Below are 117,328 nucleotides of genomic sequence, written 5' to 3' on the forward strand. Positions count from 1 at the left end.
GGAGCAAGGTCACACTCCTCTCGTCCCATTCTCAGGGAGACCAAGCCCAACTCAGCCCCATGGCCAGGACTGAAGCCAGAGTGGAGCAGTTTTAAATAATCTGCGTCATTCCAGAGTACTTGCAGCTGCCTCACCACAATTCTCTTTGCCACCATTCCAAGAAGAGGGTATGAGTCTTTAGAGGCTCATAAGAATAGTTACTTCTGTTAATCAAGCTAAGAAACAGAAACTATGCAATGCCAAACATGTCATGTTTCTCTCTTTACTAGGATGGGTCGTATGTTCTGAAACAACTACTTCACACCCTTTGACACCCCCCCTTCCTTTGTGGGCCCTGCCGCTAACTTAATTTCTAAATGAGAGGTGCTAGGATTTCGATCTGTCTTGAAGTCATGCTTGCTGTAGGTGGAGGTCACTCTCTCATGGGCACGTTCTCTCTGAGGGCTGAATCTCGGTTCCCATTTTGTACTCTGGGATGGACATCCTTGCAAATCTTCTTAACTATGAAGAATGGCGTTTTGCTTGGGAAAATCCACAGAAGCAGCAAGTGGGAAAGGATCAGGAATCTGCTTTTGTGGGTTTTGCTGAGGGGGGGGGGGAGTGGCAATGTTACTGTAAAATATGCTTGTGCTATTCTTAGCTGGTGTATTTTACCCCTGGGGACAAAATATGGATAAAATAAAAGAAGAGGTAGTGTCTTTTCAGGTTCTACTATACACATTGAGGAAAATCATCTTGATGTTCAAAGAGTGGCTACATTCAACTTACGGTGTGTATGATTACAGGGACCGTTCCTTTTGGTCAGGGTTTTACAGCTTCCTGGAGACACCACCTAATGATGTTTTTGGAACTCTGGCAACACTTCTTGTCCTCTTCCCAAACAAAACTGATAGGAACAAAAACAACAAAGAGTCTGATTGCACCTTAAAGGCTGCATGCAACACAGCACATATTGGAAAAAACATTTACCCTCTCCCGCAAAAGAATCCTGAGAACTAATTTACCCCTCCCAGAGCTACAATTCTCAGCACCCATGACAAATTACAGTTCCTAGGATTATTGGGGCATGTGTTCTTTAAATGTGCTTTAAATGTAAGGTGTGCATGTAGCCCTCGCACATGAATTATTATGCCATAAAATGTATTACAGGAAAATTTGGTCTGCAGAAGTAGTCCCTAGTCCACAAATTCTTACGCCGCAATGAATTTGTTAGTCTTTAAGTGCCACGGGACTCTTATTTTCCTTTCTATATCGATAACAAAGCAGCAGTTGCTAATGGCTTCAAAGATTTGCCCTGCACAGCTTCCTTCCTCTCATTTCCCTTCTTCTCAGCTCCTTCTCATTTTCGAGTGGCTTGCACAGCCTCGACCTTTCAGTGTGCAACTGCTGAGCTCTGGCTGGGGGTTGCTGGGTGAAGCAACTGGCTCTGTGATCCATGTGACTGCAGTTTCCGTTGCTTAGTTCCTTCCGCAAGTTCTAAAATAATCTGATATTAAGTGAGAGGGCAAACAGCTACTTTTAATATTATTTGTAGAGATACAGCAAGAAAAGAGGGCACGGGCTGGAGCAGAATGAACGTCCCAGACCTGAGCGTATTGCTCCTACCCCCGGTGAGTAAGAACCTCAAGATTTGCCTCCATTCTTTGCCTGAAAAAGGGGTGCGGGGGTGGGTGGGTGATGGTAACCAAAAGGAACCATTCAACAGCTGCTGTTTCATTCTGAACACCTACACTGCAAAAAAGCCAGTCGGCGTTTTGCGGCGTGGTTGAGCTCACCAAGAACGTGTATCAGTTCCATGTGGTGTGGTTCTGGGAGTACACGATGGAGGGTTCTGTAATACAGAGGTGTTTCATAAACTAGATATATGAAGGAGAGATAAGGCAGTGAGGTGGTTGCTGAGAACTCTCCAGTCTCACTCCAAGGCATCTGCCACTCAACGTCTTTGAAGAGTTACAGGGCATCAAGAGCGCAAGGACCAAACTGAGAAGGCAGGACAGATGGTAAGTGAAGTCCTTAAATGCCTTTGTGATGGCAAAGAAAAAGTGTCATTAAGCAGGGGAGGAACTTGGGGTCAATAACTTCGCTAGTCATTGGCAAGGTGAGAAAGTATGCTGGGGATCCCTGCTTTGACAGCCAATCCACTTTGTAAAATTAAAAAAGCTTCATGCCTAACTAATATATAGTCTCAGAAATAAATCTCCTTACTAGGTCAAAAAATCAGTCTTGCTTTTCCTCTTAGAGGACTATGAGTACTTTCAAGAATGGGACAAATATGATGGAGGAAATGGTATGATGAGAACAAAGGGTTAATCCCCCTTCCCTCAGCAGCACTGCTCTGCTCCACCAAGCAGCCCCTCCACCCACAGCTACCTTTCAGTAAAATTATACATGTCAAATCCAATCATGGATCTCTAATGTCAAATGGGGTTTGGCCTTATGCTTCCACTTGGAGGCAAGGTCATTTCCAGAGAGCTAAGCGTTCACAGAATGTGCCCCACTTTTGCCTTTAGTAAACACACTTGACCAGAAGTGACAGCTGGCTAGACAAAATATATGTGCACATCATCAGACCCAAGGGACGCGGGTGGCACTGTGGGTTAAAGCACAGAGCCTAGGACTTGCCGATCAGAAGGTCGCTGGTTTGGATTCCTGCGATGGGGTGAGCTCCCGTTGCTTGGTCCCTGCTCCTGCCAACCTAGCAATTCGAAAGCATGTCAAAGTGCAAGTAGATAAATAGGTACCGCTCCGGTGGTTCACCAGAAGCGGCTTAGTCATGCTGGCCACATGACCCGGAAACTGTACGGCGTCTCCCTCGGCCAGTAAAGTGAGATGAGTGCCACAACTCCAGAGTCGGCCACGACTGGACCTAATGGTCAGGGGTCCCTTTACCTTTACCTTACATCAGACCCAGCTTCAGATTTGGGGGGAAGCTGGGCAGGCTGCCCTTAGTAGCACCCAGTGCTGACCGGACCTGTTGCCAAGAACCTGCTGCTATGTCACCCTGCCTCCTCTGGGCATGGTGCTGCTGCTGCCACAATCAGCCCCCCCCCCCGATATTTGCAAGCTTTGCTGGTGGCGGTAGCAGCACATGGGCCCCAACAAATGCCTTAGAACAGTCGGTGTTGATGCTGGTCTGCATAACATTGGGAAGGGAAGACTCCTTCAAATCACCTTTAACTTGGGTTACGCACACATTAGCGGCTTAAAATGTAGTGAGGTCATTTCCCCCTGCTGTGCTTCTAGTGCTTTTTTACATTGTGGTACACACCAGATGCACATTACCTGATTTGTTTCCCCATGCCAAACTTGTATTTGGCAAAGCGTCCACCTACCTGCGCATGTGCAATTGCTGTCTCAAATGTGCACACCTTAGCTTAGGCTTATGTTTTCAAATTGGATGGAAGCTGGTTTGGGGGAAAACAACAGTGTTTCTCAAGAAGCTACAGGAGACATATGGCTTGTGGCTAGTGTTATGTTTACTCGGGTTCAAACGGCAACAGTGGGAGTGTACTGGAGCAGAAGTAAATAGCAATGGGTATACAGCCTTCTTTAAAATTAATGTTCCAGCCCCAAGCTGTTTATGGTTAATCTTTCTGGGTCTGTGGGCACCATGCACATACCACAACTCCACACACACTGCAACCAACACTCATTCACTCACTCCCTACCAGCGATTAGGTTTCTAAAAAGTCTTCTACTGGCTACAATACAAGATTCCTTTCAAACCCAAGGAGGAGAGGCAGGGTAGGGGCTCCTAGGCACCAGGGAAGGTCTCTGCATGTGCTTATGTGATGTGGGTGCCACACTGGCAACTCATGGTTTATAAGGAAGGGCCTTTGCAGTCATTCCTGATCAAAGCAAGCACCTGCCCACTTGTGCACAAAAACTGATTAAGAATAGCCAATGTGATCTGAAAAGTGTGCTTGCACACCAGAGGGTCAGGTGTGGGGAAGGCAGGTGCATTGCACAAATAAATTAACAGATTTTGGTGTATGAAAAGTTTGAGAACAAACATGCATATGGCATAAGTTGCATGGACGAAGCCTTGGGATGTCTGCTTTCTAGTAAGCATCTGGTTCTTTCTGTAATACAGAATACAATAAACTGTCAATGTTGTTGTTTAGTCATTTAGTCGTGTCCGACTCTTCGTGACCCCTTGGACCAGAGCACGCCAGGCACTCCTGTCTTCCACTGCCTCCCGCAGTTTGGTCAAAATCATGTTTGTAGCTTCGAGAGCACTGTCTAACCATCTCGTCCTCTGTCGTCCCCTTCTCCTTGTGCCCTCCATCTTTCCCAACATCAGGGTCTTTTCCAGGGAGTCTTCTCTTCTCATGAGGTGGCCAAAGTATTGGAGCCTCAGCTTCAGGATCTGTCCTTCCAGTGAGCACTCAGGGCTGATTTCCTTCAGAATGGAGAGGTTTGATCCTCTTGCAGTCCATGGGACTCTCAAGAGTCTCCTCCAGCACCATAATTCAAAAGCATCAATTCTTCGGCAATCAGCCTTCTGTCAATACTGCCCTTTAAAACATATATTTGCCCTGCTTTGTGTCTCTTTGCAGGAGTCCTGCTGTTGAAATGGCACAAATAGCCCTGAGTATCTTCGTGTGGATAGCTTTCCTAGATACAGGATGGGGAAGCAAACCTGCAGCCTATCACAGCCTTTGCAGACTGGTGAGTCTGTCTTCTATCAACTTTCTTTTCTTTGTTTATTTTGAACCATATGTCAGCAACTCCAGGGGTCCACAAATGACAATGGGTTGTATTCACCAAGCTTCTCCCATTAGTACAAGGGCTTCCACCTGTGCAAAAAGGACTTCTTCTCCCTCTTTTCTCCCTGTATGCTCCCTACCCATCCCATAAATCTGTTCTGGGGGTTGCCCCAACCCTCCAAGAAGATTTTGGAGGCATGGGGGACATGCAGTGAGAGGAAGTCCCGTTGTGCATCTAGAAGTCCTTGTGCCAACTGGACAACTTCATTGGATACAACCCAATATTATCCTATTTTTATTGTAATTATTGTTATAGATTTTATATATGTATATAGTTTTAATTCTATCAATATTTAATTGTATTTAATGATAGATTTTTCTATGTTTTTAACAACAACAGCAACAATATAATTAATAATAATGAATAAAACTTTTATTATTTGTACCCCACCCATCTGAGTAGGTTGCCCCAGCCACTCTGGTGGCTCTAGGTGTAAATATGTGTCACAGATCACGTCTGCATTGCCCTGGCAACCTCTGTTCCCCCACTAAGTCACAACAATATTAAGGATCACAACAAATTGCAATTGCTGGGTTGAATCTACACCTGATTTCTTCTGCTACATTAGCAGACAGTGCCGGGGGTGCAAGGGGTGCGGTGCACCTGGGTTCCAAATTCAGGGGGGGCACCAAATGTATATGGGGGTGCACCAAATGTATACCTACTATACAGCAGACACTCTCTACCAGTGGCAGTGAAAAGCAATGGAGCGAAAGTCCCTGCCCCCCTGCTCCGTCGCTCTGTTACTACCTAGCATTATGAAACAAGCAGTTATTTCCACTGCGTCGTTGTTACAGGTGAGCGATTTTCCTCCCCTGAAAAAGATCAACAACTTTGGCTTCCCCCCTCCCCAAAAAAGCTCAACAACTTTGAGTTGTCCCCCACCAAATCTGAGGGCAGCTAAACTAAATTTGGGGGCGCTGGGTGGATCTTTGCACCCTGGCAGCACATATGCTAAAGATGGCCCTAGTAGCAGAGCAAGTGTTACAAATTTCCCATAATCTGATAATAGCTTGATCACTTTTTCCACACCATTCAGACTTGCATGGTTATTCAGAATGAAAGAGAAAAATCTAATTCTTGCAGGGCCATAGAGTTTACAATAAAGGAAGTAGCAGAAATGTTCTCTTTGGTAGTTTGTCCATAGGCTCAAAAAAGCAGATACCTTAGATTGTTTTGTGCTGTTCATGACGGGTGGTATTGTTTGAAAGCAAAGCCTTGTCTTTATAAGTGGCTCTGCATTTGTTCAGATCATCCTTAGGAATGTTTCTAAAAGATCACAAATCAGGATTGTTGTGTATTCAGAAATTCTGCATGGGCAAAGAAAAAAAGGTAGAAATGGTTCTGACTACAGAACTTGAGACTCTCCGCTTTCATTTCTAAAAGAGAAGATTTCTAGCCCTTGGAGAAAGAAATGTAGGGCTGAAAGGTGGGTAATGGCTGGTAGAAATTCAGAAGCTAGAAGCGTGGCTTGAATGAGATTTTCTATGGTTAGGAGACAGGTTTCAGTGTTGCCACAAACATCAGAGCTCCTTCCTTTTTAGATTAAATGTGCAAATTTGTATCATGAATATTAGTTCCCAGAACTTGTTTTTCTTAGTGTGAATTTGGGTGGGTTACCATAATGAAGATTCTGTTTTATTTAGAGGGCAGAGCACATACAGCTCTGAAAATATTGTTATGGAAAACATTTACTGTCAAAGTGTTTTATCCATTAAACTATCTTTGCCCAATATTGTCCACACCAACTGGCAGGAACTCTCCAAGATATCGGGCAAAGATCTCTCCCAGCTCCCTGAGATACTTCACAGGATATGCCAGGACTGAACCTGTGATCTTTTACATGCCAAATATGTGCTCAGTCCCTAGCATTTTAACTTGGAATCTACAGGGCTTGAGTTAAGCCCTTTGTTTACTGTGCTCATTTGAAGTGCAGTATGGCTTTAGTAGCTGTTGGCCCACCTTTTTTTTTGTCCCATACATCTCTTTCTTTTTCTGCTGCAGGAAGAGAGAACTGCAGACTGCAAAGGCAGGAGGCTGAGCTCTGTCTCACAAGACTTGCCTCCTGGAACAATGGAGCTCTTCCTGGATGCAAATGTTATACAGACCCTAAAGAATGCATCTTTAGTAAGGTATCAAGGCCTGCAGAGCCTCAGTCTGTGTGAGAATGGGTTGGAGCTCATTGAGCCTGGGGCTTTCCTTGGTACCAGGAGCCTCAGTAGTCTATCTCTGGCCAACAATGCCCTCTCTGTGAACTATTCTGCAACAGCAGCTGCTCTGGGGACTTTGCCTGCCCTGAGGAAGCTGGACCTATCTGAAAATCTGCTCAATGAAGCTATGATGGCCACCCTGATCCAGGATTTGTCCTCTCTAGAATCTTTGTCCTTGGCCTGGAACTCCATCATGAGGCTGGATGACTCTCACTTAAAAAATCTGCCCAGACTGCAGCACCTAGATTTGCAGCACAACTACATATTTGAGATTGAGACTGGTGCCTTTGATGGTTTGCGATGGCTACAGCAGCTTAATCTGGCCTACAACTACCTTCCTTGCATGGTGGAGTTTGACCTGACCCAACTCCGGGTGCTAAATGTCAGCAACAATCAAATCGAGTGGTTCTTGGCTGCAGAGAATGATGCTGCCTTTGAACTAGAAACACTAGATCTTTCCTACAACCAGCTCCTCTTCTTCCCGCTGTTGCCCAAGCAAAATAAACTGAGAACTCTGCTGCTGATGCACAACCAATTGAACTTCTACAACAATATTTTCAATGACTCAGAGGGCACAGTGCAGCTGTTATTCCTGGATGGCAACATCACCAACATCACCACCCTTGACCTCTGGGCAGAAAACCATCATAGCAGCCTCTCTTCCCTGCAGTTCCTAGACATGAGTTGGAACCAGCTCTGGTACCTTCCAGAAAGGTTTTTTGAAGGCATGTCTTCCCTTGCTCATCTGACCCTCAACCACAACTGCTTAGAGACATTACAGATACAGGAGAGTGACCTGCTAAGCACTCTCATTGACTTGGATCTCAGCTACAATCAACTTCAGGATCTGCAGATGAACTTGGACCATAGAAGCAGCTTAGCCAACCTCAGAACATTGAGTCTGAGCACCAACAGACTGTGTGGCTTGCCTGCTAAAATCTTTACTCACACAACAAAGATCACTACACTTGACCTCAGTAAAAACCCTATAAAGCTTTGTGCCTCACATGCTGCTGGAAGTCCCAGTTGCATAGATATCAGTAATGCTGGCTCCATAAGGAATCTTTTCCTGTCTGGCTGTGACCTAGAAATACTGGACACCCACATCTTTCAGGGGACTTCTATAGCACACTTAGACCTTTCTGACAATCCCAGGTCACTACTTGATGGCTTAGGACCTCTGAAAGATGTTGCACAATCACTGCAGGTGCTCTATCTTAGGAACACTGGACTTTCTGCTGCAAGGACAAATATGGACTTCTCTGCTTTTCAGAAGCTGGTAAACCTAGATCTATCTGAAAATTCTCTGGCTACCTTCCCTGAATCTTTAGCAGGCCTGGAACTGCAAATTCTGGATCTAAGGAGAAATCGTCTCCATGCCCTACCTCAGCACGCCATGCAGAAGCTTGGAAAGAGCTTACATGAGATCTACCTCAGCCAGAATCCCTATGACTGCTGCCAGCTGGGTTGGTGGGATGCCCTGCATGACCGTGACACTGTACGCATTCTAGACTGGAATCAAGTCACTTGCAACTTTTCCTCTAAGTTCATCCGTGTAGCCAATTTGCCTGAATCAGTCATCCAGAATTGCAAGTGGCTAACGGCAGATATGACTCTGCTGCATCTGGTCCTTGTTCTTCCTGCCTGTTTGGCCCTGCTAGTTGCCTTTGTTATCATCTTTCTGACTTTCAGGCAACGAATTCTTCAAATGGTGAAGAGCAGGTACAGAAGGTCCAGCCCTTATTGACTCTGGGATGGTGTGAAGAAAACAGCTACTCGGACCCTCCAGAATGGGCATAGGTAGGACTGGGAAATCCTATTGGGTGATAATGCATCCATGAATGGGGCTCCAGGAAGCCACAGTGTGCGGCAATGCTTTATATGGAGTTGCCCAATGTGTGTAATAAAATGTCCTCGTATGTAGTTGGCAGGGATGGCTTAGCACACGGTTCTGTGCAGAGACAAATGCAAGATAGTTTAATGTTCACAATAGGAAGAAAAAGGCTTTTATAAACATGAAAGACAAGTGAAAGGCGCTGATGCTGGGAACCAACCATGATGTTTGAATAAATGCAGCTCCCAAACAGGTGTAACTTCTTGGCCAAGCACTAACTAATTTTTTTTTCCTTTCAGGAGGAACACTTCCCCTACCCCCACCCCCATTTGTGGGCTTTAACCACATGCCAGTTGAAATACTCATATGACAGACCTAATGTTGGAGGGAACACTGAGGGGCATTCCAAGGCCATCTCAGCAGTGCTGGCTACAGCGCAGCTTCTCAACATGTGGAGGAGGTGCAATTCATAAAACGAGATGGTGCAGTATAAGGAAGCCATAACTTCGCTGCAGATGTGAATGGCATGTAGAAGACTATATGAAATGATTACCAACCTGGCACTTCTTAGTCCAACTGACCCCCAAGTGTTGTGTTGGAGTAGAGATGCAGGTGTCAATGCAAGCATCTTGCTGCCTACATGCTCCAAGACAGCTGTTTGATCATTAGCTGAAATTGCTATGGTTGCACACACAAGGAAGGGCAAGGGGAGAACAGATCAAAATCTGGACCCCTTCGTCCCCTTACCATGCTGTGCTCCAGTGCAGTGGTCCATCCCCTTTGACTGATCTCTCAAGCCAGAAGTGAGCTACAAAGTGCAGTGGGGTAAGAGCTTATTTCGTTTTGTGTAGAGTAGACACATCCATTTGATATGTGAGTGGGGCAAGCACATTTCAGCATAGACACGGTGACCCTGTATGTCTGGCTTGGCCCTCAGTGCATTATGTCAGGGTGGTTATGATAGCATTGTCAATGGCAAAAATGCATCAGTTCACAAAGAGTTTGGCAACATCTGAAGATCTTTCAGAATTTCTTTTTTTAAAAAGGTTTCTAGTTCATTCCCCACTTGCTGTGTAAAATGTGTGGCCTGCTAAAGTTGTTAGGAGACCTTTGACAAACTGTACTAATGTGTGTTCTCGAAGCTACCAGCATGAGTTTGACCAAATTGTGGGAAGCAATGGAAGACAGGAGTGCCTGGTGTGCTCTGGTCCATGGGGTCACGAAGAGTCGGACACGACTAAACGACTAAACAACTAATGTGTGGTCTGAGATTCCCAGGATTCTTTAAGGGAAGCCATGACTGTTTAAATGGTGTAAGTGCGATTTAAATTCAAGGTGTAGACGTGATCCTAATGACAGCAGTAAAAACAATGTAATGGAAGTGGGTGCCACAGGGCAAGAGCAGGGCTGCTGTACCAGAGGAAACTGGCATTCTCTTAGTAAGCAGCTTGTTTTTGGTATGTATGTGGATCAGCGCTAGCTGTTTGAGGCGTCCCTGTGGTAGAGGTTTACAGGCAGGAAAACCACATGCTGCGAAAACCTCAGGCTATGTTCTGAATCTGATGCCTGCACACCCTGCAGATGTGTGGGTGCATCTTGGTCGTTCTGAAATGTAGGGTCAGGTTTCAGTTACCAATAAGTAATGCACAGTTCAAATGAAAGAAGAGGACAGTTTCGGATGCTTGTGTTTCACTTGGCCTCATGTCAATCACGAGGTAGTGCAACCTAAATATTATGTGCAGAGCTGTCCTCTTCACATACCTCATGAAGAAGAATATTGTTTCCTGTGAAAAGTCTTGCATAATTAGCACACTCTTCAAGGCAGCACTACTAGGCTACTGTGACTGAGACTTATTTGTTTTACGTGCAGGATAAATAGAGAATAAATTCTAAGGCAGGAGTGGCTAAATATTTTTGGCCTGAGAGACACATTCAGCCTTGACCAATAGTGGTCATATGCCAGTGATGGATGTAGTCACCCCACACGATTGCATGAATACTCTTGCACATACACATGCGCAACCATATAGGACACAGACACACAAAGTCTGACAAGCAGTCCCCCACCAAACATCTGGAGAGAGAGATTTAATTGTCTTTGTCCAGCACAGCACCATGCCAACTTTATTCTCTTCTCATTTTTCTGCCACTACAAAAATGGATGGGGTCTTGGGAGTGCCAGGAAAAGAATTCTTTGTGGGAGCCAAGTCAGACTCCTGGATATAGAAACATTATGGTTGTAATGTTTAACTGTTGGATTGGTTAGGTTAATTAAAACTTTTAATAAAGGTGCCTTGAAAAGGAGATAGACTGTAATTGCTGGCATCTGTTCCTCCAAATGTTTTCATTGTTGCTGTCTCCAAACTGAATATGGTGGTACAAGATGCCCTGTTATTTTTGATGTGCTGGGAGATGCCAGAAATGACTGTGCCTCTTTTCCTGTATTAGGCAGATGTCTTAGCTTCCTCTGTAGTATGATCAGTGAAGATTAGCTGGTTCTGCTTTTGTTAGAGGGAAAAAAATTACTCAGTTCAGGATGTGGTTAGCAGAATCGGCATCGGGTGTTGCCCAACAGAAAATTGGTAGGTGGTTAGGGAGAAAAAGGAATTAACTTCGCGTTTTATCTGATCAAAGTACACCGATGGAGAAACCACATCAGTTACAAGGAAAGCTAAAAGAAGTTCTGTGAAGGCAGGAGCTGAATCATCTGAAGGCCTGGGCTCATGTCCCAAGCTTGTGGCTCAGACTGAAACCCTGATCTGGGGTGAGGGGGCTAGTGAGTGGGATGGCCCAGGTTTTTGACAAGGAGCTGGTCTAGATTGGCTAGCCTTTGAGTCCTTTTGAACTTTTTGAGCCTAGAGGTCAGCACACTGAAAGCTTTCATGTGTGAATGAGGCACCACCAGTCAACCACCCCGGGTACAATTTTCCGCTAACCTCAAACACAGCACTTTTCAGCAAAGTTGCTCCACATGTTTGACTTCAAGGCTATGTACACACTATATCTTTAAAGTACACTCAAAACACGTTCGTTCTTTCTCAAAGAATTCTGTGCACTGTAGTTTCCCCTCACAGAGTTACTTAACAGCCTTAACATGCCTTTATATTACTACCTCCAGTTTCCTAGATCGCGGGGGCAGGACTGGATCCAACTGGCAGGTCCCAACCTTGTCTCTCCCACCTGCCAATCACTTGATGCTGCAGCGGTGTCAGGCGAGCTGTTCTTGCATGGCACTGTGCACAGAAGCCTTGATGATCAGCTGATAACCCATACATTTAAAGCACATGACTTTCCCCAAAAGAATTCTTGGAACTGTAGTTTACTTCTCACAGAGCTACAGTTCCCAGCACCCATAATGAACTATAGTTCCCCACATAGTTTGGGAGGGGGAGTTGTGCACTTTAAATGCTTGGTACGTATGCAACTCAGATATGGAGTCTAGGTTTTCAACATGTGCCTACAGTGTGGGCCACATCAGTGCATTGCCCTGCTTTGTGCAACAACAATATTCAGCCAGCTGAGCTTACCCTCATGTATTTGGCTAGCCTCCAGCTGCCTTTACCTCAATGCTTCTTTACATGCTCTTTCAGTGGCTTTTCCCTTCTGCCGCACGAGGTTGCTGCACTTTCTTTCTGCCACAAGTTTGCTTGCTGGTGTTTTATGTGGTCCATTTCTAGAATCTTTGTGAGAGGAGGAGAGGCATGAAACAGAGACTGGAGTGCCTCAAGGAAAAGCAGTACTCAATCAATCAATCAATCAATCAATGTATGTTTAAAATACCATTAAAGAATGTGGCTCAACTGGCAAATCCCCCTCCATTTCATCTGTTTCACAGACAGATTGATTTATCCCAAATGATTTGTGGCTGCTTTTGATCAGCCTAGTTTTCCCTGCCCCAAACGCTTTCATTGATGAGGATTCCACAAAATCCTTAGATAGTTCTGTAATGTGATATAGAGATGCCTATCAGCACCCAATTCCTAAAATAATTATTTTCCCACACTTATGCCCGTGTCCCACCCTCTAGCCACTAGTGCAATGCACACCAAATGATGGGAATGCATATGGAAATATAGCCAATAATGTGGGCTGTAGGAGTGAGTAGGTTGAATGCCAGCCCAAGCTTCCCTTCTGTGTTCTCAGTCAGCTCTGATCTCCCTCCTTTCCCTTTCCTTCATCCCAGCCTTTGCCTGCTGGCTTAGGACCAAACTAGATGCCCTGTTAATTGTGTGAATGCATTAATTGGCAGCAATGGAAGCCTCCCTTGAAATGCAAAGATAGTTTTGTCAGGATAACTGCAGATAGAGTTAAACTCCACCCCACCACCCCCAGTTTGCTTCTCCCAGTCATTCTCTCTTGACGTTTGTTACCTGCATCCTATTCCTAGGCCTCTTGGATGGTCTTATAAGCATCCCTTATTTGGACCACTTGCTTCCTTAATCCCTCCTTCCATTCCACTCTGCATCCTCTTATCTCCAGTTTCTGCTTCATTGCTGCCCTCGTGCGAGTTTCTTGCTCCTCTAAACTGATGGAGAATTTGTTTGTAATTTCATGAAAAATTGTCAAATTCCTACTTTTCAACAAATATGCAAAGCAAAACACAACTATCTTATGAAATTCACACTTCTCCAAATTTTGTGATGCAGTTCTCCAACCAAATATGGAAAAAATGCATATATTGTGTGGTGTAGTGGTTAAGAGTGATAGACTCGTAATCTGGGGAACCGGGTTCGCGTCTCCGATCCTCCACATGCAGCTGCTGGGTGACCTTGGGCTAGTCACACTTCTTTGAAGTCTCTCAGCCCCACTCACCTCACAGAGTGTTTGTTGTGGGGGAGGAAGGGAAAGGAGAATGTTAGCCGCTTTGAGACTCCTTCGGGTAGTGATAAAGCGGGATATCAAATCCAAACTCTTCTTCTTCTTCTTATTATTATTAGGGGGAAATGTACCTAAAAATCTATTTTTGAGTCAAAATAATATATATAATTGCATTATATAAGGGGTAATTGCTTCCAAACATGTGTGTATTAGGAGAAACGTGCACTAAAATGCCGGTAAGTGTTCATGAGATTTTTTTAAAGGAAGAAATCGCAAACTGCTGTGGAAATGTAGAGAACTGAATTTAAGTTTGGAAAAATGAGAAACCTAAGACTACTGAAACTGGCAGATTCATAGGTCCCTACTCTAAACAACAGGATTTGTGCTGCAAATATTTTTGGGCAAAGGAGTCTATGGCTTGCAGCTTACTGAGAAACTGGTACTCTTTATGCATGCAATTTTTGGCAGCATCCACATATGACCATCATCATATGGTCAGCTGGCACATCTTTTAATTTCCCCTTACTGCAGAAAAGTCAATTTTTTAATATAAAAAGTAACCTATTATACATCTACAATCACTGTAGGTATAGAAGCTTGTTAACACATTTTGTGTTTGTGGTGATCATTTTCTGAGCAGGCTATATCCTCGCACCCTACTTCCAATTATTCCTCATCTGAGTGCAGCCTAGCAATTCTGTGGCTGGCCGACCAAGTGGGAACATATCTGACCATTGCTGCATGCTGATTGGATGGTGTTCCAAAATTTAAACATCTGGGTTTGGAAAAACGATCTCAATGCAGTACATGCAAGGGATGACCTTGAAGACTGTAACTGCAATACATACATTGGGATAATAATAATAATAATAATAATAATCTTTCACAATACTGTATCTCTTTGTCTTTCTTCTGATTGGGTTATTAGACATTTTAAATATAACTTAAACTTTGGCATCATAAAATAGGAAGGCAGCTGACATTCCCAGATGTACTCTTTTTATAATTAAAAAGGAGGTCCAGCATCTAGTGTTCATTTCTTTTATCATGTTGTTGTTAGAATGTAATTGACTTCACAAAGAAACTTTCTATCACAAGTATATGTCTTACTGAAAAAGGCCTCCTGTCAAGTAAATTAAAAAAAAAAATCCAATTAATCAGTTTTAATACTTTCCCAAACACTAGAGACTGTAGAGTGTCCAAGGAGCAATACAACTTATTCCTAAGCTGCTCTGTGCCTGGAGAGATACTTTTAAATGTTCTGAGGTTCCTGCAAAGTGAAGAAATTTGCCAAAAGTGAGTAGTTAAGTAATAAAACATTGCCCTCTGGAGACCAAATTTTATATATGTTTGAAATTTATAGTTTGCATACATGTGTCTTGGGGTACATTTTTGAATTTGAATGTGTGTGTGTTTGTGTGTGTGTATAAATATATATTTTGTGGTGTCTTCATGTATTCTCTGAGCCCAACTCACATACACACACCCTTTCCCAAACTGGGTTAAAATTCTACAGAATGGGACCCACAACAGGGTCAATAAACAAGAGAACTGCATTGGTGAAGCATCAGAAGTGCCTTTTCAGTTTCACATTGTTTTAGCTGGACTCCCAGCTATGGAGGTGAAACTGAGAAGGGAAAACTAGTGCACATTTATTACACTATTCAGTAGCTCACCTGCAGGGCCCTTAGAAAAAAAAATATACAGTGGCTAACATATTCTTTAGGCAGACTCAATAACCTTTTCTAAAAAGTAGTCTATTGTTGCCATGATTTCATACACCTGTCATTCTTGTTATCAGACATCATTTAATTTTGTCAACATTACCGACTCTTTCAGTTTTTCAAAATTACTTTATTGGACAGTTGTTTCTTCAGGACTGACTACATAAAAATGGAAACAGAATGCATATAATTTTAATATCACAATAAAGCATCCATTATTAGCACCACATAAAAGACTAACTGAAACAGAACAATCCTAAGTTAGTGTCTGTTTGATTCTGTGGCAAAGGAATAATCACTTCCTTCGCTCCAATCAAGGTAGAAAGGGGGAGAGCAGTTTTTCCCCTGCCTCCTCCCCTATTACTTTTATATGCTAGCAGTGCTTTCTGCTAGTGTAGTAAGGACTCCCTCTTTGCTAGCACAATGTTGCTTAATGTTTCTAATGGCCTCTCAGCTGGCTTTAGGACTGCTCGTTAATTCTTTATCACACCCCAAAAGCCCCATGTTAACAATAACTTAAGAGCATTAGTTTCAACACAGCCCTGCATACTTAAAAATAAATGGTTTCACTGTGATTCCCCAAAAGCAATTCTTTAAAAACAAAAACAACGGTATCACTTCAGTGTGAAACAGTAATATTAAACTATCAAATATTGTAGCTCATATTCTGATGCATTAAAAAAAAAAAGAGAGGTAACTGGAAGTTTGGAAGTTCAACGGACAAACTGGCACCTCTGGTAATTAAACAACATTGCAAAACAATAAATAAGACATCAATTACTTGCAGAGTTAATTTTTTTGCAAAGTTAATGCTGCAGTGTGAAGTACTGAAGTAGATCCATTGTTTTATTTACAATGGCAAAGAACTAGCATACAGTCTATATAAAACTCTTTTGAGTCTGGTTGTATCTTTTTCATCAAGCACCCCAGAACACTTTTTCATTAACATGTTTACATTTTTTTAAAAAAATGTAAGTCTTGATCTAATTTCACAGTATAAAATATAGCAGCTGACTGATTACTCAAGTTTGGTTGCTAAAATATGAAGGGGCATGAGATATATATTCCCAATATGAGAAGACTCATCAATCCACGGCTTGATTATGGATCAAAACTCATCATCTGATTCATCATCCCACTCACAGGCTTCAAGCTCATCTTGTGGGAACTTCACCTCTACGTTGTAGACAAAATCAGGGTCATCTTTCTTTTTCCTGTTCTTTTCAAACAATGCATCCATAATTTCTTTCCTTTTGGCTAGCTCCTTGTCATCTAGTTTGTTCAGGTCCTCTTCTGGGTCAATTGTTTCTTCCTGCTGAATTTGCTCCAGACCCTGAGTCATATTTTGTCCCCCCAACTGGCATCTCAGCAAATTGTGTAATTTTTGTAGCTGTTCCATTGAGACACCTTCTAAATAAGTCTTGTGCCGAGGATTATTCTTTAGCTGTTCTGCTGCCCTGCTGCAATCTGCACCAATGAAAAGACAAAAAGTCCAGGTAACAAAAATTCATAATTTTGTTTATTTGTAAATATGCATTTTAAAATGTTTTTCCTAAAGCTAATCCGGAAATATATGTTTCTGAGGACTATTTCTCACCTCTTTCACGCCTATTTGTGAGGAGCAGAGGGAGATGCGGACTATATATATATATCACACCTGCTGCCTTCTGTAGAGTGAAAAGCCAAATTCCACTATAAAACACACAAAAGCTTAAGAACTAAATGGCTGAAGCAGTACCTTTCTCAAACGCAAACCTGAATGTGGTCACGTGCATTCAATGATAACTAAACAATGTGTAGTTTACAGATTGTTGCTAGTATTCCCACCTGTGCTTAAGGAATTATTCCTTTCCCCCTGCATATTGGATTGTCCACCATCTCCAATGCTGAGCTGCTAGATCAGGCTTCATCAACCTGGTGCCCTCCAGAAGTTTTGGACTACAATTCCCATCAGCCTTAGCTAACAGCCACTCATTGGAGCTGATGGGAAGTGTAGTTCAAAACATCTGGAGGGCACCAGTTTGGTGAAGGTTGTGCTAGACAAACTCCTGTGGTGGCAGCAGTATCTGAACTTGCCTATTTGGGGAAGGAACCAGCGATAGGTTAGAAAAATAAGCATGCTGTACCTGAGAACTTGGAGAAATTCCGGATAGGCATGATGCGCTTGCGTATATTATTCCTGAGCTGATCTTCATAGATTAAAACAATAGAGGGAGGGTTTAATTTGATGCCACACTTCTTTGCCACGTAAGACATCCTGCTGTAGGCTCAGTCAGAAGACACCACATTCATTCATGCCCAGTGAGCCAACTTTTTATTTTGATAAGCTATTGAGACACGTTAGCGGTGTTTAAAAAGGACCAAGAAGTTTAAAACCGCTTATGAAACAGGATCCCACTTCAGATATTAAAAACTGCCAGTGGCTTCACAACGGCATGCTTGAGTGGCACTGTGCACTGAATAGCGAAACTCGTATTTCGCTACCTAGGAGAGCATCCCTCTCAGACCCCATTCAGCGCCTCAGCTTTTAAAAACAGTTTGTTTCCAAAGGCGAGCAGGGCGACTAAGGCAGGCGAAGGAGAAACCGAGTCCCGGCCTCTGCCCAGCCTGCGTACGCACCGCGGCTCCTCCCTTCTTCCGAGGCCCCAAGGACCTCCCTGCTTCCTACTTTCCTCTGCATCGGCTGCAGCCGCAGCGCGGCGCACGCGCGCCAGCATCCAACTCGTCACCATGACAACGGCTCGGCGCCGCCGCCGCTCTATCAGGCCCCCTTCGGCATTGCCGTCCTTGAACGTGCCTGCGAAGGGACGTCTTCGCAGAGGTTCCGCGGAGCTTCTGTTTGCTTTTCCTCGCTTCCTTTCTTTCTTCCTATGGTCCTGAGAAAGGCGAAGGTGGAGGCCCTGGCTAGGTGGAGGTCAGTCCAACTATGCTCTCCAAGTCAGGCGCCCATGAGGACGCTCTGGGAGAGGGGGAAGGACCTTGGTTGTGGGCGGAAGAGGAAGTCCATGAAGTAAGGGGGCACCGTTGGGCTGCCGGGGATTTAGACCCCGCGGCCCTCTCGAGGTGCGGGGAGAGCTGGCCCTCCCGCCCTCGTATCTTCAGCCCGGGAGGCAGCATATTCCGAGGGGATACTCTTGACTGGGTGCTTGCGGGAAGCGGGCGGGGGAGCTCAGTGGCCCTGCGGACCGCCAGCCTTCGGGTCGTGGGAATGGTCGCCTAGCAGCGTCGCCTAGTGACATTTAGACCAAGCGAAAGGGCTGCTTCCTGGGGCACCGCTAGATCTTCTCCTCTCCGGGGGAGCCTGGGGTGGTTTCTGCTTCAGAAAGTTGCACTCGCCGTGACTAGTTTTCGGATTGCTTCCCCTCTCTCCCTTGGTGTCCCCAAATGCTTCAGATAGGTATTCCTCGGAAGGTTGAATGTTGCTGCCTCGTGACAGAAGCGTCTTTAATAGGAGAACATAGTTGGCAAAAACAGAAGCACTCTTGTATGGATGATATAAATATATAGCGGGCATGAGATTGGAAACACATTACTTTTATTATTTATTTAACAGAATTTATATACTGATTAATCATCCAAAACCCCTAATTGGTTACAATCAAGTGGTATATAAATTTTGTGAAATAAATGATAAATGATAAAAATATTCATAAAAGTATTGATAAAATTGAACGCTAAGAGCAAACATAAGTAAAACCAGCAGTTGTTAACAATGTACATAATTAAATAAAGTATGGGTAAGCTTGCCTAAAAAAAAAAAAATCTAGCAGGTGCCAAAAACAATACAGTGAAGGTGCCTGCCTAATATCAGTGGGGAGGGAGTTCCATAGAATAAGTGCTGCCACACTGGAGTATTGGTTTCTTGCAAGTGGCACTTATAAAAGTGCCAGTTCATACATAATAATACATACAAAGTAACGTACATATGATTTGTTCGGCCACATTAAGGCTTTATAAATCCATATACATGGTAGAACACTGTCAGCATGGACAGTATCTCTGTCAAGGCATCTTCAAAGAACATTCACAACGGTGGATGGAAACGGCTGTAGGGTGGAGTAGTTATGTCCCTGGTTTTCTTCCAAAGAGGGAAAGAAAGGGGAATACACAGATCTCCCCACAGGCTGTACACTTGTGATCTCTGATTCTGTGACAAGATGGCTTAGGTGCCACAGTGCCATCAACTTCATATGCCTGTGGCATGAATAGAGTGTTGACATGAATAGAGTGTTGATTCTCCTTGGTTATCTTCCCACAGTGCCGATTTCCACTTCCAAGCAGGAGTCATTTCCCCACCCACCTGCCACATTATCTTTTCTTGTCTGAGGATATGGATGGGAGTGCATTGCTCACCATGAACACTTACTACACAATAAATTTTTAACTAGAACAATGCAGTGTAAGCTAGATAAGTTAAATACAGACATCTGACTTTCCAGGCTTGGTTGCACAGGTTGTGTTTTTTTAAATAATTATGATCAGAGTATTCACATGACTGAGTTAAGTGATTCTAAGTTACACTTTTGTTAATTTTATACAGACACTGGGCTTCAGAGACATATGAGCAGGGATAACATTGATTTAAACATGCCCTTCAGATGGCTAACTGTAGGGCCCATCTGGACATGGCAGTGTATATCTTATATTCCTTCAGTGTTGTAAAGCTCTACATTATCTCAGGCTTTCAGGGTAATTGGGGCACAAATATTCATAGTTTGAGCCAAAGCATGCTGTGATACAATCCTGAGAAGGTCTGGAAAAATGCACATACCCTAAAAGCAATAATGTTTCACTTTGCTTATTATTTTCTTTCTTGGGAATTTCCATTTAAAGACTTATCTTAGAGCAGGGGTAGTCAACCTTTTTATACATACCACCTACTAATGCATCTTTCTTGATGGTAAAATTTCCTTACCGCCCACCAGTGCTTGATGGAAGGAGGATTCAGCTTGTGCCGTAGAACCCCCTACTGCCCACCTAGAATCCAGAAATGCCCACTGGTGGGCAGTAGGGACCAAGTTGACAACCCCTGTCTTAGAGTGAATTAATTGTTACTGTTACTTCCACACAGTTTTGTCACAAATCAAGTTCTACGCCATGGACAAAAGCTCCTATTCTTTAATGTGATTTGTTTTTCCTTGCAGTTTTATTCTGAGATGTTTCAGCAGGAAAAGAATGTGCTTCTTCAGACGAGTATCCACTCATTTTGGATCATTTTTTGTGTGTGCATACCAAAATGCTTGTGTAAGTTGAAATCCATTTTATTTTCCCGAAGCTAGTTGGTGAACAAACATTGTACATTATTCTTTTTCTTAGATTCCATATGTGTTTCAGAGTGCTTAACTGTCCTTTATTGATACTGTGTTTGCATTTTTAATATATGTATGCAAATCCACTTCATTGCCTTATTGACTATATTCTAACACATTCAATAAGCTTATGTTATGTCTTTTTCCTTTATGTAAAATCATTTTACATTGTTGAGCAGTCCACTGAGTCCACAGGAGTAACTCAGGACCATTGTGAGTGGTTAGATGGCAATATTTAAACTGCCTAATTAGAAACAAGTGTTTTGATATCTACGCCTAGCACATCCCTTCTTCTGCTGCATTTGAATGGCTTCCTCCACCCTGAGGAGAAATCAGCAGCCATTGATTTATGCATTGCTTCTCTACCCAGGGAAACACAATGATGATTTCTGATTGTTGCTAGCTTCTTTCCCTCTCTCTGACATAGAAGGAACACTGTCAGAAACAGTGGTGTGTTCTGGTTGTTGGAAGGCTCAGTTTTTTGTGGTGGGAGGCTCACTGCAAACATAGATCTTTTGTTTTTCTTTAGCAGTAAGCTGTGCCTTCTAGAATTGGTGGTAGGGAGGTGGAAGGGCTAGTGTGGTTGCCACTGGGTTATTTAGGCTATTGGTCAGCAACTAATTGCAAAACTGGATTAAAAGTCTGTTGTCTGCCATGGCTTCAAAAGAGAATAATCTTTTATTGATCAAAATTACTTCAGTTCCTCTGTCCTGTAAAAGGCGTTCCTAAAGAACAAAAGAACAAACTCTGACTGTGTTGAAGTGGTGTTTTAGATTGCTTTAAAATATATCAGTTTCTCATGTATTTTCTGTTTTTATAGATGCACAGAACATGTGTCCTGAGGTCAGGCAACAGCTTTTGAAAGATGGCTTTCACAGGTGGGTTTATGACCGACAGATATTGGTTAGTGGTTCTGTTATTAGTGTCTTAATAAGACCTGAATTCTTTTGCATCTGCTTTACCATGGCAGTATGTACGTAGTCAAGTGAACTGATATGTTAAACTAAATGTACTAGTGGCATGTTTATGGATGCTATGGGATGCTGGTACTGTATTGAACAATTGTTAATAAAAGTTGCAGTCTATCTTAAGTCACATGGATTCATAGACAACTCAGACCAATACCTAGTTGTATTGAATCTTAGTCCAATTAAAGCAACGTAGAGCCAATTAGATTGAGACTTCTCAGCTTCAACTGTCCATTAATACAAAGATGAAAAAGTTATATATTGTGAGTTTCTTCTGAGTTTCAGTGGGGGTTATTACCATTTATTTATTGCCACATACCAGAAAATGGTCTCAGAGCAGAAATATGGAAAAAGACACACAGCTACAATTAAAACACTAGCTAGTTAGTTAGTTGCTTTAACTTGCCCAGGGCAACACAAAGCAACTTACAACCAACAATTAAAACACATAAAATTGAATGTTAGTGATAAATCTCTCAGAAACATTCTCAGTTTCCCCAGACCCAAGTATGTGGGGCCCTGTAGCCATAGGAAAAAAACCTGCAGATTAAAAAATATAGTAACACAGTCTTTTAAAAGTACTTTATATACAAGTGAGATTGGTATGTTTTGATGGCATTCTGTTGTAAAAGCTTCTTGTTTTAAATGTTAGAAATCTGCTGATTCGGGTAAATATCAGTACAGCTGACGAAAGCCTCAGAAGCTGCATGGTGGCAACTAAGGTACACTTACCAAAAGGACTATATGTGGATCCCTATGAATTGACATCTTTACAAAAGCACAATCTCACTGAGGTAAGGTTTTCAGGATGACTTTTGTGGGCAGGGAAAGCTAATAGGGCCCGAAATAGCTAGATGTGCATAAAGTTAGGCTTCTAATGGCATACAAGCACCGGTCCCTTCTTGGAAACAAACAGTTATGAGCCTAACTGCTCTATCTGTGGCAGAGCAATACTATACATACCTCCTCTTAAGTTAGCCCCACTGAACTCAGTGGGACTTGCTCCCAGATAAGTGTGTATAGGATTGTCAGGGATGATGGGAGTTGTAGTGCAACAACTTCTAGAGGGCACCAGGTTGGCTACTTATGGCATAAAGGCTTGATAATCAAAGACAGACCAAATCATACTGGCCTTACATAGCTTTTTGGATCCTTGTAACTGTTATTGTAAGTGCAAGCTGTAATGTTACATTCCTGTGTTCATGTTTTAAAGGTACAAGTAGGCACTCGATTAAGAAACCATTGGAGATGAGATTTTATCACATAAGGGGCTAGACAAAAGTCTTTTTTGGGTATTTGCCAAAAACAATATAGTGTCTCCCCTGTTTCTTTCTGAAGTTGTCTTTATTACTCACATTGTTTTTAACTTCCATTTTACTTTACTGACACCCCTGACAATTTTCGCTTGCATTGTTAAATTGTTGGTAAGAACATTATTTCACAATACTTCACTTACACACAATCGACTCACGTGCAACTGCATATATGTGCAGTGCCAGGAAACAAACAAACAGACAGACAGACAGACAGGCAGAGAAACAAATTCTAACCTGAAATGGTGGGAGAGAGCTGGGAAGTCCTTGTGGCTCGCAAGGAGACCTTCCCCAGAGCCCAAAGAGGATGACAGTGAGCCAGAAGTCCAGAAAAAAGCCTCCAAAGGCTCAAAAATAGCATACGGGAGCTCCCCCTTCTGCTACTCTACCCCATTGAACAGCTGTTGGGCAGGAAGCTATAGATGCTGCATTGGGCTCCCCAGTTACGAATATTTCAGACTGTAATTCCCACATAAGTGAGGAGTCACCTGTACTTCATTACTAACAAGAGAAGTACTGTACATGAATAAGTCACTGCTACCAGCCTTGGGGCTTCTCTGCAAGATGGCTGTGGTTCTACTGCCTATAATGGAATTATATTCTGAAATAATGCCCTGCATTTAATTATGTTGTTATACTTTTTCTACAGGCATTGATGATGGCAGATAACATAGATTTGGAAGCTCCCGAGTACTTAGCTGCTGACGTTTCTGTCCTCGTTTATATGAGACCTGACCCTGAATGCTTTTCCTGTTTTAGAGCATTATTACCTCTGCACTGCCGGTATCATCGGCCGGCAGAGAATGATGGGAAAATCTCTACTGTACTGAAGAGTCCAGATGTATTGATGCATTGCCAAAAATGTAAGCAAGACTGACTTTTCTTCTTTGGGGAATGAGAATGGGAACAATTGGAAGAAGAATAAAAGCAAGGCAATATAGAATCATTAAAATTTTGGAGATAAAATGTTATATTTTTGTAGAAGCATTAAGGACATGTGTGAAGATAGATACAGAATTGAGAGACATACTTCATAAAAAATATGAGTGATCTCTTTCCTGAATATTAAGTTTATGTTCTGTTTCTCCCCTCTCTTTTAGCCTTCCTTTCACTGGAATGTTTGAAAGAAACTGAAATAGAAGCTCCATGTTCTCAGAAGAATGTACACACATGCCATTGGGATAGCATGAAGTTCAAAGAAGTGTGTTCATACTTCTTACATCTCTTAGTTTTTCTAGAAATAGATCTGTCTGTAACAATTTTGATTCATCTGTTTTAATTTTTTGTCACTGCTTGGTCCTGGTAAATAGGCTCCACTGGGATTTTAATAGCCTAAATGTTCATAGGATTGTAGCTCCTGTTTCCAGATGAGAAGGCTGTTTGGCTGGAAATGCTAATCTTCAATTTTTTCACCACATTGCGTATGGGAAAATGATTGAAGGCTACAATCCTTTCCCTGCACATGGGATGAAACTCCACTGGACTTCCTGGAACTTGATCCTGAATAGTCATGTGTAGGATTGCGCTGTAAAGTTGGTTGGTGCAAGGCAACTTTTAAGATGCTGAAACAGACTGCTAGGCTAAGAAGCTGCTTGCTTGCAAGTCGCCTGACCAGAAAGCAGCCAGTATAGGCTGTAGGTAGATAAGGGTGGGACTGATAAGAAGATGGGAACTTCCACACTGTTCCTGGTGGCTAATAAACCTCAGAGGGAATCATGGGAAGGGGAAAGAGGCAGAGATTTTCTTTTGTGGAAATAAGTGGTAGGTTGGATTGTCTATTCTTCCCTATGATGTGAGCAGTTCTTCTCTGGTCTGACAAGGAAGACCAAGAAGGTTATGTTCCCTGCTTCTGAAGGAAGCAGGGAGCAGCTGCCCCAGGCTCTGAATGGTATGGGACAGGTGGATTGCAATACATTTTTAATTAAATAATATAGGAAGAGAAATGATTACAGTTAAATTGTGAATACAGTGGTGCCTCGCAAGACGAAAATAATCCGTTCCGCGAGTCTCTTCGTCTAGCGGTTTTTTCGTCTTGCGAAGCAACCCCATTAGCGGATTAGCGCTATTAGCGGTTTAGCGGCTATTAAAGGCTTAAGGGATTAGCGGATTAGCTGCTAAAAGGCTATTAGCAGCTTAGTGCCTTAGAAAAAGGGGGTGGGGAGCGAAAAAAAATCGCAGGAACTCGCAAGACATTTTCGTCTTGCGAAGCAAGCCCATAGGAAATTCGTTCTGCGAGGCACCTCCAAAACGGAAAACCCTTTCGTCTAGCGGGTTTTCCGTCTTCTGAGGCATTCGCCTTGCGGGGCACCACTGTATACGTTTTGAATGAAGGTGGCCCTATTTGACTTCCAATGTGCAAATCTTCTTTTGTAGGTAACCGAAGAACTGAAACTGCAGATACCAGTTGGGCTCAAACACCATCTTACGTTGGTATGCACAGTGACTCTTGCTACCACAATATTGTGTTCCAGTCTTATCCTTTCAGCTTTATTCAAGCATGGATGCTTCTCCTTTGTTCAGAGCTCACAGTAAAACCGAACAAGGTTATTGAATCATCATGGAAAAACTGTCTAAATACACCAGACAAACCAGAGACAGGAACAGAAGAAAAGGCTTAGAATTGGCCCAGCATCACAGACTGGGAGCAGGCCAAGTGCCTCTTACTTGACTGTGTGGTATCACATGCTTGGCTGCATTGCTTTTGATCTGTTCTCATCTCCCCCCCCCCCCCCGCCAACTTTGTACATGTTTCCTGAATAGGCTGATCTAGTACCAGATAAATATGTGCCTTCAAAATTGCCATGTAATCAAATTTTGAAATAGTGAAACCTGCCTAACTTAACAATTCTGATATCACCAATAAAGGGGGGTGGTGGATAATTTTTTGAACCCTAAAAAACCCAAACACAGGTTCTTTTTTCATGTGTAGTCAATCATAGATATCAGACAAATAGAAACAATTATAAGTGGCAATAATACTTTGGAAGGAAGTTTATAAACTGTTCATTTTTAAACCATGAACTGGATAAATATGTCTCAGAAGATAACAGAACAGGTGGAATTATTCCAAGTTCTGAGAAAACACTGGATGTAAATCATTAGCGTTGAAAATACAAGGAAATACAGGGAGGAAATTGCTTCATTAATGGAAAAACTGAGCAGCTCCAAAGATTCTTAACTTTTCTATTGTCAACAAACTTCACGCATCAAGTGGCTACTAGTATGCAAAATAGGTTCAAATGGAAAGATGTGCCACTTTCCATATTTGTGGACAGCATAAAATGTTTACCAATTCATAAATTAAATAAAAGAAAACACCGGTACCTCTTTTTTAAATGTACAACTGCAGCTTATGGCTGAATTTACGCCATTTGGTTGTTTCTTACCTGTACTGGTCTTGTCTCTGAATTATCAAGAATTTTCTTTGGATCTCCACTAAAACTATATCAAAGACTTGTTTTGTGGCATCTTTCGCTAGCTGATGAGATGCTTTTAACACTGGTCTTTTGTTCTCCCCGTACAAAGTGCTGAATGATGATTGCTGAGGCAATACTTCAGCTTCTCAGGTTCTCTGTGAAGATTGCTCTGCATCTGTTTGGGGGAAGGGAGCCACTGCAGAAAACAATTGCAGATGGGTTATTTTTGTTTCTCCACTTTCCATATATGAGCAGCTGTAGCACATAATGGGAGGACAGCTGTGAGCTTCAGTTGTTTATCTTATCCTTGTTTCCTTTTAGTTTAATGTCAATTTGACAGTTTTATACTGCATACTATGGATCCAAAGCTGGTCTTCTTGATCATGTCATCAAGAAGTTTCATGTTTAAATGTTTCCCCTTCTGGTAAGATTACATGCATTTGATACATAAGACTTTTGAACTGCAAGTCTGGATTTGTTCATTAGGTATAATGGAATAGAAATAGTTCCATGAAAAAAATTATATTGATAAAATCAAAATGGAAGCATGCCTAACAAAATTGTATAGAAAAAGCATGAGGATAGTTCTCCATGAAGTCATAGATTTATTCAAAAGATCCTTTTCAAAAGTGCTGCACAATTATATTTCCCAGTACAGGTCCTTCAGTACCTTGCTAGTTGAATCTGTGAATTTGCAGCCGGAAAAGCATATGAATGTGCATCAACATTACATCACAAGCACATTTTCCAACACAGAATAGCTTGTGTCCTGAAAAAATGGCAGAATTTGTGTGTTGAGTTTGTCCAGAGAATACATGTAAAGTGTACAAGCAAGTTGCTTGGCTTATTCAATGTGTACATTATTTTAACAGGATGAAACTTACTGGAAATTAGTTTATTTTCTACGCTTACTGGAATGTGCCTGGACATCTAGGAATGATATCTAAGGGTTTGCAGATAGCTTTGTCTTTTGGAGTGATTCTAGTTTTGTTTAACGGAAAAACAACTGTTGTATGGAACTGGAGGTGAAGTAAGAGGCCCAAGCCTCAGGATATGTAAATAGCATGAAAGGTCAATAGAAGGATTCCAGCTGTCAGCATCAATTTCTATAGGAGCTGGAAGGCAGACATAAAGCTGCTTGCACTCTTTGCTCTGGCTCCCATTCAGTTATTGTACATCTCTCTCCTCCACCCACTCAAACATAATTGCAGTACTCAAGTGATAACATTAAAAGGGCTGTTTGGAAGAGGGTGATTTAAATTATGTATATATCGGTAACTATATTGGGTGGATGGTTAGCTTGCAGCCAGTTTGAAGTATCATCAGTGTACGGTCAGTCCAGCTGTGGCTCAGATTTTACAGATACCATCTATCACAAGGAGACACTTCTTTTTCAAGAAAGGGCTATGAAATTTCTCTCAAGCACCAGGGTTCTTTTAATTTATAAAAACAAGCATATTTTTATAACCCTTTATTTTTCATATTAAAAATGGAATGGATGTTTCTTTTTAAATATTTCCACAAAAGGAGGAACTGAGGGGAAAAAATATAATATGCTGCTGCAGAGTCCCACTGGCAGCACTAGCTGGTGCCTTAAGCTGGAAATGCTGAATGGGCAATCAAGCTCTCTGCTTGTTTTTTCTTTCTAGCTGATCATACAAGATAGAGCTTGTCCCATGGGAAATTTCTTGTACCCTCAAATATTTTTTTCTATGGCAGCCTGGCCTTGGTGTTTATATAAGCAAAGAGACGCTGCAGTGTCAGTATTATGAGTTCTGTTTTTTTAGTGTTACATGTTGTATAGTCACTAGGGAGGGGTGCATGTGCCCACTGCTTTTTCTGATTCCTAGAGGATGATTCATTGTTAACTTTCTTTGGGTTTGGCTTGCAGAAATCAGTACATCTAGTGATAGCGGCCAGAGAAACATGCCAAATGTGGACTGAGCCAGGCTTTTAGGCCTTTATTTTTCCCATCATGACTTTCTCAGTATTGATATAAGAACTGCTAAGTGTTAAGTAAACATGAACATATGCACTTTAGCATATACCATCCTAAGAGTTTTGAATGAAACTGTAAACCCACTTCAATCTGGTTTTTCATCCAGAGCTGAAACTGACTTGGTTGTTTTGTGGGGGCAGATTTTAGCTGGTTGCATCCTGTTATGGAACTCCCTCCCAAAGGAGATTGATTTGGCACTGCCTTGACTGTATTCCAGGTACTAGGGGAATTCTTTCCTGTTGACCTGTGTTGGGTTTAATTTGTTTTCCAGTCTGGTTTGAGTCAATCACTTGGTAATTGCTTTGGCATTGTGGGTGCTGCGATTGTTTTTGAAGTGTATCACTGATTTTATCTGGAATTTAATGGTATGTTGGCATTGTTTTAGGCTTTTGTGTTTAATGGTTAATACTTTTCCATTCAGCAGATGCAAATGACTTTACAGACAGTAAAATGATACATATATGCAGTGGCGTAGCGTGGGTTGTCAGCACCTGGGGCAAGGCAAGTAATTTGCTCCCCCTAACCCGGGGCAAGGCAAGTAATTTGTGCCCCCCCCCGCTGCACTGTCCCTCCCCCAGATAGTCCCTCGCTCTCTCTCCGCTCCGCACCGCACGCCTGGCACCCTCCCCTCCACAGTGGGCGGCGACCCGGCGGCTTGGATCGGATTCGCACAGCCAGCACTGCAGTGAGAGAGAGTGAGCCAGGTAGCGGCAGAGAGCTGCGAGTGCGAGCGCACCCCCCCCCCCAGATGTTGCGCCCGGTGCGGCCGGCCCCCCCTGCACACCCCCCACTACGCCACTGCATATATGTATTTTAAATAAAAATGGTGATACTGAATGTTCATTTTTGAAGATAAGTCTTTCATTCTATACTGTGTGTATGGGTAAGGAGGGCATGGGAAATGCTTGAATGTTTGGTGATTTCTGGCTCTGATCAGAAGCAAGAGGGCTAGGAGGATGGAAGAAGGCAGGAACTAGGTTTGTGGATATCTGCAGATCCTGTATCATTTTTGCAGAGGCAACAGCTCAAGAAGACCTTTTTTGTGTGTGCAAGCCTTGGGTGCCTAGTAAGAATGAAAGTACTGTACTGGTATAACTAAATTCTGATGGTTTTTATGTTTTTAAGTACATTACTGCTTTTTAGATAATGGTTTTAACTTTGTTCTTAATGTTATGTCTATTATCCATCCTGGGCTCTGTGAGGAAGGGCCAGATGCAAAAACAGTTAATAATAATACTGACAATTCAGTGAGAACAAGGAGGGATGGTGTCATCTGTGTAAACACAAGAGGGAGTCTACTGAGTGTTTATATGTGTTGAGTTTAATAAAGATGTCCCAGCATCAAAAGCTGGCCTGGAGTTGTGCCAAGGGAGAGAGCCTGAAAGAAAAACAGAGCTGCTCAGCAAGCGCTGTTCCTTACAAGTCTGATGTTGAGGTGCTTCCCCTGCCTGCTTCCCTAGTAACATTTTTAGGGAAGTTTACAAAACAAGCTCAAGTTGCAACTTAGGTAATAAACACGAATGCTAGTTAATTTAATCAGCTTCTTCTTCTTCTTCTTCTTCTTCTTCTTCTTTGGCGATCACTCGTAGCTGAGTAAGATTGTCTTCCATAAACACGGTTTTAACAATGAGTCCGTAAGTGTCTTTGGAGGCCAATTCTGAATCCACACACGTCCTTCCACAGTGGGGACATTGGTTTCCGGGCAGGAGCTGATCACAGTGTGGATTTGCCAAGTGTGCCTTCCTCCTAGCACATTTCTCCCTCCAGTCTTGAGTTCAAGTGTCTTCAAAGCCCATGACACCTTTGGTAAAGGCTGTTCTCCAACTCATCCCATATACTGTACTTCCCTTTCCCCAAGAACCGAACAACCAAACGGAAACACTACACTGACCAGTTCGTACTAAAAATTACACCGAATATACTGCAATTCTTACTGAACAATATCCAGCAATGTCCTAAATTTAAAATGGGCAAGAGCAAGTATAAATAAATAAAAATTAAAAATGGTATTTTTTTAAAAAAATAGTTTTTTTAAAGAAAACACATTTTAAAAGCAACAGACACCCCCTCTGAGGGAAGAGACACCCGCTACTCTGTTCTCCCCAAAGCGCAAGCTGTCTCCAGGACACCCAAGTCACCAGCAAGCGCACCTCCCCTCCCCGCTTTCTCTTCCTCTGCGCAAAGACTTGCTTCTAGACAGGCGGCCCGGGGGCGAAGCGGAGCGCCGCTGCGTCCCGGTGCATGCTGGGAGTTGTGGTCTCAGCGCCGTTCTTTCCACGCCCGCTCGGCGGCCCCTGCCCACCTTTCGCGCCGCCGCCTGCGCCAGGAGCCGCCTGGCCAGCTCCGCCCCTTCCTCTCCCGGGCTGTGGCCACGCGCGGCGGTTCCGCTTGCTTCTCCTCTGGCCGCCCGGTGGGCCCTCCCCGCCATTGTCGGAGGCCGCGCCCTGCCCTGCAGATCTCGAGCCAGCGAGCCAACGGGGCGGCGGCGGCGAGCTCGGCTGGTGCCTGAGGCGTGCGAAGCGGCCTGGAGGCTGCGGGAGCTCTTGGCCGGAGGTGGGCAGGAGCGGAGACCCAGGCGCGGGGGGAGAGGCGAGTGTGTGTTGTGTGTGACGGAGCGAGCGAGGGTGGTTGGCTGTTCTCCTGAGGAAGAGCGAGCGAGCGAGCTCCGCAGGCCCAGAGGCTGCGCTTCCCGGAGGCTCCCACCACAGCTCTGAGGAGGAAGTGCCCGAGGGGCGGTGGAGAAGCGGCCGCGGGGAGGAAGAAAGGCAAAGGGGTTTGTTTTTTTCGCGGCGAGCAGGTGGGCGAGGAGGCCGCGGAGGAGCTCCCCATTACCTGGCGGACAAAGGGCGCTCGCCCCAGAGGTCGCCTCTGCACCGGCAACATCTTCGGTAACGTTGAAAAGGCGCAAACCGGTTCGGGGCGACGCCTTCCTAGAGCTTTCGCGGTTTCAAACGGGCTCGGGAGGAGGATGTTTCTTAATCAGTAAGGGAACTCGGACACTTCTCTCTCCACCCACCCAGAAGCAGGCAGGCAAATTCCTCATGGCCTTTGGTGCTTCCTTCACAGGGGATCTTGAGTTCTTGGCCAGTCCGCTTGGGTGCCGCTGCTTGTTGAGAGCAGCTCTTCCGTCTCCCACCGCACCCACCCCAAGCACAGGTGAGGCACAGGGCTGCTGCTGTTGCCTCCAACTACACACCTGCCCGCTCCTTCCAGCAGGTGTTGGGGTAAAGGTCGAGCCAGAGGGGGCGGGGGCGGTTCCTGCTTCTGCTGTCCCAACCCCTCTCTCCTCAAACCCAGTACAGAGAACTGGAACCAGTTTTACTGCCCAGGAAGAGCCTATGGAGAATCAGAGAGCTCAGTAGTACCTCTTGTCTCCCTGCTCATCTTCTCTCTTAACTGTCTGGTTGAGAAAGCCTGGGCTGCTGCCCTTGTCTGTTCGCTTTCCTGTCTGCTCTCTCCCCCTCTTGTCGCTCTCAGCAACACAGGCGTGCAAGTGGGCAATTCGCTGTTTGCACATTTGTCCAACCTCTGGCTTGGCTTCTCTTTCTCTGGGTTGTGTAGTAGTAAGGATTGGCCCAGCAAGCCCAATCATTCCTACTACCCCATCCATAGTGAGTGTGATGTAGGACAAGCTAGCAGAACATGTGGTTGCAGCTTCACGGGGCCCAATCCTCCTTGTCACTCTGCTGAAAGAAATATGGCTAACAGGGAAGTAGAGGCTTCTAGAGAAGAACATCACCTCCCCAAACTTCCATGCTGTGCTAGGAGGGAAAAGAAGACTGCTGGATCTGCCATCTCTTGCTTAGTTCCTCATGTTCTGTGGGTATTCTAGCATGGTAGGGATTATTAAGTGATGGGTTGTATTCTTTGTCATTTTGCTGTTCAGAGGAAGAGTGCAGGTAAATGAGCAAGAAGGTGAGGTGGCTGTGCTTTGTATGAACAGCTGACTCTGCCAGTTTCTGTCCCTGCACTGTCCCTCTTGGAGTCACAAAGTGAAGTGTGAAGAAGAAAGAGGATGCCTTAGCAGGTTGATATGTCAGGTGACCCCTCCATATTTCTCAGTATCATTCTCTCCACACCACACTGCCCATAGAGAGTGTGTTTGCATTCTGTTACCTCTGCCCGCTTTATTGCCCTCTTGGTGCATGATGAGTATTGGACTGAATGCGGAGACAACACAAAGCAATGTTGCTGAGGTTCTTCCCTATTCAAATATCTGCAATATCCCTATTTCTTAAAATAAGATCACTGCTCATAATTTTGCATTGCATATGCTGAAATTTGTTGTGTTGCTTACAAAGCCTATCACTAGAGAATGGGAGTGTCATATCAGCTCCTGCTCTCATATTATCAAATGCAAAGGGTATTTTTCTCTGGATTTTGAACACCCTAGCAGTGTGTGTTGGGCAGAACTGACTCAGCCGTTACTGAGGTGGCTGCAACAGAAGCACCCTAGCTGGCATCCCCATGAGTATCCTGCTGCTGATGCAGAAGCAGCACTGGTATATGCAGATTTTGGTGAGAACTTGCCCAAAATTAGTGCCAGTGCCGGCACTACTTCTCTGCCAGCTGTAGAGGTGGCAGGGTGGGTGGAGAAGTGGCGGCAGCAGCAGGTATAGCTTGAACAGGGCAAGGCAGCACTTCCTTTGTTACATATCTTTAGATGCCAGGCAAAAAAAAAAAAAATCCCTTTCTCCCAGTCCTTTGGCTAAGTGTTTCTCAAATTTGTGTCTCCAGCTGTTGTTGGACTACAATTCCTGTAATTCCTAGCTAGGAGGACCAGTGGTCAGGGATGATGGGAGTTGTAGTCCAACTACAGCTGGAGACACAAGTTTGAGAAACACTGGTAATTAAATGATCTATGGCCTTTTAAACTGTGGGGGTATTGTTTTTGTTTGTCACTTTGGTATGTATTTTTGTGTTTTTATATTGCAAACCGCTTTGTGATCCTCAGATGAAGAGTGGCATACAAATTTGGGCAGCAAAGTCAGACAAGAAATTAGTTCCTAAAAGGGTATTTGGCCCCCAAAAGTTTCTGAATATATGTGAACCATTTGCTATGCATATAAAAGTTTGAAAAAATATATCCAGCACCATAAATGTTACTAACAACTTCCTGATTGCCCCGACAAATCAGAGCATATTTTTTTCCAAGCCTCATTTTACTACAGTAGAACCTTGTGTTATGTACCGTCCTCCTTACGAATGCTTCGGGTAACGAGTGCCGCTAACCCAGAAGTAGATGCTCCTTGTTGCGAACTTTGCCCTGGGATACGAGCGGAAGTTGCATGCCAGCGGTGCGGCAGCTGTGGGAGGCCCCGTTAGCGAAAGCGTGTCTCATGTTAAGAACGGACCTCCGGAATGGATTAAGTTCATAACCGGAGGTACCTCTGTACTAGTAAACTTTCTCCATTCAGAAGACAAAGGAGCAGCCTAACTTACGTTCTCCATGTGCTGGTAACCTCTATGTTGGATTACTGCAATGCATTATACATGCTGCTGCCTTTGAAAGGTATTTGAAAACTGCAGCTGATACTGAATTTAGTGGCCAAATTGTTGACTAGCACATATATGTCTAAACATAATGGCACCAATTCTGGCATGACTCACTGACTGCCAGATAATTTCCAGGCTCAATTCAAAGTGCTAGTTTTGACTTGTAAAGCCATATGTGCTCACGACCCCACTACCTCAAGGACTGTATTTTCCCACATGAACAGGCCCAGAACCTGTCTGAAGCTCTTCTCCATGTGCTTCTTCCACGTGAGCTCTGGATCAGGGGTCAGCAACCTGCGGCCCATGGGGGTCATTTAAATGGCCCACGAGCTGCCCCTGAACCGAGCTGCTTGCACCGTGAATTCCTGTGCGCTGCAGCGCGGAGCGGGGACTCGCTTCTGCGGTGCTGGAAATCACGTCTGTGCAGACGTGATCCGGCCCATGGAGCGATCTCCGCTGGAGTGAAGCAGCCCAGGTGAGGTAAACCTTGCTGACCCCTGCTCTAGATGGTTTCAACAGAAGAGCGACCCATTTCAGTGGTGGCTCCCTGCTTCTGAAATGCTTTCCCCAAAGAGAAACACCTGGTGACATCTTTATCTGTTTTTAGGGGCTAAACAAAGTTTTCCTTTTTAAAAATCTGGGCATTTGTTCCTTAATTTGAAGTGTCTCAGATATTTGTGGCCTCTTTTAGCGGGGTAGGATCTGTAAGACTTTTCTTTTATTTGTATAGATGTGTTTTTCGGCTTTTATTGGTTGTGTTTGTTATTATCAGTTTATAATTTGGTTTATACCGTTTCTGTAAGTTGTTTTGGGTCACTTTTGTTAGGAACGTAACTAATAATAAGAATAATAATTTTCCTATCAACACTTACCTACCATTGGAGTTTTGGCCATTTTACTTAATACATTTTATTGTAATGTTTCCTAAGCACAAAAGGGGTTTGCATAAGGTTTGTTGCATTTGAAATATATATATATTTATAACTCAGATTCAGTTAAATTCAACAGCCTACTAGTACAGCCTGCATACTTTGGCCATATCCATCCTGGCTGCTGAAAGCCATGGAAATAGATGAGCATTGTGATCCCTCCAGAATTCCCTCGAGAGAGACAGTTCATGACCTCCCTCAGGAAATTATTCAAGAGTTTTGAGGTAACTGTAGAGGAAACCTTGTTTCTAGCTGCTGCTGATCTTGCTTTCTGCAATATGCAGGTGTGTAGGGCTCCATACAGGGTTAGAGAGTTTCTAAAGTCTAAACATATATCACCAGTTCTTGCATGACTCACTGACTGCCAGATAATTTCCAGGCTCAATTCAAAGTGCTAGTTTTGACCTGTAAAGCCATATGTGCTCATGACCCCACTACCTCCAGGACTGTATTTTCCCACATGAACTGGCCCAGAACCTGTGGTTATTGTCTGAAGCTCTTCTCCATGTGCTTATTCCACGTGAGCTCTAGATCAGGGGTCGGCAACCCGCGACCCATAGATCAAAATTGTGTTTGAAAAAAAATAAAAAAACCTTTCCAGTAGCACCTTAGAGACCAACCAAGTTTGTCATTGGTATGAGCTTTCATGTGCATGCACACTTCTTCAGATACCATGCACATGAAGGCTCACACCAGTAACAAACTTAGTTGGTCTTTAAGGTGCTACTGGAAGGAATTTTTTTATTTTGTTTCAACTATGGCAGACCAACACGGCTACCTATCTGTAACCAAAATTGTGTTGTGATTCAAAGATGAGCACTGGGATTGGCCCAGAAATTCACAGGCAGCTGTGCTGTTGCTAAAACAGTTAATTGTACATGTTCATCCCTCCTTACACATTAGGAGGTGAACTGTGGCATTCTGAGCCAGCTATACCCTTTGAGTCTTCGACTCAGTTGGCTTCTCGCCAATCTTTGAATCTACAAAAGCATAGATCAATAGGACTTGACCTCACAGCTTTGGAAAAGAATGGAGCCAGTTCAACAAGTGTGGCTGAAGAAAGTCACTCCTGGCCATTGCCAGTACATTCTTATTGGGACAAAAGCACCCCCAGGCTCTTAAGCTGTTGCAATGGGGTGAATGCCACTACCTCTAAAATAGGTATAACAACTCCCTTGTGCATTGCAATTACTCTGTAGCATCATTTTTACCTTGTCTAGATTCAGTTTCAGTTTGATTGTTTCATTTACTCACAACTGCTAGACACTAACTAGCTCAGGACTTAAGAAGCCTCTTTCTAGACACATGACTACGGGTAGTTAAATATGTCTTTGGCATACTGATGGCATCTAACTCAAAAGCTCTGGATGGTTTCTTTCTGCAGCTTCATAGAGATGTTCAGCATTATCTGGGGCTAATACTGAGCCTTGTGGAACACTGTAGGTCAGTTCTCATCTTTCTGATATGGTCCAACCTTTCTGAGATGTCCAGCAGGAGTAGTAGAGAGAGATTATCCCTGATTACTCATGCTTTCTCAGTCCCATTACAGAGGAGTCGGTGGCATGCTGTAAGGTGCATCATCACTGGTGGTGGGAGAGCACTGATTAGTCTGTCTTATTGTCATGCTCTAGAATACACCTCAGTGCCTATGTATTGTGATGAGAGACCTATAGCCATAGTTAAGTGTTCTTTCAGCAAAACTTGTCCACCATCACTTATTTTCTCTGAGGACTTCAGAATTTCCTATTACACAGCTTGAAAATCTTTACTCTATGGATAATATATATTTTTAAAGAAGATCATTAGATACACCATCATCCAGTTTGTTTCCCATTATCCGTGTTTTAGTCCTCTTCCTTGGCCTTTTTCTTGCTTGCAGGCTGTATTGGATATTTATTACATTATCTGTTTTGTATTAATGTGTTTACTCTATTTTATGTCACCTTTATTTTATTTGCTTGTTTGCTTTTTAATGGTGATATGATCTTAAAAGAGGTACTAGTATTTACTTGCTATTTTATGTAAGAAAATAATACCCCTGATAAAATAAGTACATATCCGACTGCTCTTCCTTTTAAGGAACTCAGAACAAGGCATTCACAGTGTTGGCTGTGTTTCATGCACTTGTCAGGCCTAGATCTAAATTCTGGAGATGGAATTGGTTTATGAATAGAGCAAAATACTGTCGCCTGAGACCCATTTTTGTGTTGAAAGCTTTAATGATTAGGTGTCTGATGTATATAGGAACAGAAAGTGAATCACATTTTTCTTTTTGCAGGCAAAATGTGCTGTGCTGCTCTTAAGTTTTGAGTGAAGTGAGGGGATAGTAAAATAAGGGACTCTTTCATATCCCTGCTGTAAAATGCTCTTGTGAATATTATTAGACCATGCCGTAGTCATAGGGAAAGAGGCTACTTCCTTTAGTAAGCAGGATGGAGAACTCCAAGAAATCATCACATTGCTTCACTTAACATAATGTTTCATATGGGTTAAACTGGGTAAGCTCTCCTGCACAGAAAGCAAGATATCCAATGTGTGCTAGTGCAAGCAAGGTCTCCTTCCCTCTGCCCATGCCCCGCCATCTATTCCAGAGAGCCCTCAACTCTCTAGGGCAGATCTGGTGGCATGAAGAGGTAGAGGGAAGGAAGGAAAAACAAAATCCACTTTGTGCAATCACAAGTCTGTTGTGCAAACAGACTGCAACAGTTAGATAATTGCCCAAAATGTATGAATAGAACAGGTAGATGGCATACTCTCCTCTATAACCTTTACAGGATTACCTACTGTTGCTTGCTTGCAATCATTTCCATACTGAATTTGTTTTCATATCTTCTGTGGTCTATGGCACCATACCTGCTTATTTTATAATTGCTGTGTTGATGCTGTGAAAAAGATTGGTTGGTTATCGTGCATTGATTCTTTATGACACTGGTTTCTAATCTTTGAGACTGGATTGTCTGCTGAAGACCGACCTCTTCTCTCCCACCCCCTGAATTATTGTGATAATGGTTTATTTTGTTGTACTGGTTAAGTACCGTATTTTTCGCCCCATAGGACGCACTTTTCCCCCTCCAAAAATGAAGGGGAAATGTGTGTGCGTCCTATGGGGTGAATGCAGGCTTTCGCTGAAGCCTGGAGAGTGAGAGGGGTCGGTGCGCACCGATGCCTCTAGCTCTCCAGGCTTCAGGAAGCTATCCGCAAGCCTTGCAAGCCCGACGGGAGTTCCCGTGGGCTCACAAGGCTTGCGGGCAGCAGCCTGCAGCCCGAAGCATGGGGCGCCCTCCGGAGGGCTCCCCGTGCTTCGGGCAGGTGTGCGCAAGGCTTGGGGCTGCAGCCGTGGCTGAGGGGGAAATATTTTTTTTTTATTGATCCCCCCCAAAAACGAGGTGCGTCCTATGGGCCGGTGCGGCCTATAGGACGAAAAATACGGTATCTTGTTGAACAAGATATGCACCAGTGTCTAATTGCCTTAATTTCTTGCTAGTAAATTAGGGATGGAAGTAACTCGAATTCTTTGGAAGTTTAATTGCATGTCTGTAATTCGTGATTGGGAGACATGATGAAGTAAATTGGTAAAACAATTTTAAAATAATTAATCTGAACTGCCGCTATATCTCAGTGAGATTAGGTGACTTGGTGTGGCATTGCCATGTAATGTTGATGTTACTATATTTATTATTTAATCAGAAACAATGCTGGATTGTTTCCAGGCAACGTACAATCAAGTTTAAAACAAAGCTGTTATTTTTAACCATTTTCTATCAACATTTAAGAACAAATCATAACATAATTATCAAGAATCTGGAGTAACATTAACATATAGCCTTGACACAGCTGGATCATAGTCCATGAAATACCTGGGAGATTCTTATTTTAAGTGATTGTTTCCTAGTAATGGGTATTTGACTTATCAAAAGGTATTTGGTTAACTGACTGGTCAAATAATAAAGTATTTGTTTATGACATTTATACATTTATATCCTACCTTTCCTCCAAGGAACTCAAGATGGCATACATGATTCTCTCCCTCTTCATTTTATCCTCACAACAGTGTCGTGAGGTAGATTAGCCTGAGAGACAGAGACATGCTAAAAGTCAGCCAGAGAGCTTCAGAGCTGAGTTTGGATTTGAACCCTAATCTCCCAGGCCCTAGTCGAACATTCTAACCATTGCACCACACTGACTCTCATTCTTAGTTTTATTACATTTTAAATGGGTCCTTTCATCGCCCAATTCTAGGTGCTCAGTGTAGTAACATTTCCCTCTTCTTGCCCTTCACCCATTTGATCTTTGAAATCAGTTCTGAGGTAGGTTGGAATGAGTGTATGTGACCTGCTTCATTTCACCTAGTAAGCCTCATAGCTAAGGAAGGAATTCAACCTGGGTACCTTTGGTCCTAGTAAGACTATCTACTGCCTAGGCAGGGACCTCTACAACTGATGCATGCTTGTGTTCTATTATAGAGATGCCTATAGTTATAGCAGGTATCTAGAGGGAGATGCTCTGCCGCATTACTGGGTTTTCCCCACTGCTGCAGGGCTGGGGCTAAAGCTGTCTTCACTCCTTCCCTTGTTAACAAATGACAGCATACTTACTATTTTTTAAGAATAACAAGCTGCCCTCTACTTTGTGACAGTCTTGGAATATTTGACAGTACTTGACCACAACAGATAGCAGGTGATCAGTTGACAATATTTGACCAATCAGTTGACTGACATGGCAACCTATTATGTGAAATTAAATAGGGCACAATAGTTTAATCATCAGTAGCTGATTTAGTCACAAGTGCTACTTCAAGAATGACTGCTACTGTATGCTTCAGAGGAAGCCACAGGCAAGAAGAAACCTGAAACCAGGAAAATTATTTCACAACCGCCTGCAATAGACACCCTCCTGAAATAGCTACTATTAAGCAGGAAGCATAGACAATTTCTTCCCTTACATCCACTTTTTAACATTTAACTCTTTTGCTTCTGTATCAACATCTCTGTGCTTTATTTTTATACTGTAAAAATCTATGTTAATGCCATTCTGCTATGGAAGTAGTAGGGTGTGTGTGTGTTTTAAAGAAGCATCAGCCTGGTACCATCCAGCCACTGCTAAAGTGCACCTCTCACAGCATTCCCCCGCTTTTCTCTCTTTTACACAATTCTGTTGCTTCATCACAGCCACTCCTACCATTAGACAGCGTGAAGCAGCCTTCTTCGGTGACAGTTGCTGGGGTGGGTGGTTAGTAGCAGTGCAGTGCAGGAGAACAGAGCTGTGAGTGTCACCTGGCATGCTCTGCACCCACTAAGCTAGCCTGCTGCTCTCATTGTGGTGGAGAATGCTGACCTGTCACCAGTGCTGAAGTAAGATTCAGCTACCAGTCCAGTACAGTGGACCCTCTGGATATGGATTTAATTCGTTCCGGGGGTCCGTGTGTACCCCAAAAAATCCGTAACCAGAGGCGCTGCTTCTGCGCATGTGCGCGGTGTGATAGAGCACTTCTGCGCATGCATGAGCGGCGAAACCTGGAAAAATATTTCCGGGTTTGCCGCTTTTGCAACCCAAAGATTACGTATCCAGAGAGGTATGTAACCTGAGGGTCCACTGTATATGGGATGTGGGGGAGGGGTAGGTTCCATATTGTCCTTCACCTCAGGCAGCAAAATTTATCAGACTGGCCCTAGGTTTCACTCTGGTAACATCATTCTGAAGCACTTCTGAATGTTGGCATGATGTTTGTGTCATTTTACCTGCTGATTAGTAGCATATACAGTCGTACCTCGGGTTAAGTACATAATTCGTTCCGGAGGTCCGTTCTTAACCTGAAACTGTTCTTAACCTGAAGCACCACTTTAGTTAATGGGGCTCGCCGCGTCGCCGGAACACGATTTTTGTTCTCATCCTGAAGCAAAGTTCTTAACCTGAAGCACTGTTTCTGGTTAGTGGAGTCTGTAACCTGAAGTGTATGTAACCTGAAGCGTATGCAACCTGAGGTACCACTGTATTGCAGGATGCAGTAGCAGTAGCAGAAATGGCATTCAGAGCTACTTTGATAATATATTTGTATACTGCTCCATCTCAGGGGCCTTGGACAAGTACTGTAGAAGTAATTTTCCCCTTGCTACTGATGACTGAGAGCTTTGTCTAAGTATTTCCATAAAAATATCATGGCCTTTTGGTAGTTGTAGCGTGGGGGAGAAGTTACCTTTCTTTTTCATTGCCATCTTGGGTTGCTTCTTACTGTGTAATAATAATGTTTCCCTTTCTAGTTGTATATCAAAACATCAGTCTTATGTTACTGTATACAGGTTAAGTACTAATTATCTAGTGTCTGGAGCCATTGTAACTAGCTCATATTTATCTTAAGCCTTCTAAATATAGTGCCTTTCAGACATGAGCAACAAAATATCTGCAGTTAAATCTCTAGAGTTAAGCAGTAATTTTATAAAGATGAAAGACTTAGAAGGGCATAAAATAAGCATAGATCATAAGTTAAATAATCTCCAGATGATTCATTTACTACTTGGAAACATTGGTAGAATTCTGTTAAGGCACTTGATTGTGATATGATTTTGGAGGTGTGCTTAAAATTCCTTTTTATCTATTACTTAAAATACTGAAGAGGTTTAAGTTACAATTGCTTGAATAATAGTGGATGGTGTATTTTGCAAGATGACTGGTTTCTGTTGGCTTTGCATACTTGCATCAACTTCATGTGTTTAATAACAGCAACAACAAAGGGTTGTATTCAAACAACAAAGGACTGACTCAATGGACTTTGGTCCACAGAACAGAGCTTTTTCCTCTTCTCTAGGGTTGGGGACGCTCCAGAACAGATTTTGGGGGCATACAGGGGAAAGGGAGGATGTGCCAGTGGATACAACCCAAAATATGCCAAATAAAGAGTTGCTATGATAAATCTTGTCACAGAAGCTTGGACATTACGTTGAGTCAATAGTAAAGATAATTGTGTTAAAATTGACTCCTGCCGGAATCATAGGAACTATTCTGCAAGCTGGAAATAGTGCTCTGTGTGTAATATGCTAACACCTTTTATATTCCATCTTGAGGCACCTAAGTTGGGATGTTTTGGGATACGAAATGGAAGTGCTGTTCTATCTACTGTAATTTGTTCTGGCTTCTGTTGAACAGTTGTGGTGGTCCTAAAGAGAACATATAGGGGATGCTTCCCCCCCTCAGCTGGTCTTGCTTTATCCACTATGTAAAGCAAAAGAAACATACAGGCAACTCCCCATTTGCTCAGGGGTTGTGTTCCGGCTCATAGTGTATGTCAGCAGAGTGCTCATTAACCTGTCCCATTCCACCCCCTTACAGGGCTGAAAATGGCATGTATGTCAGTGGTTGCACATGCCTTGAACACATGCAAAATGGGAGTTGCCTGTTCTCTACATTCAAAGGGGGTTTCATGGAGGGATCTTCTCGGGTGAGGATGGGACTGTGTGCCTTGAAAATTGACAGCAACACTTTCTTGTGATTATTTGACTTGCTTGTAATTTTCCTGAAGTATATACTAATGAAAATATGCTACTTCATATATTACACACAAGTAAACCATGACTTGCTATTGATTGAAGCTCCCTATTGTGTGTATTGTCTTATTACTGCTTCTTGATGTATCTGCTACATGATATGTGTGTATTTGCAGTCACATTTTTGTCACATTCACATTTTACATTTTTTGATCTTTTACATGTGCGTGTAACATTATCGTTGACAGAATACCTTCAATGCATCTAGAAGAAACCAGACTTAAGTTTCCTGAAGTAACATGTCTCAAAATTGCCTAGAGATAGTTAAGATTTTTTGCTGCAAAACCTCTTAGCACCTTATGAACTAACAAGCTTATTATATCACAAACCTTTATGATATATTGTTTGCAGGGGTATGTATATACAGTGGTACCTTGGGTTACAGATGCTTTGGGTTACAAACTCCACTAACCAGAAAGTGGTTGCTCCAGGTTAAGAACTTTGCCCCAGGATAAGAACGGAAATCACGCGGCAGTGGCGCAATGGCAGCAGGAGGCCCCATTAGCGAAAACGCACCTCAGGTTAAGAACCGACCTCTGGAACAAATTAAGTTCTTAACCTGTGGTACCACTGTATGTGTACATATGGGTCATGGAGAAAAAAATGTAAATAGCAAGTGATAGTACCTGCCAATAATTCTTATTACTATCAATACATGAGAAACAAGTCATTATCTACAGAAAAGAGTAAGAGGACACAAATCTGACAGATCATTAGTTTATGATTATATCATGGCAGTTATCAGTGGGAGAACATTTTGCTCCCAGGATGCTCTATTGCTGACCTAAACATTGCTGTTCTTCAACAGGGAGTATGAGTCGCAATGCCTGATTGCGAATGTGTGTTTATTACATGAGTCTGTGGTAAACCCCCCCCCCCCCCCATTTCTAGACTGTTGAAATCTATGATTTGGTATTTGTTTACCTTTTGGTGGAAAATATATATTTGCTGGAAGTCCTCTGTTGGAGTGTTACAGTCTCTGACAAACCTATGTATGCCTATTCAATAGTACGCGTCATTGATATCCATGAATTTGTGGGGTGCTTCAGGGTTCTGTCTTCTCCCCCATGCTTTTCAACATCTACATGCAGCCACTAGGAGAGGTCATCGGGGGGTTTGGGCTGTGTGTTCATCAGTATGCGGGTGATACTCAGCTCTACGTCTCTTTCAAATCAGAACCAGTGAAGGCAATAAAGATCCTGTGTGAGTGCCTGGAGGCGGATGGAGAATGGATGGCGACTAACAGGTTGAGGTTGAATCCTGACAAGACAGAAGCACTCTTTTTGGGGGACAGGAGGCGGGCAGATGTGGAGGACTCCCTGGTCCTGAATGGGGTAACTGTCCCCCTGAAGGACCAGGTGCACAGCCTGGGAGTCATTTTGGACTCACAGCTGTCCATGGAGGCACAGGTCAATTCTGTGTCCAGGTCAGCTGTTTATCAGCTCCATCTGGTATGCTGGCTGAGACCCTACCTGCCCGCAGACTGTCTCACCAGAGTGGTGCATGCTCTAGTTATCTCTCACTTGGACTACTGCAATGCGCTCCATGTGGGGCTACCTTTAAAGGTGACCCAGAAACTACAACTAATCCAGAATGCGGCAGCTAGACTGGTGACTGGGAGCGGCCGCCGTGACCACATAACACCGGTCTTGAAAGACCTACATTGGCTCCCAGTACGTTTCCGAGCATAATTCAAAGTGTTGGTGCTGACCTTTAAAGCCCTAAACGGCCTTGGTCCTGTATACTTGAAGGAGCGTCTCCACCCCCATTATTCTGCCCGGACTCTGAGGTCCAGTGCCGAGGGCCTTCTGGCGGTTCCCTCGCTGCGAGAAGCCAAGTTACAGGGAACCAGTCAGAGGGCCTTCTTGGTAGTGGCACTCACCCTGTGGAACGCCCTCCCACCACATGTCAAAGAGAAAAACTACCAGACTTTTAGAAGACATCTGAAGGCAGCCCTGTTTAGGGAAACTTTTAATGTTTAATAGACTATTGTATTTTAATATTCTGTTGGAAGCCGCCCAGAGTGACTGGGGAAACCCAGTCAGATGGACGGGGTATAAATAAATTATTATTATTATTATTATTATTATTATTATTATATAATTGTGAGATGTTGTTGGTGTCTGTATGCCTAATCAGTGCTGCCATGCTTTGTGCAAAAATTCAGCTCTATTTTGCTTTTGAAATGGCTTGCAGTAATTCACTTCCTGTTTTTAACATGACTATAAAGTACAAAAGAGGATTTCCTCTTACACCATGAACAAGCTTAGTAAAGGACATCTTGAGTAGTGCATTCATAAAGCAAGGGTTCCAATTTGTCAAAAGTCAAGACAAATGCTCTAAGGCTCCCGTTTTAATAAAAGGAGACTGGTGGACCACATACCTTCATACCTCAAACCTAGCAGCTGAAAGGGAAACACTTTGTTAGTTTGGCTTGTTTCATGCAGGGCTTTTTAAAGGCTTTTTTAAAGAAACCAGAGTGTAGACAACCAGGAAGCAGAAGTTGCTATTTCTCCCAGTGCACCATTAGACAGTGAAAGCGGAGGATGGATAGAGATTACTTAACTGTCCTTGCTGAAAAGTAAGGAGTTAGCTCTCCATACAGCTTCAAGTGAAAGAGGTAAATAATGTACTCTTAATGTAGCAGCTGCACAAACTTCCTTAGGGGAGATCTGCTTGCACTTTAAAAGTCCATTAATTTAAGAAACATAATTCTTTTTAATACTGGACCACATTAAGTGTTCTTGTTCCCATATTTAAGTAGCCAAAACCCATGCATGAGAGAGGGAATCAGTAGATTCAGCGTCACCCCAAGGTTTTCACGTTCTCAAAAGCTGTAGGGGGAGTATAAAAGGTGGTGGGTGGTGGGACTCAAAACAGTCACATAAGAACTTAATGCCATGAAATCTTGTGAGACTGAGGGGGGCTGAAATGGTAACTGGATAGAAGGGGAAATTGAATGGAGTAGTGGCAAGGAAAGGAGAAGACACACAGATATGAAAAAAGTGGAAAGTGCCATCTCATTGTAGATCACTCACTTTCTGGTTGAGACTGAGAGGCTATTATAAAATATTCCCAGAGACATAGCCCATAGAGTTCAGTGGAGAAACTGAAAGACACGTGTAGCTGGAATTGGTCACATGTGTGCTCACCTCTATAGAAACTTCTAAAATGGAGGAGAAGGGGGTAAGCTGGCCTATGAGAACTGGGCAGACTCTCATAGGCCATTATACCGGCCAGTTCTCATAGGCCATATACTTCAGCATTTAATGCTTTTGGTTCAGGTTTTCTTGTCATTTTCCTTGCTCTGTGCATAATTATTGAAGAGGGAAGAACCCATTTGAGTTAGGATTACTTTGCTGTTTTGACTGCAAAGGTGCACTTCTCCATTGTCTCTCGAGACTGACAGATGCCAACAACTTTATTAAGATTTTTGGTACTTCATGAAATCTGGTTTTCTCCAGACAGAATTTAGTTGGAACCCTGGAATATATCTGGGATATGGTTAATGTTGTTGAGTTCTCTGAACTTGTTTTTGGAGCAGAGATGCACATAGAATAATTCTCTAACTTGGATTCACATGCGTCTTCACTGTGTTCCTAGTGAGAGCATCCCTGTTCTGTATTTTTATGGAACTTGGGACCATTCTGTTTCCGTCTGAAATAAGAGCTTGCCTATGAATAATCACTTAAGCAGTGACTAATAGATACTCGAGCAATGACTAACAGAGAAGTTGAAAACTAGAGTTCCTGAAATAGCCTGCCAGTTTTCTTCATAAGGTAAACGGCCATACAGAACAGCTACTTGCTGCTGTCCTTTAGGTGGGCGGTTAGGGGAGTTTTGTTCCACCAGATCCTTAATGTTTGTTGACTTGATCTAATTGCAGTTTTGTTTATTTGAACAATTATGGCCTGAATGTTCTTCTTGAGGTGTATTACAGTAATGCCAAAGGGGATTTTAAATAAATGTTTTTGTACATTTATACAATAATATTGACTAGGAGGAGCAATCCTCTTTTTGTTGTTGCTTCCTCCCGCCCCTGAATCATAGTTCAGATTCTCCTTTGACTCTGTGTAGTTGGATATTTTCCCTTTATGTGTATGTTTTTAAAGGAATGTGGTGAAAAGAATGCCTGTATATTTTATACTTGACAAGGCCCAAATCTTTATTGATCTCAGGTATGTGTATTGGAAGTGCTGGAAGCTAAATGAGAATCTGCCTTAAATGTAAACTTGGCTTCCGTGTAAGTTACCGTATCAGGGGTCAGCAACCTTTTTCAGCTGCGGGTTGGTCCACTGTCCCTTAGACCATGTGGTCGGCCAGACTATATTTTGGGGTGGGGGTGGGGAATGAACGAATTCCTATGCCCCACAAATAACCCAGAGATGCAATTTAAATAAAAGCACACATTAATCATGTAAAAACATCAGGCAGGCCCCACAAATAACCCAGAGATGCATTTTAAATAAAAGGACACATTCTACTTATGTAAAAACACGCTGATTCCTGGACTGTCTGCAGGCCAGATTGAGAAGGTGATTGGGCCGCATCCAGCCCATGGGCCTTAGGTTGCCTACCCCTGCTCTACACAGTTTGTTCATCTAATTTCCCAGGCGTGAAGATTGCTTTAATTAATCCTGGATTATTCTTTTTAGCCTCTGGTTATGTCACTACAAATTTGCACATGCTTTGCTGAGTCAATATCTCAAGTTTAACAAGACTGTCTGATAACTTTGTTCAAAGCAGGCCAAGTTTCTGCCTTGTCTAGGTTCATTGTAAATGGGTTCTCAAAAAATGAAGTTGGAATGGAAGTATAATTCTAGGTTGACATGGTTGGTTTTAGAGGGTTCCATGGGCTCAAATGCTCCCTTTCCTTCTCTACAAATTACCACTTGCTTTTCTGATGAATGTTAACTATCATTTGCTATTTCACTGCAGGCGCAAAGCCGAGTCAGAAATACAGTGCCATATTGGGTATGAAGTATGTGAGAGACTCTGTTTCTGTTAAACATTTAGTGCACTTTGTTTCAATGTCTGTTTGCTCTGGTCACTGGATAATTACTTGTAAATTACAGGACTGCTGCTGTTACTATAACCCCCAGTTTATAGTGTGACTCTTCAGCACAAAACATGTCTGGAAGCTATGGGTAGTTGCACAATTCTGAACAGATTAAATTTGAATCCAGACAAACTGGAGATCTCCTTGTATCCTTAAGGGAGAAGGTTGAGGTCAATGGAGTAACAATTATTCCATCAAAACATATACAGAATCTGGGAGCCTTGTTTGATTTTGCCCTGTGTTTTGGTCAGCATGGTCAAGTTCAGAATCTCTTTTAAATGTCTCTCATTGTTGGATAAAAGCAGAAACTATTTCTCTAGTGCCAGCTGAGCCACAACTGATTTGGAGAAATCCCTGATATATTGTCTCTACTTGCTGATTTGAAGAAGGTCCTCATTGTGTTCCTTCCTCCCTGTTAGTACTGTGTGCATGTGCTACAGCAGGCAAGCACACCTTTCCCTTTGGCCAGGAAAATCACCTGTCCCTGAAAAGCTTCAGGAGGCCTACTGACCAGGCAGTATTGGCGTATCTTGCAGCTAGCTGGTACTTCTCCTAGTGGGGTAGGAGAGCTGAAAATAATGCCAATATACTTCACAACTGGCAATCAGTGTACTCCCTTTGGTTTCAAATAGTACATGGATACACCAGTAAAAAAAGCGTGGGGCTTAGTTTGGACAGAATCGAGTATACACTTCCAGAATTACTTCTGGTAATTGAGCCACCATAACTGCAAGAGGGCCACGAAAATTTGTGTCCTGGGCTTTTTGGACTCCTCTATCCATGTACTATCTGAAACCAAAGGGGCGCATTGGTTGCCAGATGTGATTCCCCCCCCCCCAAGCTCTCCTACCCCATTATCCCAACATAGCCTGAGATGGACCACCCTCAGGTTTCTACAACCAAGAGGCCTCTGGAGCATCCCCTTGCTTTGTACTGAGAGGATTACCTGCCAGATTCCTTTGTGAAGTGAGGGCTGGACCATCCCTGGTGAGGATGCCTTGAAGCAGCAATAATATGACTGAGGGAGGATCTTGGTACGAGATCAGGCTCGCCAGACTGAATAAACTGGTAGTCCTTGGGGTAAATTAAAGCATATTGTGGTGGGTGGCTGTTTGTTCCTGCACAAAACCGGGCAAATATACCTCTGATGTTGCTTACTCTAAACTTTAGAATGATGTTTTCAAACAGTAAGTCATTAAAATCTATATAGGTTATCTGTACTTCCTGTAGGGCTGCAATGTTTAATCAGTTAATTGGTTAGTTGAAAAAAACAACAACTAGAGAAATGCTGTCAAGTAACCAAATACAGTCGTACCTTGGAAGTTGAGCAGCCTAGTTCTCGAACGTTTTGGCTCCTGAACAATCGAAACCCGGAAGTGACTGTTCCAGTTTTTGAACATTGTTTTGGAAGCCGAACATCGGACGGGACTTCCACAGCTTCTGATTGGCTGCAGGAGAGCTCCTGCAGCCAATCAGAAGCCGTGCTTTGTTTTTTGAATGTTTTGGAAGTTGAACGGACTTCCGGAACGGATTCCGTTCGACTTCCAAGGTACGACTGTAGTACCTTTTTATTTTTAACAGAAATACTTATAAAAGCTGCAGGTGGCAAACATCTTAAAAAGTATTCTCCCTTTCCTTTAAAATAAGAGGTAATTAATGTTTTAATTTTTTTTAAGATTCCTGCTTTGCTACTCACACATTTCTTCCAGAAATGGAAGAAAATATGCTTCTTGCTTTTACAAGAATTCATTACAATTAATCAGTTAATATTTATTTGTAATCAGTTACCGCTCTAACTTTCTGGTTTTCGTGTAGGTAACAATTCAACAGGGCAGTTGTAAGCTGCATCAAATTAAATCTACTGGAGAGACACTTGAGAGAAAAGGAACCAAAGGAGCTCCTAAGTTGTACATTACTTGCTAAAAAACTGTTATGAGTTTGCATTAAAATAGAAAGAAAGATAATGCTAAGCAAGTATCATCATTCAGTAAATCCTCACCAGTGCCAGTAACAAAGAAATACCTTTCCTGCTGTAAGCCAGAGTGCCTTTTAAGTAGCTCAGAAGAACGTCATATCAAGTAACCTTTCATCTTGGCTCTTTGCTGGTTGAGATGGGAGGAGTAGAATGGAATTACTAAAAGGTGTGTAGCCTGGAGGGACAAGCTGCTCCTTTGTTAACAGGAAAACTGAGGCTGCAGTCCTGTTATAAACTCCCATTGAGCTCAGTGGGACTGACTTCAGAGTAGGCATGCCTAGATTGCACTTCAGTTGCACTCTTAACAAAAGCTAAGTTGAACACAGAATTTAAATGTATTTTAGTCATGGCATTTCTTATTTGTGGACATTTTAAGGCGCTTAAATCTGTCCCGACTCCTGTAGACAGCAAATAAACAAAATCTGATATGTTTATGACAGTGAAGCTTCTGGCATATACGGCATTAGGTGGTGTGGTGGGATGGAATGATCAGTGAACTAAATGGTTTATAGTTCAGCTTCTGTGGAAAGAAGTGAGAATAGATTGGAGTTAAAGCTGCATGTGGGTCAGTCCAAAGAGCAGGGTAGCAGAACTGTGTGGTTAACTAGAAGGACTTGGGCAAAACTATAAATAGGGCCTATAGTCGGGAGGGATGAAGCAGGAGTTGCAAGCAAGGTGGATTGATTAATGGATTTAAACCAGTGCAGAATAGAATAGAATAAACTAAAATTCTTATGGTTACTGGCATACTACAGCAAGTGTTTTTCATTCAATGAAGATGAATTGCCTCTGTTTACTAGGTAGAATGTAACTACCCACATTTGAGAAATGATCAAATTAGTTCTTCATTTACATAGAAACACTCCTTTAATCCAATGGCCTGGTTCATGCTTCACATTAAACCATAGTTAAAATAAGCTGTGGTTTAATGTGAGTGAGCAAAATGCTGATGCACACAGCAGAATAATAGGCAATTAGCTTAATCCCCATTTCTGTTGTGCTGCTGAGAAATGTCATCCGGATTCAGGCTCATGGTTGGTTTTTCTCTAGACAAACCAGAACAGAAGCCAATGTTTGGTCTTTGGTTTAAAGTTTGTAGTTTGGAGGAAAGAAATTGCAAACCTAAGTCGCATGATTCAACAAGCCAGACCAATAGCTTATTTTCCAGGAGTGTAACAGGAAGAGTGGAGGAGCAGAAATATGCCAGTTGTTGGCATCTATTGTTATTGATGGCAGGGGGGTTTCAGAGTCCTGAATTTCATTCACATTGATTTGAACTTGCCTGGTAACTATTTGGTTGCAGGAATTAAGTCACCTTTCTAATCAAAATAGTCTTGTTTGATGAGTAGTAATTATTTGTGCACCTGTGACTTCCATTAGGCAGTTTAATGAAATAATGAGCCCCACGACAGCAAGGGAGATTCTGTATTTGAAACAAACATTTTAGAATAGTGACCCAAATGCTGGAAACAGCTTTCAAATTACCTGTTTGAAACAAGCATATATACACATTTATTTTGCATCCAGCCTGATATTCATTTAGCAAGATAGTTTTTAAAAAACAAACAAAAGAATAAGAAGATTTCATGGGCTATGTTAATTGAGTGACATAGCACCTTTCCTTGTTGGAGGGGTCATGTTACATCCACCCAAAACAAAGCACTGGAAAACCACCATCAAGCAAATAGAAAGAGACTTAACTGCAAGCCATTTCCTAGGCTCTTTTCAGTTCTGTTTGCTTCACAGAGTCTACTGCCTTATTACCTTTTTCTGTAGAATGATCAAAGTTGTGTGTTTCTACTCACTGCTGTTTTGCAGAATTATGGGAGGATTGGAGGTATGAAGTGCTGCAGTGAGAAATACCTCTATTGCCAAAAAATGTGGTACCCAAATTTTGTATCGTGTCAATAATCTCTTTGGGAGGTTACAACATACAGAATAAAATCTAGATTCTGTTCAATGTATGTGTGTTGTGCGATGCGTCTTTAAAGTTGATCCTTTTGTGGTGCTGGAAGAACTCAAAGGCATTTTCTTCTCTTTCTGTGGTTTTCATAGAATCATAGAATCATAGAGTTGGAAGAGACCACAAGGGCCATCGAGTCCAACCCCCTGCCAAGCAGGAAACACCATCAGAGCACTCCTGACATATGGTTGTTTTGTGGGCAGTGACGTCAGTATGAAAATGGCATTCTATATTAAGGTGCCACCAGGAAAATAATGTTAAAATTTCAGAAGTGTAGGTGGAAGGGCTGGTGAGTGAAGATGAAAGGGAAGAAAACCAGCTTCAGGCATATGCTTTGCTCAGTTGGCAGCAAAAGGCATAGAAATTTAAGCGCAAAACGGATTTGACAGTAGTAGATGTGAGGGCATGTGAAAGAGGCAGAAGGACTTGAACAGTCAGCATTTTCCAAACAAGCAGCAAGCTAGCAGAATTGGTAAAAGATTAAGGTGATGTCTTGTTTCAGTGTCCCACCCCCAAAACGCTGTGACTGGAGAACACTGATAGAATAAGTACAGTATCATTGATTAGAGACTAGAACTGTTAGTCACAGAGATCTCTCCCCCACCCCTATCCTGCTCTGCCCAAGTATTTTTCTTTCGTGCAAACTTGGGTACAAATGTTTCACTTTTTGCAGGTGTACTATCTGCAGTACTTTTTTCAATGTATGAATTTCCAAGATGCCCCAGATTCCTTCAGAGGTCCCTGGTTTGGTTTAAGATGCCTCAGGAAGATACTACTTGCCTGAATCTGTCTGAAACACCATGCTTCTGTTCAGGATTCCTTTGAATCTGTTGCGCATTTCTAATAAGATCTCTTTCCCCTATAGAGAATATTAACAATGTGTGCAAGACTTGGAATTCAAGAAGAGTAAACAAGGTGTAACATGCTTTTTCTATCTTTACTGACTCTGTGTTTTATTTAATTGCAGTGCATTGACTAGCCATTAAGTATCATGTCTGACAACGGAGAACTCGAAGATAAGCCACCAGCTCCACCTGTTCGGATGAGCAGCACTATCTTCAGTTCAGGAGGGAAAGATCCATTATCTGCTAATCATAGCTTGAAACCCCTGCCCTCTGTTCCAGAAGAGAAAAAGCCTAGGAACAAAATCATCTCTATTTTCTCTGGCACTGAAAAAGGTAAGATGCCGCATTGTGTGGGTTCAAGACATTCTTCCCTTTGCAACTCCATTGTGCCATATGCATACTTTTAGCTAGGAAACACAAGACTTACAGAACAGTGCAACATGGATCTCATTTCAGTGATTGCACTGGCACGCAAAAAAAGTAGCAACCAGCTTCACTGTTACGCAGCTGGGCAAATGCTTCTGGACTCCTTGAGTTTGTGTTCTCTTTCTGTCGGTCCCTCTCCCTAGCAGTGGGGAAAATAATCCGGTTGAGTACATGCAGGTTTTCTCTCTGTCCCTCTTCCTGCTAGGAAAAGATTGGCCAAAAGCAGGCCATTCTAGCCAGGGTAGATCCAAATAATATATAATAATAATAATAATAATAATAATAATAATAATAATAATAATTTATTATTTATACCCCGCCCATCTGGCTGGGTTTCCCCAGCCACTCTGGGCGGCTTCCAAAAGAATATTAAAATACTGTGATACATCAAACATTAAAAGCTTCCCTAAACAGGGCTGCCTTCAGATGTCTTCTAAAAGTCTGGTAGTTGTTGTTCTCTTTGACATCTGGTGGGAGGGCGTTCCACAGGGAGGGCGCCACTACCGAGAAGGCCCTCTGCCTGGTTCCCTGTAACTTGGCTTCTCGCAGTGAGGGAACCGCCAGAAGGCCCTCGGTGCGGTGAGTCCTGTGACAGAGGTCTACCTGGAGGCAGCACATTGGAGCTATGTTTTCTCTTCCTCTCCCTTCTCTAGGAGGCAGAGAGAAACAGACTGCCTATGAAATGGAGAATCACCCTCCTTTTTATGAGGGAATGGGAAGAGAAGCAGCCTGTAGAATTACAACACTCTTGTCTAGTTGGCTGGAGGCAATCCTCCCTGGATTCATCTTTGTTAAAACAAATTTAATACCTGAAGTCAGGCTATAGGCCCATCTAGCGCAGAATTTCCTACTGTCACTGACAGCTGCAATCCTAATCCCACTCGCCTAGGAGCAAGCCCTGTTGAATTTAACAGGACTTACCTCTGAGTAGACATGGTTAGGATTGTCCTGTAAATTTCACTAAGCCCACTTTTGACTAAAATTAGTAGAGCTGTGTTACAGACTTGTGCAGCTTTAATGTTTTGAAAGTTTGGAGGATTTGAGAAAATTAGGCAAATGTTTTGGAGAAAATGGCCGGGGGAAATGAAAATGCTTACATCTTAATCTTCGTTATAGTTTTTAACTGCCCACCTAATTGTAAGCTTAGACTTGAGGCGAAAAATATAGGTTGCAAATGTACTTAGCTCACACAAGTACAATGTTATAGAGCCAACATGCAGAAACTAGTTTCAAATGGTCACTTTCCAGTTTGAATTGCAAACACAAAGATGCAGGAAAATCTAGGCAAAATGCCTTCACCCTACCAAGCAAGAAATGCAGACCCCAAAAAGCAGGCAGCCCCCTCCTGCAAACAACCAAATGCCCTCAATTAAAATAAAAAATTGAGAGAGGTTGGAGGGCTTAGTGGGTGCCAGGATGGGTGTTTGAGTTTCCTTCTACATGATTTAGCTGAAATTTGTTACATGTCTGTTTCAAGACATCCTGGTTACTACAATCATGGGGCATATTTGTGCACCTAATAGTTATGTTTAAAGAATATTTGCTGGCTAGGTTTACTAAATTTTAAAAGAGATGTTTTACAGCTGTTTTCCTAGGCTGATTTGTCTGTTGTTCTTGTAGGGAGTAGGAAAAAGGAAAAAGAAAGGCCTGAAATCTCTCCCCCATCAGACTTTGAACATACCATTCATGTTGGCTTTGATGCAGTTACAGGAGAGTTCACTGTAAGTATGCCAAGCTTCTCTCTGTTCAGTGTGTACTAACTTATGGTTGATAAGAAATAGAATATTTTCTTTTTAAGCACTGTTGTCACCAGTGTATTTCATCACTGAAAAACATTCTCAATACATATTTCTCCTGTTGCACCAATAGGAAAGCTGTGGAAAACTGAAATAATGTAATGGGGTAAATTTAACTTAAAATAGATGTTATATTGCAAAATACTGTTCCTCATTATAACAACAAACTGGACCTCTTTATGAAATTTTGATTATGCTGACTTGTTTCATTGTATTCTCTGTAGGATCTTGAAATAGTGATTTTGTCCTGTGTCCATTTGAATTATTTAAACTTGTGGATGTTATACTTTAGATGTAATTTTGTTTTCTTTCCCTAGGGAATGCCAGAGCAGTGGGCTCGGCTGCTACAGACGTCAAATATCACCAAGCTAGAACAGAAGAAGAATCCTCAGGCTGTCCTTGATGTGCTGAAGTTCTATGATTCTAAAGACACAGCAAGACAGAAATATTTGAGTTTTTCTGCTACAGGTAATCTTTAGAATACTGTTGGAAAATTCAGGGGTAGCCTCAGATTGTTCTTGAGAAGCGTTAAAGAATTTGCTTCTAAAATGAGGAAGCAGTCTGCAGTGCAACTCTTCAATGTATAGTGCTTTGGAGAAATGGCAGTGTGGGGCACCAGCTTTCAGTGGGCCAATATTCTAATGATGGATAAGATCCATTACTGCCCCTTTAGTTTAAATAGTTAGAAGAAGTTTATTTGAAGTACTTGATCGTGAAAGGATAAGTAATAATCCATTCATTTTCTTAAACATTTTTGAGTCTATGATCCCTGTAGTGGTTCTAGGGGTTGCTCATGCGTAAGCCGGTGCAAACACCTGGCTGGGTTGCCTGAGTGAACCTTTTCTGTCCGGACAGCCACTCACCCGTGGCTGTCTCAATCGCTGGCAGAATCCGTCAGTGGGCGTTTCTTAAACTTCTTGCAGCAAAGAAGCTCTTCGACGCCTAGTCTTCTCCTACTCTCTCTGCGCAAAAGCCTTCTGCGCAAGGAGGGCGTAGGCAGCGGAGGACTCCTACTCTCCTCGCTGGTCCCCGGCAAGGAGTCATGGGACCGCCTCGCCCCTTCCCCCATCTGCCCCCCTTCTCCACTGATGCTACGCTGATTCTCTTCCCCAGAAGATGGGCTGCCTCTCCCAATCCCGGGACGCTCTCTGGAATCCTTCTGGATCTTGCTCTCTCCCTCCGGCACTGATGGCAGTTCCCTGACAATCCCTATCTTTGTATTCTTACGTTTTTTGAGTTTTGTAGAAAGTTAAACTGAGTTCCACAAAATTGATTCCCAAAGGATGGAGGTTTAGAAGAAGGGCTGTAAAAAACTTGCAGGAATCATTGTGTATAAATGATATGTTGTCATTAATAATAGGATGGGAATTGTAGTGAGTCCTTGTACAAAATTGAGAGGGAAGGGTCTTGAAATTCTAAAGCTCATTAACTAAGCTTTCAGGCAGACGTAGTTGGATACAACCCTAAGTCATTCTCAAAGTTAACCCATAAAAATCAGTGCAGTTAGTCAAGTTTACGGATTTCACTCTGCTCTGAGTGTGTTGAGTTGGATACAACCCATATGCTACTTGATACTTTCAGGTATTCTCTGTATTTGATGAGGACATATTTTCAGAATAGTTGGAATATTCTCACATTACTAATGAATTTGATATCATACAGATTTAACATAGGCTCACAAAAGTACTGCGGACTAACATCAAATGTGAACATGTAAACTGAAAAACAACAACAAAGCGTATAATACCAAAATGAAATGAAGATTTGGCTTCCCTTAATTTGGGGTTTGAATTCACATTAGTTAAGGGTCAACAAGTTTGGGTTTACCTACACGTATAAAACTTTGCTTTTCCAAGTTATCCTTAATTTTGATGTAACAGTTTTGGTATTGAATTTCTGTTTATGTAGAGGTTTTGTTTAATATAAAATAAAACTGGCTCTAAATGTTTTAGGCACTGATTATATCCACATTTATCTAGAAAGCTCGGTTTTTAAAAAAGTGAACCTATTCTACTGAGAGCATGAAAGAAGAATAGAGTTCTTAACTCACATTTCAATCTCTCCTATAGAAAGACCCCAATACTTTTCATTTAGCATTGTTACTCCTATTGTAAAATGCCTTAAAATCTTTCAATGTTTCTGTTGGTTAAATTTTCAAATTTCTCTTTTTTTAGACAAAGATGGATTCCCCTCAGGAGCACCAGCAGTAAGTGTGCTTTATTACATTCTTTACATTTCTCAGAAGTATTCACACTGCTCTGTTGCAGTTCTTGATGTGATATACTTTGTTCACTCCACAAAGAACTTGGGGAGTGGGTGGAGGGAGTGCAAAGGCAGTAGCAGTGAGGAGCTGCTTGAAATGCTATTACAGTGGTATCTCTGGATGCGAACGGGATCCGTTCCGGAGCTCCATTCACATCCTGAAGCGAACGCAATCTGCGTGTGTGCAGGTTGCGATTCGCTGCGTCTGCGCATGCGTGTGACGTCATTTTGAGCGTCTGCGCATGCGCGAGCGGCAAACCCCGGAAGTGACGCGTTCCATTACTTCTGGGTCGCCGCAGAGCGCACCCTGAAAATGCTCAACCCGAAGGTACTTTAACCCGAGGTATGATTGTATCGGGATAGACAAACTGTGGCTATAGGGTTGCGTGCAACTCCTAGCCTAATTTTAAAAGGTCTCTGTAAGCTATCAGTTCAGACCCCTGGCAAGAGTGATCTGCCTCTCTCCTAGCAGCCTGTTGGGCAAAGGAGAAAAGAGAGAAGTGGTGGCTCTGGCCCCACCAACTGCAGGTATACCATCCTCAATAGATTAGTTCAGAGGCAATGCAACCCTCAACAGAAAAAATGGTTTCCCACTCCATACTACTCCGTTATTATAGTTTTGTATGCTTCCTTATAGTGAACTTTCTAAATGTTCTATAGTAGGGCTTAATTTCTTTTACTCCTTTCTTTTACTTTTAAAAAAACCCAAAACTCAAAACTTCTAGCCCAATGCAAAAGGGTCAGAGCCTGCAGCACCTGAAGAGGAAGATGATGACGAAGTGGCTCCTCCAGTTATCGCCCCACGACCAGATCATACAAAATCAGTGAGTCGTTTCATTTCACCTAATAGTTTCTGTCCATAACGTTATCAGTCTGCAGGTACAACGGGAACATGATTTGGGAGTCTCCTATTCAAATCTCACTTTAGCTAGAAAAAAAATATCCCTAGATTTCAGCAGTGGTCGTAATCTATAGCTTGGAAATAATATTGACCTATGTGGTATATGTGAAGCTCTTGAAGGGAGGCGGCAATGCTATATAAATAAGTAAAGTATTGGAAGAATCCTTTCTCATAATTGCAGTACTCTTTGTGGAGGCTTTCAGCCAGCCATCTCCTCCAAATTGAGCATTTTACCTCTCTCCTTCCATTGAGCTGGGAGGTGGGGTCGTTTTGCTGAGCATGTTGATACCTGCCTCTTGTTGTTCAGGGCTTCCACTCTCGTTCCATCTCTTGTCAGTATTCCCCACTTGAGTTTCCTATTAGAGGGGGCGACTGGCTTTTACTTTGAAACAGCATTGCTTGTGCAGTGAGAGCTTGGCTTGAATAGTTGTTTCTGAGTTTGAAAAGAATGCTTTAGTAGTTGTATACAAGGGAATGTTACTGTAATTTCCAAAATTGTTTAGGAAAGTTATTATCTACCATACTCCATTTAGAGCTTAGTTCTATAAAGGATTCATACGACTGTATGCTACTGTAATATACAGTAGTCAGTTGGGTCAGTTGTTGTAATTAAGTCCCTAATGCTACAAAAACCTATAGATATTTATATCATCCTATAGGCTGTAGTAGCTGTGGATCCACATTGACTAAAAGGATAGCCATAAATCTTTCATGAGAGATGTTAAGTATTTGTGGCGGTTTCAACCTGAAAAGAGATTTGTTAACAGTAATATAATGGCTTTATAATTATGATATTTCCTTGCAGATCTATACGCGATCCGTAATAGATCCCATCCCAGCACCTTCTGGTGACACGGGTGACACAGTTGCTAAATCAGCAGATAAACAGAAGAAGAAAGTTAAGATGTCAGATGAAGAAATCACGGAAAAGCTGCGTAAGTTGAAATTCTAAGTCAGCACCTTACTAGGGATATGTATATGATTAGCCCAAAGTCTTATGTACTGAGTATTCTGTATGGTGAATCAGCCATTGACACTGTATTTAACCTTATTTTGACATCTTTTCACCCCTTTGTAGGAATTGTGAGCAGATTCTCTTGAAAAGAGGCATTGTGTGAATGGTGTGAGCATTGTTATTACTAGCTAGCAATCCAGGAGCTGAGGAAATGCTGAAGCAGGAACTTATAGCTGATGCATTGTTAAGGAGCATATCCTGTGTTTGCACTGTTCTCACATTATTTTTCACAGGAAGCAAACACTTTTGTATGAATAGACCTATATAGGTACAGCTCTTCCTATACAGGATAGGGACAAGATATGACAGTGTTTTAGAAAGTAATGAAAAAGTGGCTGTCTGTACTATGCTGAAAACTGCTTTTACTATCCAAAATACTCATATTATGTTGTCATTTGAAAGTGTGAATATTTAATGGAAAGGCATTTATCAATATTTTGTTACACTACATTTGGTAGCTGCTTAGAGCAGTGTCTTGAGATTATCATGAAGAGTCTTCGTCTGTTTAAAATGATAACTTGCGTGAAGTGGTTTGATTTGTGAGAATAGTTGTGGGATTTTATAGAAGTTTCAGCATTTCAGTAATCTTCTAGGCATGTATATGTTTCTCATACTAATTCCATTGTCAGCAATAAAGTAAGCAAAAACTGACTTCCAAACACTCGTATACACCTGCTAATCATAATGAAGCAATATATGCCATGAGAGATATGTACAATTGAGGTTCTTGTAAAGGTTTAGATCACTGCTACATCATTGAAGAAGATAAAATGGTATGGATCTTAAGTTTCCTTCTGTGAACAGAACACTTTGCATTCATGGAACAAGTTTTTCCTTCTTCCTCCTTCCTTCTGTTGCCTCCTGTACCTCCTGAAAGTTTGCTCCTGAGGTTTGGAGTATCCTTGAAATATGATGTGGGATATGGGATGGCTCAGGAGGCATCAGGTTGAAAAGGGAGTTGATGAAAGTCCTCGCCCACTTTAATTGAACAGAGGCACAACTTAGGAGCTGAATCAGTGTTGACTGTTTTATTGATTGAAATGTTATGTATTAGCTTTCCAATGAAAGTCAATAGTGCATCTTAGTTGGTTTATAATACTCCACATGGAATTTTCTTTTTAGGAACTATTGTGAGTATAGGAGATCCCAAGAAAAAATATACAAGATACGAAAAAATAGGACAGGGGTGAGTACTGACTATGAAATGAGTTAGTGGAAGTACCATTTTCTTTGTCTTATTTGGCATTTGGTTTCTGTTTACAAAACCAGAAGTATGAACAATAGATTAGTATACATAATAACAACAACCAGATGCAAACCTCCAACAGAAGTGGAAATTTTGAAACAATTATTTTGAGTGCTTTGCTACTTACCCTTTACTTTATGGGATGAGGAGGAACATTTGAAAAAGATTTCCAGTCAGCTTGCCATTTATCTATCCTTGGACTTTGTCTATCCTTGGACTGTTATTGGGGCAGTGGAGTATGGAATATGGAATTAACTTATCTTAAGCATCAGTTATCTGACTAGTAGTCTGTGTCTAAATAATATTGCAAAATGCTCTGTTAAAAGGAAGGTCTTGCTTTTCCTATTCCTTATTTTACAGTAGAACCTCGGGTTGCAGACATAATCCGTGTCAGAGGCACGTCCGCAACCCGCAGCGTTCACATCCTGAAGCGCCGTGTCTGCACAGGTGCTGGTGCGATTTGGCGCTTCTGTGCACGTGCAAAGCGCAATTTAGCGCTTCTGTGCATACGCGAGTGACGAAACCCAGAAGTAACCCGTTCCGGTACTTCCGGGTTTCCCGTGGTCCGTAACTCGAAAACACATAACATGATCTTATTCTGTTGACTTTTTTTAACCTGGAACTGGAATAAAAACGAAGTACAGTGAAAGTTAGTGCAGCCTCTTTACCTGTTCATGCACATATGCATTAGAGATGTGAATGTTAATAGAATTGTGTATTTTCTTTTCATAGGGCTTCGGGTACAGTTTTCATTGCCATTGATGTAGCAACAGGACAGGAGGTAGGAACAATATACCTTCTACCACCTTTGAATTTTCTTCTTAGAGTGGTCAAATCAAATGTTACTGTGTTTTGGTTTGTTTGGTTTTTTTTAAAAAAAGACTCATCTCCCAATAGTGAATTCCTCATAGCTGTGTGCAGAAGTAATTGCTTTGTACTGTAGAATCAGATGATAAATTTTAAAAGAAATTTAAATTCAAAGAAATTTAAATTCAAAGGATTTTGCAAAAATCAAATGCATGGAATTGGTTCTAAATTAGCCTTCTGCAACCAAGTGGCTTCCAAATCTTCTGGACTACAACTCACATCATGCCTGAATGCTGTCTAGGACTGATGGGGTTATGGTCCATAACATCTGGAGGGCACCGCGTTTGGGAAGGCTGTTCAAAATTCCGAAAGGAAGTTAAGTTGTTAATTAAACTCTCCCATGGTTTTATCATAGAAAGCTGCTTCTGTTTAAAGAGTTAAATTATAATCTATAATTTGTTATGCTACCTTCATTCGTGACTGATGTTTGTGAGAGCTGCCCCTTTCCCAAGTTTGTGGGAGAGATAGTGCTTTCTTTTTTCTTTTGCAATAGAGCCTTATCTGTCACTGTTAGCTCATAATTGGTAAGAACTGAAATAATGACTTCTAAAATGTGGAAAACTGAATTTCTTGAAAACAAATGTGAATCAAAATTGGTGTCAACTACTGTAGACACACACCATTATACCTCTTTTTTGGCTGTCTGGTGCCCTTGTTTCAGATTCAAACCATAAGAGCTAATTTTAGTACTGGGCTCATTACACATCATAGATACTTCTTTTCTTCCAAATATTACACTTCCAACCACAGCATTACACGTTATCAGGCTTAATTGTGTAGTCTTGTTGTTTTTATTTCATTCTTCTGAATGCAGTAAAACTACCTTATGTTCACCCCTGCACATTCTTGGCTCTCGTAGTTTCAGACTTTGTTGTTAGTGAACATTTCTTTTGTTGCCAAAATGTCCTGCCAACTTTTGTCTGTGAGGATTATGTTAGTTACTTGGATCAGTTGATCTGTCAACGGCAACCAAATGGTGATCTCAGGAAAATGAATGTAAAGAAACTACCCATTTGCCTTTTTATTGTAACATTAGAAAATGTTAATACTACAATTGTCTTTCTTTGAATATAAACTTCTGCTGAATCCCTTTTCACCCTTTTAGGTTGCTATTAAACAGATAAATCTTCAGAAACAACCCAAGAAGGAGTTAATTATCAATGAGATCCTGGTAATGAAAGAGTTGAAGAACCCAAACATAGTCAACTTTTTGGACAGGTAACAAAGCACATGCTATAGCAGCTAGAAAGTTTGGACGTGAAAACCCAAGTTCAACACCTTACTAGGTTGTGAAGTTCACATCCTTGGACAAATGGCTTTTGCCTTTTTTCTATCTCTTGAGAAACCAGGGTGCTTCTCTGAGTCATTGGAAGAAGGGTGGGATAAATATGCAAGACATAGTAGACTGGCCTCTCTCCTGAGGTACAGAACACATTTAAATATCTGATACTTCTGTAATATAGCCTGAAATAACTCCTTATTCCCTGTATCATTTGTTGTCATAAGTCGGGTTATCAGTTCAGCTTCTTAAGAAGTCCAGATAATAGAGACATTTTATATATTAATAACTTCATGTACCAGACCTATATTTTGTAGACAAGGGAAGTGTCTGATACAAGACTGATGTTCCTGGAAACATGCACACAGACCTTCCTGCTTCAAATATTGCTTCAATTTTGGATCTTTTCCATATACAGTGGAACCTCGGTTGGCAAACACTTCGGAAGTCGAACGTTTCGGCTTTTGAACGCTGGCAACCCGGAAGTGAATGCTTCCATTTTCAAAGGTGCCTTGGAAGTTGAATGGCTTCTAAGGCATGTTTCTCCATCACATTGAGATTGTGTTGTACATGGTGATACATAAAGTTGTAATAATGGTAATAATTATTTTGTCTCAATAATTTGTTATGTTTGAACTTCATCAATTTCTACCTTCAGTTTCCTAATGGAAGACGAATTGTTTGTCATAATGGAATATCTGGCTGGTGGATCCCTCACAGATGTCGTTACGGAGACTTGCATGGATGAGGCACAAATTGCCGCTGTCTGTCGAGAGGTAGGTGATTGATTGAAGAAAGAGAAAATTTGCTTCCCTTAGCTAATTGACTTTTATTATAATTGCGTTTACATTACTGAGGCAGGTTTATCAAGGCTGGGAGTTGGAAGCCTGTGGACCAGCATTTGGGTTTGAGCCTTGTGAAGTAGCAGTGGCCATGCAAGTCTTTTCATCTTCTGAGATACAAACCACAACATTTTAAGAGTACACACTGTCTAGTTTTCACCAAGGTGGCATCCCTGTATCTAGTCTGTACCAGTTCAGTCCACGGGAGGGCTTATACAGTGGTGCCTCGCAAGACGAAAAGAATCCGTTCCGCGAGTCTTTTCGTCTTGCGGTTTTTTCGTCTTGTGAAGCAAGCCCATTAGCGGAGTAGCGCTATTAGCGCTATTGGCAGTTTAAGGGCTAAAAATGGCTTTTTAAGGCTTAAGGGATTAGCGGTTTTGCTGCTAAAAGGCTTTTAGCAGCTTAGCGCTTCAGAAAAAGGGGTTTTGGAGCGGAAAAAACCCCTCAAAAATTTTCGTCAATATTCGTCTTGCGAAGCAAGCCCATAGGGAAATTCGTCTTGCGAAGCGCCTCTGAAGACGGAAAACCCTTTCATCTTGCGGGTTTTCCGTCTTCAGAGGCATTCGTCTTGCGGGGCACCACTGTATAATGAAATGCTCTTCACAGAAGAAAAAGATTTGAACACATAGAGAACAGTGTTGGAGAAGAGTAGTTGCTGATCCAGTTGTAGGGATTTAACTCATACTGGATGCAGTAGCACTCTCCATAAAAACAGAGGTTAGTAGTTTGAAGAGTTTGGTGATGATTCTGGTGGATGCAGCTGTTGTTAGGTTACTGTTGTGAGATCAATGAAGTGCAAAAACTACGGAGAAGGTTCAGCAGAGATTTCAGTTGGCGATTAGTTCTTTCATTCTTTTTAAAGAAGAGAATGACTAAGCAAAGTCTGGCAAATGGCACAATTGACAAAAGTTAACAAATTGTGTTGGATAAAGGGAAGGAAGACGGCATAAATCAAATTTGGAGATAGAGGGTGCCCCATTGCAAATTATTTTATAGACCACTGGAACGGCACCATATTTTTCTGTACTATAAACATGCTTCCTTCTGAAGTAAGCATATGAAAGACCTTTCACTGAAAAACAGTGGATTGACCTTAATTATGTCAATGTTGATTAATGGTTTTGTTTGATGTTTTTAGCTGGAAACTCTTTTGATATTAAAAAAGAGTGAAGATTTATATCATGGACATATTGTGTGTATTAAACTTGTTAAGATTGTAAATATGGAACATAATTTTTAAATTTGCTAGACTATATAAATCATTGGTTACCTAGTGAGTAAAGCGTAGTTTGAGGTTACTAAACTGTCTGTAGCCAATGTGAATTTTGAACACGTCTAGATAATATCCCTTCCATTGTTTCCATACAGTGTTTGCAGGCATTGGAATTCCTACATGCCAATCAGGTTATCCACAGAGATATTAAAAGTGACAACGTACTATTGGGAATGGATGGATCAGTTAAACTGAGTAAGTGCATGTCAGTTACTTCCAAACATGAAATATGTGGCTAAACAGTTGGGTGCTGTTACTTTGCACATAAGTTTCACAGGAAAATTCACTGGTATGAATTTTAGTGTAATAGCTGCAGTGACAAATATAATTCTGGGCTCAACACATCTTTGCCACTAGAGTGGCTATGTGGCTGAGAAGACAGGGAGAATATATTATTTGGAAGCCACATAAATATTTGTGCATGTATAGATCAGATTGGGCCACTGCAGTATAAAGTAAGTTAAACTAAGCCAGCTTCATAACCCATGGTTTGAAATTGGCTTGTTTTGAAACTGACACAATGGACTGATTCACACATAATGTTAAACCATGGTTTAGTGCCACATGCATGAGCTTACACACTCCTTCCTCCACCCAGTGCCCACAATATGGTGTTGGAAGCATTTAATTGCATTTTCATTGACTCTTGACTTCTTGTGTCATTTAAAAAGGTAAAAGGTACTCCTGCCCGTACGGGCCAGTCTTGACAGACTCTAGGGTTGTGCGCCCATCTCACTCAAAGAGGCCAAGGGCCAGCGCTGTCCGAAGACACTTCCGGGTCACGTGGCCAGCGTGACATCGCTGCTCTGGCGAGCCAGAGCCGCACACGGAAACGCCGTTTACCTTCCCGCTAGTAAGCGGTCCCTATTTATCTACTTGCACCCGGGAGTGCTTTCGAACTGCTAGGTTGGCAGGCGCTGGGACTGAACAGCGGGAGCGCACCCCACCGCGGGGATTCGAACCGCCGACCTTTTGATCGGCAAGCCCTAGGCACTGAGGCTTTAACCCACAGCGCCACCCGCGTCCCTAACTTGTGTCATTTAGATAAGAGTAAAAGCTGTAGATGATATGGCAGAGTACCTGTTTGCCTTTAAACTAAACAACAGATTCCATTTATAAATGTAAAACAGCTTACCATTGCAGTCTGCATTGTTTAGCACATGGGTAGGCAAACTAAGGCCCTGGGGCCGGATCCGGCCCAATCGCCTTCTAAATCCGGCCCGCGGACGGTCTGGGAATCAGTGTGTTTTTAAATGAGTAGAATGTGTCATTTTATTTAAAATGCATCTCTGGGTTATTTCTGGGGCATAGGAATTCGTCAATATTTCCCCCGCCAAAATATAGTCTGGCCTCCCACAAGGTCTGAGGGACAGTGGACCGGCTCCCTGCTGAAAAAGTTTGCTGACCCCTGGTTTTGCACACACTCTGCAAATTTGCATTTTTTAAAACCAGCAGATGGCAGTCTTGATTAGACTAACCTTGGAATTGTTCAGTTGGCCAGAGTCCTCAGTAGCATTCTTCTCTTCCGCTTCAGTTTAAAATTAGATTTGAGTACAAAAGCTAAGGCTAAAGGTTGGGATAATTAAGAAACCAGAAGTACAGAATATTAAATACTTCAACAGCTGCCTTCAGTAATTTTAACTCATGCGCTGCAATAATAGATTAGTAAAACAAATATGCTGTATCATAGATTTATGAGCTTAGTCAATAACTCCACAGATTCCATTAAAAATGTGTCTTATAAGTTTAAAACTTCACTGGGGAGGGGGGGGCTTACACTAAAATGAGATCCTTTTTCACAAGTCCCATGTCTTTTGTGATAGTTGATCAATTGAGCTCTGAATTCCTTCACTGCATCGTATTGCAGCAGCAGCAGAAAGAACACGGCTGGGCTGAATGTGCAATAGTGTGAGGTATAAATAAGATGGTAAATCTATGAAGTGGTAGAATGAGCCAAACCATTTCTCACTGCAGGTGTGTGCGGAGGTTACGTTTGTGAGTTTCCCCCTTTGTGAAGGATCCTGCCAAGTACAAAACTAGCACACATGGAGTAGTCTGGGCTAGAACTTGTCTTCTGGGTTGTTGCTACTGTGTCTTTAATGTGTTAGGCTTTAAAAGAAAAGAAAAATGCAGGGGATTATTTCAAATCTGGAATCTGCTACCCACAATTTAAAGTAGTACAGTCCACTCTACCACATCATTCTGCTACATGTGTTTTAATAAATGGTAGAATGAACTGCACCACTGTTGGTGGTGGATTCCATTGCTAAAAGGATGCCTTCGGGGGGGGGGGGCTGTTGAAGGAGCATCGTGTGGGCACTGAGACATCTGTAGCTTTTTCTGGAAGCATAATTGGGTAACAGGGATACACCCAAAGTGTAGGACTTACTATTAATTTAACTTTCCAATAACTGTACTCTTTTCTTCTTTTTTTGTAGCTGATTTTGGTTTCTGTGCACAGATTACTCCAGAACAGAGCAAACGTAGTACTATGGTTGGAACACCTTATTGGATGGCTCCTGAAGTGGTCACACGAAAGGCCTATGGCCCCAAAGTGGATATCTGGTCCCTGGGTATCATGGCTATTGAAATGGTCGAAGGAGAGCCCCCATATCTCAATGAAAACCCTTTGAGGGTAAGGCATACGTTTTCAAGGAACTCTCGATTCCCTGGAACATAGCAAAACACAGTAAAAACCCACAAATTTTGAATGATTTTTCAGGTCCTTTTCAGTTCTGATTTAAACTCAGGTGCTCATACAACCCCTTTTTTTGTTTTTCATAATGCCAATGTTTGTTTGTTTGTTCATTCTTGCAGGCATTATATTTAATAGCAACAAACGGCACTCCAGAATTGCAGAACCCAGAGAAATTGTCCCCAATATTTCGTGACTTTCTAAATAGTTGTTTGGAAATGGATGTAGAGAAAAGAGGGTCAGCCAAAGAACTGTTACAGGTAAAGCCGCTGGTATCTTGCAAATGGCATCAGTTGTAGCCAGTGCTTTCTGTTGACAAGTCAAGCTACTGTAAAGGAAGACTGATATATGATCAACAAATTCAGAACAAAATGGGATAGAACGGGGAACATAAAGGTAAAAAAGAATGGTCGAATTCCACATTATGCTAATACAGTGGTTCTGTCAGCACAAGCATTCTCTCTTTGCCAGGTGGAAGAGTCTCCCTTCTCCTTGCCCTGTTGCATTGTTTTGGGGGTTCTCCTGACTCTTATAGAGTACATTGGTAGAAAGGAGGGAGTCCTGTTGGGCCAGCAGGAGGCTTTTAACTGGCTTCTGTTACTGTACTGGGATAGCTGAATCCAACCTAGTATCTTTGCACATCTTAAAATTTTATTAGTAGATCTATATGATCACTCATCAATGCATGTTCCCTGGACAACTTTTAAAAAGAAAGTAATAGCATTAGTAGTAGTAGTAAAAGAAAGTAGTAGTAATAATGATAATAATAATTGCAAACGATTGACTAAGGATTCAGCTAAGTTTTACTCAGAGTAGACCTGTTGAAGGCAATGACCCTTGGTATAAGTTAATTTTAATAGCTCTGCTCTGAGTAAGACTTAGCTGAATACCACCCACTAATACTGATCATATTTCAGTATGACCTAAGTACAGTAGGTAACCTATCTCCCTGGTCATCTCTCCTTTGCATTGTTTGCTAAGTGTATGACTCAAAATGCTGCTGCTGGAGTTTCCTTTTAAGTGTTCTTTCATTAAAAGGTTGTTTCTTTTCTTTTCTGATAGCATCCTTTCCTGAAACTGGCCAAACCTTTGTCAAGCTTGACGCCGTTGATCCTAGCAGCCAAAGAAGCAATGAAGAGTAACCGTTAGCATTGCTGCTGTGGCCTTCATCATTTTTGTTTTTTTGTTTTTAAAGTTTTTCATAATATATAAATTGTTGCTCTTGTTAGGGAGGTTGAAAGTCTGCAAAAGGGAAAAAAAAAATCTCTCACCTGGAAGACACAAGAGAAGAAAAAATGGTGGTGGTAGTAGTGAACTCTTCTGGAAGAAGTTGTGAACTGAATCACTGGCCTTTTCACCACTTTTGCAGACAACTCCGATGTATTTTCCTATGCCTGGGAGGTGTTTTTTTTTAATGACTTTGCTGTACCAGATCCCATTCATTGTGCTCTGTTGGGCACTTTCAATACTTGAACAACAGATTCAAGCTTTTGGAGGGAGGCATTACTTTGATCTGCTGACCTCCCCCCCATTCCATTTGTCAGTCATTCAAAATATTGCAACATCTGAGTTACTAAAAGGCAGATATGGTAGAAATGTGAAAATTCCTTTTATTCACCTATCTCTTAGCATACAATTTAGCTATAACTGTATTGTAGCATTAACCACCCAGCTACCTAAGAACTGTAGTTTTTTTCCAATGACTGTTCTTTAAGACAGAAGAACATGAGTAGAGGGGAAGAAGAAGGTTCAGCAACGTCTGATACATAATTTTGTTGCGTGGACTTTTTAACATAAGGGAAAGATGCCTCTGAATTTAGGAGATTGAATACATGTGGGGAAAAGGAAAAAAGTGTTGCTTTTCTTTTCTTGGTTAATGCTCAAACCATCCCGTGGGCTCGGGGAGAGAACTCCATCCCTGTGACTTGTCTTCCATTCCTTCCTTGCCTGTGTAGGCTTGTTGGTAACATTTTAAAGGGATGTCTTGAAAGTGTGTGGTTTTATAGCAAAGTGTTGTATCCATGTTCTGACTTGGGCTTTGGGCTTTATGCTGGTGCCTTCTGAATTTTTAAATTGCTCTTCTTTGTCTTAAGTACCTTTTGTATATGTTGTACATTTCCCCTCCAAAGCAACTTTGGAGCTGTCAGGATTAAGTATTAGAGCTCTCTTCCTTTTTATATGTATAAAAATGTATATCTTCACCATTTCTACTAACAAAGACCCAGCAGATTTTCAAAAATAGAAGATCCAAGACTTTTTGTATAATTCAGCCAACCGAATCTTCTGAACACCAAAAGTGCTATTCTGTGGAGACAAACATTTGGAGATGGCAAAGTAGTCTAGATTCAACATTATTTGAATTGGCTTGTGAGTGGCTGCAGAACCTTGCCTTCTCGTGGTTCTCTTGAAAGACTTACCAACTGTTATGGCTGAAGACAAACACAAGATAAAGTGCCTCCCTAAATGAAAGAAAGTAATTGGAGCTGTAGAGGAATTGAAGTTCTGGTTGAGGTGGTCAGGTGCACCGTGGGGATTCTTCAGTCACATCAGCCTTCTAGAAGCACTGTGTTTTATGTGCAGCTCTTTATCAAGAATTGCCAAGTGATGTGCCAAACAGTAACATAACAGACTTACTAATTTGGTGCTATAGCTTTGTCGCATTCCTACGTGGTATTCTTGGGAGAACGTTTTAAAACCCTAGCTTAAGAGGCAGTCTTTAATGCCTTTAATGCCTGATGGTCAATGAAAAGCCTGTTTATTACCTGTGAACAATATTAATATGTGTTGACATAAGGGCTTAATTTCTGCTGGGTTTTATGAACAGGTTTGCAAAATTCTGGGTTCTGAGTCATTGCATCACAAAGGGCTCCATTCCCTCAGATCTTGGAGCTTCTTGCACCCTGCTCTGTACCAACAAATGCCTTATTAATGCTGATGAAAGCAGTGCCATACTCCAATCTGCAGTCCTGTGTCCTATGAGAAGTATTCATTTGAAAACTGTAACAAAGCAGCCCAGTTGCTTTCAGAGCATTTTGAATGTGTTTTGGTTTAGTCCAAGAAATGTGGTGTCCTGGTCTGAGTGGTATTTTAGGTGGTGTTCTTCCTCTGGCCATAACTTGCAATACAGTTACTATAAAGTATAGAATAGCCATGCTCTTAAATTTGGTTTATGTGAGTCAAACAATGAGATTTAAAGGATTCTCTACAGTTACCTTTTCTTACCTTTGAGCTGTCGTCTGTTGCTGGCAATGGAATATGTGGAACCCATGACTCCTGCTGTGAGATAAGTGTATGTTGGTGTTTTTATGGTAGCAATTAAAGGTAACACTTCTGAAATAAACAAAAAGCAGCATTTACTGATTTTTAATGTGATTAAAATGTATCTTAAATGAGTAGTTGACTGCCTCATCATGAGGGTTCTCAAATCCTCCTTTAAAAGTTGCTTACAATTTGGGTTGGCTCAGGACTTGGCTGAAGCAGGACCCACTGGCAACTCTTGTGCCAGTCATGATCATGAGTACTATCACAGCATGTCTGCATGGGTGCTCTTAAGTATAGCAGCTTTGTACTACGGCAGTGCGTTCATCTAATTTCCCTGTCCGCTATTGCAATAAAGGGTTAGGGATAGAAACAGACATGAACTGAATGGAACTCTGTGTTTAACGCGAGCCATTGGGAAGTTCCTGATTATTGCGCAGCGATGCATGTGGTTTGTATGGTACAAGGACTGAACATGTATTGCCAATGTCTTAAAGCTTGGTTTAGAAGTGGAAAAGTGGCAGTCTTTTTCTCCCCGCCCCCTCTAATGTCTGGTTTGAATGTTCAAGATTGTATCTTCTGGACACGGAAGTATAGCTTATGAGCACAGGAGTAAGAACACTCAGCATAAAATTGCATAGGCTATTGACTCCTAACTGCTCTTCCTGCTAAAGATGCCTTAACCAAATATCCAGGCACCAGTGTGAGTAAATATTGATCGATTCACATAGTTACTCACGGCTTACTCACACAGTCATATTAGATTAGATGTTAAGCTGTTCAAACAGTATCCTGAATACTCCAGCATCGTACCAGATCCCAATTCAATGTGTTGCTGCAAAATACTGTTTTGTAGAGTTTGAAATGGTCGTAGCTGAGCATGTATTGAAGTGTTCAGGGCAACCACTTCATAGCTTCAATATTCAGTTTGGGCTTACAAAAAATGCCCCCCCTCCCCAGTACTCAGTTGAATCAGTCTTTGAGTGTTGGGCGTGTTTGCAATGGCACATTATGGTTATTGGTGTGAACCTACAAGGAGGAGAGAAGGATAGAGAAGGGTATCTCATTCCATGAAAGCAGGCTTACCTGGAATGATGAGTTCCCAATTCTGCCCCCCCCCCCCCCGCAAAAAATCCAGTTGAAATAGACACGACTACTTACCACAAATAAGTTTAGCATTTGCTGGTTTGAATGAAGACATTAACAACTTGAGAATATAACTGATTAACTTAAGCAATCACCATATGTGTTCTCTGGAGTAGTTTGGAGTCAATTAAACTCTGCTGTTAAGAGTTACAGAATTTCTTTGTCTTCATAGCTGGAATTAAGTACATCTTGAAATTGTTTCCTTCTCTTTGTTCCCTTTCTCTCACTTCATCAGATGGAAATGAAAGTAGTGCAAGCTTTCAAGGTTTTTTTCCTGTCTTCAGATTTTGTTGCCTTTTGTTTAATTTAATCCCATTCTGTTATTTAATTGTTACTGCAATATTAACTACTGTATTTGACTATGTTTAATGACTTTGTTCTTTCAGGGCTAGAAATAAACATTTCTAAAATGCTTGATGGTTCTCATTCTCTCTCCCACCCTCCCCCAATAGAGAGGCTTACTTGAGTTAATAGGGACAGAGAAGAATTTTTGTTTCGTACTATATAGTGTGATGGTTCATTTGATGTAGACTTGCAGCTTAGCTATCATTTGTCTTCAAAGCTTTTGTAACACCCAGCGAGCAGCTGCAACTTTTCCGTACTAAGCACTGTTTTCAAAGCAATTCTGTAAAAACAGCCATGAATATTTCGCTCCCATGTTTTTTGTGCTGTTTAGGTTGTTATACAAGTTGATGGATCAAATTGGTTCTTCGGCATCTGTATAAAAAGCCCTTAATGGATGCTTTATGGAGATGAATTTTAGCCATCTGTTTGGCAACTTAGATATTTTGCAGATGTGCTTAAAATTATAACTTGATTACAACGTTTTGTGTATGATCCTGTTGTTAGGGTTCACAGTCAACCACACACCTTTGCCTCTGGATACTGTCAGATTTGTTAAGAATCGGGAGTATCCATTGTATCTAGTACCCTGGGACCAGCTCAAGATGTCAGAAAAGATAAAGCACCATGTAATTACCCCAGGCTTGCTTAGACTTTTGTCCCCTTTCTGGATTTACTCTGGATGGGTCTGCAACCCAACACCAATTACCTGATTCATAATTGAGTGTGCAGAGATTGCACACTTGGATGTGGCTCCTACAGTGTTGACCCTCAGAAATAAATTGAACAAGTATGCCCAGAGTGCATTTGCCTTCCCAATGAGGAATCTGTTTATATTTAATAAAATGATTCCACCACAGGTAGCTTCAGTCTAAAATATAAACTCACTGGGTTGTATCCAGTGCTAATCCTACTTACAGTAGCCTCACTGAAATTGTTGAACATGACTAACTTAGGACCTGCTTTAGATACAACCCTTCATTGCCTCTGTCAGTCATGTGATACATGGAGTTACTGCCATTCTTTTACCAAAATGCCATGGGACACCAACCCCAAACAAGTCATTCTAGTCGTAGTAGTCACTGTAATGTTAAGGGAATTTGTGTAATGTTATGGGAATCCAGTGTTTTATGCGTTCTACTTCACCAGAGCCTAAAGCAGTTCCAGTCCAAGTTTTACAAAAAAATATGCAAGTCACACAGCATCCAGTGATAGTTAAAAAAAAAAATGTCCTACCATGCACCTAAAGAAAGAAAGCTTGCCTGCTGCCTTTTTCCTTCTATCCTCTTCCCCCTCTTTTTAGCATTATTATGTGATCTTCTTAACACCATCAGCTTCTAATGAGGTTAACTGCTACAGGAAATGTGGCAGACGCACTTTTTGAAAAGTAAATTATCTCCATCCCCATCCATTAAAAAAAAGTATAAGTAAAAAATAACAAACCAATCTAATTGCTTTACAAACAAGATCCTGAAAAGGGCAATAAAGAATCAAACGGGAATCTGGGTTCTCTGAGCTTTGCTACTGTGTAGCCATTAAGGAAACAGTTCTGAGCATGCTCAGAACATTGGCTCCTGTATCTACCAGAAAAGTAACCTGCTAATGTGGCTGGATTGCGATCCAGGAGAACTACACAATTAGGGCTAAGAGCTAGTAGCTCCATTAACATACAGGTATCTGAAGTTATCTGAAGAAGTGTGCATGCACACGAAAGCTTATACCCAGAACATACTTAGTTGGTCTCTAAGGTGCTACTGGACAATTATTAGTATTAGTATTAGTATTAGTATTATTATACAGATTTACTATCATGTTTTATTCCTGCTTGGTTATAAATGGATGGAGCCTCCTGGTCATAGCAATGCTTTTTTTGCTTTGAGAATCTGGGTGATGCAGAAAACTGATTGACCAGAGAACTGGAGATTCACAGAAGAGTGGCTTTGAGATTTTGATGGAAAGTCTTAAAAATTGTGTGATAATTTACATGGTAGGGCTAAGCCCTTGTTGCCCTAATAGACCCGCTTCCACTGACTTTAATCGAGGTAGGAGAAATGAAGAGTGGAAACCATATAAAATACTAGATTTTAGCAATGGCAATTCATTATTTTTTAGTCATGTTTACAAGGTGTTCTCTCAGTTTACAACATACACTAAGCACTGGAGGGGGCAGCTTTATGGGGCCCAAATTCTGTACATGCTGTGAATACCTCTAAATTGCCAATGAGGTGGATAAGAAGGATGAAGTGTGAAAAGTGGGGAAGAATTTCGGAGCTGGAATCCTGTGGAGGAACAATCACTAGAAGTTAGTCTTGCTTCACCCCTCAGGCGAATTCTACAGAGCTGCACCTTTCTTACTACATATTTCATTTTTGTTCCATGTGTTTCATTTTTATCCAAGGAGCCTAGTGTCCTGTTATGTGGTTCCCTCTACATAAATCCCAAAATAACCATTTGTGGTTGGTTCCTTGAGTGTGAGATAGAACAAGCTTCATATCTGAGTAGGTATCTCAACCTGGATCTTCCTGCTCAGCCAGGCACTCTAATCACGGCATGAGATTGCCTTCCTGTTTACTCAAGGGCCTGAATTTTGTGGGTCCATAATTCATCTCTTTATTCACTCTTCATGCTTAGTTGTGTGTCTTATCGGTTTGGTATGAAGAAAACATCGTGACGGTGACCAGAGACGAACTAAAAATAAACGCCACAGTCCGAAGAACCTAAATACTATTGAACCTAAAAGCCTGGGCTGTGTGTTTGTGTAACTGGTGATATTAGCCAAGAATGAAGGTAAATGAGCCCCAGGAGCATATCGTCCTCAGCTGTAAAAAATTAACTTTGTTTGCAAGAGCAAATATCTCAAATGTGCTCCTGGAGTCACGATGCTGGATTGAAATATTAAATTACTTACTGGTTTTACTGCTTTCCGAACCAGTTTCTTTGTGTTCTAGTTTTGACTGGGTTGGTGGTAATCATAGAAGAGTCAAAATGAAATCTTGGCTATTGCTGATGTGGCAGTGATAAGGGAGTAGCTCTGTCCCAGGCAGTTGCACTATGGTGTCAAAATGTGTTGGTTTTCCCAGAGATTTCTGCGACCCTACTGACCTGTCAGCTTTTGCCACGTTTGCTTAAAAATGCCTTTCTGTGGAAGAACAGCAGGTGTGGACTAACCCTTATCCCTCCCCCTCTTTTAAGCAGTGTCGATCTCTGCGTTACAGGGCACCTCCCATCTCCTATGTGACTTCCAGCATGGCTGGTTTGAACGTCTCCATAGCCTTTTTCTTCTCCATTGTCGCCCTTTGTGAGGTGACCAGGAGGCTCTCCAAGAGAATTTTTCCACCTAAGCTGTACTCGTGCTTTGCTAGCGAACTGGCCAGCTCATTCCAGCTGTGTGCTTGCTGCCTGGAGCTAAAGATGCTTGTGGAGATTGGTCCATGGGGTGGTGGCTTTGGCCCAGATGTGAGCTTCACACTCCTCTTCCTTCTCTTCTTGGTTCATGGTGCTTCTTTTGATGGAGCTTCTGCCAACCCTGCCGTCTCCCTCCAGGAATTTTTAGCTTTGGATTCTCCTTTTGTGGCCACAGTTGCCAAGCTCTTGGTCCAGTTTATGGGGATGATAGCAGCTGGTGCCTTGACCAAGCTATATTGGTCCAGGGAACTGACAGACTTCCACATGATTCAAAACTTACTGGCCCAAGACTGCAGCTCATCGCTCAGAACATCTGTCTCCCATGGCATCTTTGTGGAGGCCACATGCTCATTTTTTTTCAACATAGCGATTCTCAGGTTCCGATCCATTTCTCCCATGTACAGAGCCCCTGTCATTGCACTCACTGTTACTGCCTTGGCCTACACAGGTAAGGATTCAAAGCTAGTCTCCTCCTCTTCCCAATGTTATATGTTCAGAAACTTAACCAAACAATTTAATCTGTGTGGTGCTTTTGTATATAAATGGAATTGCCATGCGGTAAATAAGGGTCATTTGCTTGTGTGACTTAAAAAAAAAAATATATAATTTTATTTATAATTTTCATTTATATACATTTCAACAAAAGTTCAACAATAATTCTATCATTTCAAATCTCGACTTCCTTCCTCCTCTTTCTGCGGTTCCTTAAATTTATTTCATCATTTCTTACTCCAAATTATCTTAACTTATTCTTTTATTAATCTGTTTTGATATATACTTTTGAAACTACAAGTTATTACAGTAATCCTGCCAATGTCTTAATCTGTTTACAATTTGTAAATATTCAATAAACCATTTCCATTCCCTTATAAAAAGTTTTTTGTCTTGATTTCTTATTCTTCCCAAGTTTCTGTAGCCATTCTTCTTTCGTCAGGACTTCTTTCCATTTTGGGGCAAATAACATTTTTGCAGTTGTCATTGCATACATAAATAAATTTCTGTACTGTTTAGGTAGTTCCACTCTTATAATATCCAAGAGAAATGCTTCTGTTTTCTTTTAATTTTTTTTAAAATAAATGTTACTTTACCATCTTTTTCAATTTGTTACGTATCATTTCCCAGTAAGCCCTAACCTTACTACATATGAAAAAATGTGCCTTTGTCTTTACATTTCCAACACTTACTCAATTTTGATTTATACATTTTTGCCAATCTACTAGGTGTTAGATATAACATTTTTATGTAATTTTCTGTTAAACCATAGCTTGCTGTAAATTTTAAATCCATAGTCCATAATCGTTCCCATGCTTGTATTTCTATATTATGACCAATATCTGTTGCCTAATGTATCATTGAAGATTTCACTTGCTTGTCTTTTGTCTCCCATTCCAATAATATTACACATTTTAGACATCACTTTAACATTACAGTCTAATGAGTCTCTCTCCAATTGTAATAATTGTTGCCCAAACCCCTGTTTCATATCTTTATTAAATACTTCATTCAAATGATGGTATTGTATCCATGTTGTTAACATTCCTGATAGATCCTTAAACTCTTTTAATTTAAATTCTCCCACCCTCCTCTCTTGATAAATTTCTGTAAGTTGCCCAACCTTCCATCATATTCTTCTTCACCGCTATGGCTTCTAATGGTGAAAGCCAGAGGTATTTTAGTCTCCAATAGATTTTTGTATTTATCTCATACCCTATAGAGATTTTTCCTAATTATATGGTTTGTAAATCCTATAGGTACTTTCACCTTTTCATACCACAAATATGCATGCCAACAAAAAATATTATCATGACTTTCCAAATCTAAAATGTGCAGATTCTTTAATATCAACCATTCCTACAACCAGCACAGACAAGATCCTTCATAATATAATCTCATATCCAGCAGGGGAAAACCTCTCTTTTGCATCTCTCCATATTTTATTCTCTGTTTTTCCCATTGCCCGATATATTTAGAAATGTCTTTTGCAATATGTTGAAACAATCTGTCTTGCCAGTCACCGGTATTGATTGAAACAAAAATAACATTCTTGGTAATATATTCATTTTTATAGTCGACACTACCCAGCAATTTCAAGTTTCATTCTACCCCATATTTGCAGGTTTCTTTTAATATCCTCCCATATTTTCAAATAATTTTCTTTATGCCTAAGGGCAGTATAAAGGGTGAGATGCTGGGAATAAGAAGCTAAGGTGGTGCTTGAAATTGACAGTGATAGAGGCTGCTAGAAATCACAGTTATAGGGGATCTGAAAAATGGGACCAGTAGGATTTGCTCTTTGATTCATTGATTCTCAAACGGCTCCTAACCGAAGAATGGGAGGCTGTAGCATCTCTTGCTGCTGAGGATAGATGTGTCACAGTGCCCATTCTACTCAAGGCTTCCTGAAGATACAACATCCCTGGTCTTACTGCTCTCTATTTGTTCATCAAAGGTCTAGGTCCTTCTAGAACTAGAATTTCCTTTCTCTCCACCCTGCACTGGGTCTCTCTGAATGAATTTTGTGCTCAGACGTAGAGGGCTTTCTATCTCTATTTGTCAACCTTCTTCAGCGCCTGGTGGGAGGAGAGGCTGCCGTCGCCCAGCCCTACATAATGCACTGACTCTGAGGGGCAGGCAGAGGGCAAGGACACCCTGCGTGGGAAGAAAGGGGGAGCAGAGCGCAAGGAGTCTTGATTTTTTTTTTAACGCTTTGTGTGTCCATGTCCAGTCTTGCCCCTTTCTATAATCTATTTATCGCTGTGCATTTTTCTTTTTGTAAATCTACCAAAGAATAAAATAAAACCAGGATTACGGGGTTTCCTCAGGACAGTGAAGGGTGTGTGTGCTGTCCTGTTGGTGTAGTGTTGGTGGCACTTACACTTCTGATAAGAAATGCTCTTGGGCAGGGGTGATACACAAAATGTGGGGTAGAAGAGGGTCAATTGGACAGGGAGTGAGAAATGTTCCTATTTTCATCTGAAGAATGTTAGAGGGTATGACTGCTGTCAGCTTCTGTACATAGAATTGGAGATGGGGTGTGGCAAAGTAGTTTAAGGGTGCTGGGAATTGTAGCTCTGTGGGGGGGACTACAATTCCCAGGATTCTTTGGGGGACGTCATGTGCTTTCAGGTTGGGTTGAATGTGCCTTAAATGTCTGGTATGGATCTCCCCAGAGAGAGACAGCACTGGCCCAGGGCATATTGCTTTCCTGAGTCGCTACCTAGCAGAGTTGCAACTCAATACTTCAGATTAAATTCCCAGATTCTTCTGTTCTTGTTTCAAACTAAACATCTTTCATCATGTCAGTTTAATAGATCTTATCATGCACATGTTGGTGTCTAAGCCAATTTGATTAGGTGGATTGAACTGTTTGCATTTCTCTTCCTGCAGCTGCACCTTTCACAGGAGCCTTTTTTAACCCTGCCCTGGCATTTGCTGTGACTTTTTCCTGTTCTGGGAACAGCTTACCAGAGTATATGCAAGTGTATTGGTTGGGGCCCACTGCAGGTAAGTCAGATTTCAAGACAGTGGAAGATACAACTATGGTTGCAGCTGTGACAAAATTTTGTAGTACAGACGAATAATGCCTAAAATAATGCCTTTGTGGCTTAGGGCCCTCGTATCTACGGGACCGCGTCTCTTGGTATGCCCCGCAGAGGACCTTAAGGTCCATTAATAACCATAGTTTAGAGGTCCCAGGCCCTAAGGAAGTCAGATTATCCTCCACCAGGGCCAGGGCCTTTTCAGTGATGGCTCCGACCTGGTGGAATGCTCTGTCCCATGAGACTAGGGCCCTTCAGGATTTAACCTCCTTCCATCGGGCCTGTAAGACAGAGCTATTCCGCCTGGCCTTTAATTTGAATTCAGCCTGATCTTTTATTTCCCTTCTCTTCCCTCCCCCTCCCTTTTTATGAAGATCACCCGCGCTGAGACCCCACAACTAATTCTCCCCTGGCCGCCTCGCTGGTCCAAGTAGGACCAATTCAGTTAGCCCTGGGGATTATCTAATTGATTTTTGAATTTTATTGTTATTCATGTTTTTATACCGTATTTTATGCTGCTTTTATAATAAATGTTATGTACTGAAGTTCTCACCCTGGGCCAGCAGGGGGATACTGTAGATAGCTTTCACTCAGGTCCACGTCAGTTATTTTAGGCGGGAAACCCTGGGTTGTTGTTGCTACAATGTTGACAGCCGGCTGCCTATAAAAGCAGGCCGGCTGAGCTGTTTGCTGTTCAGTTCTGTTCCAGCTTACAAAATAAAGAGCTGCTTTGGAAAAATCGCTGTGTCATCTGCCATGTCTACCCACTATTTAACAATTAAGGAGAAGGGGAGAGAAGGGGACAACAGAGAACGAGATGGTTGAACAGTGTCCCATGGACTGCAAGAATCAAACCTATCCATTCTTAAGGAAATCAGCCTTGAGTGCTCACTGGAAGGACAGATCCTAAAGCTGAGGCTCCAATACTTTGGCCACCTCATGAGAAGAGAAGACTCCCTGGAAAAGACCCTGATGTTGGGAAAGATGGAGGGCACAAGGAGAAGGGGACGACAGAGGACGAGATGACTGGACAGTGTTCTCGAAGCTACGAACATGAGTTTGACCAAGCTGTGGGAGGCAGTGGAAGACAGGAGTGCCTGGCGTGCTCTGGTCCATGGGGTCATGAAGAGTCGGGCACGACTAAACTACTAAACAACAACAGCAACAAAACATAAACAGCATTGTTCTGTTCTGCCTTGAAAGTCTTTGCAAGTTTATAGTTCTTAATTGCCGGCAATGTTGTCTTAGAAAGTCTTTGACAAAATCAACATACTGTTTTCTAAAACAAAAGCAAACTAATATAATGAAATAAAAAATGAATGGGGACAAAATGGCAGGTCAGAGAGATTTATTTCTCTTCTCTAATTCAAGATAAGATGTGTTTGATGCCCTATTAGGTTTTTCTAATCTGGAGCAAGCTTGCCTATAGTGAAGGTGCCCTTGTATGAAGAAGGCCTCAGAGTCTTTTCACAAATAGTTGCAATCCCTGCAGGTTTTATAAGGTTATTCTAGCAATAAGCTGATCAGACTTTTTGTGCAGACTGATTAAGTCTTCCTTGTTCTTGACTCTCTTCCAGGGATGCTGGTAGCTCTGTTCGTGTATCGGGGGAACATCCCACGACTCTTTCAGACAAACCTGCTGTACAGTCAAAAGAACAAATACAGGATCCCCAAGGGAAAAGCAATTTCAGTGTCTGGTGCTGAACAAAGACAGCCAAAAACACAGAAGGCGACCAGCTGCTCAGGACCATCTGAGAGAACAGAGTGAAAGAGATTGGCATTGGTGGGTGGCACTGGGGGTCCTTTCAGTCTTTGGTTGTTATTATTTGGAGACCTTGAGCATCTCTCTGTGTTCCTGAGGTCGCTTGTAGTGCATTCTGGCTGGAAAGGGACAAAAAGCCATCTCTCATGTGCTGCCATATCACCAGTGAGCTAGTGCGTTGAGCTAGGTCCTTGCAAAGGTCTGTAGAAGTTAAGACCCTTAACATTCCATACATTCAGGTTGTCTTCTTAGTGCCCTGTTGGGGATATTTTTCATTCTGTAGCATCCTTATGAATGGGTGGGATGGTGTAGTACCTTGTGGTTCCCACCCAGAGAAAGTTAGCTATCTTCAGTGCTTTTTTCCTATGGGTACGTAGGGGTACGCATACCCCAAAACATTTTATGAATCTTTGTACTTTTGTCCATTTACTGTATTTATTTCCCCCAATTTGAACTATTTTCTTGAGTCAAAATGAAAGTACCCCTAAGAAAAAAGCACTGGCTATCTTTATGTTCTGTGATATGTGATAAATAAGGGAGGAGCCTGTGGCCCTCTGTATGTTGTTGGACCCAAGCTCCTATCAGCCCCACCCAGTGTGGCAAAGTGGGAAAGGATGATGGGAGCTGTAGTCCAAGTTCCCCAGCCCCATTATATAATATGGTGGGTTCTTTGGCATTCTTGAATGTACAGGCAACTCGCAACTCACATGCATTCAAGTCGCAAGGGACCCTACTCGCAAGGGACGTTTTTGGCACTGAAAGCTGGTGGGGGCAGAATAGGATCAGAATTTGGTAGCGTGGGGACAAAATAGACCAGATCGGACCAGAAGGGACTTACATGCATCCCACTGACTCATATCACGGCCTGGAACAGAACTCCTGCGTAAGTGAGGATTCCTCCGTATGTGTTGTTAAGGGTTTGGCACTTAAATCATATATTTGATTTTATATGAATCATATGATTTCATGAGAGAGCTGCTGGAACTGAGTTCTGGTGAGTTCTGGCTGAAAAAAGCCCTGGGTATTTTTTGCACTTGTGTAATGCACTGGAAGTGTGCAACAGCTTTTTTGTGTGTGCAATTGCTTATTCATTAGATTTTTCACCTCCCCTTTACCATGAGGTCTCAGGGTGGGTTACAGCAATTTAAAAACACAGTCTTTAAATTAGTTTAAACAAACCACAGTCAAGAGAACTGAGTGCTCCCACCCCAAAATGTGCTAATAAGCTTCCAGCGGTGACAGCAGATGTACAACAGCTGACTTACTGGCTAAAAAAAAAAAGTATTTTTATTAAATTTCCAAAAAGAATCCACATAAAATACCAGTGCATGTTACAAACTTTTTTCTTTCTTTTGTATTGTCAACTAATATTGACTTACTGACTTTTCATGGTAAAGGGAAATCCATATTCAATCTGGGCAGGGGGAAGAGTACAGGTATGGTGACATCACATAGACAACGCAGAAAGTCAATGAACAGCCCCGATTCACAAGCAACACTCCATCTGGAATTTGCCCCTTGCACCTGTGTTGCACCTTGAACTTACCCTGTATCCTTTTGCACCCTCACTTTCTCTACCCTTGAGTACATAAGGGACAATAAATACACAATCATTCAATATATTCCTTGCCTAACTCTTAACAATGTGTTCTTATCAGCTGATCTGAATTAAGCCATTTGCAATGGGGAAAGCACATCTCTCTCTGTAAACAATGAGTAAGGTAAACAATTCGTTCAATTGCTTAAATGCCAACCGATTGCCCTTGTTACAAATTAGAAGTATGATCCAACTAATTAAACACTAAGGCTGCAATCCTAACTCCACATACTTGGCTAGAAGCCCCACTGAATTCAATAGGGCTCATTTCTGCTTCTGATGAAGCATGGTTAAGATTGTTCTGTAAGATTACAATCCTACTTTGCATATTTTTTGGGGGGAATAAGCCCTGATTATCTATGGAAATCCATTCTTAACTCTGTCCTTGAAATCAGTTTGCCTTTGAAAAGCGTCCGTTTCCATGTTGTGTCTGCTTTCTCTCCCCCTCCCCCCCCAAGAGACATGATTGTGATAGTTTAAAAGGACCTTGTGGTCATATTGAAAGTGTCAAATAGAACCAATACTCTAATAGCAGATGGGGAAGTAGTCTTCAGAGTAGAGTTGGCCACACATGATGAGAAATCCTTTAATGTACTGACCCACACAAAACTTAATTTCAAGTTGGTTGTCAGGATTTGGGGCTGGGGGTATTATTTATATCTCTTAGAAATTCCTTCCCTATTGGCAGTGCTTGATGTTTGGTGATAAGCCAATTGCTAATAAAATAGATTTTTGTTCAGTTCAACTTAATGTGAATTAATTATTGCTTGGTTACTTCTAGCATTTTTATTGTGTATTCTTTTACATTTGTATAGTGGTTTCCTACAGTCAGCTTGCTTATTGATTGATTGATTGCCCAGTTTTTTCTCAAAAGAGCTTAAGATGGCTGACATGGTTCTTCCCCCCCCCCTCATTTAACCCCCCAAACAACCCTTTGAGGTAGGTTACAGCAAGAAAACAGTGATTGGCTCAAGGCCACCTAAGTGGGGATTTGAACCCTTGTCTCCCAGGCCCTAGTCTAGTACTCTAACCACAACACCACACTGGCTCTTTAGAAGAGGGGAAGTTGTAGGGACTCTGGTGTTACAGATGAAGGGTGGGAGGCAGCATAGGACTATGTGGATTTTGATTCCCATGTGGATCAAAATACCGTTTTTAAAGGTCCTGGTAATAGGTGACTTGTGCTAGACATGATCATATTTTGCAGCTGGGCTTTTATCCTTCAGACCTTGCTTTAGTCCTGATGTTGACTGTGATCAGAATCTTGTTCTTATGTGTCTCACAGATTTGTTCTCAAACTGCCCTGCGGTTGTATAGATTTGGCAAGCGAGCTGGGTTTCTGGGTGTCAAAGTTTTCCGGGGAAACTGTTTCCTATACAGGAGGCTACTATACTGAAGCTCAGGTGTCACTAGATGTTGGCACATCTGCCTTGTTGCCCTATCCAGCCCAGGCTTTATGTTATAGCCTAGTATTTTTGCTTTGCCATACTGCAGCGGGGCCAGTGCTGGGTCTGCGATCTTCATAGGGACGACGCTGCCACCTTCTTGAAGGCAAATCTTGGCTAGCTGTTCCCGCTTCTGCTGCAGCGCCCTCACTTCCTGCTGCATGTGCTCCCTGCCCATGTGCCCGTCAATCTTCTCCCAAAAGGTCCTGTTGAAATGCACATAGAGTTCCCAGTCCAACTTGTTCCAGCTTTTTATCTTCTCTATGGTGTCTTTGGAAAGGTGGGACTTTGTGCTCTTGTCTCTGCTGTTGAGAGGGAAGGAGACCACGTCATCCAGGTCCCAGCACAAGGCCTCCTTCAGCAGCACCATGGATTCATCAAAGTATTCTGAGATGAGGAGAAGGTCAAATTGTGCCTCAATGCCTCTCAGCATGAGCTGGACATTCTTTGCGGAGAAGTTCCCATTGTGGTTATAGCCAAAATCGAACGTCATTAGGTTTTTGGCATACTGGCTGTCACCGGTTGAGGCACTGTAAAACTTGGAGGTGTCGTTGAGAAACTCCTCTAAGCTCTTGGCTTTGGCAAAGGCAGAGGACCCTTTGTAGTAGGCGAAGGATGATTCCATGAGATGAATGGGATTCCGGAGGATAGAAAAGTAAAAGCTTGTGTTTGGCATGACTCGAGCAACCTGGGATTGCAAGCAGAGGAAACAGATTAAAAAATATTAAAAATAATCCAAATCACGTTTTTCATTGAACTTTTGTCACAGCTCCTTGGTCCCCATATGCCAGGCTGCTTTAATGGTGGTGTATTGTGCAACTTATTATTGATCCTGACACAATAATAGCGCATCAGTGGTGAATTTATTCTGCTTTACCTTGTTCTGTGAAGCTTCCCCAATGCTGCCACATGATTGCTGTTTGGAAGGGCTACGGTGCAAGAAAAGCAGTACGAAAAAGTAAAGCAGAATAGTTGTGGTATAAAAATGTGTTGGGTTTCAGCAGGAGGTTGCAGGATAAGCACACTGGAAATGAAGCAGTGCGACCACCCTGACACTTTTGCAGGAACAAACAACAGAAGCCCCAGCCAGCATAGCAAATAGTCAGGGATTATGGGAGTTTTAGTCTTGTGGCATCTGGAAGGCACTACATTGTCTACTCCCATACCCCTCAAACCAGTGTCATTTTTCTAGAAAAAGAGGGGTTGGAACTCACCATGAATGCCTTCCTTGTTTTCTTATAAAGGCAATGGTGCCCACCTGAGAGGTGCCAGAACTGAGTTCCGGCGAGTTCAGGCTGGGGGGGGGGCTTGCCCTCAACTGTTCTGATAAAATGGGGACATCCTGTTTTTTTCATGTGAGAGCATGGCAGCCATTTTGGGTGCCACAATCTCATGCAATCTTGCCCCCCAAAAGGTGCTTTTTCCGGAGATGTGATCTCGTGTGGGAGTGTGGCCCGTGGAAGGTATGTACTCCTGGTATTCAACATATAATGACAATACCCGTGCCCAGCTGACCTACTGATCCTTAAAAGGGAAACAAAGACGATAATTGCCTGATTTAGCCATAACAGAAAACTGACTCCCCACTACAATGTGAACAAGCTGCGCTGAACATCAGGCTTGCATACTTCCCTTTTCCCTCTCTTTTGTACACCAGAAGAGGAAACCAAGGTTGTCTGTTCCCGGTTTTACACTAACCACATTTCCCCTTATGATACCTGAACTCAGAAACTGTCGTTTGATTCCCACAAATGAATTAAACAAACTGTTTTCTCGGATGCTGACTTGTGCTGACTAGCTAGTTAGCAAACAAACCACTCTCCAGGCTCAGACATGATAGGGACTTGACCTCATTTGTAATGTTTTATTTTGAAATCTTTAAGACAGTATTTTAGTTTCCTGTTAATGATGTTGCTTTGAATGTATATTTAATATTTGACTTTTTCCTGTAATATGTTTTTCTGGATTGTTTTATTTAATGTAGGCTGTAAATCACTTCGAGATTTTCCCGCTTAAAAATATAAAGTGGTATAGAAATGAAATGAACAATGAAAATAAAATATTAAACAGTACTGAAAACAGGATTGCATGTGACTGTTCCAATAGCATCATGAATACAAATCATCAAGAATGTGCAATAAAAAGCATGTCTGAAGGGGCCCAGAGTTCTTCTTGCTAGCAGTTTAAATGCAAGATAGTTTGTGTTTCCAATTAAAAGTTGAAGGTTGCATTTGAGCAAGCTCAATGTGCTTTACAAGTTGAACCTAATTGTTGGCATCCATCTGTCTCGAGAGACAATGGAGTGTGCCTTCAGGGGTGAAGTCAAAATGCTGTGTTAGCAACACCAAAGTGACCTCCCCGGGGCGCAAGCTTGGGCAGTGTGTATGGAGGTCCTGGGCTGCCCATACAACAAGACCCCCACTCTTGGCCTCCCTGATGTGGTACAAAAGAAAGCAGAGCAATTTGTTTGGCACCAGCTTGGCTGCAGGAGTTTCTGGAAGGAGGAATAAAAAGGTAAAGGTACCCCTGCCCGTACGGGCCAGTCGTGTCCGACTCTAGGGTTGTGCGCTCATCTCACTTAAGAGGCCAGGGGCCAGCACTGTCCAGAGACACTTCCGGGTCACGTGGCCAGCGTGACGAAGCTGCTCTGGCGAGCCGGCACCAGCGCAGCACACAGAAACGCCGTTTACCTTCCCGCTATAAAGCGGTACCTATTTATCTACTTGCACTTAGGGGTGCTTTCGAACTGCTAGGTGGGCAGGAGCTGGGACCGAAAGACGGGAGCTCACCCCGCTGCGGGGATTCGAACCGCCGACCATGCGATTGGCAAGTCGTAGGCACTGAGCTTTTACCCACAGCGCCACCCACGTCCCCCAGACAACAAGACCCCCACTCTTGGCCTCCCTGATGTGGTCCAAAAGAAAGCAGAGGAATTTGTTTGGCACCAGCTTGGCTGCAGGAGTTTCTGCAAGGAGGAATACATGGTGCCATTCAACCTTCTTAGAGACGCCACTCCAGATTTCCAGAACCTGGTGTACTCTGGTCCATGGGGTCACGAAGAGTCGGACACGACTAAACGACTAAACAACAACAACTCCTTAGCTTTTTATTCTCCTGAAGATATCTTGCAAGACAGCAGAGATTTAGGACCAGAGTTTTTCTTCTCTTAGATGGGCTACCTTGACAGGATGACAAGCCCCTTCAACATGTGTGGAAACTGCCTTCCTGACCCTTTGAACCAACTATTGGTCTTGTCCGCTTAACCCGCCAGAGCCTGTCTTCACATGCAGTCCCTAACTCACCAAGGGTTTGAGGCCCATCGACTATCTTTGACTGGTTTAGCTTGCCAGTCAAGGCCATTCCCAGGGTGTTGACAGCTTCTAGGAGTCACAGGTGAGAGCTGAGTGCAAGGTGGGGACCAAAGGTGGACAACCTACCCCAGAAGGAACACAACTTTCCCCTTACCAGAGGTACTACCCCTCACCTAACACCCCATAAACTCCAGGTTGAACCTTTGCAGTCAGAACTACGATGTGTGGGTGTGATTTATGCATTTCAAACTCTCCTTGCAGCTGTGAATATCAGGGCTGTCATGATGAGCTTCTGCACTTCAAAATATGCCACTAGATCAGAGGTGAGTGTCATTTTGTTGTGCTGTTGTGGAACAATTAGGATTTGGAAATCCTTGTCAACCTACTATGAAGCACCCAGAGATTTTCCATTGCATCTTGATCTAGCTTCTGCTCACCCCTGCTCTAAGGAATTTGCCTCCTATCCTACAGATGCTTGCGTATTTCACCTTGTTGTTCCCTCCTGCAATCAGCGTGGGACTCATCTTGTTACCTTATCACCAGTCTTTTCTAACAGAGACTGATGACCTTTATTACTTTACATTGCAATGATGGCATCCTGTTCAGTGTAGATTAAGGCTGGTCAAAGTTTCATAAATTGAAAGATGCATATTCTGCACCTAAGTGGCCCCACTCCTAGTCCTTCTTCTCACCCACTCATGACTTCCAGCATCCCTCCCTTGCCCCACTGAGCTTCCCTTCCCACTCCTTACAACATTTATTCTTGTCCACCTCTAGAAAGAACCAGTTTCCTACCCATAATTTTAGAGAAAGAAAGCTGCTCAGCTCTTACCTCTGGTTGAAAGAACCTCATATGATGACACATAATGTGGAACTGGGGGTCTTTTTTGGGAGAAAACCCCTGCACAGCTGCTGCCGTGAAATAACGAGGATAGAACAATTGAGTGGCACCATTGCTTGGCAAGGCAAAGGAAAGGTTGCGAGTATCACCAAAGCGAAACAAGATGTTCATGACAGTGCTGCTGGCACTCTTGTGCACTTTGAGGAAAACAACGTGGGTCTTGGGCATGCATGTTGAACCTTGAGAGGGGCTGGAAGTGCTCCCTCCCTCCTTTGCTGTTCCAACTTTGGGAAGAATATTGTTTTCTGGTGGAGGTAGTTTCATGGTTGGTGGTTTTGCTGACGCCATCCCAACTGTTCTTCTGTCTCCTACAGCACTGAAGGCCTCTGGTTGAGTCATTGTTGTGTGCTTCGGAAAGGGGTGTCTTTCTGGGTCTTTGACATGTGCTGTTTGATCCTTTGCAGAAATCCTTGTTGTGGGTTCTGCCACCTTGAACAGGGAACTTCCATCCTTTGTTGCAGCAGCAGATGTCTGATCATCAGCAAAGTTCACCGCTACTTGGTCTCCTCTGGGATCTTTTGGGGTGCTGTGGCTCCACCAGTCCCTCAGCCTGTTTGCTGTGTGCTGAGCTTGTACCCTCTCATCACCTTCAACAAATGGGGTTTGCCAGAACTCTTCTTCGCTGCCGAAGCTGGCAGCCAGCAGTTTGGTTTTATTGAAGGCTGTGTTCAGTTTTGTGGCTAGCCTCTTTTTCTCTGCAGGGTTGGGCCTGGGCTCCCTCTTTTGTGCGGTGCTTTTCTGCAGAAGTTGAGCATAAGTTGGGCTCCTTTGAACCTGGGTGGAATTCTCACTGGCTCTGTTTTCTTCAAGGGGAAGCTGATTCTGTTTGAAATTGCATCTACAATTGCTATGGAAAAAACATCAGATGGGGTTGAAAATGACATCTCCTGCCCTCTGTGTCCACTTTCCAAAAACCACTTTCTATTGCTTGCTTTCCCTGGATCCCTTCCACTCCACCCAATTCACATGCATTTCCTTTCTAATGTCACTACTGCAGGTAAGTGTTTCATTCTTTAAATCTAAAAATAAAATAGCATGGTTGTTACTGTATGTACACACAGTAACATTATAATTCTCCCCATATAGACAAAACCCTTTGGTCCCATCATCTGCCATACTTCTCTTGCATCACCCACCCCTATTATAAACAAATCTAGACATCTTCTCCAGCTTTCCTTGACATACAAATGTTTATGTCCACCGGCTGTGAGCCAAGATACACAGGATGCTGCCCTCCCAATGCAAATAGCAGCTTGGGCGGGGGGCGTTAAGTCAGCACTATGGCAGCTGGATGGTGAGGTGGGAGAAGAAGGATTAAACTACCTTTTCCCATGGTCCTATCTATACCTGATGTCTCCCCCACCTCCACCACTCATGGCTGCTATTTGCCTTTTGTAAATGATCTGTGAAACTTGGTTGTTTTCTTTTAAAGGAAGCACCCTGTGTGCATTGGGCTTGTGAGTTGCTGGGTGTGAAGAGGCGCAGTGTACAGGCGAAACAAGATTGTGAGCAGGAACAAAGGACAGTCAGCATTGCCACTGCATGGGAGTCCTGGGACACTGGACTATGCTCCTGATGGCTGCTTTCCCTTCCCATTTGCTACCCACATCTGAGCATGATTTTGAATAATTGCTGGCATTTTCTGCTGAAATTCTATTATTATTATTATTATTATTATTATTATTATTATTATTATTATTGAAATTTATATGCCACCCCATACCCAAAGGTCTCAGGGCGGTTCACAAAAAGGATCACAATATATAAAATAAAAATAAAAACAACAAGCCAATACTGCCCCCCAAAAAGCCACATTTTAAAAGGGTATAGGATGTTGATCAGGTCAACCAAAGGGCTGGTTAAGGAATGTTTTTGACTGGTGCCTAAAGGTGTATAATGAAGGCGCTAGGCGAACTTCCCTGGGGAGAGCATTCCACAGACAGGGAGCCACAGCAGAGAAGGCCTGTTTTTGTGTTGCCACCCTCCGGACCTCTCGAGGAGGAGGCACACGAAGAAGGGGCTCAGAAGATGATCTCAGGGTCCGGATAGGTTCATATGGAGATGCTGTCCTTGAGGTATTGCGGTCCTGAGCCGTTTAAGGCTTTATAGGTCAAAACTTTGAACTGGGCCCATAAACTAATTGGTAGCCAGTGCAGCTGGACCACGATCGGTGTAATATGCTCAAACTGTCTTGCTCTGGTGAGCAACCTGGCTGCTGAATTCTGCACCAGCTGAAGTTTCCGAGTCTGTTTGTCTTCAGAGGTAGCCCTATGTATAACCCATTGCAGTAATTCTGTGCAAACTCTTACGTTCAGTAGGGACTTTCCCCACCATACAACTGCAAAATCCATGGGCCCTCTAAATTAAGGCAATGTAATTTATTTAAAATAGGGACGCGGGTGGCGCTGTGGGTAAAACCTCAGTGCCTAGGGCTTGCCGATCGCATGGTCGGCGCTTTGAATCCCCGCGGTGGGGTGAGCTCCCATCTTTCGGTCCCAGCTCCTGTCCACCTTGCAGTTCGAAAGCACCCTTAAGTGCAAGTAGATAAATAGGTACCGCTTTATAGTGGGAAGGTAAACGGCGTTTCCGTGTGCTGCGCTGGTGCCGGCTCGCCAGAGCAGCTTCGTCACGCTGGCCACGTGACCCGGAAGTGTCTCCGGACAGCGCTGGCCCCCGGCCTCTTAAGTGAGATGGGCGCACAACCCTAGAGTCGGACACGACTGGCCCGTACGGGGAGGGGTACCTAATTTATTTAAAATAATTCTTTTTTTCAGATGTCACCAATGCAATTTCCCTTGAACATTTAAATTTCTTCCTGGATATCAATTTTTGACAAGAGCTAAGGCGTCCTCCCTGTCTCATACACTGACACTACTCTAGTTTTGTATAATGACAGGTATTTTAATGTCTACATTTATTCTGATAAAAGGTCTTGTGGCACGTCAAAGACTAACCAATTTATTATGGCATAAGCTTTTAAATTTGCAATAGGATTGGGGGAGAGTAAACCATTTACTCCCTTGCTGTGTTTCTGACAAAATGGACACCTTTAGACTGAAGTTGCTCTCTTCCCTGGAAGGGAGTTATCTATCCCAACCAGCACTGATGGTGTCACCAATGAAACCGAACTGGTGGCCAATTGAAGCAAGCAAGCATCCGTATCTGGGCAGCTCCATGTCTGTATTCCTGGAAAAAAATATGTATTCAGCATTTGCTATCCTGTGCAGGGCCACTGAGCCTACCTGATACATTGGAACCTCTCTGCGACTTGGAATATGAGACAGAGGAGGAGGAGGAGCAAAAGGGCAAACCAGAGTCTTCCCAGCTGGCTGTTACATGAAAGTTTCCATTTCCTGCAGGGAAGGAAAAACATCAGTCTAATAATCTGGGCTTTTGATTTTTTAAAAAAATGCATTTTATGCAATGGGCACAAGTTTAAGTTAAGATGACAGGACTTAGAGCAAATGTCAAGCAGGCTTAGGTTGGGTTTCTTTTCATGCACTTTCTGTAAGCAAAAGGTCACACTCGGAGAAGGGAACCCCTGTTTACACACAGTCAAGGACGATGGATTTTTGTCCTATGCTAACAGCCCCAATTTGCATTAGCAAGAAAGTTCCAGGCCTTTCTAGTCCCCACCCGTATGTGTTTTGGGTTTTTCTACAGGCAGCAAGTTCCATGCACCTGAAAATTCTGTATTGGATGAAGTGGACTTTAGTCTACAAATGCTTATGTCATGATACATATGCTAGTCTTTAAGCTTGCCTTCACCCACTTAGCACCTTTCAGATGTTTCAAACTACAACTCCCATCAGCCCCTGCAACCTTCAATAAGTTGCATAATTTTTCAATTGTATCCAATGCGAGTCCTACGCAGTGGACCCACTGAAGTTAATTTCAATGTGTCTACTCTGAATAGCAGTTAGTTGAATAAAAAACTTTATTTTTACGATGATAGATAGATAGATAGATAGATAGATAGATAGATAGATACAGAGGGTACAGTACACCATAGTCCTGAACATTGTGTTGTGCTGTAGTGAAGATAAGACGTTTGTTGGAGGATGAAGATTTGTAATTATACAAAACTGTGTCTTGTGCCTGGAGTGAACTGTTCAGCTGAACACACTTTTTGTGCTTGAATTGCATTTAAGTCGTTTCTTAAATGAAGCTCATCCTGTATGACAAGGATTGTGTGCATTGGCTCTGAATCATCTGTAACTGAAATATTAGCACCCTAATCTCACATTTCAGTAAGCAGTTTTGTTTGCCTGTTTAAATAAAAGTTAAGTGTGCATATTTCGATTTGCTTTTTGAAACAGAGTTGGGAAAGCATCTGAGAGAATGGTAATAGCCTCAAGTTAGGTTTTCTGCCTGGGAAAGACTTGCACCCAGGGCTGGCCCAAGACATGCTGCCTGGGGTAGCAAAACCATAAAACGAAAACAAAGAAGACAGCATGAGAGGTTGTGCTTCTGTGTCTCCCCAGGGCTCCTTTGCAGATTGCATGACTGTGGGATAAGGACATCAGCTCAGTGGCAGAGCACATGATTAAACTAGGAATGGGCAAATATGTAAATTTGTCTCTCATTTTTCCAGGCTTAAATTCAATTCTCCACCTTTATACATCTGTTGGCTTATTTTAAGTTGTCATGAAAATGCATAATCATTCAGTGTAATTCTATCCTAATATACACATTTTTGTGTGCATTTTTGTCTCATATTTATATTTTGCAAAGCTTTTTTTTTTTTGCAATATCATGCATTTTTGTATGTTATTTTAACACCTATATGCATAGCTATTATACACATATTGCTTGGCTGCAAAAATCAGAGAAGTGTAAATTTTGAATCACAGCTGTGGTTTGATCTGGAAACTGCAAATAATATAGTTTCACCTTGAAACATGAACTGAATCAAATTTCTCCCTCAGCTCTAATTCCTACTGTATTTTCTATGCTCTGTGCTTTCGTTGGAGGAAGGGCAAGATATAAGCATGGTAAGTAAATAAATAAAAATAAAAATATTGCCTCTTTTTCTCCAGTCAAACATAGCATTTAAGATACGCTATGTCAACTTTAGTTTCCCAGCGTTCCAGGACTATATTGAGGAGATTTCACCCCTCCCATATCCAAGAATCTCCTGAGGAGTCTGCTGATTCTGCAGAGAGGAGGAGGCGTGTTCTGCTCTCTACATATTCTGCTCCAGCACCACATCAAAGAGTCGGTCAGTGAGTCGGTCAGTCAGTAAGTCAGTCAGTCAGTCAGAGAGAGAGAGACTGAATGTTAGAGATTGTGTGTTTAGATAAGGTTGCTGCTAAGAGCAGCTGCAGACACTCAGTGCGGTTTAGCATTCTTTATGCTTAGACCTATTTAGCTCTGTATATAGTTGTAGTTGTAGTTGTAGATAGAATAAAGAAGATATTCTACAGAGCTGCTCTCCGAGTTGTTTATATACTCTGCTAGACTCTGCTGTACTCTGCTGTGCGACGACTGTCTTCTTGTGGAAGTGAATCCGATGCTCACAACGCTAAGCTGTGAGTCCACAGCACTTTGATCTGTTCCTGTGCAGAAGGTGGTCTCTGGAAGTGCTACCCAGCTCGCCTAGCCCAGTCGGGCTGAAGTGGATGAGTCCAGTTAGTGGCACTGGCTCAAGGGCGATGCTGACATATCTGACTTCATAGTGAACCATCTTTCTCTGCTGCTGTAAGCAGCCTTCAGATTTCCAGATGTCCCTTTCATTGAGCACCCATCGTGATTTGGGGTCATTATGTTGCTGGCGCAGTTATATGCAATCATGCCATTTGCATCTGCACAAGTTGTGGGGGCAGTCACACTGCTTGATGTACAATAGTTTTCTGTAAAAAAAATAAATCTTGTAACTTTTCATATCACCAGTGTTCTGGGGTCTCCCCACTCCTGCTTTTCTTGCGCCATAGTGCCGCTCCTGACAGCAATGATGCCACAGCATTGAAGAAGCATCACAAAACAACTTAAAAAGTGTGATGATGTGCACACTGTCCACTGTAAATCCACTACTAATGCAGTACTCATATCTTCATAAAAAATTACTGGACATGTATACAGTGGTACCTTGGGTTACAGACGCTTCAGGTTACAGACTCCGCTAACCCAGAAATAGTACCTCAGTTTAAGAACCTTGCTTCAGGATGAGAACAGAAATCGTGCGGTGGTGGCACGGCAGCAGTGGTAGATCCCATTAGCTTAAGTGGTACCTCAGGTTAAGAACAGTTTCAGGTTAAGAACAGACCTCCAGAACGAATTAAGTTCTTAACCTGAGGTACCACTGTATAGGATTGCGCTGTAAATCGCTAACCATTTTGTTAGAGAAGAGGAGAAATAGCTTGCTGAGCAACCACTATCTAGCTCAGGCATAGGCAGACTTGGCCCTCCAGATGTTTTGGGATTGCAACTCCCATCATCCCTGACCACTGGTCCTGTTAAGCTAGGGGTGATGGGAGTTGTAGTCCCAAAACATCTGGAGGGCTGAGTTTGCCTATGCCTGATCAAGCTCCTAGCTGTGGCTCCTCCCTCTCACAGAAGCCATCTGATGATCTTCTTAAAGAGCAGATGAAGCTTCTTCAACAACAGTTTGATGCTTATTGTTTCAATAATTTTATGTAAACCTGTGAGTTCTGTCTGAAAATCCGTGTACAAATACCTTAAACAGAACAGAATAAAAATAATAACTGACAGGCAGAGGGAAGGATAAGTTGCAGAAATCAGGAGGAAACAGCAATAAGATCTCCCACTGTGCCCTGTAAAACTCTTTTTAATGAGAGAACCAATTCTTTTGTAGAAAACACCCCGCACCAGAGCTTTACAAACTGTGTGTCACAACATGTTAGTGTGTCGACTGCCGTGTGTATGTGTGTCAAATGAATGCTCTCTGCGCTCCTCCCAGGGTTGGAAAGGGGTTAGCTTAACCTCCGGTTTGCTAGTAAAACTGAATCACTGTGTCACCAACATGAAAAGTTTGGAAAGCTCTGCCCTACACCCCATTCTGGTTGTATGTTCTACTTGGTTGGTTGTGTGTTCTACTTTTCCTACCGCTAGAATCTCAATGACATGTTTTTAATTTTCAAATAATATGAGTGCATACACAATATATTTTCATAGTTAACACACACTGAATCATGTGAATGCATTTTGCTTAAAATGTGAAAGAAATGCTTTGTGGCATCCAGTCAGATCCAGCTCTTTTCTTCTTTGTAAGAATTCCGGTAACTAGCTGGAACTAGGTAGTAACCATAATCTATTTTCTCTGCCCACCTTGCATATTAATAATTAATTACCGTATTTTTTGCTCTATAAGATGCACCAGACCACAAGACGCACCTAGTTTTTGGAGGAGGAAAACAAGAAAAAAAATATTCTGAATCTCAGAAGCCAGAACAGCAAGAGGGATCACTGTGCAGTGAAAGCAGCAATCCCTCTTGCTGTTCTGGCTTCAGGGATAGCTGCGCAGCCTGCATTCGCTCCATAAGACGCACACACATTTCCCATTACTTTTTAGGAGGGAAAAAGTGAGTCTTATAGAGCAAAAAATACAGTATTTTAAAAAACGTTTAAAGGAAAACCTAGAGCGTCTATGATGAAGATGAGGTTTTCATCAATGAAACAGAGGGCATAAACCAAAAGGAAGATTCGCTGTGCTTGTAAAAAAATGTATCCAGAGAAATAGCTCTATCATCAACAGCCTATTGGGCCTTATTTGTTCAAAGTCTTCCTAGACTTTCTCCCTTGTAGTGAGAAATCACTCTAAAATGTTTCCAGTTCAACCCCCCCCCCCAATCTTTCTTATAGCTTGGGGCCGAGTTTCTCTCTACCACCAGCATGCGGCACAACAGCACTTTGTGTCAGAGTCATATGGCTCAAGTTTACTCCTTCCCCATAGTTAGATTGTTTTTTTCAGCAATAAAATTTAAGGTAAAGTCACTTACCTGATCCAGGTTCTTGTAAGTTTGCACATGGTTTGGTTTATGGAGCACAGAAACAGTACCTTCTTCACTGAAACCAACCCAGGCTGCTCTGAGATGGGCAAAAGTATAAAGCAAATATACCGGTACTTTTCTTTTCTTCTTAGAGACGTGTAGATGGATAGTCCCGCCTACTTTGTCTGCAGGTAATATATGCAGAATTGTTTTTTTGTTCTTTTTATTACGAGAAGGGCTTGCCTTCTGTTGGCATTAACCAGGAGCTGCCTGGAATTTGCCACATTATTAATGAAGCACTACTAATGGGGACTAATGCCTTTGCTAGTTCCCCTGGGGCACTATTATAGTTAGGAACCAGCAAACATCACATGATGAAATGAATGCGTACTCTCACAGGTTTCTGCCAAATTCTCCAACCAGCTCTGCATGTGATAACACAGCGTCATTCTTCATGCATATTTTTGTAAGATCATTAAATTGAAATAGCATGTTCACATCATCCTAAGAAGTCCAAGGATGTGATTTCAATATGCACAATATGCTTATGACCCCCAGTTTGAACTATCTATGCCAAGTGAAGCTATGCAGATCCTGATGTTTAGAAGCAAATGTGGGTTAAGTGGGGGTCAATAAGTTGAAATTGAACCCTGACAAGATGGCAGTCCTGTGGTTGGGTAGTTCTCAGGTCTGGGCATCAGGCAGATTGCCAGTTCTGAATGAGATTGCCATGGCATTGCCATTGTCTGGGGTTCCTCTAGACCAGGCATGCCCAAACTCAGCCCTCCAGATGTTTGGGACTACAATTCCCATCATCCCTGACCACTGGTCCTGTTAACGAGGGATGATGGGTGTTGTAGTCCCAAAACATCTGGAGGGCCGAGTTTGGGGATGCATGCTCTAGATAGTTGTCTAGTTGAGTGTGATGTATGTATGGTTAAATTATATTTTACTTGTGAGCTGCCATGAAATTGTCTCTTGCAACAAAGAACAGGCTAAAAATGTTTCAGATAAATAAATAAAAAAGCACAGACCCTTATTATCCCACCTGTAGACTGTGTTCCCTAAAGCATCCAACCCCAACCTAGTTACCTCTACATGTTTTGAAGCATAGCTCCTAAAAGTCACAGCCAACCCAGCTGGGCTGACTAGGGTTGATGGGAGTTGTAGTTCAAATCATACACCAAAGTCACATGGTAGAAGGAGGAATGCCCGACATGGTCTATCAGTATTGGGTCATGTCCCATTTCTCTCTTTTTTTAGCCCTTGTTGTGTCTCATAGTGGCTTTGACTGTGACACTCAAGTGGAGGAAGCCAATGTGTGCATGAATCACACACCTGCTTTTCTCACTTTGCTTATAATACTTGAAGCAGAAGCCCATGTCTGAGCATAAACAGATCCCAAGTGATGTAGAAATTCCAGATGTGAGAACAGTTGATGCATTTTACAATGGCAGAAGGGCATGAGACATTCTATGAAAAGCATAGAAAATTGAGCACACGATTACCTTGTGCATCTACCACTTTAATATCTGAATTATGTTACTTTAACTATTTTGTGACTGCAGCACAAAAATATCAAGATCAGTAGAGGAACAAGCACAATGAAGTCCAAATTACAGGCTGGAATACCTCCTTTCAACAAGTACAGTGTACATATTTACAGAGAGGTAAACCGTTTCCCATTTTTAAGGGAAGACCAAATACAGCAAACTCTGCCTTTTATGACTGTGGTTATTTCAGAGGCAGCTGCCAAGCGCAGCAGAGTCAAATGTTGGCTTACCCAAGGCAGCTCCTCAAATCCTATAGCTTTGGGTGCCAACCCAAAGCTTATTTATCATGATTCTCAGAGAAACAAAGGTGTGTATGAGAAAATTATACAGTCTGCATCATAAAGCTGGCTTGAGAAAAGCAAATACTCTGGAGCCCCAGGAAATAAAATATTCTGAAGAAACCAAGGGAGATTCCATACTAGCCATTAGCAGGTAATTGCCAGACTTTGTTCATTCACTCTATATGGGACATCCACATGACAGTGGACACTGCTGGGCTGTTGCTGTTTGCAGGTGGGATTCAATCACATAATGGCGGATTCAAGTTGCACAATTCAAGTTGATTTGGAGCTCTTGTACAACAAGTCTCTGCATCTGATATTTTTTGCAGTAAGGAAAGTGACTGGGAAATGCCCTAGAAAGTGTGGGATAAAATTTGCTTGATGCAACACCATCTAATCCCCCTGCAATCAAACCAGATTGAATGTTCAATAAATAGGTGACATAGTCTAACCTGCAAACAAATCAGGATGAATGGCCAAGAAACAGGTCATCTGGAAAGTGACCACCATAGTCTAAAATCTCCCTTTGTGGTTCTTCTGTCTTTTCTCTGACTGTAGAAAATCTGACTTTTTCAGAAGAATGAGTAGCACCATCTTCACAGGTGTAGATGCCTCTACCACTAGTCAGTGGCAGACCTACATTTTTTGGAGCCCTGCAGCTTGAAATGTTATGGAGGCCCCTTCGCAACCAGCAATGAGGTCTGAGTAGCCATTGCTATTTTCATCAATTGGGTTGTCTACAACCTTTACAACATCTGTGCTGCTGACTCTCAAACTTTGGGATTGCTGAAATATATCCAACAAAAGAAATTAATCGGTTTGAGTCATGAGACTCAAATTGAGTCTACTAGACCAAAATATTTTAAGAAATGTGGACGAAAGTCACTTCTGGGGCCCCTGCGGAATTAGGGGCCCTGAAGATAAGCTTCATTGGTTTCATAGTAGATCTGCCCCTGCCACTCGTCTTTCCTCCTTTTTAAAGACAGTGACCTACCTAGACACTGAAGTGATTCCAAGCCCTACCTGGAGATGCTGGGACTGAACCAGAGACCTTCTGTATGCAAAGCAGATGCTCTACCACTGAGCTATGGTCCTCCCTGAATACTTGCTCAGATATTTACTGAGACCTTTTGTGGTCACCATAGGAGGTATTGGTGTGTGCATGAGTTAGTGACCTAACATGTCTGGCTGCGGGAGACTCTATAGCTGAGCATGCTGACTTGCCTTCTCTGTCTCCATGAACAGCCACCTGGAGATTCTTGCAATTCTTCAACCATTGTGTTTGTCAGCAGGTGCCATTAGTTTTCTCTCATATGTTTCACTGAACCGCAACATAACAACCCCGCTGACATTTAATTTGAAGTTACAGTGAGCTAGATGTTTGGCACACTGAGCTGGAAGCCATCCTAAATCTTTTGACCTGCTGGGCATTCTTAACCTCCTGCAGACTTTATTAAAAGCGGCACACTAGAGGAATGGAAGTGACTTGGGCCAGTGATGTTGTGATGAGCACGCCTTTAAGGAAAAGCTACCTCTGCACATCCCAGGAAAAGGCCCTGGGCAGGCATGGCAAAACATGCTTTTCTGTTAACTCTAAAGTAAACCATACCAAGTTTGAGACCTGTATTTGCAAAGGATTACAGCTGACCTTGAAAGGCATCGTAATACTGTTAGGAGGTAAAGTATTTTGATGACTCAGGGAGTCGGCCTGTTTTGAGATAGACAGTGCCACAGGGGAATATATAGATATAGAAATATTCCCATGCCGCCATTTTAACACATTCTTGCATGTGTGTAAGGGAACAGGACCAATTACTTGTGATAAATTCAAAATTCTACACACATGCACTCAAAATTAAGCCAATATTGGCCATTTTTCTGACAATAGCTTGTAATCGGAGGCAGATGATATGAGGCCTCAACTGGGCACTTTCCCCCCAATTGCCAGCACAGGGGGCCTAATCCAGATTGGGATCCTAGCATGAAGGGTAGGGAAGAGTTAACTCTTTGCCCCCTACTGTGGCCCTGCTGCCAGAGATGTTGGAGACAATCTTGGACCAGAGGGACAGATGGTTTGGCTCATTATAAGGCAGATTTATGGGTTCCACTCAATAAAACATTAATCATACAAAAAAGGGAGGGAATGTACAGGTTTGTGGTTTAGGAAGCTTTGACCTTCTCTCTGGGATGTCAGTTACTGCCACATATTTATTTCTTCAGATAAATATATATATATCTTCAGATATCTTATCAGACCATTAAGAACGGATAAATAAACAATGCCATCAAGGTGAACCTTTGTCCTTGCTCTATATACTTTTCCAAAGAAGCACAACAGGTTCCGAAGATTAAGTCTGGGGTTCTTTTAAGATAACAAGATAATCTTAGGCTTATTCCAAAGACAAAACTGTGATTCTACCTCACTGAAACTGAGCACAGAGTGGGAGATGTTGGGCACTTGCCTTCCATGGTCTCTACCTTTTTTCACGTGCTTGAAATACAATATTTTGTAGCTGGGGGGAGGTGCTATATTCTGTGCATGTTTATTGGAAATAAGTCCCACTGTGTTCAATGGGGCCTACTCCCTAGGAAGAGGGTATAGAATTGCAGCTTTCATTGCTCTTGCAATTGTGATGTGGCATGTGGCTGTGTTGTATCATGGTCACACACCTATTGTCTAACAGTGGTGGAGTTGAATAACTGACAACCCCCTGCCCCGTTTCATTTTTTTTAAAAGTGTTTTTATTTTCAATGTGTGTGCTTCAAATTCTGAACACTATTCCACACTGTTTCTCAAAAGTTGGAGAGCTCTCCTGACAATAAATTCGGCAAATGCCAGCAAATGTACTACCTTTGCTGCAGCAACAAACTGCCGTTTTGTGAACATTTATGTATTTTTCAACTGCTCATCTACCTTGATTTTTAAGAAAAGTGACAAATCATAATATTTCTGCTCCTTGCAGATATGCATTGGAAATCAGTGCAGTTGAAGCAATCGTACACTAACAGTTGAACAATCTGAAGAAGACCCAAGAGAAACCTACCAAGGCCTTTTCCAGATGGCCTGTTTATTGAGCATTGACCCTGATTTTGTTCACACAAAAGTTTCATGGAAGGTTATACAGCCAGCATCTACTGGGGGTATTAAAATTGTTTAGGGCAGTTTGAAAAAAACTATTCCCTCCCCCCTTTGCCCCATGAATATTTACTTTTATACAAAAATACATAATTAAAATTGATGTGAAAGAGATACGTGTATCACCTATTATATTACAGTATTAATCACATTGTTTTAATGCATGTATCACAATGCATGCATACAATCTCAACATAAAATAAATTCACCAAGAGCAACTTGGAATGGAATTTTGACCTTCGATGTGGGAAGGTAGAACTGTGCAGGGGAGGCAGACAAAGGCAACACTGGAGCCTTGTCCAACCCCCACAGAGCAAGCGTTTGCGTATTCAGACCCAGAGACCTCCCCCCTAAATAAATGCATACTTGACTCAAATTTTAGTTTGGTTTTTGGCAGAATTTAGGCCACAACTTTATTGATTACAGAAAGTGACTGGTTGCATAGGCTCTGGTTCGACTAGCTCCATGCACTTGCAGGTAGCACTAACTCAGGGTTCCAGCATAGGTCAGCCAAGGGTGTGTTAGGTTAGATCTTGGTGATGTAACCAACTACCTATCTCTGGAAATAGAGAGAGACCCAAATGGTAATATTTTAGTACACCAGTCACAGAAAATTGCTGATGTGCTAACCAAACTGAACCTGATGGATGCTAACCCTGTAGACACACCAATGACAACAGGTTATCAGGTAGATGATACTGAAGAAGCATTTTCTGACACTACACTGTACAGAAGTGTGCTAGGCAAACTAAACTTCATTGCCAGATGTTCAAGATCTGACATTGCAGTTCTCACTAATTTGCTAAGCAGACATGTCAACAATCCTACTGTTAAGGATTGGAAAGCTCTGGAACGCATAGCACGCTATTTGAAAGACTACAGGCTGAGATTTAACAATCAGAAGTCTGGCAGTCTTGAGATATTTGCTGATGTGAGTTTTGGAAGTGACACCACAGACAGGAAAAGCATGTCTGGAGTTTGCTACATGTACAACCAGGGTCTATTTGATTGGTCATGCAGGAAGCAAACAACAGTAAGCTTAAGTTCTTGTGAAGCTGAACTGAATGTCTTTTTCACTTGTGGATTGTGAATGGTTGTTACAATTGTGTAAAGACATGAGAATTCCTGTAAAGTGTCCAATCCAAGTTTATCAGGATAGCAAAGCATGTTTGGCATTGCTGACTTCTGAAGGGTGTAAGCAAAGCACGAAGCACTTGCAATTGAAACTGCAACACGCTAAAGAATGTGTTCAGAAAGGACTCGTAAGAGTGTCCTACATGTCAGGTGATGAAATTCCTGCTGATTTATTGTCCAAGGTTGTTCCAAGGGATCAACACTGTACCTATGTACAGAAACTGGGTTTGTACTGAGATTGTACTGACACACTGCCCAGTGGTGTTCACAGAAAGGGGGAGGATGTTAGGTTTCTGTTATGCCACTGTGCAGTTTTTGGAGTCACAAGACTCTATTGACATTCCAGACTGTTGGAAGTCTCACAAGAGACAGGAGACGGATGTTGATGTTACTGGTTTCCTGTTTCTTTGTTCCTGTTGTTTTCTCCCTCTCACAGAGAGCAGATGCATATTCTATTCTTTTCTGCATAGTTAGAAATAAACATAGCAATGTAGCACATATTTCTGGCTCCTTCTGCTGTCTGGGTACTCTGCGTAATGGGGAGTGTGCCTGAAGCTTCATTCAAAGGCTTAGGTCGTTAATCACTGTCGGAGGAGATTCCGAAGACACGACCGGAGGAAGAGCCATTTCAGCTCTGTCGTATGGCGGAGGCTCCGACAGGGTGAACACCTGGATGGGCAAAAAGTTGAGAACAGACTATGTCCTCCACCCAGATGTCCCCCTGGACTCAGGCACGGGCACAACCCCCTCTTAGGGGTTGACCAAAGCATTTGAGTCCCTGGATTCCTTTAACGGAATACCCTTCACATAGGGATAGCAAGAGCCCCATCCCTATCACCTGAACCAGAGCTGATCCGCAACCTTACAATTTGTGACGATTTGCTACATGGCAGGCAAAACCCAAATGGCAACAGCCAATCAGCCAAGTGGGGAAAATTCCTGCCATGCCCCTGTCCCAATGACAGACAACACATGATGGCATAGCAAGGTCAAGCGCACAAGCCCTAAAAGTAGGGAGAGGTGGGCGGGTGTTCTGAATGCATGCGCCAAAAGAGGAAGCTCTGGGTCACGTGTATGGGTTAATATAGGTCCCTCGATCCATTTGGACTGCACCCCATTGGTCAGATTAAACCCAACATTGAGGGACCTACCAATCAGGTGTTGTGGCTGACAAATCTTACCCACCCACAACACAGGGGATCGGTCTCCTGGTCTCACTGCAACATGTGCCCTCTTTTAGGGAGGACATGATATAGCAACAGTTCTGTGGGAAGTAACATCTGAAACTGGTTCTTGCTCTGGTGGGGCTAGTTGTTTTGTTCTTTGAGCATGTGGTTCTTGGTCTATCTGTTGTGTTTCATAAATGTTATTAAGCCGCTTCAGGGACCCCAGCTGAAATAGCAGAATATACGTTGATCTACTAACCCACGCGGGTGGCGCTGTGGGTTAAAGCCTCAGTGCCTAGGGCTTGCCGATCAAGAGGTCGGCGGTTCGAATCCCCGCTGCGGGGTGCGCTCCCGCTGTTCGGTCCCAGCGCCTGCCAACCTAGCAGTTCGAAAGCACCCCCGGGTGCAAGTAGATAAATAGGGACCGCTTACTAGCGGGAAGGTAAACGGCGTTTCCGTGTGCAGCTCTGGCTCGCCACCCGCTGGCCACGTGACCCGGAAGTGTCTTCGGACAGCGCTGGCCCCCGGTCTCTTTGAGTGAGATGGGCGCACAACCCTAGAGTCTGTCAAGACTGGCCCGTACGGGCAGGGGTACCTTTACCTTTACTTTACTAAATATATAAAACACAGCCTTGCTGCTTGTGGTGCATTCATTCTGATTTGTTTACATGGATATGACATCACTTGATTTGGCTATGACCTCACACTTGCCAGTGCTTTTTCCCATCGCTTTTCTTATCCCCCAAATGCTTTCTTTCTTTCTTTCTTTCTTTCTTTCTTTCTTTCTTTCTTTCTTTCTTTCTTTCTTCCTGTTCTGTCAGAGTGCCAAATGCACTTCAATTGCATAGCCTAACTTTGTCTGTATATGATTGAATCATACCTGCAAAATAGTGACAGTGCAGAAGTAGCTGGGGACACATAAATAAAGTTGTTTAACAGTGCCATCTACTGAACCAAACTTAAGAACAGCCCTGCTAACCTTTCTCTTTTGAATGTCTATAGGAATAGTTTGATCCTGTTTACAGAGTTGCAGCCGTATTAGGTTTGTTGCAACAAAAACAACCAAGATCCTTAATGACACCTTTGAGTCTAGCCCATTGATTATGGCATAAGCTTTCATGGGCTCAAGTCCATTTTATCAGAAGCATGTAGTATAATTCTCAGTAGGAGATACACAATGTTTTTCTGATGCACAAGAGCTGTAAACATTGAGGTAAGAGGGTAGGGATGGAGAAGAAATTTGATTCAGTTCACATTTTGTGAAACCAAAGAAGAACCAAAATACAAACATCCTTCAAAATTCTCTGAATTTTGCAATGCAGTTGTCCAGCCAAGTAACCCAAGTAATGTGTACAGAAATGCATTTATTTAGGTAAAGTGTGCATAAAACAAATATATCAGTGAAAACAACATACAAAATTAATTGTATACTGGAAAATTGCACTGCAAAAATGTGTATATTAGGCAAATTTGCATACAAACATGGGTACATTAGTTGAAACGTGCATGAATACGCTGATGAATTTTCACGAGGTTGTGTTGTTTTTTTAATTGCAAACTGATGTGGAAATGTGGAGACCTGAATTTAAGACTGGAAAATAAGAAACTAAGAGCCAGCAAAATTGACACCCATCCCTATAAAAGAGTAATAAAATGTAGAAAGTATAGATAGTGGGTGCTTTCAGAAAGTAATTATTTGGGGGGTTAGATTCATATACTGGCAAATTCAGGTTGTACTATCAAAATTGATTAGGTGCTCTTGTGCAACACAAACATGTTGCACATGAACACACCAAATCAGACTTTTTTCTGTAAGGAAAGTGATGGGAAACTGCACTGGAAAGTGTGGAATAACTCCCTGCAAACAAATCTGGATAAATGCTTAATAAGCAGGAGCTCTTAGAAGTGACCAGTGATAGTTACATTATTAGCAGAGGTGATGTTCAAAACGGTTGATGGTTGTAACACAGGCATCCTGGGAAGGATGAACTAATTAGCTGATACTGTGTGATTTCCCCTTTTGAGTTTCCTTTTTAAAAAACAGATTGTTTAAAAAAATGAAAGTGGGACAGACACATAAAAAAAAAGACTTACAAAGTGGGACACTACACTTGGTATAGAATGATAAGTACAGTGGTGCCTCGCAAGATGAAATTAATTCGTTCTGCGAGTCTCTTCGTCTAGCGGTTTTTTTGTCTTGCGAAGCAACCCTATTAGCGGCTTAGCGGATTAGTGCTATTAGCGGTTTAGCAGCTATTAGCGGCTATTAAAGGCTTAAGGGATTAGCGGATTAGCTGCTAAAAGGCTATTAGCGGTTTAGCGGCTTAGAAAAAGGGGGTGGGGAGCGAAAAAAAATCTCAAGACTCGCAAGACATTTTCGTCTTGCGAAGCAAGCCCATAGGGAAATTCGTCCTGCGAAGCGCATCGAAAAACGGAAAACCCTTTCGTCTAGCGGGTTTTCCGTCTTGCGAGGCATTCATCTTGCGGGGTACCACTGTACTTCTTTCCTGGAAAGTAATCTGGATTCCTAGTAGGGGTGGAAAATAGGAAATGAGCACTCATCAACAGACACCATTCTCTTTGGCCCATTTTGTGACTCCGCCTACTACTTCTCTTCCTTAACTATCAGTGATCCTCAGTCTTTTCACTTAAAAACCATTCTATGTTGTGAAAAATCAGGGCAATGTACAATGTTAAAACATAAAACATATTTTTTTTTAAAAAAAACCGTAAATGGCATGACGGGGTGTGTATATGTGGGAGATGACAGGTAAATAATATTTTTCCCCAGCATGGCACATTATTCTTTTAGGATGCTTCAGCTTAAGTGGAACTAAATGTTCCACAGCTAACATGGGTTCCCCAACTTCATATTTGCTTCCAAAATATAAAAAAGGGACAAGTAAATAAATGGAAAGGGAGAGGAAGAATGCTTAACCCTTCCCACCTGCTACATTTGTACTGCTACCCCTCCACCCAGCTGCTTTTCCTTGCGTGACTGTCAATCACATCTCATGACCCTCCGATGACTTTCCACTGGCAGGAAGAGCCATTGTTATTTAGACAGGTCTTTGGTTCTTAATCTAATGTGCAAGTGTGTTGAAACTGGTTTTCGTTGTTGTTATTACTGCTTTTATCGATGTTCTTCTGTGTTCTAATTCTGCCTTGTTCTTCTGTGTTTTAATTTTGTTTCATTGTATTTGTCTTAGCCACCTGAAGCACTATTCGGTGGAGAGGTGGGATAGAAACCTCAGAAAGAAGCAAATATGGTTGGGCATGTACAGTGGTGCCTCGCAAGACGAAAAGAATCCGTTCTGCGAGTCTCTTCGTCTTGCGAAGCAAGCCCATTAGCGGCTTAGCGGCTTAGCGCTATTAGCGGCTTAGCGGGCTTAGCGGATCAGCTGATAAGCGGCTTAGCGGATTAGCTGTTAAGCGGCTTAGCAGATCAGCTGTTAAGCGGCTTAGCAGATCAGCTGTTAAGCGGCTTAGCGGATCAGCTGTTAAGCGGCTTAGCGGCTTGGGAAAAAGGGGGGGGGAGGAAAAAAGCCCGCAGGAACTTGCAAGACATTTTCAACTTGCGAAGCAAGCCCATAGGAAATTCGTTTTGCGAAGCACCTCCAAAACGGAAAACCCTTTCGTCTAGTGGGTTTTCCGTCTTGCGAGGCATTCGTCTTGCGGGGCACCACGGTACAATGTTACACAGCATTCCCTGCAGTGACAGGCAGAGGACTACAGCATCCAAACCAGATACAGTGGTACCTTGGGTTACAGGTACCATGCTTCAGGTTAGAGACTCTTCAGGTTACAGACTCTGCCAACCCAGAAATAGTACCTCGGGTTAAGAACTTTGCTTCAGGATGAGAACAGAAATCACACGGTGGCAGTGTGGTGATAGCGGGAGGCCCCATTAGCTAAAGTGGTACCTCAGGTTAAGAACAGTTTCAGGTTAAGAACAGACCTCCAGAATGAATTAAGTTCTTAACGTGAGGTACCACTGTAGTGTACATTTCTACTTGAATTTGTTTGCCTTTTTGATACATTTGCCAGGTCCCACCTGGGACTAAAAATGCCATGAAGCTCCAGGGATTGGCAGTGGACCCCAACTAGAGCATGGGACTTGGCAGCAATGATGCCAACCCCGGCCCTGGAACCACCTATGGTGAGAACACTAGAGAGACTGAACTGGCTCTCATCTGATTTTTGCAAATACGTTGTGGCTGTCTTTAAAGCATATTATTTCCCTCCAAGAATTCTAGGCAATGATGTTTCTTAAGGGTTGCTGTGAATTATAACTCTGAGAGGTGTAAACTACAATGCTCAGAATTCCTTAAGATCAGGAATGTGCTTTGAGTCTGCTTTAAAGGTATGGTGTTGTGCATAGCCTGTGTCAGTCTAGCCTGTACTTCCTGATAAGTGAATCATGGGGTTGAGAGCTACTTCCCATGCAACCCTAAAAGGTTATGTTATGCAGCGTAAAATAGGCTTCAAATTCTAGTGTTGGTGTGCCATATTACTAAATTTCCCAAATGTCCCCCCAAAGCTGTCCTGCTTCCTTCTATCATTAGCTCTCCAGAGTGTTGTTATTCACTTCTCTTGCTATAGTGTGGTCCTAACGAGAAGGAAGTACAGTGGTGCCTCGCGAGACGAAAAGAATCCGTTCCGCGAGTCTCTTCGTCTTGCGGTTTTTTTCATCTTGCGAAGCAAGCCCATTAGCGGATTAGCGCTATTAGCGGTTTAGCGGCTATTAGCGCCTATTAAGGCTTAAGGGATTAGCGGATTAGCTGCTAAAAGGCTATTAAAGGTAAAGGTACCCCTGCCCGTACGGGCCAGTCTTGACAGACTCTAGGGTTGTGCGCCCATCTCACTCAAAGAGGCCAAGGGCCAGCGCTGTCCGAAGACACTTCCGGATCACGTGGCCAGCATGACATCGCTGCTCTGGTGAGCCAGAGCCGCACACAGAAACGCCGTTTACCTTCCCGCTAGTAAGCGGTCCCTATTTATCTACTTGCACCTGGGAGTGCTTTCGAACTGCTAGGTTGGCAGGCGCTGGGACCGAACAACGGGAGCGCACCCCGCCGCGGAGATTCGAACCGCCGACCTTTCTATCGGCAAGCCCTAGGCATTGAGGCTTTTACCCACAGCGCCACCCGCTATTAGCGGCTATTAAAGGCTTAAGGGATTAGCGGATTAGCTGCTAAAAGGCTATTAGCGGCTTAGATAAGCTGATAAGCGGCTTAGATCAGCTGTTAAGCGGCTTAGCGAACAGCTGTTTAGCGGCTTAGGGGCTTGGGAAAAAGGGGGGGGAGGGGGAAAAAAACCCAGGAATCGCAAGACATTTTCGTCTTGCGAAGCAAGCCCATAGCAAATTCGTTTTGCGAAGCACCTCCAAAACGGAAAACCCTTTCGTCTAGCGGGTTTTCCGTCTTGCGAGGCATTCGTCTTGCGGGGCACCACTGTACTTCGGAGAGAAGTGTGTGCCATGCAAAAGTAACAGGAGGGACCAGAGAACAGCCAGTGCTGGCCATGTCATGAAGGCCTGTAGGACAAGGAATTTATTATTCAGCGTGGTAACCCCAATTATTCCAGCTAGTAACTAACACTGAAACATTCTTGCCCAACCATCACCAGCCAGTTTGGCCCACTGGTTCCTGTGAACAGTTAGAGCCCAAATGTATTGTTAGAAGTGCTGGGTGCCACCCCCACTCGTTGTCGAGCAGTAGCAAGGCTCCAGGGGGTTCCAGGCACTCACCCAGGATCTGTGTTCCTTCTTAGAATTGAAACACGGCAGAGACTGTCACAGCTTTAAGAAATGTAGTTTATTCATCTATTTACACCTTCAGTCTGCATGAGGGAGTCCAAATCTTACAGCAGGTAAAAGGTAAATCTTACAGCATGGCCATCTCAAGCAAGGTTTGTTTCCCATTGCACTGCAGCACTGGAGTCAAAGGCATCTCTCCCAAGCCGGCCTTCAGCCAGCCTGCCCAAGGTGGATCCCAGTCTTTCCCCCTTCCCTTCCCCCTTCCTCTCCCCAGCACACCTTGCTCCAAAGACCCTCTTTTTCCTGACACCTGACACCCAGTTACCTTGGCAACCTTCCAAATTCCCAGACTCTGTTCACACCTCAGGGTGGGGAGGGGGGATTACAGTTTCCCTTGTATTTCCAATGGCCCTCAATGACCCTGTATTGTTTCTTAATGGCCCTAGCTAGCCCAGGAATTCCTCTGCGGCTTGTATTTCTCCCTTCACATCCCAAATAATCAAAATCCTACCATTTATTAATTTACAGTATAGGGTTTAGGGGGGATCCCCCCAAATCTATAACAGTATGCTGTTTTCATTGGTGCCAATAACAGACACAGAAATGTAGAATGCTCAGTTGGTTTCCTTAATAGCTGCTTCATTCTCATTAGTTGTGTTTCCCTCTGCTATAAAGGTAAAGGTAAAGGTACCCCTGCCCGTACGGGCCAGTCTTGACAGACTCTAGGGTTGTGTGCCCATCTCACTCAAAGAGGCCAAGGGCCAGCGCTGTCCGAAGACACTTCCGGGTCACGTGGCCAGCGTGACATCGCTGCTCTGGCGAGCCAGAGCCGCACACGGAAGCGCCGTTTACCTTCCCGCTAGTAAGCGGTCCCTATTTATCTACTTGCACCCAGGGGTGCTTTCGAACTGCTAGGTTGGCAGGCGCTGGGACCGAACAGCGGGAGCGCACCCCGCCGCGGGGATTCGAACCGCCGACCTTTCGATCGGCAAGCCGTAGGCACTGAGGCTTTAACCCACAGCGCCACCCGCGTCCCTCCCTCTGCTATAGAAATGCCACAATTCCTGAGCAGCTTTTTTCCTTGAGTTCTTTTGACTCTGAATGGATGAAGTGAATGACTGGCCCTTTCCCAACAGTACTGAATGGGTTTTTCCACCTAGTGGTGGCTCTAGCCCACGTCCAGCTCAAATCACAAACTGTCCTGGCAATATCAAAAGTCCTAAGGTCACTGGTGCCTGGATAGATTATCTCTCTGTTTTCTCTTGAGCATACAATTGTGCTGAATGGCTGGATTGCCAATCACCTGTCTTTACTGACCCTCCAGTGATTGCTTTCTCATGTTGATGATTCACTAAGGGATAAAAGCTAACAAAGGACTTCTCTGTGTAGGAAAGAGAAGAAGCAGAGAGATCTGGTTGCAAATTTGGAAAGAAAACAATGCCCACCGTTACTACAGAATGTGTCTGTGAACAATAAGTACAGAAACTTAAAAGATTTCATATCAGTATGATGCAATATTACCATCATTTTCATAAAACAACAACAATGGTCAGTTGCAAGCAAAATAAGCTACCTTTTTTTTTTGGCTGCCTGTTGCTGCATACAGAGACATGCTTTTGGTGTTTGATCAAGGACTACACAAATAGCTGGGCCAAGGCTGGACCTTTAACTTCCTCTAAATAGCAGGTCAGCACTTCAGATGCAAACAGGATTAGGGTTCAAGGTGCATGCAATAGGAAAAAAGTCACAGAGCCTGTCCAAGGAAGAGTCTAGTGAATTAGGGAATAGGGGCTGGAACTGAGAGAGAGAGAGAGAAAGGCCATTCTGTGGTTCGCCTCAGATGCCAATACAGTGGTACCTCGGGTTAAGTACTTAATTCGTTCTGGAGGTCCGTTCTTAACCTGAAACTGTTCTTAACCTGAAGCACCACTTTAGCTAATGGGGCCTCCTGCCGCCGCCGTGCCGCCAGAGCCCGATTTCTGTTCTTATCCTGAAGCAAATTTCTTAACCTGAAGCACTATTTCTGGGTTAGCAGAGTGTGTAACCTGAAGCATATGTAACCTGAAGCATATGTAACCCGAGGTACCCCTGTATGTTTTGGGCCAACCCTGTGCCAACTACACATCTGAGGGGAGGGCATTCCAAAGACCTGCTGTAGAACTATGGTTATATAACTACAGGCCAGGAACACCAGTCTAGTCAACACTTGTGACACAACAATTTGTGTCAACACTTGCAAGGCTACTCCTCTCTTGCTGTAAAGCCCTGCCACTCTGTGAAAAAAATATTTAGTGTTTGATTGATTTTTGGACATTGTGAATTCCCGTCATTGCTGCATTAGTTCACCCACCTATATTGAATTCATTATTAAGACAGGGAAACAGCAACACAGCATTATCCCCGCCATCTGTAAAGTGGGAATGGGACAGAATGCTGTGATCACCGGAAAGGGATTTATAACTGTATTGTACAAAGACCTAATGCTGCTAGGGCGTGGTTTGTCTAACTGACCAGAAGTGCCTTCAGATTCCAATTCTGAATTAGAAACGCAAACACATAAACTTAAAAAAAATAATTTATGCTACCTCTACACGTGCAGCAGTACTCTTCTTTATGTAATTTGTTGCAGGAAACTCCCCCCCCCCCCATCATTCAGTTTGTACAAACACGACACACACAAACACACACACACATGACATACGTGACGTTTCTGTTATAAATTCATAGTAAATCAACCGTACATCGGATTTACACCGGTCCACTTTTATTTTGCTCCATGAAGGAAGGACTATCAAAGGGGGATGGTTTGATACAGGATGGCCATAATCCCTTAAGCATACCAACAAGTACTCAGGAGCCCTACCCAGTTGGCATGACAACCTTGAGGGTCCCAGACAGAAGACCATCAAAGTCACAAAGGACTTGCATATGGGAGTGGATTCAACACGGACTGGAACAAAGGACAATGATCAGATCTTCCCTCTGGGGGCAGGAAACTGCCAACTCCCCTTTGTCCTCTGGAAATGACTCATGGGGAGGGGGAAAGGAGGAACCAGCCAGGTGACAAGATACTCATGTTACCGCCACAACTCCTCCCTCAACCCCTCCTTTTTGTTGTGTGTCAATGATGTAGTCATGATGTAGTTGTGATGTAATTCTAGGGGTGTAGCTTGGGAGATTTGTAACTAATAAAAGTTGGGGTCTTCTTTTGTTCTGGGCTTCCATTTTGTTTCACCTGGTGGAAGGTGGGAGCCCTGTTGCGACAGTCTTCAATAAAGACCAAGCTTACTGGCTGCTGTTTTGCTCTGGTATTCCTGGCTGGTGTCCTTGTTTTTTTTGTCCAAGGGAGCCCTCGGATTTCTCTGTTAACAAATTGAAGAATGGGGCATCTGTGGTCCTCCAGATGTTGTTGGACTACATCTCCAGAATCTCTGGCTATTGGCAATGCTGGCTGAAGTTAATGGGAGTTGAACAACACCTGGGGGACCATAACTTCCCCGCCCCTGATACTATGTAAGAAGGGCTAAACCCTGTCTATAATGACCTGGGGAAAACTGCCACTGAACTCAGCAAAACTCAGGGGTGCCAACTTGAATAAAATATTGTGGGGGCCCAGGTAATCCCTGCCTTGCACACACACCATTTGAATGGGAATGCCTCTCAACTTTGTGGGGACCTGCCCCCCACTAATATTTTATTTTGTTGGGGCCGAAGCCCTCACAGCCCCTAGGAGTTGGCTCCGACGGTGGAACTTAATTCTGACTGAGACGTGTTGGATTGCAGTCTTACAGTAAGACTGCAATCCAATGCATGATTACCGAGGAGAAACATTGGGATGCAAGTCTGCATAGACATGCGTAGGGCTGCATTGTAAGTTACGGCCATCGGTCACAGCTGCTTAAACAATCCCTTCACTGAACCCTTTTGAAACACTCTGTCCAAGGTTGTGTGAAGATCGGCTGTTTGCTTAGCAAAGAGCCAGGTGTTTACATGTAAGGTAGTAGATTAGCTTTGTACTTTTGCTCCCCAGATGTGACATTGCAATTGGGCTTCAGCAATCTGGAGCCTGAATCAGCTAATTCACATAATTCTTTGCCTCCTCTGTTCATTAGAGTAATCGGTGTTATTTAATTCCCAACTTCTACTTTTCTAGAGATGATCAGTTTCACCAGCATCTAATTCCTGTCAAGAACAAAATATTTTAGACATTAAAAAAATCTGTCCATGCTCTCACAACTTTTTGAGTAACATCTGAGATGTGCATACAATGTCCTGCCCTTGCAAGTCTCCCTAGAAAGATTCATTGGGTTTGCATATGTGACTTTTTACTGGACCGGACAGATATATAATGGAAATTGCAGGTCCACAGTGAGTACAAGCTTTTGAGTTTTCCAGAGATGGCAAACAGAACGATGTGGGGAGGGTGAGGTTTCGGCTGATGTTTAAATTGTAATGTCTGCATCTGGGCACAGTCTTAAGATGAAATGTGCGGGGAGCAAGCAGAACAAGGGGAGGAGCTAGTATTCAAACAAGACCCTTTTGGGTGCTGGTTGGCCCAAGAAAGATTTTGCCCCAACATGGATTTTGTAATTATACATTTGCAGTCTCTGGTGTGTTGGGTGTCAAAAATGTTGAAATGAGTGGTCTGTTTGCAACATGGCAACAGATTCAATCAAAAGTATTGCAGCATTTGGGTAGATGCAACTGCTGGAAGTTGCTAGAACAAGGTAAAGTCTTCCTGACCACTTCTTCCTCAGGGTTTGTGTGTTTTGAGTAAGACTGATGCTCACATTCCCCAGCAAGGATAAATACAGGGAGCCATGTGACATTTGTGTATGACTGGCATGTAAGGAAGGTGCTGTTATTTAACAAGGAAATCTCATTTTGACCCCTTCTACACACCTTTGAGTTATTCACCCTGTCACTAGAATTAGAGTTAAGTGCAGGTTTTTCTGTCTTTGTATTTCCTAACAAACTTAAATACCACAAAAACCTGACGGCATTGTGGTGTTTGTTTTTTTAAAAAACCAACCGAGGGGAAATTGCAACAAAAATAAAATTGTAATCCTCTTCAGATGTTCTGTACTAGAGTTAATTAAACAAGAAATGGTGGCACAATGATGTGTCAATTTTGGTTCTCTCAGGTTCCCCCTTTTTACAATCTTAAATTCAGCTCTCCACATGTGCAGCAATTTTGTGTGTGTATGTGTGTGTGTTCATGAAAATTCATCAGCATTTTGGTGTGACTTCTCCTAGGAAAAACATTTTTATATTCAGTTTTGACTAATGTACACATTTTTGCCTGCACTTATCCTTAATAATAATGCCTTTTGTGTGTTATTTTCACTAATGTCTTCATTTTCATGCACACTTTCCCCGAATATAAACATTTTTCGGTTGGAGAATTGCATTGCAAAATTCAGATAATTGCAATTTCGAAGGGTGGCTGTGTTTCAGCTTTCATGTTGTTTTTGAAAGCGCAGACTTGATAGATTTGGGTTTAAATGTGTACCGAATTAAATTATTTCTCCACCCCAAGTCACTTGCTCACCCCCCCTTTGCCATTCCCCTTTGTGTGCCCAGGGAAGTTCCATGAGTACTGGAAGCTCCCTGCTTCATTGGTTTCCTTTCCAACTGGTGGGGGGAGGCGACTTGAATGGTGTCAGGAACAGCACAGCTATTGCATTTGCTCCCCCCGCCCACCTTGTGTGCTTATTTAACCCTAATATGGAGCATCTGAAGAGGGCTTCTGCATCCCTGAGGGGAAGGTGTATATTATCCTTTTCCTGTTCACTGCTTCTCTGCTCCTAAACTGTTTTTCCACCTGTGAAAGTAAACATATATGGGGGGGGGAGTGGCTGCCCCCTTGCTTCTCTATTCTAAATTGCCCACTAAGTCCCCTTTTCTTATGTGGGGGTAAATAAGTTTTAAACCCCAAGGTAAGGAAAGTACCTAGGGATAGGGGAAGGAGGTAATTTGGGGGAGAAAACTGACAGGCATAGAAAGTGTTAAATACCCCCTCTCCTCTGCTACTTTTCATTGTTGGAAGTGACCTCCAAACAGCTTTCCTGTGTCTCCTTTTTTTTTTTTTAAGACTTTGGGGTTTTCTTACATACAGTGTTTACTCAGACCTGTCATAATATCTGGAAGCTTTAAAAGTCTTTCTTTCTTTCTTTCTTTCTTTCTTTCTTTCTTTCTTTCTTTCTTTCTTTCTTTCTTTGACTTTTCAGGCCATATGACAAAGTTTGAGATCCCTTGGCACAGTGAAAATCCAAAGCTGGAGAATGTTGGCAAGCTATCAAAGGCTTTACAAGAAGTCAGGCAATGTGGTGCCACAAGGCGTCGTTATTTATTTATTTTTATAAAGCTACCCTAGGAAGACGAGAACTGAAGGAATGGAGAACAATCTGCTGAATCATTGCAGCAGGAAGCTGGGGGGGGGGCAGGGGAGTTGAAACATTATTAGTTTATGCTGAGAGATCTCGGTTTTGCTGTCCTCAAAATACTTGTTTAGGCATTCTCCATATAGATTATGATCTAGATGAAGTCCAAGTACTCCTAGCACATAGATCAACCTTCCCCAACCTGTTTGGGACTACAACTCCCATCAGCCTCAGCCAGTATAACCCCTCTTTCACAGTAAAAATAGTGGGGGGGGGGGGGACTGACAATTTAGTGTCCTTTCATGACCTCCAAAATCAGCTGTCTGGTAGCCACATCATCCTACCTAACAGTAGGGCCAGCCCTGCCATAATGGAAGCCTGCATGCCAAGCCATAATGCCACACCACAGGTGCTTTGAAAATAAGCTGGGTGTTTTAGCTTTACACACATGAAAAGGGAACAGGTGAGGTGGCTGTACTGAAAGGTAATAAAACAATAGAGCTAAACATTGATTTAAAAGTAAGGTACTATAAGAAGAGAGAGCAGCAGGGGCTTTGTGCACTGACATCACCAGGTTAGCAGACCAAAGAGATTCACAGCTTACCTGGTCAAAGTCTTCCTCATTATGGCAAGATTTACTGTATTTCTATTTAACTTATACTAATTATAATTTAGCCGCTGACTTGAGTGACATTTTTGGGAGAGGAAAAGGCTATGGAGTAACCCCTGTACAAATCCAGAGTGGAGTCCGTAAGGTTGTTGGATGGCACCTTGTATGCCTCCTGCAGCCAAGCTGGTGAACTATTGCTATGCTTTCCTTTGTTCCACATCAGCAAGGCCCAGAAGGGATTTTTGTCATCTGGGCAGCCCAGGCCCTCCATGCATACTGCTCAGGCTTGTGCCTCCAAGAGGTCACTTTGGGGCTGCTAATACAGCAGTTTGATTTCACCCCCAAAGGTGCACTCTATAGTCTCTCAAGGCAGACAGATGCCAGCAACAATAATTGGCCACCCTAGGGTCAAACCTCATATATGTGGGACTGTTCTCTTCACATGCTTTAGCAATCCTTGGGTTGCGGAGGGCAGCAGCAGAAAGGAATCTATCATCTATCCATATCTATCTATCTATCTATCTATCTATCTATCTATCTATCTATCTATCATCTATCTATCTATCTATCTATCTATCATCATCTATCTATCATCTATCTATCTATCATCTATCTATCTATCTATCTATCTATCTATCATCTATCTATCTATCTATCATCTATCTATCTCTATCATCTATCTATCTATCTATCTATCTATCATCTATCTATCATCTATCTATCATCTATCTATCATCTATCTATCTATCATCTATCTATATCTATCTATCTATCTATCTATCTATCTATCTATCTATCTAATCTATCATCTATCTATCATCATCTATCTATCTATCTATCTATCTATATCTATATCTATATCTATATCTATATCTATATCTATATCTATATCATCTATATCATCTATATCTATCTCTATCTATCATCTATCTATCTATCAATCATCTATCTATCATCTATCTATCTGTCTCTATTGGTATAATATAGGAATACCAGTAGGAGAACAGAACAGGAGAACAGAAGAGGATGCAGATTTTTTTAACATCTGCAAATATTAGAAATGAATTTAAAAATGATTGCTGTAATTTAAATAGAATTACATCTCTTCATGTGAGGAAGTTTGTGGTGTGATGACCTATGTGCCTGCTCTCTTTGCTGCCCAGCTGTTAACTTCAAGACTCCTGCTCTGCCTTCTTACATTTATTTTTCTTTAAACCACACTTGGATAGGACCTGTCTGCAGGAAGGCTTAGAGGCCTACCTGGGATTTCAAAGCAATGTCAATCGTTTGTGGGACATTTACCTCTGACACAGTTTAAAAGTCAACTGAACTCCACAAATCTCCAAAGCAGCAGGTCAGAATAAACCCAACCTCCTTAGTTCTCACTGTGTTGTATAACCTATGATAGAAATGTGAAGATTTAAGTTGTCATAAGTGTGGTGAATCTAAAACAAGGTGAGAAAAAGAGCAGGCAGATGAGAATAATATTCTGAGAACTCAGATTGTCATGTATGCAATGCTTTGTGCAGTTTAATTAAATCTGTTCAGACCAGTATTGCAGGCAGTGCTATTTTTCTAGAAAAGGAGGTGCCAGAACTCACCAGGAACACCTTCTTCATTCTCTTAGAATGCCAATGGCACCCAACTGAGATTCCGACTCAACATCAGGAAGAACTTTCTGACAGTAATAGCTGTTCAACAGTGGAATGGACTCCCTTGGGAGGTGGTGGACTCTTCTTCCTTGGCAGTCTTTAAGTAGAGGTTGGGTGGCCACCTGTCATGTATGATCTAGTTGGGATTCCTGCATTGCATGGGACTAGATGACCCTCGGGGTCCCTTCCAACTCTACAAGTCTATGATTCTATGACTCTAACCACTACAACT

At 42.5% G+C, this 117,328-nt stretch overlaps 6 protein-coding genes and 1 long non-coding RNA gene across 15 annotated transcripts; 4 read left to right on the forward strand and 3 right to left on the reverse strand.

The window, feature by feature from the left end:
- Positions 1-1,100: 1,100 nt before the first annotated feature.
- Positions 1,101-11,118, forward strand: NRROS (negative regulator of reactive oxygen species). 2 transcript variants are annotated; one of them, XM_083443133.1, is made up of 3 exons: positions 1,101-1,610; positions 4,560-4,671; positions 6,775-11,118. In XM_083443133.1, the coding sequence occupies exons 2-3, from the start codon at positions 4,576-4,578 to the stop codon at positions 8,725-8,727; spliced, it is 2,049 nt and encodes a 682-aa protein (XP_083299259.1). In that variant the 5' UTR covers positions 1,101-1,610; positions 4,560-4,575; the 3' UTR covers positions 8,728-11,118. The 2 variants fall into 2 exon arrangements, with proteins under 2 accessions (XP_083299259.1, XP_083299260.1); XM_083443134.1 differs by lacking the exon at positions 1,101-1,610 and adding an exon at positions 1,765-2,000.
- On the reverse strand, positions 10,902-15,147 carry LOC310678808. Its single transcript, XR_014511976.1, has 2 exons — positions 13,185-15,147; positions 10,902-12,494 (listed from the first exon to the last, which is right to left on the reverse strand). It is a non-coding gene; the product is annotated as an uncharacterized lncRNA (long non-coding RNA).
- A 318-nt stretch (positions 15,148-15,465) lies between these two features.
- Positions 15,466-18,101, reverse strand: CEP19 (centrosomal protein 19). 2 transcript variants are annotated; one of them, XM_083443141.1, is made up of 2 exons: positions 17,976-18,101; positions 15,466-16,823 (listed from the first exon to the last, which is right to left on the reverse strand). In XM_083443141.1, the coding sequence occupies exons 1-2, from the start codon at positions 18,034-18,036 to the stop codon at positions 16,465-16,467; spliced, it is 420 nt and encodes a 139-aa protein (XP_083299267.1). In that variant the 5' UTR covers positions 18,037-18,101; the 3' UTR covers positions 15,466-16,464. The 2 variants fall into 2 exon arrangements, with proteins under 2 accessions (XP_083299267.1, XP_083299266.1); XM_083443140.1 differs by lacking the exon at positions 17,976-18,101 and adding an exon at positions 17,483-17,617.
- A 38-nt stretch (positions 18,102-18,139) lies between these two features.
- PIGX (phosphatidylinositol glycan anchor biosynthesis class X) lies at positions 18,140-27,510 on the forward strand. 5 transcript variants are annotated; one of them, XM_083443139.1, is made up of 7 exons: positions 18,140-18,270; positions 20,501-20,600; positions 21,486-21,543; positions 22,286-22,427; positions 23,596-23,809; positions 24,047-24,147; positions 25,320-27,510. In XM_083443139.1, exons 2-7 carry the CDS (start codon positions 20,513-20,515, stop codon positions 25,476-25,478), a joined length of 762 nt encoding a protein of 253 aa, XP_083299265.1. In that variant the 5' UTR covers positions 18,140-18,270; positions 20,501-20,512; the 3' UTR covers positions 25,479-27,510. The 5 variants fall into 5 exon arrangements, with proteins under 5 accessions (XP_083299265.1, XP_083299261.1, XP_083299263.1 ...); XM_083443135.1 differs by having other exon boundaries at positions 18,166-18,366; XM_083443137.1 differs by lacking the exon at positions 18,140-18,270 and adding an exon at positions 18,326-18,419.
- Positions 27,511-30,584: 3,074 nt separating this feature from the next.
- Positions 30,585-71,584, forward strand: PAK2 (p21 (RAC1) activated kinase 2). Of its 2 annotated transcripts, none has more exons than XM_083443312.1 (15): positions 30,585-30,914; positions 52,289-52,499; positions 54,213-54,313; positions 54,706-54,856; positions 56,563-56,594; positions 57,376-57,474; positions 58,357-58,486; positions 59,689-59,752; positions 60,545-60,593; positions 61,785-61,897; positions 62,617-62,734; positions 64,169-64,268; positions 66,512-66,708; positions 66,891-67,028; positions 67,831-71,584. In XM_083443312.1, the coding sequence occupies exons 2-15, from the start codon at positions 52,313-52,315 to the stop codon at positions 67,915-67,917; spliced, it is 1,566 nt and encodes a 521-aa protein (XP_083299438.1). In that variant the 5' UTR covers positions 30,585-30,914; positions 52,289-52,312; the 3' UTR covers positions 67,918-71,584. The 2 variants fall into 2 exon arrangements, with proteins under 2 accessions (XP_083299438.1, XP_083299439.1); XM_083443313.1 differs by having other exon boundaries at positions 30,703-31,517.
- A 1,350-nt stretch (positions 71,585-72,934) lies between these two features.
- LOC310678890 (aquaporin-12-like) lies at positions 72,935-82,562 on the forward strand. The gene is made up of 3 exons (XM_083443436.1): positions 72,935-75,367; positions 78,307-78,423; positions 80,036-82,562. Exons 1-3 carry the CDS (start codon positions 74,761-74,763, stop codon positions 80,224-80,226), a joined length of 915 nt encoding a protein of 304 aa, XP_083299562.1. The 5' UTR covers positions 72,935-74,760; the 3' UTR covers positions 80,227-82,562.
- LOC310678835 (galactose-3-O-sulfotransferase 2-like) lies at positions 81,492-95,735 on the reverse strand. 2 transcript variants are annotated; one of them, XM_083443281.1, is made up of 4 exons: positions 95,433-95,735; positions 90,717-90,827; positions 87,406-88,321; positions 81,492-83,950 (listed from the first exon to the last, which is right to left on the reverse strand). In XM_083443281.1, the coding sequence occupies exons 1-4, from the start codon at positions 95,459-95,461 to the stop codon at positions 83,111-83,113; spliced, it is 1,896 nt and encodes a 631-aa protein (XP_083299407.1). In that variant the 5' UTR covers positions 95,462-95,735; the 3' UTR covers positions 81,492-83,110. The 2 variants fall into 2 exon arrangements, with proteins under 2 accessions (XP_083299407.1, XP_083299408.1); XM_083443282.1 differs by lacking the exon at positions 90,717-90,827 and having other exon boundaries at positions 95,433-95,724.
- Positions 95,736-117,328: the final 21,593 nt, after the last annotated feature.

This window comes from Podarcis tiliguerta (assembly GCF_965153285.1).
Source record: "Podarcis tiliguerta genome assembly, chromosome: 5".
NCBI classification, from domain to species: Eukaryota; Metazoa; Chordata; class Lepidosauria; order Squamata; family Lacertidae; genus Podarcis; species Podarcis tiliguerta.

Bases quoted from the DNA above. Each gene is read 5' to 3' on its own strand.
- LOC310678890 (XM_083443436.1), top strand. From the start codon at position 74,761: ATGGCTGGTTTGAACGTCTCCATAGCCTTTTTCTTCTCCATTGTCGCC. The intron at 75,368-78,306 runs GTAAGGATTCAA...CTCTTCCTGCAG, and splicing joins TACTGCCTTGGCCTACACAG to CTGCACCTTTCACAGGAGCC. The intron at 78,424-80,035 runs GTAAGTCAGATT...ACTCTCTTCCAG, and splicing joins TTGGTTGGGGCCCACTGCAG to GGATGCTGGTAGCTCTGTTC.
- PAK2 (XM_083443312.1), top strand. From the start codon at position 52,313: ATGTCTGACAACGGAGAACTCGAAGATAAGCCACCAGCTCCACCTGTT. The intron at 62,735-64,168 runs GTAGGTGATTGA...GTTTCCATACAG, and splicing joins TTGCCGCTGTCTGTCGAGAG to TGTTTGCAGGCATTGGAATT. The intron at 67,029-67,830 runs GTAAAGCCGCTG...CTTTTCTGATAG, and splicing joins CAGCCAAAGAACTGTTACAG to CATCCTTTCCTGAAACTGGC.
- PIGX (XM_083443135.1), top strand. From the start codon at position 18,283: ATGCTCTCCAAGTCAGGCGCCCATGAGGACGCTCTGGGAGAGGGGGAA. The intron at 18,367-20,500 runs GTAAGGGGGCAC...TTTTCCTTGCAG, and splicing joins CGGAAGAGGAAGTCCATGAA to TTTTATTCTGAGATGTTTCA. The intron at 24,148-25,319 runs GTGTGTTCATAC...CTTCTTTTGTAG, and splicing joins ATAGCATGAAGTTCAAAGAA to GTAACCGAAGAACTGAAACT.
- CEP19 (XM_083443140.1), bottom strand. From the start codon at position 17,612: ATGTCTTACGTGGCAAAGAAGTGTGGCATCAAATTAAACCCTCCCTCT. The intron at 16,824-17,482 runs GTACAGCATGCT...TCATTGGTGCAG, and splicing joins GAATTTCTCCAAGTTCTCAG to ATTGCAGCAGGGCAGCAGAA.
- LOC310678835 (XM_083443281.1), bottom strand. From the start codon at position 95,461: ATGTGCAAACTTACAAGAACCTGGATCAG. The intron at 90,828-95,432 runs GTAAGTGACTTT...CCTTCCCTGCAG, and splicing joins CTTACAAGAACCTGGATCAG to GAAATGGAAACTTTCATGTA. The intron at 88,322-90,716 runs GTAGGCTCAGTG...TTTTTTCCATAG, and splicing joins GAGAGGTTCCAATGTATCAG to CAATTGTAGATGCAATTTCA.
- NRROS (XM_083443133.1), top strand. From the start codon at position 4,576: ATGGCACAAATAGCCCTGAGTATCTTCGTGTGGATAGCTTTCCTAGAT. The intron at 4,672-6,774 runs GTGAGTCTGTCT...TTTCTGCTGCAG, and splicing joins ATCACAGCCTTTGCAGACTG to GAAGAGAGAACTGCAGACTG.